This window comes from Lepidochelys kempii, chromosome 5, assembly GCF_965140285.1.
Source record: "Lepidochelys kempii isolate rLepKem1 chromosome 5, rLepKem1.hap1, whole genome shotgun sequence".
Lineage (NCBI taxonomy): Eukaryota > Metazoa > Chordata > Testudines > Cheloniidae > Lepidochelys > Lepidochelys kempii.
This window is the reverse complement of record NC_136384.1, coordinates 38945769-39052751: the sequence shown is the minus strand read 5'-3', so window position 1 is coordinate 39052751 and position 106983 is coordinate 38945769. Positions and strand designations below refer to the sequence as shown.

The 106983-nt window shown below is 42.2% G+C and overlaps 1 protein-coding gene across 4 annotated transcripts; it reads left to right on the top strand.

Moving 5' to 3' along the window:
- The first annotated feature begins 48044 nt into the window (after positions 1 to 48044).
- On the top strand, positions 48045 to 98419 carry ELOVL7 (ELOVL fatty acid elongase 7). 4 transcript variants are annotated; one of them, XM_073344003.2, is made up of 10 exons: positions 48045 to 48145; positions 51395 to 51505; positions 65220 to 65333; positions 80605 to 80701; positions 84787 to 84977; positions 88051 to 88131; positions 88928 to 88984; positions 91170 to 91275; positions 96155 to 96291; positions 97655 to 98416. In XM_073344003.2, exons 4-10 carry the CDS (start codon positions 80638 to 80640, stop codon positions 97862 to 97864), a joined length of 846 nt encoding a protein of 281 aa, XP_073200104.1. In that variant the 5' UTR covers positions 48045 to 48145; positions 51395 to 51505; positions 65220 to 65333; positions 80605 to 80637; the 3' UTR covers positions 97865 to 98416. The 4 variants fall into 4 exon arrangements, with proteins under 4 accessions (XP_073200104.1, XP_073200103.1, XP_073200106.1 ...); XM_073344002.2 differs by lacking the exon at positions 65220 to 65333 and having other exon boundaries at positions 97655 to 98415; XM_073344004.2 differs by lacking the exons at positions 48045 to 48145; positions 51395 to 51505 and adding an exon at positions 63588 to 63668.
- The last annotated feature ends 8564 nt before the right edge of the window (positions 98420 to 106983 follow it).

Genomic DNA, 106983 nt, shown 5'->3' with positions numbered 1-106983 from the left:
CTAACCAATTTATTTGAGCATAAGCTTTCGTGAGCTACAGCTCACTTCATCAGATGTAGCTCACGAAAGCTTATGCTCAAATAAATTGGTTAGTCTCTAAGGTGCCACAAGTACTCCTTTTCTTTTTGCGAATACAGACTTAACACGGCTGTTACTCTGAGAATGATTGTGTGTGTTTGTTCACAACAGAGTCCTGATACTGATTGGAACCTCTGGGTGTTACTGTAATAAATAAACAGTGGTTTTATGACAGTCTGCGTTAACTTATGCAATGGGGTTGGGGGCAGTTTTTCCTTAGAGAGTAATAGTTATGCCCAGCTGCAGACGCCCAAGCCTAAGGGATTGACTTTGTCCGAGAGGAAAGGAGTACTGTGCAGAGCTCTCTTCACCTTTGATCTTTAGCTCACACTGTAAGCAGTACTGACAAATCACTTTTGCTAAACAATACCCTGGACAACTTGCAGCAAGCAACCAAAAGATCACTGTATATTAGTGTTAGTATACAAAAACTTAGGACCTAGTTAAGATTTTAAGTCTATCAGTGGAGTCTCCCTAACAGACTAATTTGTTACTTCTAGAGACTACATCGTCCATCAGAAAATCCCACTGTAACCTAAAAAAATCTGTTTGCAGGTATGGAAATGAATAATTAAGGGAGGTAACCACTTTACTCAGCCACTGTTTTACCTAATGCACATTATGCCTGTCACCAAACCTTATCTGTGCCACTTTGTGTTCTGAAATAATATATTACATATCTACAGAAGTATGGTATTTAATTAGAACTAATTTCACAATTCTACAATTTATTCCCAGCCTGTATTAGCCTATGTCCATATGTTTTCTGCTAGTGTGATGTAAATAAGATGTTTTGATGAATAAAAGGGAAAACATTACCTTTGGGGTGAAGAAAATGTGTTTGTGGAATTGGTATGATTACGAACTAACTTTTGTACTGGTGTGTGTTTTATTTTTAAATAGTACACTTATAGCATATTGAAACAAACTTTTGGAAAAGGAAATAGGGTTTACAATCAACTAATTTATTCTTGCTAGCTTTGCATGCATATATATAAGTTGTAGGAATTGTCTCCTATTGTGTATTTGTATAGTGCCTACCATACTAACTCAGCTCCTGACTGGGGTTTCTGGGTGCTAATGCAACATATGTTAAACTGCACGTGGAACAAACAAAACTCAGGACTACTTTAAAAGAAAAAATAGAATTAAAAATCACAACATGTCAGCGCTAAGAGGAAGAATTAAGATTTCATGGACAACGACACTGCTGGTGTTTCCTACCATCTGAGTGTTTGACCTTGCAACCTTAACCTTCTTCTGAGGGCTTGGCTACATTTGCGAGTTAGAGCACATTAAAGGAGCCCCGGGTACACTAGCTCACTACCCGTCCACGCTGGCACACAGCACTCCTGGTACTCCACCTCGGCAAGTGGAATAATGTTTTGTGCGCCCCTGCTGGAGCACCCCGGCGCCAGTGTGGACGCCCTGGTCCTATAGTGCGCTCTGATCGGCCTCCAGAAGTGTCCTACAATCCCTGTGCTAGCCACTCTGGTCGTCATCACTTTGAACTCTACTGCCCTGCCCTCAGGTGACCAACGGTCAGACCCGCCCTTTAAATTCTCTGGGAATTTTGAAACTCCCATTCCTGTTTGCTCAGCCAGGTGTGGAGTGCTCTCAGCGAATCTTTCCAGGTGACCATGCCTCCACGTGCCAGGCGATCCCCAGTATGGAGCAATGGCAAGGTTCAGTGTTTGTGGGGAAGAAGCTGTCCCATCCCAGCTGCGCTCCACCCATAGGAATTACAATACCTTCGGGCAGATATCAAGGGACATGATGGAAAGGGACCGTGACCGGGACGCACTGCAGTGCAGGGTTAAAGTGAAGGAGCTGCAGAATGCCTACCGCAAAGCCTGTCAGGCAAACAGCCACTCCTGTGCTGCCCCTGCAACCTGCTGTTTCTACAAAGAGCTGGATGCAATACTTGGGGGCGACCCCACCTCCACTCCGAGTACCACCATGGATGCTTCAGAGCCCAGTTCAACAAGGTAGGAGGAAGAGGAGGAGGAGCAAAGCAGGAGCAAGGGTGCTGAGGCAGACGAAGATGCATGCAGCCAGGAGCTGTTCTCAAGCCAGGAGGAAGGTAGCCAGTCGTGGCGGCCAGTGCTTGGGGAAGGACAAACACCAGAGGAGGTTCATGGTAAGCGGCTTTTATTTTGGGAAGGAAGTTATTTGGTGCGGGCTCTTGGGGCAAGGAGGGTTAGGGCTGCATGCATGCCTAGATGCGGAATAGGGTATTGATGTGCTCTCTCACATCGCGGTAATTGGCCTCAGTGATCTCTTCAAAGGTCTCATCCAGAATTTGGGCAATGCTCTTGCGCAGGTTTCTCAGGAGAGCCACTGTGGACCTTGTCCCAGTAAGGCTAACTTGTCCACGCCACTGTGCCGTGAGGGGCGGGGGAACCATTGCTGCACACAGGCAAGCTGCATATGGGCCAGGGCAGAAGCCGCATTGCAGTAGAAGACCCTCCCTTGCTTCCCAGGTCACCCTCAGCAGCAAGATATCTTCCAGGATGAACTCCTGTAAAAAATGTGGGGAGAGTGTTCAGTATAGGGGCCCCCTGCCACTGTTGGCTCTCCCCAAGGCACAGAAACCCAGAAGACAGTACAGCCGTGAAACAATCAGTCACGCTTGACCCCGTGCTTACTCACCATTTTGGGGCTTCCATGGGTTATGTAGCTGCAGCTTTGGGATGGGCAAATTATGCTATTGTGCAGACTGTACTTGCCCTTAAGTATGAGGGAATCATTGCTCTGTCTGGTGTGAACAATGCTGCCTCTGTTAAGTGTTGCATTTTGCCTTTACAGATGCAACCTTGAGATCTCAACCGTCCGTATTATCACTGGCCAAAAAACTCCAAAGAATCAGAAAGAGGTCACGTAGAAGCAAGGAAGACATGTTGCATGAAGTAATGGAACATTCAAGTAATGAAAATCAAAAAGTGCCGGAGTGGCGGGACAGTGAAAGGAGGATCCACCAGCAGAATGAGGAGTGCCAGCACAAAAGCGCAGTGCTCTGGCAGCAAAGTACGGATCGGCTGATAAGCAAAATGGAGTGCCAAGCAGACTCTATCCAGGCGCTCGTAGCCATGCAGACTGAGCACTACCGAGCCTGCCCCCCTGCCCACAGCCCTTGTCCCAAAACTCTTTCCCTTGTGCCCCCATGTCACCTCCAACACACTTTCCCCAACATCAGGGTTCTTCACCACCACCAGCTGCCTCCAACACCTGTAGCTTCACCACCCAGCCCTGCAAACTACGATTCTTACCCACTGCACTCAACCCCAATCACCATGCAGCATAGCCATCCTGAAGTGCAGCACTCATTGCACAGCACTCCAGACAGGAAGGCTGAGTATGATAACCAGACATACGCAAATCTGTGATTGTACCATTCCCCACCCCACCCTGCCCCACCCTCCACTTGCCCTTTCTGTTTCCCAAGCTGTTGTTTCTTTTCAATAAATGGATTTTTGGCTTTGAAAACATTCTTTCTTATTGCATGAAGTAAAAGATACCTTAGCCCAGGAAAGAAACAGGTACTGCACCCTCCTATTAACATTGGAACCACTGCACTTCACTCCCATGCAGGGCACCAGACATTACTAGTGGCTTTCAGCCTCAAATTGCTCCCTCAATACATCCCTAATCCTTGCAGCCCCACACTGGGCCCCTCTAATAGCCCTGCTCTCTGGCTGTTCAAATTCAGCCTCCAGGTGTTGAACCTCCGAGTTCCATGCCTGAGTGAATCGTTCACCATTCCCTTCACAAATGTTGTGGAGGGTACAGCATGCGGATATAATCGCGAGGATGCTGTCATCGGCCAGGTCCAGCTTCCCATACAGAGAGCGCCAGTGGCCCTTTAAACGGCCAAAAGCACACTCCACAGTCATTCTGCACCGGCTCAGCCTGTTGAATTTGCTGCTGTCAAGGCTCCCTGTGTAGGGTTTCATAAGCCACGGCATTAAAGGGTAAGCGGGGTCTCCAAGGATCACAATGGGCATTTCAACTTCCCCTATGGTGATCTTCTGGTCTGGGAAAAAAGTCCTGGCTTGCAGCTTCCTGAACAGGCCAGTGTTCAGAAAGATGTTTGCGTAATGCACCTTTCTGGTCCAGCTTGCGTTAATGTCAATGAAATACCCACGGTGATTCACAAGCGCCTGGAGAACCATAGAGAAATACCCCTTCCGCTTAACATACTTGGATGCTAGGTGGGCTGGTGCCAGAATTGGAATATGTGTGCCATCTATCGCCCCATTGCAGATAGGGAAACCCATTTGTGCAAAGCCATCCACAATGTCATGCACGTTACCAAGAGTCATGGTTCTTCTGAGCAGGATGCGATTAATGGCCCTGCAAACTTGCATCAACACGATTCCAATGGTTGACTTTCCCACTTCAGACTGGTTAGCGACCTATCAGTAGCTGTCTGGAGTTGCCAGCTTCCAGATTGCAATAACCACCCGCTTCTCCACTGTCAGGGCAGCTCTCAATCTCGTGTCCTTGCGCCGCAGGGTGGGGGCGAGCTCCTCACACAGTCCTGTGAAAGTGGCTTTTCTCATCTGAAAGTTCTGCAGCCACTGCTCATCATCCCAGCCTTGCATGATGATGTGATCCCACCACTTAGTGCTTGTTTCCCAAGCCCAAAAGCGGCGTTCCACGGCGGTGAGCATGCACAAGCAAACTCGTGTGATATGTGTTACTCGAGTCGATATCATCTGAGCCCTCACTGTCACTTTGGATCATAAGGAATAACTCAACTGCCAAACGTGATGTGCTGGCGAGCCTCGTCAGCATACTCCTCAGCAGTTCAGGCTCCATTCCCATAGACCAAAAGGGAAGACAGAGCACGCAGTACAAAAAACGTTGAAAGAAGGAACCAAATTTGGACGGAAGCCCAGGGTTTGCTGGGATGCGAACCGATGCATCACGAGGCGTTGGGACAGGATGGCCCATTTCACTACAAAATTTTTTTTTCTCCTGCTGATAATAGCTCACCTTAATTGATTAGTCTCGTTACAGTTGGTATGGCAACACTCATTTTTTCATGTTCTCTGTGTATATATATCTTCCTACTCTATTTTCCACAGCATGCATCCGATGAAGTGGGTTTTAGCCCATGAAAGCTTATGCCCAAATAAATTTGTTAATCTCTAAGGTACCACAAGTACTCCTCGGTTTTTTTGCTGATACAGACTAACATGGCTACCACTCTGAAACTCACTTGTGTGTCCAGAGTGGGTTGCTTTAACCTTGTATGTAACACTCTAGTTTCCTTTTCTTACTTATCTTACTTAATAAGTCTTCATGTAGTTTATTAGAGGATTGGCTACAGTCATTGTCCTCGGTGTGACATCTAAAACTCAGTTGCCCTGGGGTAAGCTACTGGTCCTTTGGGAATAGGAATAACTTGAATATTGCTGTGATTCTTGTTGTAAGGAGTTCACCTATCACAGAGATATGCTCACCTGGGTGGCAAGACAGACCAGAGTACCCAAGGGGACTGTCTGTGATTCCATGTTAAGGCTCTTAAAGTGCCTGAAGTGTTTGCAGTTGGTTGGTGAAATCTAAGAACTCACAACCAATTTTGGATTTATGGCCTGTTTTTAGGGGTTTTTTTGTTTGTTTTTTGTTTTTTTTTAAACAATCTGCCCTGAGGCTGATACTCATGCTCTCAAGCCAACATGGGGATCACCACCCAAGGCTGCTCATGACCCCTTTCTGGCCAAGTCTCAAGGTATATACTCCATTCCTTAACCATTCTACTTCTTTTGATTCTGTTGATCGCACTTCTGCTTTATATCTTCTGCTTCAGTGGGTTTTGCAACACCATCCTTACTTGATTCTCTTCCTACCTCTCGGGTCATTCTTTCCATGTCTCTTCAGTGTGTCCCTCTTCTTTTCTCCCTCTATACCCTTTATCTGGGTAACCTCATCAGCTCACTGTTCAGCTCCCATTTTATTAGAGATAGCAGAAAATGGAAAACAATTTTGTGAAAATACTGATTGTCATAAATATAAAGGGAAGGGTAAACCCCTTTGAAATCCCTCCTGGCCAGGGGAAAGCTCCTCTCACCTGTAAAGGGTTAAGAAGCTAAAGGTAACCTCGCTGGCACCTGACCAAAATGACCAATGAGGAGACAAGATACTTTCAAAAGCTGGGAGGAGGGAGAGAAACAAAGGGTCTGTGTCTGTCTGTAGTCGTCTTGGCCAGGGACAGAACAGGAATGGAGTCTTAGAACTTTTAGTAAGTAATCTAGCTAGGTATGTGTTAGATTATGATTTCTTTAAATGGCTGAGAAAAGAATTGTGCTGAATAGAATAACTATTTCTGTCTGTGTATCTTTTTTGTAACTTAAGGTTTTGCCTAGAGGGGTTCTCTATGTTTTTGAATCTAATTACCCTGTAAGATATCTACCATCCTGATTTTACAGGGGGGATTTCTTTATTTCTATTTACTTCCATTTTTTATTAAAAGTCTTCTTGTAAAACACTGAATGCTTTTTCATTGGTCTCAGATCCAAGGATTTGGGTCTGTGGTCACCTATGCAAATTGGTGAGGCTTTTTATCCAACATTTCCCAGGAAAGTGGGGGTGCAAGTGTTGGGAGGATTGTTCATTGTTCTTAAGATCCAAGGGTCTGGGTCTGTAGTCACCTAGGCAAATTGGTGAGGCTTTTTACCAAACCTTGTCCAGGAAGTGGGGTGCAAGGTTTTGGGAAGTATTTTGGGGGGAAGGATGCGTCCAAACAGCTCTTCCCCAGTAACCAGTATTAGTTTGGTGGTGGTAGCGGCCAGTCCAAGGATAATGGGTGTAATATTTTGTACCTTGGGGAAGTTTTGACCTAAGCCGGTAAAGATAAGCTTAGGAGGTTTTTCATGCAGGTCCCCACATCTGTACCCTAGAGTTCAGAGTGGGGGAGGAACCTTGACACTGATATTTAAAAGTTTTCATTTTTCAAGGTTTAACATAAAAACATTTGCAAAATTATCTACAACTTTTTAAAAAGACATTTATCAATTTTCTGAAAATCAAGAGTTCCTGAAATTTTATCAGTAAACTACAAATGTTAATAATGCTTTTTGAAGTCATGAACATTTTAAATAAAATAATTCTAATTTCAAATGTTGCAAAATTTTGTGGAATGTTTCAGAAATGCTGACAACTTCCATGAAAAATTTCATTTTCAAAAAAAGTTTTTCAGTTTAAAAAAAACCCCTTAATTCAATAAAGATGTCTATCAGCTCTACTCTTTATGCAATTTTGCAAATCTGCTTCTCCATACCTGACCTGTCTCTCTATTCAAACTCATATTTTCGCTTGTCTGACATTTGCTGAATTCACCATGTCAGCATATACTGCAGATGGACCAGACTCCACTTTTTACTCTCCTTTCAAAACTTTTTAATCTTCTGTCACTGAAGATGACAGCAGCAGCCTTTCTGTCACTCAGACCCATGCACTCTTCTGTTACCCAACAGATCCAGATCTTGCCAGGGTCCAGATCTTGCCACCCCTTCCTCCATAACATTTCTAAAGTCTGACTTTTTCTTTGTGATGAGAGTCTAAAAACTTTTGTTCATTACGTCCTCTTCCATCTTCATTACTTTGCCCATATCGCCATCCCCTCCTGGCTACGTAAAATAAAACCACGAAGATAATCGTAGCATAGCGTCTATGCCATCACTCTCTTTGAATCTTTCCAGTTGACATCACCATAGGCGTTTTAAGCTTGTCCTTGCCTTTAAGGCATTGCATAACTCAGCCCCACACTACTTAAAGAGCCATCAGTGCCTTGTTTGTCTCTTCTCCTATAATCATCTCTGCCATATTAATCAAATTTTCTCCTGAGGTGATCTGCCAGGCAGGTTTCTTCTGATTCACACCTGTTTTTCAAGATCTACTTCTGACATGATGCCTACAAGTGAATCAGATATTTATTTATGCTTGATAAGTACTTTGCCATGCTATGCATAACTTTTTCTGCGTAACTATGTAATCTCATTGTTTTAATCACCATTCTTCTTCCCCTTACCAGTCCTGAGTGTTTTGTTTCTCCTTTACTGCATCAGGGCCCTTGCCTTCTTGTTGGCACTGTGAGACAGCTAGCACACCTTAGAGCACCATATAAAATCAGACTAATAATCATACCAAATATACTGTGAAAAAGTAAACATATTGGACACACAAATATTTGCCTAACAAATGAACAGCAAATCAAATGTGTACCTTGAGCAACATTATTAAAGCATTATACTACATTTATGTGAACTGATTTATTATAAGAAGAACTAACAGATTGTCAGCAACTGGGACATGGGGGATCATTTCTAATGGTTGGAGCCAAAGATCAGAACTGGAGTCAGTTCAGGAATCATACATAAGGCTCAGAAGCCAGTTACGTAGAGTAAAATAAGACAGGAACTATCACAGCCAAATGCCTTGAGCAGTCACTTACCTGCTGCTGAGTTTAAGAGCCAGTCAGCTGACCCTTCCAACTAGTAGCGTAGCCAATCAGGCAGTCTTCTACAGGCCAGCTGCATTTGACAGGGAGCCCAGAGATTGGTTCTTCTGCAGGCCCTGATTCCTGAAAGAATGCACAGATGAAAGAAAATAACTTTGTCTGCAGAAAGCCGAAGTAATCAGGCTTTACACAGAGTAGGTGCACAAGGAGGACAGTGAACTCACAGTCCAGGTTAAGATAAAGGGCTGAAATGCAGCCATTACTCTCTCTCTCCCCAGCATGAAGGCTGCAATTGTGGCTGTAGCTCTTATTCTTGTTTTCTTTTACCCACAAGACAGTGAGCATGACAGCATCACCCAGGATATACCCATGTTTCAATAAGCAGAACCATAGACTTCAATTGAGTAAGCATGTGTGCACACATTTTTATAGAGGATAATGACAGTTTTAATATATTTGCTGTTGGACTCTCTTTAAAGAAAGGTTTCAGAGTAACTTTAAAGAAAGTGATCCAAAAGCTCTTAATCAGCAAAGCAATCAGTCTCTTCACTGCACCAATTTCTAATCTCTGCTTTAGGCTCATGTCTGTTCCTTTTTGGCCCAATTCAGTATTCCCCTGTGTAGTTACTGACACCTGTGTAAAACAAGACCAGATAAGAATGATAGCATTACACATCCACTTTGCTCCGGTGTTAGTGATTTCACAAGGTGTATGGCAATGTTGATTCAGTCCTGTTTCTCAACTCTTTTACTCACCACAATCCTACTCCCACAATCACATTGTGCAAGTCTCTGGGAGGTGGTTGGGTGCTTTCTCTCATTGGAAGAGGGTTCTACTCTCATTCTTATTTCAGACTTAGTTCCTAAGATCCATCTCTCTTCTTTGCTACAAGTTTGTGTTTCATCAAGTGTAAAATAGATTGACAGGGTGTGATTAAGTAACAGGACTGTTAGGCAAATTTATTTCTCTTAAATAGAAAAGATAAGCCTTTTTCCCAATGACCGTGTAAACAGATCACCAGATTAGCTTCCCTATATTCCTTTGGAAAGAGCATAACAGTTGAGTAAACTTTACTGAGATTTAAAGAGCTAGATCTAGATCTTCATGCTCCCACACCGCTTTCTAGCAGCTCGGTGTCACTCTGATAATACAAAGCAGCAGATCTGGCTATTCACAGATTCCCTGGTGTAGTACTGGCATCGGCAACTCTATCACACCCCTTCTCAGGGGCCTGCCCTAACAATAGGGAGGGCAGGGTCTGGGGAAATGGGTGAACAGAGCTGTGCTATAGCCTTCCCCAGAATAGCTCCTGTAGAGGCTGTTAGAACTTAGCTTGAAGCTGGTTTAAATCATGGTGAGGGCCAAACAGGCCCACACAAACCATGGAGATTGTGGGAGGGGGGGACAAAGGTGGTTTAAAGTCACCTTTGCCTCCCTTTTTCTCAATGACGCAAAGCTCTGCTGTGGATGAGGACTTGGTCCTTCATTTTCCTGCCATGGCTTGGCTGAGTCTTATGTCTTTCTTTAAAAGAAATCCAGAAAATTAAAGGAATTTGTAGTGAACAGCTCTTCTCTACTTATATTTCCTTCATTGTTTCCTGTCTAGTCTAGCTCCCTTCCATATTTTTAGAGTGTTTGCTCACTTCCCCCATCAGGCTGCTTCTTATAAAGCACAATTTCAAACCATTCTAATTGTTAAAGATTAAACAGTCAGCATCTATGGAAAAGCACAGACACATCTTACCCTACACTTGACTTCAGTCTGCCATTGTCTTCTGAAACTGCATTACTATTATGAAGCCTTCAACAGTGTGCCCACATTTACCAGAGTGATATTAAGACAGTCTTAGAGTCTACATGGAAAATGTACGGACGCAGATTTGTGGGAGGAGAGGGCTAGGAGGGAAACAGTAAAGACGATGTGGCTGAGCAGGAATATTTAGCACTCTTCTTACTAGTGCCACGGTTGGTTAGCCATTTTGATTTTGGTAAAGCTATCCAGCCATCTAGAGTCTGTCTACACAGCACAGAAAAGGTATGCTATATGTAGAGTACTGCAGCACCCCCCGATACAGCTGTGCCGCTGAAGCGCTTCTGGGGAGGATGCTCTGTGCTGATGGGAGAGAGCTCTCCCGTCGGCATAAAAAACCCCACCTCCACCAGCAGCATAAGCCCTGTTGGCAGGAGAAGCGTTCCCACTAACCTAGCGCTATGCTCACAAACGCTTACGTCAGTGTAACTTATGTCACTCGGGGAGTGGCATAGTCTTACCCCTGAGTGACATAAGTTTTGCCAACATAGGCGGTAGTGTTGACCCCTCTTAAGCCTGGGGCTGTGTGACCTACACCTATGGCCTCTGTTTCCGCACCCGCTCTCAAGCATCCACGCTACATTGCAATGCTGGACCTCACAACCATGCTGGCACTAGGCAGACCTGAGTCAGAATTTCAGCTTCTGTGAATATATTCTATCAGATCCCAGGGTTCTTAGTAGCCTTGCCAGCTGAAGCCAGTCTAGGGCTTATTTCACAGTGGGCTGTGGGAGAATTTGTTTGTCCAGCCTGTGGGAATTGACGGAAGTCTTTTGCCTGGTTTTTGCCTGAAAACACATCCACCTGAATCATTTTGTGGCTACATGCTCCCAGCAGCCAGAGCTATCAATGTGGGTCACGACCCAGTGGAAGAAATGCTCCACCTGGTGTGTCAGTCCTATTTTGGGAATCCGCTAGGGCATGTGCAAGATGCTGGTGAACATTTTGGAGGCAGTTTTTGAACGTCCAAAGGCACTGCTTAGAGGGAGATGCAGATATGCCAGCCGCAACCCAGCTGATGCTGCTCAAGAGGGTTGCCTTAGTTGCAGATTCCCCTATGTAGACCGGTACTTCTGGAGCAGGGCCACAAGCACAGACTGGTGGGGCCACATTGTTATGGAGACTTGAGATGACCAACAGTGGGTCCAGAATTTTCACATGAAGAAGCAGACCTTCCTGGAGGTTTGTGATCAGCTTGCTTTGACCCTCCAGTGCCAGGACACCCACAGGTGGGAGGCCAGTCCAGTCCAAAAGTGGGTCACAATAGCCATCAGAAAGCTGTCTACCCAAGACAGCAACAAGTTCATGACTAACCAGTTTGGAGTTGGGAAGCAAATCAACTGTCGGGATTGCTTTGGCAAAGCTTTCTGAGGTGATCAGGACTTCGATGGACCCAAAGATGATGGACATTAAAATGCTCCTGTAATTATTGTTGGCTTTCAGAGAATGGGCTTTCCGAACTACACTGGGGCTGTGGATGGGACTCATGCCTATAATTTGCCTTCTGCAAGAAGCACATGAGTACACATACTGCAAAGAGTACTACTCCATTGTTATGCAGGCCCTGTTCTATCACAGGGGAAGATTGATGGACACAAATATGTGCTGCACTGGCAGGGTGCATGATGCCAGTGTGATCAGGACTTTATCTTCTTGGAGAAGCTGGGATATTGTTTCCACCAAATGGGGGGAATTATAAGGCTAGTGAAACGTTGGAATGGGTTACCGAGGGAGATAGGGATTGCACAATCACTGGAGGTTTTTGAGAACAGATTAGACAAACGTCTGTCAGGGATGGTCTAGGTATATTTGATTCTTCCTCAGCACCAGGGAGGTGGAGAAGATGACCTCTCGAGGTCCCTTCCAGCCCTAAGTGTATAATTCTTTTCACTTGGCTCCAGGACATAAGGAGACAAGCACTTATTATTTCGAGTTATGCTTTATCCCACTAATTCTGATTTTGAGAAAGGAGAGCGAGCATGCGCAAATGAACATCAACCTATGACTAGGACACACTAACGCAGCAATTTAGTTCTTTCCCAGTGTCATAATGACATTATCTCTGAAGGGACAGATTTTCACTTCATACATATGCATGAATTTAGCAGATGCTGTTGCGCCTTTCAGCTTATATTATATAAATACTAATGAATAAGACCCAGCCCAGTGAAGTCTAAAAGAAAGGAGCCTGAGATTTTTGTGCAGAAGTTTGGGATAATCATCATATTTCAGTTCTGTCATTTTATTGACAATCTACCCGTGGTTAAGGATTTGATAGTGATTTTACCTCACGCACAGTGGATCAAGGATGGGCCCTGGTGGAAGGCGTTGTTAGGAATTGGTGGGAAACAAATCTCCTACAGTATTTCCACAGCCATGTTGGGGAGGACAGAAAAAAATGCAGTGGTGTTCTGCCATAGCTCTCCTCCTGGCACCCTACCTTACTCTTTCAGTGTGGGGGCTGTGGTTCCTGTTGTTAGAGTCAGGAAACTTGCAGCAAAGATGCACTTGATGCTAGCTGGATCTGCTTTTAACAGGCCTGCCCAGTATCAAAACAACAACAATAATAATACCCTGCATGTCTACAATAGGACCCAAAGTACAAGATGAATAACTATGACCGCAGAACATTCCTGTGAATTAGAGAATAATTATAGCCAGTATTTTACAAATGAGAAAACTGAGTCACAGAGAAATTTACAAAAGGTCCTTTGGGTACTCAGCAGAAGAGGTGTGGTTCACTTTTAGGTACTTAAACAACAAGGAGAATTTTAAAGGCAGAAAAGGGATGGTGTTTGTCCCTGAAAAAAAATATTCTCGGTACTGGGTGGCTCAGGGTCAGCTGTGCACCTAGCCACTGGGGATTCTCAAAACATCACTGCTATGCTTGAAGCACTGCTGTTGTTTCTTCAAGTATGTGTCATAGATTCCAAGGCCAGAAGGGACCATTGTGATCCTCTAGTCTGACATCTAGCAAAACACAGGCCCTAAAATAACCGCCCTAAAATAATTCCTTTGAACTAGAGGCTATCTTGATTTTAAAAATTGCCAGCAATAGAGAATCCACAGCAACCCTTGGTAAATTGTTCCAATGGTTAACAGTCCCCCACTGTTAAAAAATATATCCCTGATTTCCTGTCTTAATTTGCCTAACTTCAACTTCTAGCTGTAGAATCATGTTACACCTTTGTCAGCTAGACTGAAGAGTCCATTATCAAATTTTTGCTCCCCATGTGGATACTTACAGATTTGATCACATCACCCCTTAACTTTTCTGTTAATCTAAATAGATTGAGGTCCTTGAATCTCTCTCTAAAGCACATTTTCTAATCCTTTAATCATTATGTGGCTCTTCTCTAAACTCTCCAATTTATCAATATCTTCCTTGAATTATTGACACCAGAACTGGATACAGTATTTCAGCAGCATTTGCACCAGTGCCAAAAACAGAGATAAAATGACCTGTCTACTTCTTCAAGATTCCCCATTTATGCATCCAAGGATTGTATTTGCCCTTTTGACCACAGCATCACACTGGGAGCTCATGTTCAGCTGATGATCCACCACAACCCCCAAATCTTTTTTCAAGTCACTGCTTCTCAGGACAGAGTTCCCCCACATTCTTTGTCCTGGATGTATGAATTTACATTTAGCTGTATTTAAATAAAAATAAAAAAAGGGTGCCACACAACTTGCTTGTGGCCAGCTTGCCAATTGATCCAGATTGTTTGTGACCTGTCTTCTTCAGTATTAACCAAAAACTGGGGGCATCATATTCTGCCAGGTCATTGATAAAAATGTTAAATAGCATAAGGCCAAGAATGGATCCCTATGGGACTCCACTACAAACACAGACTTGATTCCCCATGTACAGTTACATTAAATGGATAGGTCCCAAAATGTATGTCATGTTAAATTTGTATTCTAGTTTTTTAAAAATCAAAATATCATGCAATACTAAGTCAAATGGCTTACAGACGTCTAAGTATATTACACCCACACTATTACCTTTATCAACCGAATTGTAATTGTGAGACAAACCTGCAGCCAAGTCAGGGTCTGTCCACTCAGCTGCACCTCCAGAATTGTGGAGAGTCACCACTCAGGCATGCGGCAACAACCCAGCTGCACTGATTTACCCTTCCAACAGAGCCTGCAGTGACTCAGGCCTCAGGTACTCTACCCTGTGCTGATTTACTGTTTGAGATGACTGAAGACTGGAAAACTTTCAGCTGTGAGGATGAATAGGAAAGAATGTGTCTTAGAAATGTTACGCAGAAAAAACCTGCAAGATTTAGGCATAGCCTGGATGTGAGGACCTAGAGAGTGACATGCAGGTTATGGGCCTGCATGAGGAGTTGAATGATGGTGTTGTGCACAGTGATCAAGAAAAGAGGTAGCAGGGAGGGTTTTTGGGGGTTGAAGATTAAGAGTTCTATTTTAGTCATGTTGAGCTTGAGCTGATTGCTAGAAGTCCACAAAGATGTCAGAGACAAGCTGAGATCTGAACAGAAGGAAGTAGGCCTGGAGTAGAGGGAGATCTGTGATTATTCCACATAGAGATGGTCGTTGAATTTGTGTTTGTGGATGAGATTTCCCAGAAATAAGGGAGACAGTAGAAAAGAAGTGGGATCCCTGTGGATCCCTCACAGAAATTTGGTGGGAGCAGGGGATGAGGAGGATCCAAAGGAACTGAAAGAGCAGTTAGAGAGATAAGAGGAGAGCCAGGGAGGACAGCATCATGGAAGCCAAGGAGGACAAGATTTTAAGAAGACCACCATGGTTGACTGTGTCAAAGGTGCCTGACAGGTCAAGGAGGATGAGACTGGAGTACTGGTTGAGATTTGGCTAGGACGAGTGTCATGGGGTTCTCTATTCACCACTGCGGTGTTTCATGTTGGTCATGGCTGGGGACTTACTCTGCCAGTCTGATGCCTCTTCCTGTGGGTGCTTACTCTGTCTCTCTCTCTGGACTTGACTGCTCCCTCTTCCTGGCTTAGCCCTCCAGCCAGGTAACTGTAGTTTTCCCTTTCCGGGGGTGTGTGCCCCAAAGTCTCTCTGTATAAGCTGTCCCAGGCAGTCTTCCAATGCACTGCTGCTTAGTGGTGCCACTTCCCCAGTGGCTTGTAGGGTAACCTGGGCCTGCCCTCTTTGCCGGGTTCCAGCCCAGGGACCCTACAAACAGCAACTAAGGTCTGTATTGTCCCACATCTTGCTGCTGTTTCCTTGGACTGCTTCCTACCTTGCTTCTATCCGCCTCCTTGTCCACCCTCCTTTGGGCCAAGCGCCCTCCTTGTTTTCTGAGAGAATGACCGCAGACCTCTTCACTGCAGTTCCATTCTGCCCTCAGCTACCTGGCTTTATACAAACTCCATCTTTTCCTGTCCAGGTCAGCTTCATCCTTTAATTAGTCTTCATTGCTCCCTGGCTTCCTCCTCCATATGCAGCATTGCAGTTAATTGGCCTCCCTCACCACCTTAGTCCCTCCAGGGCTGATGTGGGGGTAAACACCCCCTCACAAGATAATTAAAGACTCTGAGAGCAGTTTCAGTTGAGTGTAAGGGGCAGAAGCCACATTGGAGATGGTCTAGGATGGAATTGGAGGTGAGGAACTCCACACAGCACATTGAATAAGCTTAGAAATGAAGGAAAGAGAATTGAAGAGGGAAGTGGGGTCAAGGGTGGGTTCTTTTGTTTAGTGTTTAACATGGGAGATACTATAGCAGGTTTGTATTGTAGGGGAAAGAGCCAGAAGAGAGTGAAAGGTTAAGGAAAAGAGTAAGGGAGGGAATGACAATGGGTGCAAGGAGGATCAGGGGATGGGATGGGGTCACTGGGGCTAGTGAAGGGGTCATAGGAGGAGAGCAGATGAGAAGTTTCTGCAACTGTGATGGGGAGAAGGAGGAGAGCATCATGGGAAGGGTGAAGGGAAGGTGAGCTGAATGAAGGGGAAAGTTTGTCATATTTTGTCAATTTTGTAAAAAGAAAAAAAAACTATGATGATCTTGGCAACATCCCCTGTGCATAGAGAGAAGTGGAGACAGGAGGAGAGAAGAGTTTGATAAGTGAGTCATAGGTGGCAAAAAGGCAGCTGGGATTGCAGGCGTGAGATTCAGTTAAATTGGAGAAACTGAGATTTTTTGGCTGGGAAGATGGTAGTGGGGAGAATGGATTTGTAATGGAGGAAGGCTGTCTGGTCACAGGACCCCGTACCGCAGCACAAGAGCAGGAGCAGAGGAAGCAGATGTTGCAAATGAGCCAGGACTGGGAGTTGGCGGAGTGGACCTTGCAATGGGAGAGAGGGGCAGAAGAGTCAAGAGTGGAGTAGACAGAGGAATGGAGAGAATCAACAATGGTATTAATGGAAAAGAGGTCAGGAAGGAGAGCAGACAAGAAGTCATCAACACTAATGGACTGGAAGTCAAGGAAAGGCTGAGTACTGAGTTTGAGGGAGGAGGCTGATGGGCAATGCTGAAAGAGACCAGATGATGGTCAGAGGGGAAACTCAGCAATAAAGTTCAGAGAGAGAGCAGTGCTTGATGAAGACCGAGTTGAATAAATAGCTCTTCTGGTGAGTGAGAAAGTTGAACTAGGGTTGCAGCTTGAAAGAAGAGGTGAGGGTGAGGCAACATGCAGCTAAGGGGGTGGATGGGTATTCGACATAGAAGCTGAAATTACCAAAAATGATGTGGGAGACTGAGGAGAGAGAGAGAGAGAGAGAGCCAGGAGTCAAAATCAGAGAGGAAAGCTGATGGGGAGGATTTGGCTGGATGGTAGATGACAGCAACATGGAGGAAGAGAGGAACAAAGAGTCAGATGCACTGCTGCTCGCTCCCCTTTCTTCCCCCCCCCCCCCAAAAAAAAAAGTGGCAAGGGAAGGGTTGGAAGTGGCAGGAATGGGAGAGAAACCCAACACCCCCACCACGGTCTGATCCAGAGCAGTGAAAGAGAAAAGGAGATTTGATAATCTATATTCATTGGATAATCACATTTGCTGTACACTGTACTGTCACAATGCTTGTGTAATGCATTCAGAAATTGTTTATTGCAATGCAGGTCCACCTGGAAGCAGTTATAGACATGCTCAGAATGGTCTTTCCATGCATTAGCCACCAGAGTGCTACCTGTATGAAACTCCAAGACTGGAAGAACCTCCCTCTGTACTTGCCTGACAACTCAGTCAAGGTATTAAACATCTAAGAAGTTTCAGTGATAGATGCTGTTTTTCAGTGGGAGAAACTGCTATTATTACTACATAATAGTGTGCCCAAGGCTAATACAGAGGTACTGCTTCATTAAACCCCAATAATTCTAAATAATAAGCTTATTTCAAAGCTCCAGAACACTATATTTAAGGTTTTATTAATTTCAGACAACTTCTGGCGTGGCTGTTCTCGCAATTCATTGTTTTGCCTGTGGTTACTCTGGCATGTCAAAACTTGCTATACTAGGTGGGGGCCCACAAAAAAATAAACTGACAACAATTTTAAAAATTAACTAAATAGTATTCTGCAATCTGAAGGAGATCTACCAATCCAGCCTCCACCTGTTCATTTTAACATATTTAATCCTCTGGACTCACAGAAAAGAAACTACAAAAGGAAGAGGAGAGAGGATTAGCAATCCTTTCCCCAGAGCAAAGTACCACAGATCATAACACCAAGCTCACCCTAATCATGGAAGCTGTCACATGCAATCACCTGCTAATTTCCCAGATATAGGCCATAGAAGATGACAGTGGTACTCTGGGAGAAAGTCAGATGCAGTGCTGAATGCAGGAATATCTGAGATCTCTATCAAGCATTCTTAAAACTACAATACCCACCTGATGAAGTGAAGAAACAGATGGACAGAGCCAGAAAAGTACCCAGAAGTCACCTACTACAGGACAGGCCCAACAAAGAAAATAACAGAACGCCACTAGCCGTCACCTTCAGCCCCCAACTAAAACCTCTCCAACGCATCATCAAAGATCTACAACCTATCCTGAAAAATGATCCCTCACTCTCACAGATCTCGGGAGACAGGCCAGTCCTTGCCTACAGACAGCCCCCCCAACCCGAAGCAAATACTCTCCAGCAACCACACACCACACAACAAAAACACACCAGGAACCTATCCTTGCAACAAATCCAGATGCCAGATCTGCCCACATATTTATTCAAGTGACACCATCATAGGACCTAATCACATTAGCCATGCCATCAGAGGCTCATTCACCTGCACATCTACCAATGTGATATATGCCAGTTTCATGAAAACCAGTTTCATGACTGGCCAGGCTACGGTGTGACAGTTGTGTGTGTTTCTCCTTTCTGCAAACCCACCCCCTTTGTTGATTTTAATTCCCTGTAAGCCAACCACCCTTCCCCCTTCGATCACAGCTGGTAAAGGAAATAAAGTAACTATTGTTTTGAAACCATGCATTCTTTCTTTCTTTATTAAAAAAAGTTGAGATAACTGACAAGATAGCCCAGGGGTTGGGTGACATGGTGCGAGAGGACAAGACCACATTGCTTATTGTAGCCACACTACAAATCAAAACTGTTTGAATGACAACCTTCTGTGGTTTGGGCCATCCTCTGAAGTGGAGTGGCTGGGTGCCGGAGCCTCTTCTCCCCCCTCCCCCCCCCCGCGTTCTTGGGCATCTGGGTGAGGAAGATATGGAACTTGGGGAGGAGGGCAGGCGGTTATACAATGGATGCAGTGGGGGTCTGTGCTCTTGTTGGCTTTCCTGCAGCTCCAACAGACGCTTCATCATGTCCATTTGCTCCCCCATTAGCCTTAGCTTCGCCTCCTGCCTCTTCTCATCATGCTCACTTAATGCTTTCCTGGCCTCTGCCACTGATGCCTCTGCCAGGCATTAAGCTGTGCCCTATCGGTGTGGGAGGACTGCATGAGCTCGGAAAACATGTCATCGCGAGTGCATTTTTTTCTCCTTCTAATCTGAGATAACCTTAGGGACAGAGATGATGGGGAGGATAGAAACATTTGCACCTGGGGGAGATAAAAAGGGAGAGTAAAATTTAAGAGGATACATTTCTGAGAACGAATGGGAGATTCTTTCACAGTGAATTAAGCAATTCACAGCAGACAGCACATGTGTTTTAGGTACAAGGTCACATTTTGCCTTCTATATTGAGCGCCTGCCGGTATGGTGACACATCACAAATGGCTGGGCAACAGAATTCAGTTTCCAGGCAGCCATGGGAAGCCTTTTGGTACGCGGATTTGGCTTCTTCTGCCTTCATAACATGTGGGAATGGTTTCAAACTGCAGCACCATCCTTTCCCATAGCAAGCAATGCTGACTGGGTTTCACATTTAAAAGGAGGGGCTGTGGTTTTCGGGTGGATTTGCAGCACACACCTCCCCGCACCCCACCACCTGGCTATTCTCTGGGATGATCCCTTCACCCCTCCCCCCACCATGTGGCTATTCTCCGGGATGATCCCTTTTAGCTAAGGGCAAACAACCCAGCATGAATGGGGTCCTTTTACTGTTCCCTTACAAAAATCCCCCTATTTCAACCAGGTGACCATGAACGATATCACTCTCCTGAGGCTAACACAGAAAGATAAAGACCGAATGCTGCTTGAATGTGACCAAAGTCCAAGACCATTCGCTGCCATGCTTTGTGCTGCAATGATTCCAGACTGCTTGCTACTGTTTGGCATGGTAAAGTGTCCTACCGTGGAGGACAAAATAAGGCAGCCCTCCCTAGAAACCTTCTGCAAAGGCTTTCAGAGTACCTCCAGGAGAGCTTCATGGAGATGTCCCTGGAGGATTCCTGCTCCATCTCCAGACACGTTAACAGACTTTTCCAGTAGCTGTACTGGCCACAAATGCATCCTGATTCTTCAGGGCAAATAAAACATTAAACACTATTTCTTTTAAACCCTGTACTGTAGTTACAAATGTGCACTCACCAGAGCTGCCTTCTCCGGCTTCTGGGTCGGGAATCCCGCCTTGGGAGGGTATTGGCTCCAGGATGATGAAAAGGTCCTCGCTGCCGGGGATAACGGATTCACCGCTTGCCTGCTGCACATTCTCCTCCTTCTCCTCCTCTTCCTCATCCACAAAATTCTCCTCCCTGTTGCTTGAGACTCCCCCCTTGCAGGTGTCCACAGACAATGGTGGGGTAGTCATAGGATCCCCCCCTAGAATGCCATGCAGCTGATCATAGAAGCAGCATGTATGGGGCTCTGACCCGGAGCAACTGTTTGCCTCCTTTGTTTTTTGGTAGGCTTGCCTGACCTCCTTGACTTTCACGTGGCACTGCTGTGTGTCCCTGTTGTAGCCTCTCTCCACCATGCCCTGTGCGATTTTGGCACATATATTAGCATTTCTTCTTTTTGATCGGAGTTTGGCCTGCACAGATTCTTCTCCTTATACAGTAATCAGATCCAGTGTCTCCCGTTTGGTCCATGCTGGAGCTCCTTTGCAATTCTGGGGGGACTGCATGGTCACCTGTGCTGCTGAGCTTGCCACACTGACCAAACAGGAAATGAAATTCAAAATTTCCCGGGGCTTTTCCTGTGTACCTGGCTAGTGCATTAGAGTTGAAAGTGCTGTCCAGAGCGGTCACATTGGAGCACTCTGGTATAGCTCCTAGAGGCCAATACTGTCCAATTGTGTCTGCATTACCCCAAATTTGAGCCAGCAAGGTCGATTTTAGCACTACTGTCACGGAGTCCCTGGGCGATGCTCTGGAACTGCTCCCTATGAAGCCAGTCAGGACTCTGGGGTAGTCGCCTTTCTGTGAGCAGCCTGTCTGCAGGACACACAGCTCACACAGCTTCCACCTTCCTGGGTCTGACCTCGGAGCATTCAGCATCCTCTGCCCCTCCGTGCGCTTCCCCCCAGTGAGTCCACTCAGGTGGGGCTCCTGGGGAAGCCAGAGGGTCCTGCACCCCAACTTCGCAGTCAGACGGGACTCTCAGCCAGCCAGTAAAACAGAAGGTTTATTAGACGACAGGAACATGGTCTAAAACAGAGCTTGCAGGTGCAGAGAACGGGACCCCTCAGCTGGGTCCATTCTGGGGGGCAGTGAGCCAGACAACCACGTCTGCACTTCACTCCATGTCCCAGCCAGCCCCAAACTGAAACTCCCTCCAGCCTCTCCTCCTCTGGGCTTTGTTCCTTTCCCGGGCCAGGTGGTCACCTGATTCCTTTGTTCTCCAACCCTTTAGCTCTCACCTCGCAGGGGGGAAGGGCCCAGGCCATCAGTTGCCAGGAAACAGGGTGTCGGCCATTCTCTGTGTCCAGACTCCTGCACACACCGGCCCTCTAGGGCTCTGCAATGATCATACACCCTTACCCCACCACCTAGATACTTAAGAACTGCCTAGGGGAAACTGAGGCACCCCCACACTATTCAAAGGAAACATTAAGAAGAGTCCCACTTCGTCACAACTACTCCCCTTGTTGGGGAGGAGTACAGAAGTCGATTTTAAGAGCCCTTTTGGTCGACGGAACAGGGTTGGTGGTGTAGACACATTCATTTTAAAATCGACCTAATGTGGCTAAATTTGACCTAACCCCATAGTGTAGACCAGGGCTCAGGGAGATTCTCCCTGATTAAGCTAATTAGGTGCAGATGAGCCTTTGTAGGCTCAGACCCTTAAAGAGCAAATGACCCCAACCTTAGGACAGAGAATTCTGACTCAGATGCTAGGGGTGAAGCTTAAGCATGGGGAGGGGGTTGCTTGTTTTGTGTGGGGATGTGATTTGTACATTTGTTTTGTTTTGCATGTTGGATTTAATTGACAATAAAGTTGCAAGGAAAGAAGGAAAGTAGTTGAAGCTGCAAGAGATCTTTGAATAACAGTTTTAATTCAGTTCCAAGAGGAGATTGATGCTGGAAGTTATTATTATATAAACCCTAATAGATGTGTGTGTAGTTGAGTATTTATGCATGTGCTAGGTGACTTATGGTCTATTTATGAGAACAGGCTCCTGCCCTGAAGAGTTTGTAGTGTAAAGTTTTAAAAATGGCACACCTGAAGGAAATGAATAAGCAGGGTGAGTATGTCAAGGATTATAATAATAAGTTCACGCCATTACTCAGTTCTGCCATGTGCATGTATTTATGTTTCTTTTACATTGTTATAGGTAGAGTGTGTTGCAACAGCTATGGTTAGGATGGCCAAAGATTTTCCCTTCTCCAGTTGCCTCATTCAGTTTATTGCTCTGTCAAATTTGCACTTTTCTGACAGTTTTTTTTCTGTCTGCCTGTGGTGGGGTTTGTACCCCACACAGACCCTGAAAAGGGTTAATGTGGACCTGCGAGGCCAATTTGCATACCTGGTAACACCTGGGGAGAGAGAGCCAGATCCAACTGATAATAAATGCTGGTTGAGTAAACATTATCAGGGAAGCAACCCCAATATGACTTTTGTATAGGGCTTGTTGCAGAGGTTGGCTTCAAGTTGTTGCCCACAGTAAGGTTTACTCTGGCTAGGACTTTGATTAAATCTGCACTATTATCTATCCCAATACTGGAATTTAGACTTTCCAAAAGCTTTTTTTAAAACTTTCCCCTCCTCAGAGAATAAAGCCTGGAGCCTGTTTTCAGATTTTGAGATTTTTCCTATACTGATAGTATATCAAAAGTAGGAAGTCTACTACACAACCAGTGAGGTCACTGGGTAATTAAGGTCTCCTTAGCGCTTGGGACACCCAAAAAGAATAAAGCCAATAGAGAAGAACTAAATAAATTTGCATTCATCTTTACAGTTAAGAAATTATAGTAAAGATTAGTTTACTAGAATTCTTTGAGAGGATCAACAAGGATATAGACAAGGTGATTTAGTGAATATAGTGTACTCAGATCTTCAGGAAGTCTTTGAACCCTTACTGAAAGTTTTTAGGCAAGTTGAGCTATTATAGGATAAGGGAGAAAGTTCTTTATGGATCAATGACTGGTTAAAAGATAAGAGACAAAAGGCAAGAATAACTGATTAGTTTTCAGAATGGAGAGAGGTAAACAGTGGCGTTTCCAGGGGTCTATACTGGGAAAAGGCAGTACTGTGAAATTAGCTATATATTAAAAAGGCAAACAATGAAGTTGGAAAAATTTGCAGCTGATACAAAACTTCAAGATAGTCAAGTCCAAAACAGACTTTAAAGAGTTGTAAAGGGATCTTAAAAAACTGGGTGACTAAGCAGATGAAATTCAATGCTGACAAATGCAAAGTAATGCATGCTGGAAATACATAATTCCAACTATACATATAAAAGAATTGGGTCTCTGCAATTAGCTGCTACCACCCAAAATAAAAAGGGTTCTGGAATCATTGTCTATAGATCCCTAAAAACATTCACTTAATGTGCAACAGCCATATCTGAAAAAAAGCACAGGGAAAAAAAGCAACAAAAATAATCAGGGGTCTGGAGCAACTTCCTATAAGAAAAGATTCACAAGACTAGGACTTTCCAACTTTAGATAACTGAAGGGGGAATACAACAGAGGTCTATGAAATCCTGACTGTGGTTGAAAAAGTAAATAAGAAAGTGTTGTTTACGTCTTTTATTTTATAACATAAGAACTAGAGGTTAAATTGCTAAGCAGCGGGTTTAAAAGAAACGAAAGGAAATAAACACAGGAAAAGTAGCCTGTGGAACTTCTTGACAGGAAATGTTGTAATGGCCAAGACTATAACAAGGTGTTTTTTGGTTTTTGTTGTAAAAGAAAGAGCCTCTATGAATGTCTCTATTAGCCAAGGTGGGAAGGGATGGTGTCCCTGACCTCCGTTTGCCAGAAGCTGGGAATGGGCTGCAAGGATTACTTGGTCATTATCTGCTCTGTTTATTTTCTCTGAAACACGTAGCATTGGTCATGGTTAAAAGACAGAACGCTGGGCCAGGTGGACCTTTAGTTTGACCCAGCATGTTTTTATGCTTATGCCCCTCAGAAGGGTGCTCATTGTACTGACATTTGAGTAACTTAACCACCTTCTGGTTTATTCTTCAGATGGAATCCTGTGGCACAGACAGGTCTAGTAATCACATCGCCAACAAGCCATAACAAATTTCACAGCATACTTCTTGCTTCCATAAATTTATAGATTAACCTGCAAAAACATAAGCAAACAATACAAAACACACAAGGCCTCTGACCAGACCTTATAGGTTAGTAAATACCGTGCATTCATTTCTGAAAATTGTTATATTTAGTCTGTTGGCAAGTGTAATTGGATTTGAGCAGAATGTTTTACACGTCTCCATCCAGAGTGGTTACTAAAACTGCGATGGGACTGGCCATATACTTAACAGTTAAGGGTTTATTTTACCTTTGTTTACCAATTTTAAGCATCACTGTGTCTTCTATTTTTCATCCATATTTTAATGATTCCTTTGACTCTTCCTTTTGTTTGTGTTGATTTCTCTGTCCAAATGTTTTCCAACGTTTGCATCAAATTTGCTACCCAGATCTTCTTTTGTACCTACTCAGGCATTTGTTTCTTTGGTGTTAACAGGAACTCAGGAGTTCTTATAATTTAGTCTGTTATTAATTCAAAGAGGTTAATAACATAACAAAGAAACAACTAACAAATTGAGTACAGAGAACCATTTAGCCCTGGCCGCTGCTGTGGCCATTATAGTTGGATGGTTGGCTACAACAAGGGAAGATTTACAATGATATTTTTATAATATAATCATGGGATGTTGCCTGCCATCCGCTTTCTGTACAAGCCAGATTGGGGAGTTGCAGGGACGTTGACACTTTACTACTACCCCTTGGGCTTTTAGATCCTGCAACAGGTTTTTTTTACGTGGGGAACAGCTTCTGCTGTATAGGAATACTGAGAAGCTGGCTTTACATACTTTTTTCTTCTTCACTATCTTTATCACTGCCTTTTCTTTCTAGCCCAAACCATAAGAAATTTCCTTACCCACTTCTTCTCTGGCAGTGCCACACTGCCGTAGCTTTACACGCTCACTTTCTCAATCCTTCTGAAACAACCTCGTTATTTACAGTCTTTCTTTTCAGCCAGGCTTTCTGCCAAATTAATCATTCACTTTTCCTGTTGTACAAGATCTACTGTTAATATAGCTTTTTCAGTCACGCTGTTCCGAACCAGCTGTCCTTCTCAATTCAGAGGGGGTCAGAAAGTGTTGAACTATATTCTGGATAGCACCAGCTCTGTCACCTTTGTTTAACTCTGCCTCAGTTTCTGCCAGCAAACCTGTTCCTTCCATAGGGCCAGCACAAGTTATTATCAGTATTCTAAATGTTTTTAACCGTGTATTCCAACAGCCAAGACAAACACATTCTCTTAGTCAAAGAGTCCATTTGTTTAGCCAGTGCCTGTTTTTAGTTTTAGTCAAAGGACGATTTTACTTCCTCTTGTATTTGCCATGAAGGCTGCAGCATTTTTGCTATCATTACTGGCTGGGATGCTGGAGGTCCTGGAAGGGGCTCCTCCTCCTCTTCCACCTGTATATTTATTCTTTCTGGACATGTGTGGGTTAAAGCTGTTACCTGCTGAGCCTTAGTTACATTTTGTGCTACAGCAGTTTGCAGGTCACGTTTCAGGCTTTCATTCTGCAATTTTAGTTTTTCCAATTCCTGTTCCAAATTTTCTTGCACAACATCTCGCTGATGGTTCCAAAACATGTCGCTCCTTTACAAGCTTATCTACAGCACAACACATAGCACAGGCTTTCTTGGGAGTGTAACCCTTTCGGTACCTCAACAGCAAGTTATCCAAAACTTTCTCATGCAGTGTGGGAACTGCATCAGTCAGACATGGATCAGACCCCCAAGCTTTTAAACACCTGTCTTAACAAACACTCATCAACCACACCCGGAGGCTTCAGGGCATCCCCTCGTCCTCCAGTTCAACAACCCTTCCCTGTCTGTGTTTGTGAAACATCATTGACTCTAGGAATGACCAGTACAACCCCGCTCATTGGTATATTTCCCGCTCTGCGTACTGTAACTAAATCTGGATCTCGAGCTAAAATTAATATGTCAGAACTGATTCAGAACAATATTTAAATTAGTTGGTTAACACCAGTGATTCTGGATGCCAAGCTCTTCACAGGCAACCAGTTCAGAAACAGTTTGATTCAGTTTAAAGAACGCTTTTTTTTTTTTTTTTGACACAACAGTAACTATCCTCTACTACCAAATGTTGGCATCACTGGAGCAGATTACTGTCATACCAGTGAAAAAGGTCCACAGTGATTATCTTGTATACACTGCAGTTTGTTTGAGAAGAAATTACACAATCTGTAAAGGGTTACATTAAGCACACAACTCTTATCTTAGACATTAAGAACTATACATTAAGAGCTATACATTCCTCTTAGCGTGCCTCTCTTTCACAAACGTGTGCTAGCCTCATACAGTTCCTCCTTGGCGAACAGAGAAAGTGGTTACCAATTCTATGGACAACTTCTTCTCTCCAGGTCTGGTCTCCTCAGCCCTCTGGTCTGTCTCAGATTCCCTAGAGGCAAGGCCTTGGCTTCTTGGAGACCTCTCTGGTTCACAGTCCTACTAGTTTTGGCTACTCTGTCTAGCAGCATTGATTCTTTAAGCATTAATTAAGGAATCGCTCCACAATAATTTAATTTGCTTGATTTTTTTCCTTTTTTTCCCTCAAAGGAGTCACATATTCTTAAAAGCATGCCCAGTGGGTGTGTGATGTCCTTCAACAGCGTTGAGATGCCCCGGTCAGGCCATGCTCCACTCAGCCCATGCTCCACTCTGGAGGTTTGCTTTCAAGTGGACATATTTGCTCACTCAAAGATCCGTATTGATCATACATGCAGTATGGAGGCAGTTAGTTTCACCTCTGGCATCTGCCTGATGCTAAGAAAAGGATTCTGCTCCCAGAATTCTCTTTCGCAGTTCAGTCATGTCAAGCCATGTTCTCACCATTCATTCAGTATGGCCACCCCAATTTGGCACCATCCCAACAGTGTTAACAATGCATCAACCACCTCCCACTGTTCTAATGAAGCATGCAGGGGTCTCTGTAAACTGTATATAAGGGGCTGTCCTACAAAAACTTGGTAAGACTTGTGTCAGTAAATGTGTACGCATAATCCAGCCTCATTCAACGTGTAAAACCAGTTTCCAGTGACCATAAAAGGAGCTGCGTCAGGCCTTCAATGAGGCAAGGGCTTCTTCACTGTGCAAAAGGCCACCCCAAGGTCTATATACCACTTAAATTCCAAAGAGTTTACGTGGTGCATACACGTTCTGCTTGCCCTCTGCACAGAGATGACTGTCACTGACAGAGTGTACATCTTGTGCAAGACAGGGCCCTCTAGTGCTATGTGCCTGGTGTATGTACTTCATCCCCAGCCAGGTGAAGAAAGGATTAGTAAACTTCCTTGGAGGTGAGGGAAATTAACATATGCCAGACCGAAGGGAGTGTACAGACAGTGCTTCTTGGAGGAAGCGACTGACAACTGGAGTCCTCAGTGACAGGTTTCAGAGTAGCAGCTGTGTTAGTCTGTATCCAAAAAAAGAAAAGGAGTGCTTGTGGCACCTTAGAGACTAACAAATTTATGTGAGCATAAGCTTTCGTGAGCTACAGCTCACTTCATCGGATCTGATGAAGGAGCTGTAGCTCACGAAAGCTTATGCTCACATAAATTTGTTAGTCTCTAAGGTGCCACAAGTACTCCTCTTCTTTTTTTGGAGTCCTTAAGGAAGTAGTCCTGTTTATATACATTTAAAAAAAAAGCAGGGGGGGAGGACTGGACTTTAGGAGAAGACCTTTCTTGGAAGGAATATGCTCTGCCTCAACCTCAGCCCATGATAACTTCTCCCCACCATGCTTGGTACAGTTAAAGTGGGGATAGTGAAAGACTGAATTTATTCTGCTTTGGACTGCTTTTTGATCTACAGAACCAGGGTCACCAGCTGTGAGTTTTTCCAGACAAGTTGGAGGCGTTTAAACATCATTTAATGACCAACTGTGTTTGAGCCTAACTTTGTAAATCCCACAACCACCAGAATTCTAGCAACCCCGTGCATGCTATTCATCATGTAGTCCCATATTAGAACATTTAAAGAACTTTTTTTTAAAATAGCTTCTTAGGAAATTTAATTTCTTACCAACATTAAGATTACAAACTTAAGTACTCAAGTAAGGAAATGCCAAAGCTAATCAGTCAACTTTTACAATGCTCTCTTGTGCTTGTGTATTATAACAGCCTTTAAGTACATGATTATGCACTTCTATTTCCATATCAGCCATCAGTCAGTGCCCAGTTGGAGGATACACAGGGATTGAGACATTCTATGCACCTATGTCTCATTCTTGGCCAAACTCTGTTTGAATACCTCTCTGGTCTTTTCAAAGTAAATCCACTGAACTAATGAATTTACTGCAAATGAACAAGTAAGTAACTGAGCAGAGGTGAATTTATATGCACAGAGTGCTGTAAATAAACATCACCATCAGGGCAAATCACAAACCCTTGCAGTTGTGATAGAGTGCTACCTGGATTGATCTCGAGCAAGGCCCTTATGGTAATCTGACTGGATATTCATTTTGTCCATCACTGGTAATCTTATTGAACCACCAAGGCTTTTGGGGACCATGTGATCACCGGCTGTGAAGTGGCATTCCTTGGTAAATGTGCTTTGTAATGCATTGGCCTTCAATTGTAGTATAATTGTAATATATCCATACCAAGAAAGCTGCAAAAATTGTACCAGTGCTGATGGATGCTGTTGCTGGGTTCAACTACAACTCTCCTCCTTGTTGATCTTGTTTGCCACTTAATATGGAACAGCTGATGAAAATGATGAGAGTCAAAAACGTCAGTCTGCTACTCTTCAACCTTCATCTGTGCCCACGTTTCACTGTTGTCCAATGGAGTTGATAGAGATGTAGTTCTATAGATCCACACCTTTGTAGCATGACATCCTCACAGAGGCTGTTGAAGGGCCCAAAATATGGTGGCTGGTGCTGCTATATGAATGTCCTCATCTTTTGAGCATCCTCTAGTACTGTCTGTGACACTGTCCAAGTATCTGACAGTTGCCAGCTGCCAGCTGCTTGATGTCCCATTCCAGAAGGGCCAATCTAATGTCCTGCATGCTGGCAACAAATGTACAATTGGTGCCTAGAATGTTAGAGCATTGTCTGAAACAGCTAAAGCTGGCCAGGAAGTGGTGAAAAGAAAGTTGAGGACTATACGTTTTTGTTCTCAAGCTCCCCTGACGGGTTGCTCCAGCAAGGGGTGGCCCTTGTACTTTCACCCTATACCCAACAGGCCTTGCAGAATTGGTCGGTGATTAATGAGCAATTTATCAAGTTTGGGTTCTCTGCCACCTGTGTGCATCTTATCATCATTGGCAGTGTGTAGTCCCACTAAGGTCAAGGCGAATGAGGCAGTGGCACATACATTTTACCAGCAACTGCAGTCAGTCCCTAATGAAACTTCAAGAAGAGATGTTGTCATAGTCCTGAGTGACTTTAACGATCATGCAGGAAAGGATAACACCTGGCGAAGTACCCTCAGGAACTCTGGTATCCAGCAGAAGAACAAACGTGCTGTGACTGTGGAATTTGTGGCTGCCAATTACATGGTCACTGACTCACTGTTCTGTCACCTGAAGATTCACAGAATAGTAAGCATTGCTCAGCTGCCTCATTCTTATGTACTGTTGACCCTTTTTGGTCTGGGTGGTTAGCTAACATTCAGGGCCTTGCTGGATTGTTTCCTTTAGGAGGAGAAATTGATGATACAAGTCAGGTATTTCTCAGTCAATAGACAGGATTGCATCAAAGAATGTACACAGAGTCCTGTTTCCCTGAACACAATAGGAACAAGGCAGGCAGTTTCCTTACTCAGAAATCCAAGTCTGACGTTCCAGCATATCCTATCCCCGAGAGAAGGTCTCTCTCTTGTCTTCCTCCCTGGGGCCATGCTCACCACTGCTTCTCACTTTTTTCTGGTTTTCTGTCCCTCATCCCCTTGTGCAATCAATTACTTAGCCCCTATGTTTGCAATCAGTCCCAAGAAAACCCCTCAGACTACACAGCTTAGCCCTGCTCAGGCTTTGCTATATGGCTGATTGCTGTGAGTGGTAGCTAGAGACAATCTCACTTCATAAAAGGGCTTAATTGCTCCTTCTATTCCGTCTGGAAGAAGGGCACTTAATACACCTGTCAGGGTTCCCTCCCCGCTCTGAACTCTAGGATACAGATGTGGGGACCTGCATGAAAGCCCCCTAAGCTTATTTCTACCAGCTTAGGTTAAAAACTTCCCCAGGCACAAATCCTTTGTCCTTGGACAGTACGCTGCCACCACCAAGTGATTTAGACAAAGAATCAGAGAACAGACCACCTGGAATTCCTATTCCCCCAAAATATCCCCCCAAACCCTACACCCCCTTCCTGGGAAGCCTTGAGAATAATATACCAACCAAAAGGTATACCAGGATCTTAAAAAACAGAACTTTATTGTAAAGAAAAAAAAGTAAAAGCACCACCTCTGTAAAATCAGGATGGAAGGTAACTTTACAGGGTAATCAGATTCAAAACACAGAGGATTCCCCTCTAGGCAAAACTTTAAAGTTACAAAAAACAGGGATAAACCTCCCTCTTAGCACAGGGAAAATTCACAAGTTGAAAACAAAAGGTAATCTAATGTGCCCTGCCTTATTTACTTACTCTTTTTGCAATATGGAGACTCATTTTAGGATGGTTTATAGGAGTTTTCTGACCTGGTGCTTCTCTGCTTCCTAAGAGAACACAAAAACAAAGCCTTCCCCTCAGATTTGAAAGTATCTTCTTTCCCCATTGGCCCTTTTAGTCAGGTGCCAGCCAGGTTATTTGAGTTTCTTAACCCCTTAGAGGTAAAGAGGAATTCTAGTCTACCCTTATCTGTTTGGTTATGACAACACCCGTCAGCTTGGACCAAGCTTGTAACTATATAGACTAGACTGCTTCATGTCAGCCATTCCAGTATCCCAGTACAATCTAATGTGCACACTGAATGAGCTGGGTTTCTGTGGAAACAATATGTCATAATTTAATCAAAGACTATCTGTGACATTACCCAGGGTACAATCTGGGCTAATGGACAGCTATGTCCCCTTAATTCCCCAGCCTGGGGTGCCTTTTACACTGCTTCATTGTGAGAGCAACCACTCCCAGTCTCCTCACACAAAGCCCCCACCGTGTAAATCACTCCCAGCTATTCTGTATGAGTGCTATAGCCAGTCACTTATGAATTATACTGCTGAGCTACACCAGCAAACTCCCAGTCCCAGACTTCCCCCAGAAATATGTGTCTTGTACTGCCCAGCAACCCCATGGACTATAAAGTCTGTCATTTAGTAATAGAAAATGATATACACAAATCTTGTTATCCCAAATGGAGTTTCCCAAACACACTGATTTAGATAAAACAACTAAACACAGGGCCGTCCCTACCCATACCCAAAGTATGCAGCTGTGTAGAGCACCAGGAAATTTGGGGCCCCAAATTTCCTGGTGCCCTGAGCAGCTGCGTGCTGCTCCACCCCCTGCTCCGCCCCAGCCCTGCCTCTTTCCACCCCAGCCCCGCCCCCACTCCACCCCTTCCCCAAAGCCCCCACCCTGCCTCTTCTTGCTCCTGCTCCAGCCAGCCCTTCCCCTGAGGACTGCAGCAGGGGTGGGGCTCCCTGAATTCACCGGTGGCAGTAAGTAGAGTGACCCGGCCCCAGCCTGCTCCACTCCCTTGGCTCCCAGCTGTGCTGGCAAGTGCTGGGGGGTGGTCCCCCCGTGCCACCCAAGCCTGGGAGCTAGGGGAGCAGAACAGGCTGGAGCCAGGTCACTCCACTTCCCGCAGGAAGTGGCCAGCCCCCCCACCTCCACCCTGTGGAGGCCTGGGGCCAGCCCCACACAGCCCCCCTGCAGAGGCCTGGGGCCCCACACCCTTCCCTATGGGGGCGCTGTGTAGGGCACCAAAATGGCTAGGGACGGCCCTGACTAAACTAATTTATTAACTACAGAAAGATAGATTTTTAAGGTGCATAAATCGGAATTGGTTACAAAGAAATAAAAGGTAAAATGCAACTAACACCTAACTTAACAAGCTAAGTGAATACAAAGCAAAGATCTCTCACCGCATGTTCCAGCAGTGTGACTGACTGATCCACTTTGAGTCAGGATCTCACCCCCACCCCAGTCCAGTGCTGCTTCCTTTGTTCTTCATTGGTTGATGGTGCCATGGGTAGAGAGCAAGGGAGAGATGATTTGGGGAATCTGCCCTCTCCTCTTATAGATATTTCTCTTAGGCAAGAATCATCTCCAGCTGATGTTCAGGAGACAGAAAATCGGTGTGACCAGGAACCTTTAGCTGCTTCTTTCTGTGGCCCAGTCAGCTACATTGTATTAAGTGAATGTATCACTATGGGCAAGGGGTTGTCTGACACTCCAGGAGGGTACTGCAGCTCCTCTAGGAAGCAATAACAGTGGCCATCAGGCCTATCTGAATGACATTCACTTAGCACAGGTCTGCAAGTGGGAATCACAACAAATGCAGGACAGGGGGCTCCACTGGACCCATGCCACTGCTGTAATAAGGCAGTGGATCTGTGACCGGGCTATAAGAACTAAGGACAATAATACAATTGCTAGGAGAGCTTTGAGGGTAGCTGCATTCCATGAGGAGCTGGACCGCTTGTTTGTGGGAGAACCCAGTACTCATTTTCAGCATTTTGTGGACCCCTTGATTGATCCTCAAATACAGGATTTTATCAGCCTGATGAACCTTGAAACAGATGCAGTCGTGGACACCAGGACTCACCCACCCCCTCCTCAGTCACAAGTTGTGGCTCACTCTGAAGCACAGGTGAGGATCCAAATTGGAGAGGGGACCACTTCCAGTAATTATTGTATTGTATATCTTGGTACAACTGAACAGGGGCATCTTAAACAGCTTTGTTCAGAGTGTCAGCAGGAGATCACTGTGTTGCTTTACCCTCTCTTCTCTTTCTATGTTTTTAAACCTCCGCCCGACCCAGTCCTCCCAACCCCTGTTGCTCATAATGGCAGCTGTCCTGGAGAATGTAAACATTCTCTATTCCCTTTCTTCTGTAAATACTTAAAGACGATCACTGCTTCAGCTTTAGGTCCTCTCCCACATCCCCCTACTGGGGTGGCTTCTTGCTCTCCTACCTGCCTGATCCATCCTCACCCCCAAACTCATCCCAGCCAAGTTGAATGCATTGTGTGGGTTAAGGAGCAGATGGTTGGAAGGAAAGGCACTTTTATTGTAACAGCAGATATGGAAAAGAAAAAACATTGGAATCATGTATGTGACTCATGGTTTCATTAATTCCTATCAGCAGTGAGCAAATGTGAGGTATTACGACGTAATTCATCTAACTCATGCTACACAGGCACTTCAAAAAAATAAGATTTGTAAGGGACTGTGGAAGACTTTGTTACGGCCTAGCTAGGGAACTTCCGCTTTCTCGTGGCTGCCCAGTCACTGTAGAACATGGAGAACCAACTTTAACCGGTTTTAGGCCGGTTTTGTCTGCCTTGCATGGCCCGTTGCCAGGTAGCGGAAAGCCCCTTTAGGGAAGTACCTAATTATATATTCATGAGCTGTTTCTGTGTACTGCTTATTATGGCTCGCTGGTTGCCCCTTCGTCGGACTCCGTCCCAGGCAAAGCTCCGGTGTGCTGGGTTCTCCGCCTCCGTGACAGCAACGCTTGGAGTCCCTATTGCGGGTGTGTCACTAACCTTCAATAAAGCCAATAACTCGCTACTTAGCTGTGTGTGGTCTCATTTTCTCAGAGTACCTCTGCCGGCCTGCAGTGCTTCGAACACCTTGGCCCAGAACAAGATTCTTAAGGCACTCATCCCCCTTTGGGTTACTGCAGAATTCTATTTCCTTTGCAGTGCATTTATGTTGAGTCATAGGTGTTTGGCTTAAGTTTTTACTGTTATGGCAGTGCACTAATTTGGCCTGAAGATTGCACAGCAATGCCCGTATAGATGATTTCAGAGTGCCCATATAGATGGTGTTTACCTTCCACTCCTACAGCAGCTCTGGAGACACCATTAAAAAACTACATGGTTCAAAAAAGAACTAGATAAATTCATGGAGGGATAGGTCCATCAATGGCTATTAGCCAGGATGGACAGGGATGGTGTCCCTAGCCTGTTTGCCAGAGGCTGGGAATGGGTGACGGGATGGATCACAGGATGATTACCTGTTCTGATCATTCCCTCTGGGGCACCTGGCATTTTGGCCACTGTTGGATGACTGGATACTGGGCTAGATGGACCTTTGGTCTGACCCAGTATGGCCATTCTTATGTTCTTATGTTCAAACAACAGCATTGGATATCGTCCCAGCTTGCCTATTTGAACAGAATCCTTCTCTGCATTTTGGGGACCCACCTCAGGGTAACCTCCTCCAAAGTAAGAACAGTCTGAAGAAATATATGTACAAATTTGGATCACTTAGTAAACTGGCCACAAGCAAACAATATGCATTTTAATATGGCTAAATGTATATGCCTAGGAACAAAGAACATAGGCCATACTTACAGGATGGGGGACTCTTTCCTGGGAAGCGGTGACTGAAAGATTTTTGGGTTGTGGTGGATAATCAGTTGAACATAAGCTCGCAGTATGACCTTGTGGTCAAAAGTGCTTACGCAATCCTGAGATGCATAAACAAGAATCTTGAGTAGGAGCAGAGAGGTTATCTTACCTCTGTATTTGGCACTGGTGTGACTGCTGCTGTAATACTGGGACCACTTGTGGTGCCCACAATTTAAGGAGGATGTTGATATGCTAGAGTGGGCTCAGAGAAGAGCCACAAGAATTATTAAAGGATTAGAAAACATGCCTTACAGTGAGAGACTCAAGGAGCTCAATCTTTTTAGTTTAACAAAGAGAATGTTAAGGGGTGACTTGATTAGAGTCTGTAAGTGTCTACCCGGGCAATAAATATTTAATAATGGACTCTTCAATCTCGCGAGAAAGGCATACCACAATCCAATGGGTGGAAGCTGAAGCTAGACAATTTCAGACTGGAAATAAGGTGTAAATTTTTAATGATGAGAGTAATTAACCATTGGAACAATTTAGCAAGGGTAATGGTGGATTCTCCATCACTGACCATTTTAAAAGCAAGATTGGATATTCTTTCTAAAAGATCTGCTCTAGGAATTATTTTGGGGAAGTTCTATGGCCAGTGTTATACAGGAGATCAGACTAGATCAGTGGTTCCCAAACTTTAACAACCTGTGAATCCCTTTCATTAAAATGTCAAGTCTCGTGAACCCCCTTCTAAAAATGAATATTTCCAGGGATTTTCTCCTTTACCTGAGTATAAATTATAAAAAGAGTGATCTTGGAAATATAAAATTTGTTTTTATGACATGCTTATTTCACGCTATATTATTATTATTATTATTTATCATTACAGTATTTTATTACATTATGAAAATAGCAACACTCTTCCAAGATCTCACTTTCATAGCTTGTATCACTTTGAATAAGCCTGTTATAAAACAAGGCTCTTATGTTTCATCAAGGAGTATCAGATGTGAAACAGCATGAAGGTATTTAAGAAGTCAACTCAAAGAGTTCCTCCTACACAAGCATTCAGGTCTTGAGCAGTCCAGACAAACAAAGCATGTTACAACAAAGCTTAAACTTGTTCTTCATAATAATTTTAAAAACAATACTAGCTGCCTATTTAATTTTAAAAACAGCAAAAAATATCCATCTTTCTTTCCATTTCTTTTAAGGAGTCTTGAAGTTTAAATCTCCTCAATGTGATAGATATGTTTGCTTTGATCTGCTTAGCTCTTGGAGACCAGGCGCTCGAGACTGCTGGCTCCGTGCTGCCTGGGGTCCCGAGGGACAGCTCTGTCCGCCATTAGGGAATTTTTTCCCAAGAACCCCCTATAACATTTCATGAACCCCAGTTTGGGAACCACTGGACTAGATGATCAGTTATCCCTTCTGACTTCGGAATCTATGAATAAGATTCTTGCAGTCAGCAACAAGTTCCAGTCCCTGAATAATAATTTATTCTCTCCTTGATTTCTTGCAAGAGAGGAAATCTGTTACCCATATCCAAAGTGTATAGGTACTGGGAAGGAGCCTTAACAGCTAGGGTTGCCACCTGTACAGATTTTCCCCAGACCATCGTTTTTTGAGGTAGTTATTTTGAGAAATCTGTAAGGATGCTCAGTACACACTACCAGCTGTCCAGTTTTGCAGGCTCAGGATTATCTCTGATATCCGAGGGGCCTTTTGTACATCTGAGGTGGTAACCCTATTCATGTAATATCCAATCTAAATTTTCATTGCTGCAGATTAAGCCCATTACTGCTTGTCCTGCCTTTAGTGGGCCTGGAGAACAATTGATCACCATTGTCTTTGTAACAGTCCTAATGTATTTGAACACTGTCATTGGGTACCTCCTCAGCTATCTTTTCTCAAGACTAAACTTGCCCATTGTTTTTTAACCTTTCCTCATGGGTCAGGTTTATTAAACCTTATATCATTTTTGTTGCTCTTTGGACTGTCGCCAACTTGTCCACGTCTTTCCTAAAGTGTCCAGTTCTGGGCACCACACAGTACTCCAGCTGAGACCTCACCAGTGACGAGTAGAGAGGGACAATTACCTCCTGTCAGGGCCAGCTCTAGGATTTTTTGCCACCCCAAGCAAAAAATTTGCCGCCCCAAGCTCAGGTGGGGCTTGGGCTCACAGGTGGCGCTGGAAGCGGAAGGAGTGATGTCACCTTCTCCCAGTGCCTGCAGGGGCTTTACCCCTGCCCGGACGCACAGAGAAGCCCCAATATAAGGGGTGGCACAAGGCAGCGCAGTAGCCAGTGCACAGATGAGGCGGTGCAGCCCCGACTCCTCGGCAGGACTTGCCCTTTCCTCCCCAGATAGCGGCTGGGCCCTGGCAGCTCAGCATCCCAGAGCTGGGGCTTCCCCTTCCCGCTGCGGCCAGGGACGCGGCACCCTCACCCCATCTAAGTGGCGAAGCTCTGAGAGTACAACTGCCCCCCCCCCAAAAGAGTGGCTGGAATGCTGCCCCTGGAAATGTGCCACCCCAAGCACGTGTTTGCTTTGCTGGTGCCTAGAGCCAGTCCTGCCTCCTGTGTCTTACATACAATACTCCTGTTAATACACCCCAGAATATTAGCTTTTTTTTTTTTGGCAACTACATCATATTGTGTCATAGTCTTGTTGGGTTGTACGCAAGGCCTCCTCCCACTCTCTCAGCCATGTCAGCCCTATCAGGTATGGCAACATGGAAATTACAATATGACAAATATCTCATCTGCTCTCTGAGCCATAGAACTGCATCCCACTGGATAGATCAAGACATCCTGAAGTGCCTTAAGGTTACCGGTTACCAAAGACTTTTGAGTAATTGGGTGGATCTTTTCCAACTCAGTTGGCCCATCTCATAATCTGGTAGGAGGTAGACATGAGCCAAAGACCCAACAGAAAGCTTCAGTCTCCTGGAAGTGGAAGGTTTTTTCCCAAGTAAGACAGCTTCCACATGGTCCTTCTGTGACACTTTGTTGGGTGTTGTCATAAATATAAAGGGAAGGGTAAACCCCTTTAAATCCCTCCTGGCCAGAGGAAAAATCCTTTCATCTGTAAAGGGTTAAGAAGCTGAGACAACCTCACTGACACCTGACCAAAATGAGCAATGAGGAGATAAGATACTTTCAAAGCAGGAGGGGGGGAAACAAAGGGTTCTCTCTGTCTGTGTTGTCTTTTGCCAGGACCAGAGCAGGAGTGCAGGTCAGAACTCCTGTAAAGGGTTAATAAGCAATCTAGTTAGATATGCATTAGATTCTGTTTTGTTTAAATGGCTGATAACATAAGTTGTGCTGAATGTAATGTATATTCCTGTTTTTGTGTCTTTATGTAACTCAAGGTTTTGCCTAGAGGGATTCTCTGTGTTTTGAATCTGATTACCCTGTAAGGTATTTACCATCCTGATTTTACAGAGGTGATTATTTTACTTTTTCTTTAATTAAAATTCTTCTTTTAAGAACCTGATTGCTTTTTCATTGTTCTTAAGATCCAAGGGTTTGGGTCTGTCTTCACCTATGCAAATTGGTGAGGATTTTTTATCAAGCCTTCCCCAGGAAAGGGGGTGTAGGGCTTGGGGGGATTTTGGGGAGAAAGACATTTCCAAGTGGGCTCTTTTCCTGTTATATTTGTTAGACACTTGGTGATGGTGGCAGCAATAAGGTCCAGGGCCAAAAGGTAAAATAGTTTGTACCTTGGGGAAGTTTTAACCTAAGCTGGTAAAAATAAGCGTAGGGGGTTTTTCATGCATGTCCCCACATCTGTACCCTAGAGTTCAGAGTGGGGAAGGAACCTTGACAGATGTCTTCGGAAGGCTCATGATGCACTGAGCATGGTTGTTATTGTGATGTTATATTAATTGTTACAGTAATGTTATAGGTTATAATTTCATGTATATAGTTATGAGGCTGAAAATATATCCTCATGGCTTAAAGTAGGGGCTCTCAAACTGGGAGTCAGAACCCCTCAGGGGGTCTCAAGATTATTACATAGGGGGGTCGTGAGCTGTCAGCCTCCACCCCAAACCCTGTTTTGCCTCCAGCATTTATAATGGTGTTAAATATATAAAGAAGTATTTTTAATTTATTGGGGGGGGGGGTCACACTCAGAGGCTTGCTATGTGAAAGGGGTCACCAGTACAAAAGTTTGAGAACCACTGGCTTAAAGCAAGCCCAGACAAAGACTCTGCAGAAGCAGAGGGGCAATTCACACCTCACTGGGGCGTGGATGAGACAAACCCAGCCGAGCCTTACAGGAACAAAGGGTGCTGGCCTAAGCAGCAACAAAAGAATCTGTTAGACTTTCAAGGAAGTCACCCCTCCCTTTGGTCAGTTTGGAATTGTGATGAGGTAATGCTCACCTGACTCTGAAAGGGGGTGGGTGGGGAGCAAAGCCAAGAGGGAAGAAAGGACATGATAAAAGAGAGAGACATTTGCCATGCTCTCTCTCTCTTCCACCTACATCTACAGACACCACCACCAAGTGACTGAAGTGCTGATCAAAGGGGAGAGCCTGGCTGAAGAGCGACCAGCCAGCCTGTGGTGAGAAGCATCTAAGTTTGTAAGGACATTGATAGTGTTAAAATCAGCTTAGAATGCTTTTTCTTTTTATTTCATTTGACTAAATCTGACTTACATTTAGATTTTAAGTGATTATAAGTCAATTTTTACAGTTAATAAATTTGTTTGTCTATTCTATCTGAAGCAATGCATTTGGTTTGAAGTGTGTCAGAGGCTCCCCTTGTGATAACAAGCCTGGTACATATCCATTTTTTTGTTAAATTGACAAACTCATAAAGCTTGCAGCGTCCAGCGGACATAACTGGAGACTGCAAGACGGAGGTTCCTAGGGTTGTGTCTGGGACAGGAGATACTGGCTAGTGTCATTTGCTTGCAAGTAGCTGGGAGCAGCTTACATGCCAGAGGCTGTGCATGAACAGCCCAGGAGTGGGAGTTCTTACAGCAGAGCAGGGTAAGGTTGGCTCCCAAAGTCAAGGATTGGAGTGGCCTAGCAGATCACAGGTCTAGATAACACCAGAGGGGAACATCACACCTTCCCCACCACACCTAGAACTCTTCCTGACGTGCCCTTTAAAGGCTATAGAATGTCTTCATTCCCCATAACACTAACATCAATCCCACCAAGAGCTATAGGAGAAAATCAGGCACTCTAGGTCCTCCTTCCAGTCTCTGACTGAACTAATAAAGGACTTCTTCAAGCCATAGGGGTTCTGTGGCCTCTCCGTTACCAACATGGCCTTTCCCTTCTGGACCATCTTTCAGCTCTAACAGTCTGTGTTGGTATCTGGACTCTCATTACGAAACTTTCTATATTGGCTTCTCTCTCTATTATTGTTTCCAACTTAGGGCTATCTTCTACCCCATAGGCCCCCTCTGCACCTGCCCACTTCCTGCCATGCATCTCGCGTATCATTTCTTTCTTTCTCCATCCTCTTATCTTCCCTCCCACTTCTCACAGGGCCTCTCTGTTCCTCATTAACATCTCTTCTCCCCCATTGCTTCTTTCCTCTGATGATCATCACCTCTTCCAACTTTTTCCAACTCAGTTGCCCCATCTCATAACCTTCCCACCCAGGTTCTTCTTAACCTCCTCCCCAGCCCTCCAAATATCTAGAGCATTTAGGAAGCATGCAAACCAAGCTTGCAAACTAACAACGTGTTTGTAGTTCGTAAACCCTTTGTTATGCTCTGCTACCCCATATTTTCTATTCATTTTCCTTGTATTAAGAATTATCCTTTTTATCACAGTCATCCCCTGCATCTATGATGCCTCAGTGACAGGAAAATATAGATTGTAAACATTTTGGGACAGGAGCCAAGTCTAATGTACCTAGCACATGTTGGATATGGCATTAAAAATCTGAGAAATTCAACAACATTGTCTCCTCCCAGATTTATCTGCCCTCAATGAGGCTCAGTAGTCATGGGTTCTTTAGGATGAAGAAGTTATGATAAAATTATGTAATTCTCCATGCTCGGATACTATACTAGTGAGGGCTACATCACTACCTGAAGAGAGAGACTCATAGACTTTCAGGGCAGAAGGAACCATCATGATCATCTAGTCTGATTTGCTGCACATCACAGGCCATAGAACCTCACCCACCCACTCCTGTAATAGACCCATAGCCTCTGGCTGAGTTACTGAAGTTCTCAAATAATGCTTTAAAGATTTCAAGTTACAGAGAATCCACCATTTACTCTAGATACTTGTTTCAGAGTGGTAGCTGTGTTAGTCTGTATCAGCAGAAAGAACGAGGAGTACTTGTGGAAACTTAGAGAGTAACAAATTTATCTGAGCATAAGCTTTCATGGGCTAAAGCCCACTTCATCAGATGCATGCAGTGGAAATATAGTAGGAAGATATATAGATATATACACACACACAGAGAGAATGTGAAAAAATGGGGTTTGCCATACCAACTCTTAACAAGACCAATCAATTAAGATATATATCTTCCTACTGTATTTTCCACTGCATGCATCTGATGAAGTGGGCTGTAGCTCACAAAAGCTTATGCTCAAATAAATTTGTTAGTCTCTAACGTGCAACAAGGACTCCTCGTTCTTTCTTATAGATACTTGAACAACACAACAGTGCAGGTCATCCTGATATTGCAGCCAGCCAGCATGTTCATGTAGTTAATTGATTTTCTATTTGTATAGGGCACACTATACTCTTGTGTACCCTCAGGGGAAGGTGAGGAGCGTCTAAGAGGAACAGAAATGATCGAAACTGCAGTTGCACAGCATTCCTCTGTGGCTTACTGCTGACTCTGCCAGTTCATGTGGAAAGTGGTGTGATTGCAGGTCCTGCCGAACAGTGCCTGAAACCAGTCAAGGAGTTTGGATGCAGAGGATTGACTGATACTGCTGGCATCTCTAGTGGTCCATCAGAATGCGTTCATATGAATATCATAGACCCTGACAGGTTGTGGCTTGGCTGGCTCATCCACTCGTCTTCTTCAACTCATTGCATATTTGCTAAACCACTTCTTGGATCAGCCTGTACCTCTGAAGCACCACTAACTTTTTCTCATGTCCAGGAAGGGGCTAGTTTTCAAATGTGTCAGAGTGATTTAGGTGCCTACATCCCATTTCCAAAAAGTGATTTAGGTGCCTAGGAAACTAAATTTCTTTGACAGTTAATGGAAATCAGGCCTGGTCTAAACTCAAAAATTAAGTTGGTATAACTACATTGCTCAGGGGTGTGAAAAATCCACACACCTGGGTGGCAAAATTAGGCGGATCTAAATCACTGCATGGACAGTGCTAGTTGAACAAAAGAAGTCTTCTGTTGACCTAGCTACCACCTCTTGGGGAGGTGGAGTGCATATGCCAATGGGCGATCCCTCCCACTGGCATAGGTAGTATCTATACTGAAGAGCTGCAATGGCACAGCTGCAAGTGCAGAGAAGCCCCTAGGTCCTTAATGGCCAGATTTACAATGGTATTTAGGTGCCTAAAGATGCCGATAAGTATCTACTGGGATTTACAAAACTTCCTGAGCAGGTTAGATGCCTAACTTCCATTGAGGTAGGACCTAATCTGCTTAGACCCTTCTGTAAATCCCATTAATGAATAACAAATTATGTACTTTACTCAGTTCCTGCCGATGATTTAAACTTTTGAAAATTTTCCCCCTAAGCTCCTAAATGCCAAAGTTACTTTTGAAAATGGGACATACACTTTTAAAAAATTTACCTGGAGTTCCTACGGTCTGAACATCTTGTCCTCGGCCTTTCCTCTGTCTCTGCTGAACAGTCAGCCTCAGCATTGCTTCTTTCTAAACCTCCTCCCTCTCTCATTCTCCATGTGATGTTTTGGCAACCACCCAGACAGTAAGTGGTTCTGTCACTTGTTGCCCTGTAACCTTGCAGGCCTTAATGCTGTGCATGATTCAGTAGTCTGGTTCTGTAGTGTATGGTTCAATAGCCTGACTGGAAGAATAAGGTCTCAGCCTAGGGTGACCAGATGTCCCGATTTTATAGGGACAGTCCCGATTTTGGGGGCTTTTTCTTATATGGGCACCTATTACCTCCTACCCCCGTCCTGATTTTTCACACTTGCTGTCTGGTCACCCTATCTCAGCCTGGCTCTCATCAGTTTAGTTATACTTTACAAGGTGACACCAAGAGGCCTTTCAGTCCAGAGTCTCCCAAAATATGTCCTCCCTCAGTTCCTAACTATGGGAAACTTGGATCATTCCCCTCTGGTTTGTCACCCCACAGGTGTGAAACCAGCCCCCCAGTTACCAGCTTACTTTGGAGCACACACTCCATGCAGTTTGCACACCAGAGAACTGCTTGGGGAGAAAATAAACAAAGTTTATTTAATAGAAAAAAACACAGATTCAAAGATGAGACAGTAAAGGAAGCAAACGTACTCAAGTTACACAGAAAATAAAGACGCAACCTTTCCAATCTTTACACTTTCAAATTAGATAAAAATATCTTAAAACAGTTTCCCAGTGTACTACCTGGCTACTGGGCAGGATCTGGCTTTCACAGACAGCCTCCCACCTGGACACTGGCCCTCAAGTTCTGGATGAAAAAACCTCTGTTCCAAGCCTCTTTTTAAATGGTGGTTTTCTTTTCCTCTCACACCATATTAACTAATGGTTATTCAGATTAGTGAAATTCCCTCTTGACTTGATGCTGTGGAGTGGGGAATGGGGGGGAGGAAGGGCTTTTTTTTTTCAGCTGTAGGTTATCTCAATGTCTTTCCATTAACTCTAATGGTCCACCATTGTCCTTTCCCTACAATGGATAATTACTTGAAGCCAAGGTTGTGTAAACAACTGGCTTGGAAAATACCCCTCCCTGCTTGATTGCTTCACCATCCTGATGTGGGGTGTAGTTGACTTGGCCCCACAGATTGAGTACAGTTTTCTGTATACACAAATTCATAACCATAGTCTGTATATCTCATAATAAGCATCAAGTTCAGAACATTACAAGCTTTCATAAAAGACCTTACTTGATATATTTTATAGTTCAATAACACTGTATGCAATCAGCTGATTTACCTGCTTATTTTTGGGGTAAACCTTCTGTTCTCCCCTTGTGGTGTCTTGACACTGCTTGTTACACAGCCCCTTGTGAGTTTGAGGCTGGAGTTTTGGTCTCTGGCCAAGACATAAGGTTCACCTCTGCTCCTCTTTTTTTGGATAGGGTGTTGGCTATCTTGTTCTGCAATCCCTCCCCACGTTTAATCTCCACAACCTACTCCTACAAAGTTATGTTGCAGCAGAGCAAGGTGGAGTTGGTTCCTTTTGTTCTATGGAGCCATACTATTGGTGAGTGGTCTGTTAACAACTGGAACCACCTATTGAACAGATAGGGTCTGAGTTGCTTTACAGCCCACAGTATAGCATAACATTCCTTTCTTATTACCGAATAATTCTGTTTAGTGGGAAAGTTTTTTGCTGAGAAATGCCATGGGATGTTTCTTATTATTTTATTCCATCCCCTTCAGATTTAATTACATCTCAAATGACCACCCTAAACCCATAGGTTAAGGGACATCAATGAAGTGAGCTGTAGCTCACGAAAGCTTATGCTCAAATAAATTGGTTAGTCTCTAAGGTGCCACAAGTACTCCTTTTCTTTTTGCGAATACAGACTAACACGGCTGCTACTCTGAAACCTTTCCCTCTCCTTGACATCTATACTTCTCTCAGTGGTTGCTTCCCATTCTTTACTGGGTAGCATGAGTTTGTCTGTGTTTTTATCACCCAGAGTCTTTCTCATTCCAGGGCAGCTCTGACACGGCACATAACAGCTATGCCTAGTTTCCCTGTTCCCAGTGGTGTTCTGGCTCACAGCACCTTTTAGTTGTACCAGTGTCTTACCACCCCCAGCAGTCTTCCCTGCTGCCAACAGAGTTCTGGCCCACAGCATTTCCTAGCTGTACCAGTGACTCCCTGCTCCCAGAAGATTCTGGGTCACAGCACCTTCAGCTGTGCCACAAACATACTCAGCACTTGCCAGAGTAGACACTGAGTTCACACCCTTGACGACTGAGTCTGGCCGTGGCAGCCTTGTATCTGAGTCCTCCGGGTTTAACCCTGTTATATTATTGCAGGAAATAACATGTCAAGAAAAATAACTTCCCACATTACCACTGTCAGAATCTCAGAACAAGTTTAGAGTCCATAATGACTCAGGCTACAGTCTGAGCGATGGGGTCCATCTCATCCACATCTGTTTGTCTGCTAGTTCTTGATCAGGCATATCTGTATGTCCTTCCTGCCTGGGTCCATGGGACTGCCTTGACCTCTTCTGTTCAAGCTGCCGGTGTTTGTCCTGCTCAGCAAGCTTTTTGTTGATCCAGCTCTGCCTCCTCACTGTGATGTCTGGCCTCCAGCTCCATCCATCCATCTCCCCTGCTCGAGTAGTCTATTCCTCTCCAGATCACCACCTACCATGTGACATTGGGGAGCTTTGTGCTGTGCAGCTATGGTGCAGACTCCTGATGCCAGTAGCCTGCCCCCAAGCATAAGGTCTCACCCCTAGTTCTCATCAGCCTAGTTACTCCTTGTATGCTGGCACCAATAGCTCTTCCAGTCCTGAGTCTCCCCAAATACATCCTCCCTGAGTTCCAAACTACCAGACAAGTGGACCATTCTGCTCTGCTCTGCTTCATATTCCCTAAAGGCATGACACCAGGCCCTCTGATACCAGCTTACCTTGGCATATACACTCCAGACAGTTTGCACACCAGCGAACGGCTTGGGATGAAAATAAACAAAATGTTTATTTAACAGAAAAACCACAGAGTCAATGATGAAATAGTAAAGGAAGCAAACATATCCAAATTACACAGAAAATAAACATAGATGCAACTTCGGGTTTTATACTTTCAAATTAGATAAAATTCCTTTTTTAAGACAAGTTACATATTGCCTTAAACAGTTTCCCACTACTGTCCTTTCCTGGGTTGGACAATGGATAATTATTTGAAGCAAGTTTCAGAGTAGCAGTCGTGTTAGTCTGAATCCGCAAAAAGAAAAGGAGGACTTGTGGCACCTTAGAGACTAACCAATTTATTTGAGCATAAGCTTTCGTGAGGTACAGCTCACTTCATCGGATGTATTTGCATTCATCTGAAACAAGTTTCTTCTGAACAACTGGCTTCGGAAGTGCCCTTCCCTGCTTGACTGCTCTATTGTGAGGTGTAGTTGAAGTTGACCCACAGATTATGAGCCCAGTTTTCTATATACATAAATTCATAATCATAGTCTATATGGATATTTCATAGTGAGTATCAAGGTCAGAATGTTACAAGCTTTCATAAAAGACATTACTTGATCTATTTTATAGTACAATCAATTGATTTAACTGCTTATTTGTTGGGTTTAAACCTTCTGTTCTCTCCTTGGGGTGGCCGGAGGCTGATTATCAAACCCTATCCACGATTACAACCTTTTCTCTGGTCTAACAAAGTATCAAACCTCTCCTGCCCCCTCTTCGCAACTCTACCCTCACATCTTCTTGCTCTTGCAGGTCTGTGTGTTATCTGCTCTTTTCTAAGCTGTAGCAGATGACCTAGCACTCTGTGGAAGGCTAAGTGAGTTTGGTTAGCGGACTCTCCTCAACAATGTATATCATTGTTTGATCTGTGCTGCAGTTTGGATTGTCTCAAAGACCCCAACAGTGTGCGGTCGGAATTGGTTAAGAAGGGCCAGCTGATGATGTGGCAGGTTGAAGCTGGGCAGGTGAGCAGTAGGGTCTGTGACAAGGAACTGATTGGTGGTTGATGTTAAGCGCCAGTCTTCCTGCCACAAGGACTGCACTGTCGTGTCCTGGTGACAGCCTTAACCATGGATTTTTTTCTCCTGCTGATAATAGTGCATCTTAATTAATTAGCCTCTTACAGTTTGTATGGCAACTTCCATCTTCTCTGTATGTATAATCTATATCTTCTTACTATATGTTCCATTCTATGCGTCCGATGAAGTGAGCTTATGCTCTAATAAATTTGCAAAAAGAAAAGGAGTACTTGTGGCTCCTTAGAGACTAACAAATTTATTTGAGCATAAGCTTTCATGAGCTACAGCTCACTTCATCGGATGCATCTCACGAAAGCTTATGCTCAAATAAATTTGTTAGTCTCTAAGGTGCCCCAAGTACTCCTTTTCTTTTTGTGGATACAGACTAATTCAGCTGCTACTCTGAATACTGGCATAGGATACTCTGGGTGGCAATGGATCAACATTCTCATCATATCTCCTGTCAGCACCTACCACAGTGCGGGGAAGCTAATGATCCTCCTAGCAAACTGAATTCGGCCAGCTCCTGCTTGGAGCATCCCAGTAAGGCTGCTTTCATTAATCCTAATGTGCAATCCCACGATTTTCATACCCGTCAATGTTGAGGGTTCATTGACAGCTAAATGACGTTTACTCAGCACTCTTGCTTAACCCCAACTAGAACACAATATTACAACTTGACTATGATGTGCCTCAGGAAGAGACTAGGCTGGACCACTGTGCCAGGTTCCTGAGGGCCCCATAATGGCAGGAAATGATTAAGTGAGATACACCCAGATAATCCTGGCAAGTGACCTGCACGCTGCAGAGGAAGTTGTAAAAAAAACCCCAAGGTCACTGCCAGTCTGAGCTGGGAGAAAATTCCTTCTGACCCAACATCTGGTCAGCAGTTAGACCCTGAGTGTATGAGGGTTGAACCAAACACCTGAGAGAGAGAGAGAAAGAGGGTGTGTGTGCTCCATGCCACGGGCAGGGCTCTGGCTTTCTGGGTCCAAAGTCCCATCTCCAACCAGGGCCATCCCTGATGCTTGGGAGGGGACCGGTTCAGGTCCAGCCATCTACCAATCGTCCCCCACACCCCACCCCCGCAGGGCTTCTCCTGGGAGCAGGGAAGGGCGCCTAGGGGCGTCTGGAACCATTCTGGAATCTGCGCTCACACCGGACGGGGCCGCGCCCCGGCTCGCCCCTCTGGACACCTCCCCCAGGACCCCCTCCCTCCTACCTGCCGCAGCCCGCGCGGCTCAGCCGGAGGGGCGGGCGCTGGGCTGGGCTGGGCTGGCCCAGCAGGGTGCAGCCCAGCGCGGCCGGTCACATGGGCGGGGGGAAGGTGACTCAGGGCTCCCCCTCCCCGCCCCCTGGGGAGCTTGTGTGCGGCCGGCGCCGCTGCCACTCGCACGCTTGCTGGCTGCCGGGGCAGGTGCGGTCCGCGCTCGGGTCTCGGCGCCGGTGAGTGGCCGCGCGGGGGCTCCGGGCAACTTCCCGCAAACTTTCGGGCCGGGGAGTGAGGTCGGGCCGCCCAGGGCGGGGGAACGTGGCTCCCAGTCACCCGCTGTGCGAGGCGGGCTAGGGGAGAGGCGGGGGAAGGGGGGGATCGGAGGGGCTGCGGGGGGTGGGAGGGGGAGTTAGGGTTTGCGGGGGGGGGCAGGTCTAATAGGAGGTGGATTTGGGGAAGGACCCACCCCCTTCCCCCCCACGCCCGGCTTTGGGCGAGGTGAGACCCACGTCCGGCTCCGGGCAGAGGGGCGGGTGCGCTGCTGGCACTGTGCTCGTTGCCTGGGCCCCGCTCTAACAAATGGTTGCTGACTGATGGGCTTGAAACCGCAGCGGCTACAGGCAGAAGGCAAGGGACAAAAAAGTGTTTCTAGGCTGACCTACGAAGCCGCGGCAGCATGGCTGCCTGCAGCTAAAATCGCCTGCCCTGGGAGTGCGCGCGTGTTTGCCCATCCGGGAGGGCAGGAGAGGGAGAGACAGGTGCGGCGTGTGTATTTGTTCACGGTTCAGTTTCAGGTCGTAAGCCCTTCGCCCGCTGAGTAATGTATGACTTTCACTGGAAATGAGCAGATAGGGTGAGCAGAGGGCAAGTGTGAACAATCGGGGTAGGGGGTAATAGGTGTCTATATAAGAAAAAGCCTCCCAAATCGGGACATTTTCACCCTATGAGCACAGCTTTTTCCTGAGTGAATCCGTCCCACTCCTGCCCAGTACTGGTCTGAATTCTTCATCTCTCTTTCCATTCCCCCCACGCTCCTACAGTAGTTGTGCGCTCATGAAGCTGGTATAAACTGTGGGTTGGGCTTACTTAATATCCCTAACTCATTCTCTTTCCTCCAAACTGCAGCGTGCATTGAGATAATAAGCCCAACTTGCAAAACAAGTCATGCCGAGGATGGGAGAGGGGAATGGAACACTTGTGTTGTGCAAGAGACTACATCAGTAGCTTTATCTGCTGGGAAATGTGTGGTTGGCTTTGACAAACTCCAGACCCCGCCCAAAGAGAGAAAATCAAGGGAGAGACTGTAGATCCAAGCCTCCTCAACAGGCTAAAAAGGGAGGGAGAGGGAGGGAGGGAGGAAGAGGATGGTGGGTATGGTTGAGGTAGAGCACTGAGAGCCTGTACACTTGGATTTGCTGTAGACTTTGTCTGACCTTGTTGAACAAATCACTTAGCTTCTCTGTGCCTTGCTTTCCCCCATACTAACATAGAACTAACTAGCTCAGGGCTTGAAAAATATACTTGACACTTACTAGACTGAGGACTCTACCTATTAGCTAGACCAGACTTCTCTGTATGGGGGAGTTAAAATGAATTAACTAAAGGTGTGTTAATTAAAATGAATTAACTAAAATTGTTAGGTCGGCTTAACTATGCTGCTCAGAGCTATGGATTTTTCACATCCCTGACCTACATAGTTAAAACTGACTTAATTTTCTAGTGTATGCCAGACCTAAGCTACAGCAAACTAATGCCATTTCACTTCTGAATTGGTGCGCACATGAGAGTTAAACTAAACTCCCATGTGCATTAAACTTTTGACAACTAACTTTGCACTTTTAGTGTATTTGTATTAACTTTCCTGAGTGTCCCTGTACAGAAAAATCCAGGGTCTGAAACTGAAACCTGTGCCTGCTCTGCTCCTCCAAGGCTGTACCCATTGCAGGAGAAAGGAGTAAAACAATTGTATGCATCCGATGAAGTGAGCTGTAGCTCACAAAAGCTTATGCTCAAATAAATTGGTTAGTCTCTAAGGTGCCACAAGTACACCTTTTCTTTTTGCGAATACAGACTAACACAGCTGTTACTCTGAAACCTGTAATTGTATGTTGTTTCATTGTACCATTGTCCATCAACATTCCTATTAAATGCTTCTTAAATTTTATTAGTACAGTAGGGCAGGTTGAATAGCAGGTAATCCATGGAATGTATTTTAAAAATTCCGTTGGTATTAATCTACTAATACTTGCTGACTAGCATTTAACCAGCTATAAAGGTAGCTGCATACCACAAAGTATTAATCAAAGTAGTCAAGTATCAGTAAAAGTAACTAAATAGATTTTTCTCAGCACTATGTGACCAGCTCTACTTAGTACATTTCCCTGATACATATTTTTCTTCTTACCTCCTTTTCCTTCTTGGCTTCACTCTACTCTTTTTATTACAGTAATCTATTGTATATGCTTTTGTGAGTTGTCATCAGTGTCTTTCCTCTTTTTTTTCCCCTTTGATCCATTACTATATTTTTTTCATCTCTTATTTTTCTTTTCTTTCAAGCCCTCCTTCTGTGCAGCACTTCTTTTCTCTAACTTACCTAATCAGTCACTCCTGCTCATCCCCATTTGTGCACTCACACATAGGATTTTGAAATTTGCCTAAAAGCCAGAGTGAGTTCAACTCTATTAGCCATAGATTGATACAAAATGTGCTGGGGGAACAGCAGGAATGGAGTCAGTCCTGATGCCCTTTCCTTGTGTAGGAAGCAGCAGAGTGCTGGGATGCTTACCCTGAACTTTACTGGGTACTCTAACTTTCATATCAGCCTCCAGAGCTAGTAGGTGCCTGATAAATTTACAGCGTCTCTGTTCAACTCTAGCTGGCTATAAAAAAACAGGAGGACCAAGGTGTCTCATAGGGTTTCCCCCATCCCAGAGCCTGTTAAATGATTTGGAGGTGGGGTTTTTCACTGTTTTACACCTCCTTCTGACTAGTGCAATGGGAAGGGAGGTTCTGCTACTCTACCTTTCCCACTCAGCTTTAACACCTGCACTAGCCTGCTATTGCTGGAAATCCCCCCCCCCCCCTTTTTTTTTTTTTTTTAAAGCCATAGCAGAGTAGAATTGGTATAAGATTTGTCAGTTTGACTACTGTGGGGATCTGAAAAACAGTGAAAACTGACAACACTGAACAATTTTCACTTTGCTGTAGTTCACAGAAGCTCTGTTATGTCTATCTGCAAATTCAGGAGGAGACTAATAAGTTTGAATTTGGAAAGTTTTCTTTGCAACCACAAGGATCAGAACCTTAATCCTGGTAGAAAGTGTTTTTAAGTATCAAGAATGATTGTTGCTATAAAACAGATCTAAAATAAGTCAAAGCCTCATTATTATTTTACATTTAACGTTAATAGTTTTCTATAAATTTTTTTAAATGAAATCATTTAATGTAACTTAAAAACTAAGTTATTATGCATTCCCTTATAGCCCTGGAAATCAGAAGGTGACAGACAGCATTGTACTTGTGCATGAGAAGGGGAAAGTGAAACTGACCAGCCAACATACTTTTATTGTCCAAACTTGAGTGTGATAAAAAAGGTAAATGCAACATTAATGGTGAAAAGTAAACTTTACATTTTTTGTATTATTGGATTATTAAAACAAATAAGATAATTTATTTTGTAAAACTGATGTTTCTTTAGTTAAGTTAATCTTTTGAGCAAGAAAATATTAGCCAGGAAGGGTTGTAATACAAGACAACTTTATTTTGCATATTCTCTGTCATGCATGCTGTACTCAAAGTGCTTTACAGAACTAAATGATATAATAGTTAAATAACAAAGGGGGAGAAAATTGAGGTAAAATCCAAGAATAATAGAGATTATTTAAGATAATGCAAAATCTGCAGTTTTTCACCCGGGTCATGCCACTAGTCCAGGGGTTCTTAAACGGGGGTCGGGACCCTTCAGGGGGTCATGAGCTTATTACATGGGGGGTTGTGAGCTGTCAGCCTCCACCCAAAACCCCACTTTGCCTCCAGCATTTCTAATGGTGTTAAATGTATAAAAAAGTGTTTTTAATTTATAAGGGGGGTTCACACTGAGGCTTGCTATGTGAAAGGGGTCATCAGGACAAAAGTTTGAGAACCACTGGCTTAAAGCAAGCTCGGACAAAGACTAGTCTGTCTGAATGCTGTCGTCTTGTTTGAGCATTCTTTGGTTTCAGAATATAACTCTACTTGCTGCAGAGGTAGTATTGTTTCACTCAAAACATGTTTAATATAGTAAAAGCTGTTCCGTGTGCACTGCTGGAGTATATCTGGAATGGGATTTTATTGGTTTCATACATTGATGCAACTTTGTGAGCTACATCTTGGCTCCTAATGCAGATGAAGGTCAAATTGGGCTAAGATGCATACACATTTTAAGTGATGTTTTTTATGAAAAACGACCAGTATATTTTAAGGCCTGTAACTAGCATAACTTAGTTTTGTTCTGTTCTGAAAAGCAGCGCTGTAAAAATAGCACTGATTATCAATTATCTTGATTTCCATGTAAATGTGCTCAGAATACCAACAGGGGTTGAATTTCAGTGGGATTTGGGTGCCTAACTTTTCTTAGGCTCCTCTGAGGATATTCATCTAAATGTCACTGAAGCAAACACAAGGTAGGGTCTCTTCATGCACTATTACTCATAATAAAGGTTATCCAGGCCAGATTAATCCCTTGGTTCCAACTTTGCAGCCCTGTAGTTCTCATTATGATAACTGTTCAAACTCAGGTGTCAGTGAACGGAACTTGGTGAATTGTTCTGATGATTCACAAGAAGGAGTGGAATCAAGACTATAGCTCTTAACTGCATTAGCTCTGCATTGCTAACAAAAGTACAAAGCAGTAAAAATGTACCTTTTAATTTAAAAAAAGAAAAACAGAACAACCCTGCCTCCTCTGTGGAAACAGTGCTACCATTACTGCACATTAGTTTAACTTTCCCTCAACCAGGCTTATCTTTCACTGATGCTGCCCTCTGTCAGGAGTGCTGGAAGATCCTGAGAAGTGCGGGGGGGAGCCCCCTCCGGTGCCTGAGCTGTGGCCCCACCACCCTCATTCCGCCTTTTTTCCCCCGGGGCGCTACACACTGCTCACTCCTCTCTGCCCCACCCCTGTAGCTCATCCTTAAGGCAGGAAAAAATTGATGGGGACATGGCCCTCTAGCCCTCTCCCATCCTGCCCGTATGCTCTGTACTTGAGAGGAGCTCTTTGTAGTGGCTCTATAGATTTTTACACTCAATTTTGTGATGTCTGCAAATCACTTGACAGTGGTCATGCAGCTGATGTAATCTGGCTGCTACTTTGTCCTCCTCACACCTCTTATGTTTTGTCCCTTTGTTTTACAGGTGTGTATTATTGGGGCAGGGACTATCTTTCTTATGTGTATACGGCACCTAACAAAATGAGACCTTGATCCCTGACTGGGATCTCTAGGCACTACTATAAAATAAATGATTCTGAATACCCAGAGAATAGATGTGTTGAGTGAGGTTATAATTTTGGAAGGTTTATGTATATGCTTAAGAAATGCATTGAAGTGAATAGGGCTATTCACAGTTCATAAAATTAAGTATATATGTGAGTCTTTGCAGGACTGGGGTCTGAGAAAATACTACTTTTACATAATTGTTTACTGTAGTCTATGAATATCTCCAAGACAAGAACACAGCTACATTGAAGAATTCCCTCCCTGTTACTCTCATCTTCTAACAGAAGAAAGGAGCAAGCAATTCCCATTTCAAAGTCTGAAACACCAAGGATTGATTTGTTATCGACTTGGCAATAACTTGGATTATAAAGTGAAAATCCAAAAATGGCTTAAACTAATGCCGGATTAATTTGATTTAGTATTTTAATGTGCTCTTTTTTTTATTTGGATATATTCCATGTTGGAACCCTCCATTTACCTGTGCTCCTAAAATTAATCTTCATGTAAGTGAGTTTTTTTTTTTTTTTTGGTCATGTCACTTGGAGTATGAAAAACTGGAAGTGTTTACAAGTGGCCAGAATTGATGCTTTGTGACTTGTAACTGATAGGAATACAGGTAAAAGATTTTGAAATATACTCTTGGAGCTGGTTTGAAAAATAAGGGATATTTTTTCATGAAACAGTTTGTGGAAAACTTATCCCTAGTTTTTGTTAAAATTTGAATTACGTTTTCAACCATCTCTAATGTGCATTTATACACTTCACGCAGCCCTTAATCACCTATGCAACTTGTCCTGTTTTCTTTTCTTAAACAAGCTTTGCCTATTGGAAAGGTGTTAGCTGAAACATCAAAATACAGGGTTACAGTTACGACCTGCTAGTTTTTATGCTGTCTGACATATATTTGTTCCATCCTGAGGCTTCTGTGAATAGGTCATTGGTAATCATGTGGGAACACTGATAGTGTATTTTTTCTTTTTAAGGTGAAGATAGAAAATTGTAAATTGTTGAATGCTGAAATATTTTTCAAGTTGAGGTCCTTTTAAAGTGCACTTTACTCTAATCATTGGATGACTCTGCCTTAAGGATTCAGAAGTCTGCATGTTGCTCTCTTTCATGTAAATATTCTGAGGAATGGTATAAAGCTGCTTTAGATTCTCTTGTGGCGCTATTGATTGCAAATTCATTGCCAAAGTTACTTTCTGTACCCTGAGTTTTACAATGTTCCTAAGGAATAGTGGTTGTTTTTTTCATAGTTAAATTCTACCATTGTGATACCTGGATCCTGTGTGAATTTAATTAACAGATTTTTTTTTAATTGAGGCCAAAAATTGTATTTTAATTCCTTAGGTCACTTAAATTGATGATATTAATGTACCAACAAGACGGAGATTTTTATTACATATAAAACTAGGTAGTTAAAAAGAAGTCTCCTTAGGTTTAAATCTATTGAACTTTTTTCCTTTTGAGACCTAATAAAACTACTGGTAGGAGAATCTTGGAAGTCACTTATTGTATATCTTTGGTGTATTGTAAATTCACTCCTTTGACATGTTCTTTATCCAGTCTTGAGCACAACTTTTAAATTGTAGTAGTCATTTAAAAATAAACTCTGAAAATTTGAAATGTACAAGTTGTAGGAACTTTCCGTATCTCGCTTCAAAGCCTTGCAGAGAATCATTACAGGCTGGGAGGAGATCCCTCAACCTAACCTCGCACCTCTTCTCATGAGATGTTGTCAAGGTTCCTCCCCGACTCTGAACTCTAGGGTACAGATGTGGGGACCTGCATGAAAAACCTCCTAAGCTTATCTTTACCAGCTTAGGTCAAAACTTCCCCAAGGTACAAAATATTCCCCCCGTTGTCCTTGGACTGGCCGCTACCACCACCAAACTAATACTGGTTACGGGAGAAGAGCTGTTTGGACGCGTCCTTCCCCCCAAAATACTTCCCAAAACCTTGCACCCCACTTCCTGGACAAGGTTTGGTAAAAAGCCTCACCAATTTGCCTAGGTGACTACAGACCCAGACCCTTGGATCTTAAGAACAATGAACAATCCTCCCAACACTTGCACCCCCCCTTTCCTGGGAAATGTTGGATAAAAAGCCTCACCAATTTGCATAGGTGACCACAGACCCAAACCCTTGGATCTGAGAACAATGAAAAAGCATTCAGTTTTTTACAAGAAGACTTTTAATAAAAAATAGAAGTAAATAGAAATAAAGAAATCCCCCCTGTAAAATCAGGATGGTCGATATCTTACAGGGTAATTAGATTCAAAAACATAGAGAACCCCTCTAGGCAAAACCTTAAGTTACAAAAAAGATACACAGACAGAAATAGTTATTCTATTCAGCACAATTCTTTTCTCAGCCATTTAAAGAAATCATAATCTAACACATACCTAGCTAGATTACTTACTAAAAGTTCTAAGACTCCATTCCGGTTCTGTCCCTGGCAAAGACGACTACAGACAGACACAGACCCTTTGTTTCTCTCCCTCCTCCCAGCTTTTGAAAATATCTTGTCTCCTCATTGGCCATCCCGGTCAGGTGCCAGCGAGGTCACCTTTAGCCTCTTAACCCTTTACAGGCGAGAGGAGCTTTCCCCTGGCCAGGAGGGATTTCAAAGGGGTTTACCCTTCCCTTTATATTTATGACAGATGTAATTGGACAACAAGCAATTTGAGGAATTCGTTTATAAGTTGTGTTTAAAAAAAAAACAACAACCAACAAAAAACAAATGCAAACAAAACCCACCACCGCTTTCTAAAATGTGAATAGGAAAATGAGTTTTGCCCCAATTTGCTCTTTGGATTCTTCTCAACTCAACATTATTCCTGTGAGTTCTTCTACTGCATTGTTAAAACTAAGTAGCTCAGGCCCAAATTTTGACCTACCTTTCAAATGGTCCAGTGGAAAATTGTCTTTGGATGCATGGGACTCCTGCAATTTGTTGCTCCTCGTTCCTCCTAATGGAGACTTTCTCTGCATCATTAAACTATGTACTTGCATGTCAACAGTAGCTTTCGTTCAAGGACCCAGAGCATTAGACAAATAATGAATTAAAAGTTAAAACAATCCCCTGAGATTGGGAAGATATCCATTTTACAAATGGGGAAATTGTGTGATCTTGAGTCCCTTAGCACGTCAGTGGCAGAGGAGGGATAGACCCCAAGTCTGCTGTAACCACTTAAAACAGCAGTCTTTGTGGGATACATTGTTGAATAACTTTGCAGTTACATTATGTGTGTATAAAGACAAACTTACCTTCCTGAGAATGGAAAGGAAGCTCTGTTTTTCTAGTTGGAGGGAAAAGCTTCAGTCTTCTTTTTGTCTATCCCCTTTGACAGTTGCTGGGAAGCGGTGTATGTGGGGAGTTTTTACATCCCATTTCACTGAATTTGCAAGTGAAATATATACTGTAGGACACCAATTATGACATGGGCTCTAGCAATTGTGGGCATTCTCTAAAAGTATCAAGAATCCTGAAGGAGCTGCTGTAAGCTCTTTGTAACAAGCTTTTTTTTTTTTTTTTTAAGTATTTTTGCTACTGTAAAAAGAGGCTCATGTTACATTTTACATTTTCTTTGCCCCACCTGTTCCACAGTGATTAGACCAGTGCTTCCCAAACTCAGTGGTAGCAGATGACAGAATGAGGAGTAATGGTCTCAAGTTGCAGTGGGGGAGGTTTAGGTTGGATATTAGGAAAAACTTTTTCACTAGAAGGGTGGTGAAACACTGGAATGCATTACCTAGGAAGGTGGTGGAATCTCCTTCCTTAGAAGTTTTTAAGGTCAGGCTTGACAAAGCCCTGACTGGGATGATTTAGTTGGGGATTGGTCCTGCTTTGAGCAGGGGGTTGGACTAAATGACCTCCTGAGGTCCCTTCCAACCCTGATATTCTATGGGGCTGGGAGCATCTCTCTCCCCTCTGTTCCTGCAGGGGCTGCCTTCAGCAGAGAGACTTCCTACAGGGGAAACATTCAGCAGGAAGGCTTTCTGGTAAAAGCCCCCTGCTGGAGTGAAAGGATAAGAATGTTCCCAGTGGCAGCAGCAGCACTGGCAGACATGGTAGGTTCATTTATGTGTAGATTTTCGTGTCTTGATACTACTGCAGAAAATACACAGCCACAACATGTCATTTGTGAAGTATGAGGCCAGAGAAACTAAGTAGGTATTTAGAAACCAAACACCTGGAACGAGAACTGTGATGTTTTTCTTTCAGAAACAAAAAGAGTTAAAAGTGGTAATAAGTCATGTCTAAAGAATCAGCTGTTCCTCAGAAAGCCTTAAAAGCATCTTATGTTGTGGTCAAGTAAATTGCAAAAGGCAAACAAACCCTCGCTATTGATGAGATCCTCCTAATTTCAGTGGCAATAGGCGTGTAGAATTATGACTGGGAAACGAGCAGTTATGGCACTGAAAACCATTCCTGTGGCAAATAATACCATCCATTGAAGCACTGATGACCTTGCAGAAAATGAGTCGAATGTGTTGAAAGTCAATATTTTGCACTACAGCTTGGTGATTTCACAGATATAACCAACCTGGCTCAGCTTCTGTGTTACATGATATTTGTCAAAAAGGTACAATAGCTGAAAAACTTTTATTTGGCAAAGCAATATGAGTCCAAACAGCTGGTGAAGAAATATTCAAGATCCTTGATAAATTTGTAGTGGATGTAGGTCTGTGTATTTGGGGCTACGCACTGTAGGGGCAGTAACCATGACCTGAAAGAACAGTGGGGTTGCAGCGTGAGTGAAGAAAGTGCTAACAGCAATTTGGATACACTGCATGGTTTATTGTTAAGCTTTGGTATCAAAGAAATTGCATCCTGAAGTACATAAGGCCCTTGATGTTAATATTCTAAAATCTCAGGCAGTGAATACACATTGTTTCAGTGTGCTTCCAGCCAATTCTGAGTCTGGATTTTCAGCAGTGATTTCTGTGAAAACTAAACATAAAAATGGTTTAAACTTGGGGGGAGGGATAGCTCAGTGGTTTGAGCATTAGCCTGCTAAACCCAGGGTTGTGAGTTCAATCCTTGAGGGGGCCATTTAGGGATCTGGGGCGAAAACTGGGGATTGGTCCTGCTTTGAGCAGGGGGTTGGACTAAATGACCTCCTGAAGTCCCTTCCAACCCTGATGTTCTATGAAAACAACTTAAACTCCAGCACTATCAGATTCAACCCAACACAACTATGAATTTTGAAACAGGCACATTCTTCTCACTAGAATCTTAGACTGTATCTGAACGTGCAAAAAAATCCATGTTTTCAAATTACCATATTAAAACCATGAATTAGTGTAGAATATATAAGATTATATTAATATTATAATATTAAACTGCATGTAATTGAATAGTCAGAAAAACTCATGTCCCTCTTGAATCTAGTGTCCTGAACTCTTGACTCTAGTAACATGAGACTTTTTTTTTTTTTTTTAAACAGAATTTGGTTGTAGGGCGCCACCCAAGATTTAAAATATCTGTTGAGGAGTCGCAGTGTTGTAACAAATTTGGGAACAATGGGATTAGACGATACTTAAACCCTTGCCCAGCAGGATCTGTTTCTAGCACATTGGCGTTTTTACTGAACATATTTGATTTCAACAATATAGACTTATATTACAATGCCGAATACCAACTTAAGTGTCAGGTTTCAGAGTAACAGCCATGTTAGTTAGTCTGTATTCACAAAAAGAAAAGGAGTACTTGTGGCACCTTAGAGACTAACCAATTTATTTGAGCATAAGCTTTCGTGAGCTACAGCTCACTTGCATCCGATGAAGTGAGCTGTAGCTCACGAAAGCTTATGCTCAAATAAATTGGTTAGTCTCTAAGGTGCCACAAGTACTCCTTTTCTTTTTGCAACTTAAGTGTGTCTTGGTCCTCTCATCAAGGATGTGTTTTGGAAGTATAACAGTCGTCTGTAATGTTCTGATAACATGGCATATCCATCTCCTGATATACTTTTGTTTGAATGAATTTCTTGAGCTATTTATACTTGTCCATCTTGGGGTATGGGGAAGGGAAATCACAGTGCAGTATATCCTAGGAAATGCAATGTTTCTGTGTGCCCAGATCTAGCAGGTTCGTCCTTGTATTATATCAGTGTAAGTTGAGCTGTTTAAACTGTGGAGACATAGACGCAGTCCTTTGTGGCATTTAAGTGCTCAGCAAGAGCATAAACATTTAAATTTCAATTGTGTGCTCTTGAGGATTGTGTTATGAAATGGAAAATATCACATACCTTTCTTTGATAGACTCATGTCTCAAAACATACCTAACTAAATGTGTGTATTTTTTTATTACTGCATAGTTTTGTCCTGTTAGTTTAGATAACGGTATTTTTTTTTAAAATCGTTCTTTTAGCAGGGATATTTTAGATGAGTAGACCTAGAAAATTTAATGGACACTAACAGTTTTGTACAGCCATGCATGTCTTTTTTTTTTTCTTTTGTCCACCTACTTTTTGTTGTTTTCTAGGAAGCCCCTCCCTCTCCTAAACATCACCTACTTTGCATTTTGTTTGAAACTAACCGCTGCATATTGATTGATAAGATATTGGACCAAGAAAGCAGGCATTGTTGTTTACAGTTGAGTTTGTATAGTGAGAACCAGTTTTTAAAAATGTAATATTGTTTTACATTTTACACACTTGAGTCAGGTTGCAGCTTTGCTTAGTGAAGCAAAAGTTTTGCTCCCTTGAGCACATATGGTACCTTGTATAATGCCTGAGTTCGTGGTAGGCTTGACTGTATTCTGATACTGAAAATACGTTCTTCTGCTCCATCTCTCCTGCAAAGACTCATGTGCATGCACAATTCTGTACTTCAAATGTTTGTAACTTAAAACTACTGAACTGATTTTATTCACATTTGAGTGGACTTCAGTACATGAGATCACAAAGCAAGCTAAGCTGGAAGCTTCAAATGGAGTGACCAGAATGTCATTATGATTGGTACATGTGGGCAAAGTGCGTGATCTTTGTTTTTTAACTCCAAGAATTAAACTACTTCTGTTCAAACTTGCATGGAAAAAGTCATTTGAACCAAAGCCAAAAATGGAAAATTTTGGCCCCAAAAGAATTGTTCAAGGAAGTTATGAGCATTTGGGGAAAATAATGGACAGGGAATGTTTTGAATAGAATCAGGAACTCAATCTGAATTTTCTAGATGGGAAATATAACTTAATGTTTACCTCCTGTGACTGTATAACATCAGCCATGAGAATGCATTTGTTTAGTTTTTTTTCCATTGATCCTATTCTAGTTAGTGCGTTCATTAGACATACAGCTCTATGCACCACTTGATCTGTGAGATGTAGTGATAATGCATGTCAAATGTGTCTGGGGGGAAGGTTTAGTAGAAGTAACTGGCTGAGGGCCCATAGACTTCAGGGTGACTAAGATGTACCAGTCATGTCAAGGCAATCTTGATCTGTATTTCAACTTTTGGTGTTCCAGTTCTGTGCTCCCTGTAACCAACTCCCTCCATCCTCTGGGTCTTGAGCTTTTCCCTATGCTCCAACGAATTGCAACCAGCATCTTCACAGAACTCTCTTGCGCAGTGGAGTAATAGGTCTTCCGTGATTATGCCTTATTGACATTTCACCTTTCCAAAGATGAGAAGTGAGTTTTGTTCTTTCCGGAAGGTCTAGCAAAGACTAACTCTAGTTTAAAATGAACAGGTCTCTGCTGAGTTACTTAATATTTTTTTATTAGAAGAAAATAGAGATGAGCATAAACATGCCATAAACTAATATTAATAAATATCACTAGATGGGCTAGAAAGTTTCTAGTGTTGCACTTTCTCAAAATCCTATATAGAACTTGTCTTGATCTCAGCCATCTGTGTCCAGCTACCAGTGTAGCTGCATTGATGCAATGGCTTAGGCCCCAGTGCAGACAAACTAAGCTGTTAATTTGCGCTGCTGCTTAAACCTAGCTTGAAATAAGCATAAACTGAATTGGCGCAAATCATAGCTTATAGCGCGTTACTCTGTTTACGTTAGGTTTAGACCGTGGAGCTGCAATGGTTGCTGGCCACCGGTGGTTGTAAGTGGGTCAACTCCACATTGTAGATAAGACCTTAACATAAAGTCACTTATAATCCCTCTCACAAGGGTGTTGGCATCTGTCTCTGCCTTCTTCATTCCACGAGATAATTCTGTGTTTTATGGCAATTGTATTTTTTTTGTTCTCCCTACAGCTGCTACTCATTGAGCTGTAGCTCACAAAAGCTTATGCTCAAATAAATTGGTTAGTCTCTAAGGTGCCACAAGTCCTCCTTTTCTTTTTGCGAATACAGACTAACACGGCTGCTACTCTGAATCCTATATTTTGGCAGCTACAGAAGAGTTCTTACACATTACACCACCTTCCCCAAAACCAGTTTATGAAGATTTATGGCATGATTTTCACAAGTGCTGAGTACCCAGAGATCCCATTGACATTAGTGAAGTTTGTGGGTACAAGATAGTTTTGAAAATGAAGCTGCTCATCTTTACCACATCATAGGAATCACTGATGAGTAATCTCTGCCCATAGGTGTATCTCAGGTTTGCATATCTCTCACTATGTAAGGAATGCAGCACCCTTGTAGTAACAACTTGAGTATCTGTTTCATTCTTCTGCTAAATGATGAGTAAACAGAAACTAAGGATTCCACCAGTTCTCAATAACAAACAGTTCTTGCTGTTGTATTGATTGGATGTGGAACTCAAAGATGGAATTAGTCACCTATTTACTACCACAACACTTAATAATTTTAGGTGGAAGGTTTTTTAATGGACTTTTGTTCACTTATAAGCAACCAATCAAAAATATCCTCTAAAAATGATTAAACATGCACTAAATAAAAGCAATTATGACACATACCTGGAAATCAAAAGTTAAAGGAATATAGATTTTGGAGAAATTCCTTCCTCTTTTGCACGGAGTGTTTCTCTATCTGGATTTTCCCATAGCCTCTGGATAATACCAAATGTGCTCCTTGGATAAGTGAGGAGGGGGGAAGGGGAGGAGAAAAGAGAGAGAGCTTGTTAACTGTTGACCCACAATTTAGTTTTAAAATGAATCGGCCTCTGAGGACAGATGTGATTAAACTCCTACAGGAGGAAGAGATGGAGGATAGAAAAGGTCAGTCTCTGATGTTTGCTTCACTGGCCTGTTGTTTGGACAGATCAATCATAAACAGGACCTCTAGTCTCTGAGTTACAGCTCAGCTACCCATGTTGGGATGATGTGAGGCGGTCGTCTAGTGTCTTTCCACAAGTTCTCACATCTGTGCAGTGTTTAGCTGCCATGTTGATTACAGCAGTGGTACAAAGAAGCTGAGTCTGTTCCAAGACTGACCAATTTAGAAATTCTTTAAAAGGCAGAAAAGATAGTGGATAAAATAGAATGGGGTTTAATGATATGCTAGAAAGAGGTAATGAGAATTATAAAGCTTACGTGAGTCTTGGTGGTAAGCGTCCCTGGCTTGATCTCTAGTTTTCTCATAGTATGCGTATAGCCAGGATGTATGAAGAAACCCATGAAAGGTGTTGTGGATTGATATCTGCATGTTCATTCCACATGCTTCCCCAAAAGAAGTGCCCAGCAGGGAAATGGTTGACTCAGTGTCCTACCAAAATGTCCAATTAAATGTCTTTTATTGTCCCCAAGTATAAGCACTGTTCACCAGTAGATCTTAATGATACTGACCTCCTTGTAAAATGCTTTATCCCTGTTTTACAGAGACCTAGTCATCCCATTCATTATATTTCAAGTCTACCAACATAGTAACTTGTAATCTCGTCGGGCACCTTGGAGATTGGTTTTTAGTCTAGACAAATCCAGTCAGTACATTGTTTTCTAACTCATCTAGACCTTTTTTCAGTATTATCGTTACAGTATGTCACCTGTTTATGGATTAAAATGTTTGTGCTTCATAAGTAGAAGACCAGTATTTTCCTATGAGTGTAGTGGCCAAGAACTGTGTTTTGACATAAACAGTGCATGTTGTCTTTCAGTGCAGCTTTTACATTTGCCCCCTGAATTGGTATCAGACACTGGTGCTTTGCTTAAATATTAGTGAAGTGTGCAGTCTAGACATACCAGTCATCGATCATGTTTTCATATATTGCCAACAGCCCCAGAAATACTGAGACCATAAGAGACACAAGGCGGGTGAGGGAATATCTTTTGTTGGACCAGCTTCTGTAGATCCGAGAGACAAGCTTTTGAGCCCCCTTGTCTCTGTAATACCTTGGGACTGACATGACTACAACAACAGTGTAAGAACAACAAGAACATCCATACTTTGGTGAAGTCCTTCATTATGTTTACTCTCATAGGAATATACATAGAGTATTGTGTCTGTGTGTTGGTTGATAGTCTAGCCAGTGGGTTCTCATTTTGTACTTTCGCTTAAACTTAATTTAGTTTATTTAAAATAATTTAACTTAAATGTTTAATTCTGACCATTCTTATAAACTGTACACGTTTTGCTAGCATTTCTTTCATTTAGACTGTCAGTGCTAGCAGACTTCACAGTAAAAAAAAGTCCAGTCCTGTATAGAGTAGAGTTTATATCATTCCTACCACCAATGAAGCTGTACTGATGGTGAATTAAATTAACGGAGTTGGTCAGTGTAGATGCAGACATATTGTTCTGCTTTATACTTTGTTGTTTTTCAGACATGGGGGACTAAGGAAAACCTTCCCCTCCCCCCCTGCCTCACGAGTTTCATCAGCATCGGCAGAATCTAAGCTTTTAATTTAAAATTAAAGATTTTTATCCCCTGTGGTTGTGAAGAAAACCTTCTACATAGGAACTGAGGCTTTGGCTACACTTGCATGTTATACCACAATAAAGCCTCCCAGAGCGCTCTACCTTACTCCCCATCCACACTGGCAAGGCACGTAGAGTACTCTGACTCCCTGGATGGAGCGCTCCTGGTACTCCACCTCCCCAAGAGGATTAACAGCTGTTGCGCATTGGCTGAGATGCTCCAGTGTAAACGGGGAGTAACGTTGTTACGCACTGATTGACCTCTGGAAACTCCCCATAAGACTTTTAACTGAAGCGTCCTCTCTTGTTTTGTTGTGAACTCGGGACGCGGAAGTGCCGTTTCAAAGCTCTGTTTCGGGGGGGCGGGGGGCGGCTTATCAAAAAAACAAACACAGCTACTGTGCTTTGAATGAGTGAGAGGTAGGCAGGGGGGCTCCGTTTGGAGTGCCAACAGCTAATGTTTGCTTGAGGGGGGGAAGGGGGGTTGGGGTCTGTTTCGGGGAGCGGCTGCTTATCTCGTCTATGAGGAAAAAAAGAAACAGCTGCCATTTGCTTTCAGTGAGAGAGAGAGGCGGCGGAGGGAGGGGGGTCTGTACTTACAAGACAGTGTGCTGACACACTCTCAGCACCCCAAAAACCCACTCTCCCTCCCCCCATGCTTCCTGTCACACTCCACCCCACCCCCATTTGAAAAGCACGTTGCAGCCACTTGAATGCTGGGATAGCTGCCCATAATGCACCACTCCCAGTGCAGCTGCAAATGTGACCACGACAGTGCACTGGCAGCTGTCAGTGTGGACAGACTGAAGTGATTTCCCTACTCAGCTGTGCGAAGGCAGGTTTAACTCACAGCACTGTACATCTGTAAGTGTAGCCAAGGCCTGAGTTAAAACTAGTGCTGAATCTGCTGCAGCCAGAGAACCTGAAACAGTACCCATAAGATGTGTGAACTCAGCTTTTCTCAGCCTATCCCTACCACTTTACATTGGTGGGGTATTAGACTGCCTCTGAAAGATAACTTAAATATTGATCTTGTTAACAATTGACTTTATAGGCAGGGGGCGAGGGGACCATGAGCTGATCCTTTCACATCCCAGGAGGCACAAGAACACAAAATCCATTGGATTTGGAGAGAACGAAGTGAATAGTAAAGTACGACTAAAATGAAGTATGTGTTGGCTATTTCTGCCATTTACTGCTGCTTTTACGTATTAATCTAAGTGACAGATTAGGTGCTTGCAGGAAAAGTGCCTCCCTGTTTATTGCTTTTTTGTGTATATTTCAACAAATTAACTATAGTCAACTTGAACAACCAACTGCTGTGTACTATATGTACCTGTAAGCATCAGGTCTCTTGAGTACCAGCAACAGAGGATATTGGCAAAGAAAGGAGGCTGTTCCCAATGCCATTACTGAAACTCTGCCCTAGTGTAACAAAACTTTTTAGCAACATCTGCTCATTGTGAATATTTGCTACTCTGCCTCCAACTCCAGCTACTGCAGAATGTTCTTTGCCTTGTTCCTTTAGGTGAAATATTGTTGCTGCGCTACAATGAATAAGAGCTCTAAATGGACTAGCTTTTGATGTATGTTTGAAAGTTGATCCAAGATAGCAATGAACTGATAGAAAACTTGCCTTTTTGCAAGGCCACAAGACCTGGAAGATTATTGCTGGTGTAAAATTTTAGATGTGCTATTCACTATCTGTTGTAAAGATGCAGCTAAAGTGCAGAACATTTGCATAATGCTCCTTACTTGTATACTGTTCCCTCTCCCTCCATCCATTGTGATACTGGATTTGCCACTCTTGGGCTGTCATGGGATACTATAGCAAATTATTTTCTAAAATAAATAAGGGTAATGCAACAGCCCAGCACCATCTGTTCTGTCTATTAAATCAGTTACGTTGTATCACAATTCGGAGCTAGCTGCATCTCTTTCCCTTATGGTTTCTTCTGAGTGCACCGCCTTCAGAAATGGGTCTTTCCTTTGTCTTCCTAGAGTAGAACCCTGTGATTCTCCCGCTCTCGTACTAGGCCCAGAGCTACAGTCCTCTGTGCATCACAAAGAGTACTCAGCAGGGCCAACTGGATTTGGTACCTGTCTCTCTTCCCTTTTGGGAGCTGTGACCAGTGGTGAATACAGTGATCCCAAACAGCTGCCTTAACAATAGGATAATCCCTTCTTGAATGTTAAGGAAAAGTTAGCATATGTGACTCCATTTTGGTTTGGGGCCCACCATTGTCGAAAAGCAAGCACATCAGGAGGAGTGTTTCTTAGATACTGCATGAAATATTAAAACGAATGACACCTTTGAAAAAACCAACTGAATAATAACAGGTTAGCGTTTAGCTTAAACCGTTAGCAATATTAAATTCTAGGGCAAGTCTGGCATTTCAAACAAGTAATCTTTCTGATTCAGAGCAAAAATTAAAGCTTTTTTTTAATTTTATTTTATTTTAATTTCCTGCAGAAATGAAATTCTGCAAACATTTTAATTCAGAAAAATCAAACATTTTGGATTTATTCTCCTCTGCCACCAAATGAAACAGAGCAGCTGGCCGCTTCTGGGGATTCCCCAGACTCCAGGAGTCAGAGGAGTCCCCCACTGTGGAGCACAGAGCCTAGAAGCCCTGAGAATCCCATCTTGAGCTGTGGCTTTGAGCTACCAGGCTCTCTGTTGTGGAGCCTAGATCCTGAAAGCCCCGTTTAAAACTAGAGCTTCCAGTCTCCTGGCTCTGTGGCAGGGAGCTGGGAAACCTGGGCTCTCCAGTGGCCCAGCAGGTAAGCTGGCTGAGGAACCACGCAGATTTCTGTCAAAGCACTGTCTGTATTTCATTTAGAGTTCGTTGAAACCACACTGGAACACTCTGGTTTTGAAGAATTGGCATTTTCAGATGAAAAACTGTTCTGGGAAAAGTCCTGACCAGCTCTAGTTATGACTCTTAATTGCAAACCATTTAATTCAGAAGTAATTCTGGAGTTCTTCAGTTCTCCCGAGTGCTTGGCCACACTAGTGGGTGGGGGGAGGCCATGGAAGCACTGAGACAGAACTTGTTGCTGTCTTTCCTCTATTAGCTTTACTTTCTCTACACTTAACTAAGTTAACCAGAACTAAAAAATATAACTGAAGAGACACTAGCCAACGTGGCCAAGAGTTGAAATATTCCACAATTAGAAAAAAGACAATCAGAGGGAAAACTGAACTGCTCTCAATAAAACCAGCAGTTACAGCCAGCACCCAATTGAAATTTAGAATCAGTTACACAGTACAAATAATACGGCTAGTCTGCAATTGCGGATGATCTTCATTTGTGTGCTCTGTAACGTGAGGTGATGATGCAGTTAAAATAGCATAACTACTTGACCTTATAAGAAAGAAAGGGTGGAGTTAATGTTTTTTGGGTAATGCTGATAATGTTTGAAGTGTCCAGATTTAATTGCCTTTTGAGCTTTGTCCTTTGCACACAACTATGACTATGCTCTTTCGTTTAAGTGACACTATGAACATCAGAATTTGCACCTGTGTCATGACACTTAAGTATTAAGGCTGCCCCTTAGGCCCTGATCTTGTAATCAACATGGGTAGACCCTCATGGTTTTGCAAAATCCATTGAATTCAGTTGGGCTCTATCTGAGCCCATGTGGGTCTGCAGGATCAGGGCCTCAGATTCTAAGTTCTCAAGACAAGAGAAAGCATCTTTCATCTTGTATGGCATTGAACACATTGAGGCACTGGTCCTTGTTAGGGCCTTTAAACGCTATGGTCATACAAATATTTGACACTGAAAGAGATTATGATAAAAGCGTGTGTTTGCTTCGTATAGTCAGTTTTGCTGCTTGTGTGGATCTTTCACTCAACAGGGCAGAAGAATTTTTTCCCAAAACAATTGGATTGTAAAAAAAAACCCCAAACATTTATCATAGGGATGCAAATATTTGTGTTTAAATTGCCTTGGTGGGGTATTTTTAATTTATTTTAAAAAAGATGTATATTTTTAGTAGCCCTTTTACACTAAATGTTATGTAGGGGGAATAAAGGAGGATAAAGAATGACAAATATTTGTCATGTGGGTTGTTTAAGCAAAGAATGTCAGAAATTCTTTGCTCCCTTTTAAAAAAAGCAATAGCTATCTATGCATGCCAGTGATTCTAATTACACTAATCTTCACTAAGTTTCATCATGCTAATTGAAATATAATAATTGTATTTACATGGGAACCTCCACCAGAAGATGACCTCCTAACTAAGGTTTGCTTTGCCATTAGTACCTTGTTTAGGACATGTATGTACATTTTTACTTACTGGTTTGAACAACTGTGATCATATTATCCACAGAGATTTTTTTGTAAAGGTGTTTCACGTTCAAGATACTAATCTATGCTTAACAAGGCAAGCCCAGGGCCTTATTAATATTCTTACGAGAAGAACATAAATACACATAAATCTGAAAAGCAAATAGCTCGTGCTATTGTTGCAACCAATACCACCTTGTGATGTATTGAATTTTCAAATCTCTATGTAAAAACTGCAGTTCTGCTGACAAGTAGTAAACAAATACAAAACATAGACTTCAGTAATTTTGAACAGAAAATGGGGTGAAAGTGAAGAACTAGCAACATATACAGAAAAATCAATTTAAAAATTGAAGCATTGGGTGTTTTATTTAAAAAGTCATTATTTTATCCTTTCTTCTAAAGCCCTGTACAGACATTACTCCTATTCCTAGAATTCATTAGTAAGTTCTGATGTAATTAGCCCCTTTTAAGGTGTAGAATAGATCCAATTGTCAATTAATTAAATAGCCTTATTAAAAATAAACTTACATTTTGAGATCAAGATATAAGTTTTATATCTATGGCATAAGTTGTAAAAGATAACTTAAGTGTGACTTGTATTACAGTAATTTATGCACATTTACTTCTTTCAAAGTCTCTATACGTTTTGGAGAGAATGCTGGTGTAGCAAATACCAATATGTAGATGTAATATTAATACTCAAGATGCTTCTGCGTATAGTTGTATAAGGTGATATGTGGGCCCCGCTGATGGTGTGCCTTTAAATGTATCTCTTTACTTACACATTGGTATCCAAGTGAGCAAATTAGGGAGCAGTCTGAATGTTTAAAGAAGGTGAAGAGAGAATCTGCTGAGATGACTTGTGCTAGAGTTGTCAAGGGACATCCCTTTATTTTTTTCATCTCTGTACAACAAGATTGGGAGTTGCTGAGTGCTGCAAAAATCAGCAAGAAATGCTCCTGGCAAATGTAGGTGAGAACAGCATGAGTGGCGGGTATCATAGGCTGGGGGAGGCTGTGCCTCCCCAAACAGCCAGGAGCGGCCCTGCCCACACTCTGCCCCAAGGTCCCCTTCTGTGGCTCCCCCATGCGGTAGCCCCAGCTTGGGTTGGGGCCGGGGCCGCACCGCCAGTGCTCTTGGCACTGCGGGGGGGGGCCTAAAGGGGTGCTAGCCTGGGGCAGGGGCTGGTGGTGATGATGGGGGGGGGCTCTGGGCTCCGGGGGGGGGAGGGCAGAAGGGGCAGGGCTGGGTGCTAGCCTCCCCCAGCTGGCATCTCACCTGGAGAATGGCTTATTATTTTTATCAGCGTTGTTAATAATGCTGCTGCTGATAATCATAATATGGGGAGGGTGGGGTGAGGGTGCTGAGAATAAGTCTTTTTTTGAAATACAATGTTGGTGACCCTACTTGTGACCTAGTTTGGCGATTATTGATACCAAATGGTGAGGGACACTTTTTAAGCCGTATTACACTCTTAAGAAGTAGGAGATGGAGTTGTCATTGTCATCTCTCTTTTTTGGACTCTGGAAAGCACAGATGCTCTCTCTCTTTGTTAAGCTGCCAAACTGTCAAGGTTAATGTGACTGGGGCAGAAGTAGGACTGGACAGAATGAATAGCTTTATTTTAGGGTATACCCAAATGTGATCTAGTCTGGGTGAAATGGAAATACAAATTTTGATTACAGTAAAAACTGTTGATGTTCTCTGGATCAGTTTTATGATCATCACATGTTGTAATTCAAGGCCAATTATTGAATGCAGAGAGAAAGTTACAAATTTTTTTTACAGTAGAACCTCAGTTATGAACAAAGTTACAAACTGACCGGTCAACCACACACCTCTTTTAGAACTGAAAGTACACAATCAGGCAGGAACAGAGACACCCCCTCTCCTTCTGAAGCAGCAAGTACAGTACTGTGTTAAATGTAAACTACTAAAAATTAAAGGGAAAAGTTTAAAAAAATTTTTTTTAACAAGGTAAGAAAATTTTCTGTGCTTGTTTCACTTAAATTAAGATAGCTACAAGTATTTTTCTTCTGCGTAGCAAAGTTTCAAAACTGTATGAAGTCAATGTTCAGTTGTACGCTTTTGAAAGAACAACCATGAACTTCCATTTCCGAGGTGTTCATAACGCTGAGGTTCAACTGTATAAGACACTGACTACTATCTCAGTACCCTTCATGCTGCATATGCAGGCTGCTGTCATGGGGCTATTGTGCACATGTTTGTTTTCTGCTGCCTGTGATAGTAACACGGAGCACTAATGTTACACAAGCCACATCTTCACTGCTAAAAAAAAGTTTTGTTACCTTGGGGTAACTAACGTTCCTGAGGTAAAGACTCAGCAGAGACTAGGCACTTTACTTGTAGTAAAACTGAAGTTGAGGTCAACCCCTGAATGGGATAGAGAGCTGGTTACCTTGAATACCTTTTTAAATAGAAAAGACAAGGCATGTTAGTGTCGCATAAGGCTCAATAATAAAAAGGTGGTGTCATGCTAGCAACCTTTGTAGTATCAGGCAGCGAGTGCAATTCCTACATAAAAAGCTCTAGGAAAAAAGCATTGTGCAGGAGTTGCTCCCTTCCCTCCAGCTAGCCAACTTTAGAGAGATCTGAAAATACCTTCTGATGGCTTTGGGTGTGCTGCTAAAATGTCACAATTACACTGGACACAGACTAGTTAAAAAACTGAAGAGGCAGTAATCTGAGGTGGTCTTTTCATGTATTCATTCAACATTTAGCAAGTCGTCCATTGGCAGCTTAGAAGTAATACGTACATGCAAACTGATTTTTCTGTGAAGATTTAGTCTTTTGAATATAGTGTTAATGTATTTTCTCTGCCTCTTACTGTAGCATCTCTTTGTAGTATCTCCCACCTGTTCCAGCAATTTTAAATTTACTGTTGGGTAAAACTACTTCAGCTTTGCTTTGAAGTCTATAACACTGAAAGATTTTGCTCGAATCTCATGCTACTTGATGCAGCATTCAGATTCACATTCCTATTGCTCCTGATGATTACTAGGCTTTTCCTGTGCACCCAAATTATCTCACATCTTGTCTTGGCATCACCTTTTGGGAATGGGCATCATACTGGCCTATGCCTTTGATCAGGAGATTCAGGCCAGGTACCTCTTGCCTCTTACTAAAGGTCAGAAGTTGATTTGCCTGTTGGTTTTTTTTACCACTACTCTCATTGGTTATCTCTAGTGACTGCCTAGCTCCAAAGTCACCTTTTAAATAACCATTACCTTATTTAAAAAGTCTAGAGAGAAATCGAAGCTATGCATTATGAAATCTAAGGTCTTCCTAAAAGCCTTGCTAGATTTAAGCAAAAGAATATTTGTATATTCTTGGAGTGCTCAACCTTGGCATTGCTGCCAAGTGTTGTCCCTCTCTTTTCCCACCCCCCTGCTCACTGTTAGAACTCCAGATTTGAGCTTGGATTCTCTTTGTTAGTGAACTTGTCCCTGACCTATTCATAGTTCGTCTTGATGTTGAATCCGCATTACAATCCAACTTCCATTCAAATCCATTTCTGCCATGTAATTTTAATTCAGACTTGGTTTCATTGCTATCATATGAAATTCATGTGTTTCTGCTCCTCAAATAATAAATGATGGCTAGTAGCCGAGGCAGACAATGATTTCCTTTCCCTCAACCTTGTAATGCTACAGAGAAGTCCCTTGAATCTGGGTAGGTGGTTAGATCTGATAAAATCAAGTTGTGTCTTAGCCCTTTAACCTGCAAGGTGGTTTGCTGACCTTTGTTTGAATTGTTAAGCAAAACATAACTCTGTTTCAGTCCCAATGTTATATTTTGTTAATGCCAATTTTTCATGTGATCGGATATCTTAAACTCAGCCTGTTGCCGTTTCTTGACATCTGGGTCAACCCTAGTTGCTCAACCATTTAGCAGTTCACCCACCTGCTGCTGAACAGTTTCTTTCTTTCTTCTGCTCTGGAGCTGAGCCCACCCTCTGGGCAGTTGGCTGCTCTCCAACTGGACTCTCCTTCCCTTCTGGAGAGTAGATGAATTGTCAGGCTGCTGCCCTCCAAATAGCTAAGCAGCTGCTCTAGAGTCACATCCCTGCCTGTTTGCTAGGCTAGAAACAAAGTGGACTTTGAAGGAGAAGAGCCCCTGCTTCAGTCTCTCCCACAGGCATCCCAGCAGCGTTGCATTCTAACTGTTTTAAATTATGGAACAGAGGGAAGGACAAAGTTCAGTCCAGCATTGTGGGAGGGCGAGGGCCAGGGCCAGGAAGGAGACACTTTTTGCTATTGGAATGGACTGAGGAGGGTGGGAAAGAAATGTTTTCATCCACTGCAGGTTCATTGTGTAGGTCAGAGGCTATATATTAAAAGCACTCCGAGGTTGATGTTTCCAGGTTAAAACCAAAAACCAAAAAAAACCCCTTGCTCTTGGCTGCAATGTTTAGCAGGCATATAAAAGATCATTTAAATCTAGACACACTATTTCACTAGCTCCAACACATAACTAAAACAGTGTTGACAAGATGAATATAAATCATGTGTGCATTTACAATGCAATTGTTGGAATGAGGGGTGTTTGCATTAGTGCAAAAACAATACCATATAAATGGCAACCACTTTGGCAGCAGTAGCTGTTTCCCAAGTGCTATGGCTTTTTAAGTTTCTATTTAAAGTAATTGAAATCTTTGTTAATTTACTAAAATGTTAGATGAATTAATGATTGTCCGTAAATCTGTGTTGCAATAAGGTTTCTGTTTCCATTGTGTCAGCCTGTGGATATGCGATGAATTCAGTGTATATATGGGTGAGTGACTGACTTTTTTAAAAGGCATTGCTAAATTTAAATGGAACATGATTTTGAGCAACATAATTTTTTGTTTAAAACCTGTTCATTGGGTACCAAAAAAGATAGCATTTGGTTTAATAGAAGCACAAATAGTTATCTGCCATATTACTAACGCAGGTATCCTTCACTTGCCTATTAATACAGTGCTCATATAAAATGGAAATGGATGAGTATGCAGTTAGGCTTTTAATAGTTTTAAGTAATGTAAATAGTATAAAGGGCAGGAGGGAGAAAGAGTGAACAAACACACACCACGAGAACACACTCACTTGTGTTGTACATGAGTCTTTAAGAATTTTGTAGTGGGCTCAGTGCTTCAGAAGAGGTAGGGTTTGTGCTGGGTGTTGCTGTACCCAGCAAAACTACAGACAAGACAGCAGGGATGTTCACATTTTGTAATGTGTCTCTGGTAGGAAAATTCTGTTCCCTTGCCTGGGTAGCCAGTGCCAAAGAGGAAGAAACCATTGTTCTTCCTCCTTTGTGGGGAGTAGGAAGAAGATGGCTTTTACCACTTTCATATCCCTATCCTTCTCAGAATGGTCACCTTTATAATAATCTAGAATGCTTTGTAAAACATCATACTTCTTAAAAGATTAAGAGAACAGAGCACACTGGTCTGAAAATATATGCACTTTGCGAGTGTGTTGATAGACGAATAGGTGAGATGAGTGTATAGATGTATGTGCATGTATTACCGTTGTGAATTCAGGAGTTGGGGCTTGGTGAGACCAGCTACAATTATGGAGGATGTACATTTTGAAGTTTGCTGAGGGCAGCAGATGCTTATACCTGACCTGTAACGTAATAAGGGGAATCTTCACTTGGTTCTATCCCCTACTGTATATCACATTTTTTTTGTTTTTTTGGTTAGGGCTTTGTACTGTTTTATCCATATAAGCAAACCATATTTACATAAGTGAAGCAATATGCTTAGAGTCACAGTTCACTACAGAAAGAAAAGGAGTACTTGTGGCACCTTAAAGACTAACACATTTATGTGAGCATAAGCTTTCGTGAGCTACAGCTCTCTTTGTCGGATGCATGATACAGACTAACACGGCTGCTGCTCTGAAACCAGTTCAGTATAGGCGTTCATATAAATATTAAGAGCCTAATAGAGATCAATGGTGGTGGTAGAATTTACCTAATAATTGATTCATCTACACATGCATACAAAAGCAAAACAGTGACATTTGGTGGTGTTCAGTGAGATCTGTCTTGAGTTTAAAAGATTTACATGCTCTGAACTATCTCTGCAGTTCTCCATATACAAGTTATTTGCCCAGGAGAATAAATTGACATCAGAGTTCAGTTCAGCACTACAATAGAAAGCTACTTTTGTGAACTCAGCAGTATGATGAACAGACTTTCCTAGGGATTTGTGAGACAATCCTCTGCGTTGTAGTCTGTCTTTTCTGTTTTGCTTTTTTGGGTGAGCAGTGGGGAGTCAGTCTAACGATAATTATGATGTTCATTGGCTCAGTACAGTACTTGGTTTACAGCAATGCACAACTGTTACCATGGTGACTATTTTTGTTGGTTTATCTAGAAATGAGAAGGAAAAATATCTTCACTGTGTCTTCTTTAAAGTGATCTACAATATGAGACTGATAATCTCTGCCAGTGACAACAGTCTTGTTGGGTCAGCATTCATGTTACAGATGCATCCCAGAATAAGCTTGCAGGATCTTTCAGGTGCAAGAAATATCTAATGTATAATGTCTTGGAGTGTGTCCGCATAGTGAAAGCTGTGCATAGCTAGCCTGCTCGAGCTGGCTTGAATCTAGTGCGGGTTACAATAACAGTGAAGACCGCACAATGCAGGCTTCAGTGCAGGTCATACAAGCCTGGCATGTATTCTGGGTGCATAGTCAACTGTCTAGCCCACTCTGAAGTCCACGCTGTGTTGTCTTTGCTTGCTATCGTTACCTGTGCTACCTGGATTCAAGCTAGCTTGGGTAGGCTAGCCCATGCGCAGCTTCTGCTGCATAGACGTACCCTTTCAGATAGCCGCTATGAATAAATAAAGCCCTTACATAATTAAATATCACTACATTTATTTTTAGACATTTTCATTAAATGTTACTTATGTAGCACTGTAAATAAACATAGCACTTAAAAAAGCTAGATTAAAATAATCCCTGTACCAAAGATGATACTAAAGAACATGGACAAGAAAAAGATAAGATGTGATATTGGTCAGTGATTCTGGAAAGGGTAGATTATGAAGAGATTTGGGGAGGAGGAGAAGGCAGAGGGGGTGTTTCTGGGCTTCTGAGGAAAAATTTGTAATGGGAGAATTCTTGGTAGACAAGAAATTTGAGGTAGTTTCAGGCATAGGAAGCAATATGACAGAAGATACAAAGTTGGAAGTGCAAAGAAGAGTAAGCAAACAGTAAGAGTTGAGTTGAGAAGAAGGTATGTTGTAAGGTCTCTGGGGGAAGGGATATGTCAGTTCTGCTTCCTGTGATGAAGAACCTAGCATGCTTCCAGGTGCTCAAAACTCAATATAGGATATGAGGGAGTGGAGGAAAATTAAAGCGGAGATATAGACGGAAGTGACATTTTGTGGGACATTGAAGGAGGGGGCAGAGGTACGAGAAGAAACCAGTAAAGAGTGATTTGAGACCGGGTCAGAGCAATGTCAGAGAAACTACTTCCAGAAGTGGCACTCGGCATAGTCTGGAGAAATTTAATAAATTTTCTCTTCATATTTCAATTATTTTCTGAAAGCAAGGTGCATTCTCATTTGTTGATATAACCATTAAAACATGTTGATTTACAGCTAAATCGAGCCTTTATATAAGATTTGGTACATCTTTTTGCTAAGTACTATAACTATTACATAATTGCTTAAATGTATACTTATTATTTTCAGATTTTTAACTGTGCATTATTATGTTAGAAAATGGTGAATGAATATTGCTTATTTACTAATTTTTGTTTGCTCATGATTTGTGTCAAGCTGTATTAGGATGGTAACTATAATTTATTTAAACACACAAACAGCATATAAACTTTATTTTTAGTAAACCAAATCCTCTCCCTCCTCATTTTTACTCATAGACTAGAAGAGAGAGATAAGTTTTGCTACTTTTTCAACTTCCAGTTAGTTTCTCAACTTAGAATGAATTAGTCCAAATGAAGAAAATCATCTTTCTCTGCCTTCAGAAGAGGTTTCTTCTGTCACAAGCTGGTTTAACCATCTAACAAACTATGGTTCCAGGTGCTTAGCTAGGGATTTCCATCGGTTCAGAGGTGTGACTTCCTTTAAAACCTCATCAGCAAACGTGTACTGCTTGAATGGTTTGCCTCCAGTCCTGAAATGTATTATGATTGATGCGTGATTATTAGATTTCCATGTCATAGCAGCATCTTCTGTAACAATGAGGCATCTATCCTGGTACTTTGGGTTGAGACTTGGCAAGAAAATGAGGTGGAGTATGTGCTTGAGCCATCTGCTGCTTAACTGCCTGCAGTATAATGTTGTTGGGTAACTCTTGAATTGTTGTTGGGTAACTCTGGCAATTCTTTTGAAATTTCAGGAGCAACAGCAGTACAGCAGGAATCTTTCTGCAGCTTGCAAAGGCTATGGAAATAGGTTTCAGTATATTCATTGTATCTTCTACATTTCTCTTTACTCCAGTGTTGACTACTTTGGCTATGATAATTCCATCTGTTTTGTCACGATTTTTTTCACAGCTTGTTATTGTGACAGATTTTCGTTACCAATCTGCCTGGGGCCACAGTTGATCAGGCTGGGGCCACAGGATCTTTTTGGGGAGGAGATGACGAGGCACACCAAGTGTCTAAATTTTAAAGCTTTATTAATAAAATTAATGTAACAGCGGAGAGTGTTGGAACACTCCCACGTCACTCAGAGGAAGAAAGAAAGCGTTAATGCCCCAAGCCCTAACCCACTTTCATACTCTCACACGCAAGACCCAGACTGGCCAAGTCTGAGTGTAACGCCAGAAGAAGAGGTTTGGGGGGGGAAAGGTGAACGGGAGTGCTGTCCTGGGCCCAGGCCATCCAAGGATCTGCTGTGCTCTCCAAATTGCTCCAGCTCTCGGGAGGGTTTTAAGTTCTGGCCCCTCGGGAGGGGCGGGGGCGTTGGCGTTCCATTTGGGGACCTCTGCTCCTGGTGCCCTCCGTGCCAGTCCAAGCCGGCTGTCCATGGGTTCTTTAGCTTCCCAAAACACCTCGGCTTCCGGGATTCAAGGCTTGGCTCCATCTCGCCAGTGTTTTCCATCTCTGCAGTCTTAGACTTAGTTGTCTTCTGTGCTGACCTTGCTGTCTTGCAGATTTGTGCAGTTGAAATCTTCTTTCTCACGGCTGCTCGGGCACCTGCAAGCCCCCGTCTTTCTCGGCCGTCAGCTAAGTCTCGGCTGTGAACAGTGTCCTTGGGAGGGGGCCAGCATCTTTATCTTCTCACTGAGCTAGCGCTCCAGGGTTGAGTTCACTCATTCTCTGCTCTGTTCTTCCTCCTCCTCCCCTGGCCTCTTGTATTCTGCAAAGGAACCTTCCACTCTCCACTCACACACCTTTGACCCTCCCCAAAATGCTTTGTGATGCTTGCAACAGTGTTAGCCACATACAGTGCCAATCTGCCTTCCCTGGAGAACCCCTGAGATTGTGACATTGTCAGAATAGACCAGAGCTTAAGTAGCTCAAAACAGACAGCCACTGAATTCCATCCTATGTCTTGGGCAGAGAATTAGTTTGCATCCTCCTGTTCTTTCCAGTGAAGTTGAATCCAAGTCGTTGTTACCAGAAGTATTTAGCAATTTCAACATTTTTCTTTCTTCCTGGAGTTGTACTGAAGAGGTCTTTGGCTAAAAGATGCATCAAATGAGCATTGCGCCCCTGTGTTGTAAGTTTCAGGTTTCCCTTTACCTCATTCTAGATGTCTTCTCATCTTTGCTACATTTGCAGCATTGTCTGTGACAAAACTACACACTGGAATTTTTGTTTAGTTATAGCTTTTACTGCTGCTACTTTTAAGTATTCTGTATGGGCATCTCCAGATGTCTCAATTGTTTCTGTAAGATAGACAATCCCATCTTCTGTTGTTACACAGTGATCCAATAATAAGTGCTTCTGTTTGTTGCTCCACCCATCAAGACTCCTATTAATGAATTTCCTATCATAGTTTTTTTTTGTACACCGTACAATTTCCTTATCAGATATTGTATCCAGCAACCTTCCAGCAATGTTTGCTCCACTGGGTGGAGTGTAATCTGGTTGTAATGAGTGACCAATGTTAGTGAAATGTTTGTTCTGAAGAAGATCAAAGGGAGAGTTTATTGCAATCTTTTCATCTATGGAGTCTTGCTGGAATTTGCTGATCCTGATAATGAACTCATCCACGGTTTTACTGGATAATGAAGAGAGTCTTATTCCTATTATTATTTCATTGTTCAGGTAATTTACTATTCTAGGCGCCGACTCTGTGGATGATCTGGAACTGGAGCATCCATGGAAAACAATATTGCCACAGTCTTTTGGCAGGCCCCGCCGATCAGCTGGCAGGAGGTGCGGGGGAGGGGTTGGAGTGAGGGCGGGAAGAGAGAGAGTGAGGGCCGGGTCTTGGGGGAAGAGGTAGAGTAGGGGCGAGGCCTCTGCTGAAGCATTGGTGGAGCACCCACACCGAAAAATGAGTCAGTGCCTGTGATCTGAGGTATGTTGAGTTGCAGCACTGTTCATAATTTGAGAACTCTGCCAATCAGAGCTCCTGTTGGAAGAAGCTAGAAAATAGAAGTATGAGACCACCCGGGTGTAGGGTGACCAGCCCTCCTTAATTGGGTGGGACATTTCAAGTCCTGGTCCCAGGCTGAATGACTACAGGACAGCATTTGTCTTGGATTCCCTTTGGCACCACTCTGCTCCTGCCTGTGGCTTAGGGGTGGCAGCAATCTCTTCCCAGTCAGGGGGTTGAGGTGGGCCTTAGCACCCCTAGCCAGGAGGTGCCCCCCCCCCCCCCCGCTGCTGCTCCTCCTCCTCCTTCCCCCAGGGGGAAGAAGAAGAGCAGGAGTGGGATCACAACTGGGGTCAGGGCTCCTGCATGTGTCCTGTTCTTGCATTTTGAAAAGGTGGTCATCCTATGCACGTGGGCTCAGTAGATGATCCTGATGAGATAACTGATGGTGTCTTCTGGAAGCAGGGGCCTGGTTCCAACAACTGTGATGAATTTGCCAGTCTGTTGCACCCAGTACACAGCCCCTAGGTCCCCCACAGGATCAAGTCCTTAATATAGTATATGATCTATAGTATCATATTTAGAAAACTTGACCTCCGAAGTTAGATGTTTTTCTCCTGATTATTTCTTTATATAGATAAGCAGCCTTTAATTCAGTGTTCTGTTAGAGGCGTATGGATTCAGCATATTTATTTTTATTTAAATATTTTAAGAGCTTATTATACATTTAGGTCTTAACATATTTTGTAGTAAATTCAGATTTCTTTTTAAACAGGTTTATTTTTTTAAAGGAAATACTCTTTATAATTTAAATAACAGAATAAAAAAACTCCAATTTTAAATAAAATCAGATTCCTTTTCCTCCCCACCCAGAAAAAAATCATTGATTTTTCTCGACCCTGGTTAGGCAGTGTGCAAATACTCATCCATTCTCCAGCTCTGTAGAAATCTATCTATAGTCTCACATTATTAATTAATATAGTTGGTGTGTGTGAATCATCCTCCTGCCTCATTCTGACTGGGTAAGTAGCATGTTTTAATGGTGCTAATCCCAGGAGAGAATCTTGCAGTAAAAACAGTGATTAAATCTGCATTGGCAGACTGTAATTTACATACTAGTTATAAATGCACATGTAAATGAAGTGTGGGGAGGGACGAGCTCCTCTCCTGCCATGTCCTCCATATATTTTCCAGCTGGAAAATGAAGATGAGTAATTTTGCAACTCTGCTCTCGTAGCATCACTGTGTTGGATTTTAAAATGAAGAATGATAAGCGTGAGTAAGATCACCTGCTTCTTATTATTCTCTTACCTGTAATGATTAACCACCACATGGCTTCTTCAGCTGTAGAGCCTTGTGGTATTATAACACTTCAGTATACGGGATTAACAAATAATATGGTTGTACTAGCTGAATAGGTTACATGTTGCATCAAGCAGAGTAAATGCAGTTAGCTAATTAATGCTCACTAATCTAATTAATCAGTGTACTGCTGACCTTCCCTGTTACATTCTTTTCAGGGCTGCCTTTGAAAATCTTCCACCAAGAATACTTGATCTTTTCAGCATAGATTTAAAAAAAAAATTTTTGTTTTTGTTTTTTTGCAGGAGAAGTCATAATATCCACTTATCCCAACGAAAATGGCCTTTAGCAATTTGACATCAAAAGCTGCACTGCTTTATGATGAATGGATTAAAGGTGCTGGTGAGTCATTAAATCCTAATGTCCGCTAATGTTAAGGCTTTTCAACAGATGTGGAGTTGTGTTAAGCATAATTTTGTATTGCTAACTTAAAATAGCATTGTTTTCCTCTAATTACACCTAAGTTGTCAAGCTAAATGTTCACATGTCTAACTGTAAAGAAAAGTAGTATAATGTCATGCAGACTTTAGAGGTGTAACTTTTGCAATTACAAAAGTTGATTTGTTAAGGATTTAAAACTTCAGGCACTACGGCATGGTCTACACGGGGGCGGGGGGTGGCGATCGATCTAAGTTATGCAACTTCAGCTACGTAAATAACATAGCTGAAGTCGACGTACTTAGATCTACTTACCGCAGTATCTTCACTGTGGTAGGTCGACTGCTGACGCTCCCCCGTCGACTCCGTCTACGCTTCTCGCTTTGGTGGAGTACCGGAGTTGACAGGAGCGCACTCGGCGGTCGATTTATCGCATCTTCACTATACATGATAAATCAACCCCCGCTGGATTGATCGCTCCGGAGGTAAGTGTAAACGTGCCCTATGTGTACAGAATGGCTCTCCTAAAAAGATCTCTACTATCAGCAGAATTGCACTTTACATTTTGAAATTCTACTGGGACAGTCTAAAACTTTAATTTTATTTAATTATAAATGGAGTTACATTTTCTTAGTTAACTGAATTAAAGTATTCTGTTATAAAGTGATGTATTTTGCTCTTCCTAGTACTAAAGTAGCAGGTGAAAGAAAATGTAAACCTTGATAATTTATCGTTGTATGTTGCAAACTCCTGTAAGTGATTCACTGTATCAAGTTCCTGTTTTTAAAGGGAGTATTCATACTCTCACAAAGTTCAGGAAATAAGTATATAAATCATTCTGTGGTTTACTGTGAATGTTTTATAGTGCTGTATATCTGCTTAGTTCCTATTCTGAACTTGTAGGTGTTGAATAGCCTGACTTTTCATAATTCTGTAGCTATGGAACTAGATGCAGGCAATGGAAAATGCCATGGCTGTAGAACATATGTTGCCTTGAACTGGACAAATATGGTGAAATCTGAACAGAAATTCACTGTAAATATGAATGGCTGAAAGATGCTGTACATCTGAGACTGGAATGAATGAGTTCAGATTAGTACCATAGCTTTTTTACCATCATCAGTGGGAATTGGGCACAGCTGTGCCAGGGGGCTAGTTGAAAGTGAATGGAGATGCTAGCCCAGAGGATAGCTCTGATGGACCAGAGAAGGAGGATGAATCTCCAGAAGTGGATGATCAGGATGAGAACAAGGAGTTGATAAGGACAATGTAGGCAGAGCAACTGGAAGACTACAGACCTAGAGTGGGAGAAAATGTATTTGGAGCCAGGGGTGTCACAGAGTGAGTTCTGCTTCAGCCTAAAAATACACCATGAAGTGAAGATGCAGATACCGCACCAAGAGAACCTAATAACATGGTAAACTAACATGGAAGCTTCTCGTCTAACACTCTGACTTCTGCAGTGTTAAGATGGCAGCCTTATGTAGGATTTTGGGTGGGTTAGTGGAGATTTCTAATTCTCTTTTGAGCAGTAAGGTTTTAAGAGTGTATATGGTTTGTCAGGTTCTGATTGTGTGTACTGAAATTTAAAACTGCTTTGTTAGGAAACAAGACAAATAAAATACTTGAATTAAAACTTGAGCGCTTTAACAAGTGGTTATGTGGGTCCCCGAAGGGATGACCAAGACCGGGTCTCCCTGCTAATGTTGTTGTGTACTGCTTGTGTTAGGGTTTTGTTCTGCTGCCTGTCACTGGAATAGGGGTACACTAAGGAGTTAATTGATCTCCCTCAGGGATCAATTAGTGGGAAGGAGCTGGTGGAGTGGGCGAAAGGGAGTGGCTTGTTGTGAGGGTGTGGTGATCCCCTTACAGTTCTGATTACTTATCTAGTGTTTGTTTCTGTATAGCGCCTAGAGCACTTGACTAATGCTTTGTAAATGTGAACAAATAAATTAGAGAATTGAGCAGTTCTTTTAAAACATTGCAACAGTAAGTTGAAGGTCTGGATTCGTGACTTCACTCCAGTAATATGGCAGCAAGCCACAAAAGCAGCAGAATACTAATTCAAAAGCCATGTTGGTATTTTTCAAAAACCTAACCCCCCCCTCAAAGGTAATTGGTAAAAGCAGGGGTCCAGAACAACTAACCAGGTGACTACGCTTCCCAGTGAGGAAGAAATAGTCAAGACTTCCAGATCTCCATGATGATGTCACTGTCAAAAGCTTGAATGTAGCTCCAACCAATGTCAATTGTTAATGAGGGAAATGGGGCTTGTATGGAGCAACTCTAGACACAGCACTTAACATCCTTGTAAGCTACCTGGGGAGGGAATCACAGCATTTTCTCCATATGGATAATTTTAATGTGAGTTCTCCCTGTATACCGCGCAGACTCAACTCTGGACCTACCAATCCCTGCACAAAACCAGATATTTCTGAGAGAAGGGTGGGGACAACTTTCAGGAATTGTAAGATTTAACAGGCACTATGTTATGGCTCTCCAAGTGGTAGGGAGTAGGTCAAATCATCTGCTTAAAACTTCCAGGTTTAAAGCCATTCTCCAAACTAGTAACCCAAGTATGATTAAACACAAGAAGGGACAAGGTTCTTAAAAATAGGGGCATTTCCCAATTTACAATTTGAAGTTCTTTAAGAATGTTCACATTTTCCCAAAAGAGTTTAATTTCACTCATATGCAGCCTGGATTAGTTGCTTGCAAGACCTCTTCCTCTTTTTGCTTTTGAACTACATAGTCTTGTGACAATACATACTTTCCATGGGGTGGAAATTGAGGTGAGTGGTGGGTGTCAGACCCGATCTAGCACACAAGTCTGAATGGATGTTGGAGGAGAGTGATGATGTGAGACACACTTTTATCAGCATGGAAACCCTGCTTCTAAAGTTTTTTTTGTCAAAACTTGGGCTCCAATTGACAGCATCCAATAACTGGAGTTTTCATCCCAAAGACAACCAGCAAACAACCTTGAAAGTCACTCCATAGCCAGATTAATTGGAAGCCCTGCTGATCCCCACTAACCAAAACCTTTGCTGGGAAGACTGTCGCACCAAGAGAGGGCATCGAAAATGTCTTAGAAGGAACGCTACAAATGTCATATGTGCAGAGGACATAACTCTGTGTGCCAGATGAGTTTAAAGGGTAACTTCAAGTGAAACAAACTCCATAGACCAAGGGCGGGGGGAGGGTGAACTCTGCTTACCATCTATGGATGAATAAATCTGCAGAGTATACCTGTTAATAGATTTCTGTTGGTTTTTATTTTGGCAAGGGAGGAGTATGTGAAGGATGACTCTATCTGGGCAAATAGCTTTAGAATTCCATATGAGTCTGTTGGGCAAGGGTTGCTTAGCCAGCATGGCCAGAATTTTCTTCAAGGTTTGGACTGAGAATTGCCTGACGGTGCATATGAGATTGGAAGTGGGGAATTAGGCAATATCCTTTAATGACTATCTGTACTAATGTGTGGGACAGAACAGTCATTTGTACCTGAGAGGATGATGTGGTGCGCAGTAGAGGTGAGCACGTGTGTAAACTTTAAGTGTAAGATTTTTGTGCCTGGTTAATGGTGCAATTTATAGTATTAGTGTAGCTGAGTATACATTAATGTTTTTCTCTACGTTGCCAATAAAATGTCCTTTTAAATTTGAGTTGAATGTGAAGACTTAAACTGAGAATAAATCACTGCTAGTTGATGAATGGAAAGAAATTGACCTCTGGTCTCCAGAGATTGTGGTCAAGGGCAGCAGCGGCTTTAATTGCTTACCTTGAGTGGTATTCCAAAAAATCTGGCAAGGACCAATGTTGGTTTACGAAGAGGCTAAGAACCCTGGAGGCACTAAATCTTGTTAAAGCAAGTTATAAGAACCTGAAGCTAATAAGTGATTCTAAAACCTGAGCAGTGAAAGCAGAAACAATTTAAGAAAATAATTTAATCAAATTTAACCAGGAATTTAAGAAAAGAATATCCTTGTTAAGTTAATGTAGATGTAAAAAGCATTATGAAATACCTGTAACTTTTCCCCTTCTTCTAGATCCAAGAGTGGAAGGCTTCCTACTCATGTCTTCACCTGTGCCACAGACTATTATCATTGGAGCCTATGTTTATTTTGTCACTTCTTTGGGACCAAAACTCATGGAAAACAGAAAACCTTTTGAACTCAGGCAAATAATGGCATTTTACAATTTTGGTGTAGTAGCCCTTTCAGTGTATATGACTTATGAAGTAAGTATTTTTCTATAAATACTTTTTTTAACTTCAGCTAGCTCAGCTACTATTATGTAGTTTTTTGGATACGGTAATAGCGACATTTAGCATAATAGATTAGAGAGAACCTCTAATTACAGATATAGTTAGACACAAAAAAGAAATTTAACAATGACTGTAAATGAAAGTTGAACACAGTCAAGAGGGTGATTGTATATTTTATATTAGAAAGACCATAACAGAACACTTTAAAACAGTGGTTCTTAAACTTTTGTCCCTGGTGACCCCTTTTACATAGAAAGCCTCTAAGTACGACCCCCCCCCCACCCCCTTATAAATTAAAAACACTTTTTAATATATTTAACACCAATATAAATGTTGGAGGCAAAGCAGGGTTTGGAGTGGAGGCTGACATCTCACGACCCCCCATGTCATAACCTTGTGACTCCCTGAGGGGTCCCAACCCCCAGTTTGAGAACCCCTGCTTTAAAGTCTGGAAAGTATTTAGATGGTTAGTTTTTGAACTTGTTTGGGTGAGGAAAGTTGAACTAGACTGGCAGGTTGCATGCTTTGTTTATAGTCTCTTACTTTTTTGGCTGCCACATGATAGAATATGTTGACATCTTTCACACTGCAGAGGGAATATTTACGTGCAAGATCCTCTTCAATTAGTTTTTGGTTTTCAGATTGCACAATCACACTTTCCTAATGTTGTAAATGATACTTCTATTTACAAAATTTAGTCTAGGGTCTCAATCCATATAAAACAAGGTTTTTAGAATAATTAATAAAATCTTTCCTAGAAGAGTTCTGGGGTGTTGTTTTTCCCCCCCCCCCCTCAACTTGTGGCTCAACAAAAAGCCAGGCTTTTTAGGAGAAAAGAACATTTTTATTAGACCGTGATCAAGTGAGATGCATTGGGTTTAATGATCGAGAAAATAAATTATTATATGTACATGGTGTGCACCTACAAATAGTCATTTAGAGTTAACTCTTAAACTGGCATTTCTTTAGGTGTCTAAAGAGACTAAATTGGGACACTGTTGCAATAAACAGTGTGGATACTCAGCAATACTACAAGCAGCTGCCTGATAGTTTTCTACAACTGGCCAGCTGAAACAACACTATTGTGGTAGCTATTTTCATCTTTGGCATACTGGTTAGGGAATTGTTCAGATACTGCTGCCAAATTGGCTGTACTTCAGTTGACCCAGTTCCCATAACCTTCATAATGGATAAGACTGAGCTTTTGCTTTTAAAAACAGTGCTCCAAGATCTTTACATTTGTTGTTTAAAAAGAAACTGATGCATTGGCTAATAATTGTTGTGCAAATACCGTAAATGCAAAGAAGGATGAAAAGCATGCTTTCCTTTTGCACTTCCTGCTTCTACAGATCTTGTTAGTATTGTGCTTTTTTAGGAGTATTTAAAAAAATAAACACTTGCCTCTTTCACTTTTGACGCTAACATATTTGATTTGCCGATCATTAAGCCTTTATTTAAAATGCTGCAAAAGAATGCACAGATACTGTATACCAGATTGAATTAATTCTTTTCCTCATTGGATATAAGCCATTTTGTGGGTGTGTTGGGATTATGTTCACTTACAATGTTTGAAATCCTGTTGGTTTCGGTGTCTGATTCTGTTAAATGGATAATCTTTTAATTGTCTTATTCAAGTGATGTTTGATTGAAACTACAACTCTTCACCTACCAGGAAAACTTGGTTTCCTATTAATCATGCATGGATAATTATGATTAATTAACGAATACTCATTCAACACAAGTGGAGTTTTTATAGTATTGGCTGGGATTTGGGGTGGGAGAGGAAGAGAGAAGACGCAAAGAAATATAATATTTACAGTGCTACTCTTGGCTGAGTTTTAATATAGTAATAGAAGGAGTATTAGATGTGACGCCTCTTACAATCCATTGATACTGTACATCTGCATGTGATCTGAAGACAGCTCCCCATTTCTTCTGACAGTTATAGTCTAACTTGCATCACAGAGTAAATATTTTTGACAAGAAATGGAGATACTTATGGTACCAAATAAAAGAAGTCCAGTGCTGATTCTTCTCTAGCCTCAAGCCCCTTCTGTGGGCTACAGACAATCAAACTCATTAAAACAGTTGCTGAAACAGAGGTTGTATGTGTATACACTAAAGTTCAGCTGGATGTTGTAAATGGAGGTGGGGAAAACCCATGGCAAAACATTATTTACTTTGGTTAAAACTTTTTTTGGATTGTCTTTTATGGTCTTTTTGTCCCCCTTTATGGACTTGTTGCAAATAGATCTAAGAAACTATGTGCAGTTCAACCTGGCATGTGAATTGGCCAAAATCATTAAGTGCATAGGGGACCTCTGGCAAACATAAAAATTGCAGTTCTAATTCTATGTGGACATAGTAACTTCTAATGAGCCCAAAACACTTTGGATTTTAATTCTTATTGTTAGGATTTCCTCATCATGGTGTGATATTATTTTATTACACTTTTGGTCAGTCACAAATACATGGTGAACGGGCTAAATTGTAATACAAAGACTTAATTAGCTGAATTCCCTGGTCCTGCATATACTGTGTTTCCATTTGTAGAAAATCTATGAAGAATTGAGTTACTTAACTTCTAAATAATAAAAGTGTGGTTCTGTGTTAGTACTTGACCCTTTTTTTTAAAAGTGTCTTATGTATTGAAATGCCTGGATTCAATACCAATACTCACTTTTTTGGGATAGTTTTTGTTTCAATCACCTGCTTCCCATAGTGGGAAGAGACACTGATCTAAAGTCTGTTCAGGGGAGCAACTATTTCTTCTCTTGTGGCACTGAGGGTTAGGTACCCTGAAGTGAGTATAGTTGGGTTTCTCATCCATATTGTCAAGTTATGAGATTCAAATCTCTCTACAGTGCTACAGCAACAGAGTTTTTTATAGTGTTGCCATCCCACATTGAAGTAGATAATAGCTGACAAGCTGACTGAATTCACAGGCTTTTTTTAATCATTACATGATTATTAAGGTCAACTGAAATTAATGAATTTTCTCAAGTGATCAACTAAATCTCTCCTCTCCCCCTTCTCCTTGTTACAGTTTCTTATGTCTGGTTGGGCCACAGGTTATTCGTTCCGATGTGACCTTGTTGACTACTCCAGGTCACCTACAGCTCTGAGAGTAAGTAACCAAATGAAGCTAATTGTTATGCTACATTAACTTTATATTTTTGAAATGCTTTTAATGAAAATGCCTTGATGCGTAATGAAGAGTATGTAAGTGACTATAAAGGGTGATGAAAGGGATGTTGGAGGCAACCTGTGCTAGCAAGGTGGTTTGATTTTAAATCAGTGACTTAAATCACCAAGTGGAAGCCTTGATTTAAATCTTCAATATTAATCAACTTTTCTATTTGTTCTTCAGTTGTTTTCTAAAGGTACATTTTCATTGCTTCATGTAACCCTTAAAACCATGTTGATTTACAACTAAATAGAACCTTTATGCTGATTTGATATATCTCTTTCTACCTAGGAGTTCATAAGTTTGTAAACAAAACAAGCCCTTTATACATTACATGATGTATTGTGCCATATTTATAAAGCTTGACCTCAAAATCAAATGTTTTTCCCCAGATTGTTTCTTTTTATGGAAAAGCAGCTTTTAACTCAAAGGTTTTGATAGAGACTCATGGATTCAGCATATTTATTTTTTTTATTCAAATATTTTAAGAAGTTATATGAAGTGTTGACTTGACATATCTTGTGTGACATTCAGATTTCATTAAAATGGTTTATTTTAAAAAAAAAAATTTTATTTATCCAGTGTGTTTGCTTATTCAGTTCAACATTTTAAAGTTCCCTGATGCTGAAAAGGCATTTGTTTTGCTTCCTTGTTTTTAAAGAAAACCAACAAAAATTAGACTGATGTTCTAATGACTTCATTAGACTTGACCCTGTGTATTTTTTGGATTTCTTAGATGGTTCGGACTTGTTGGCTGTACTACTTCTCCAAATTCATTGAATTATTAGACACTGTAAGTATGTAGTGACTCAACCTGGTAAAAATACTGTGATCTCCATAGAGAAAAAAGGACACTGGTGTTTATAGCAGTTGGATCACACAGTAGTTTTACTCTGTTTGTTTGCTTACTAATCAGACCTCATATATTCAATCAACAAAATCCGTTAGTAATGGAGAACAGTGAGAGCGGAGAATGTTTCAGGCATTTCTGTACCACAAACTTTTAAGCATATCTCCCCATTAGTTACAAGGGGAAGTCTCTAAAAATGATAGCATGGTATGTCTCTTTTAAACTGTCCTGGGAAATACTCTGTTAGGGTAGGTGGGCTGGAAACAAGTGCTGGTTATACTTCAAGTCTTCCTCCACTTCCTCCCCAACAACTTTCCATCCTGTTTCTCAAACGTTGGCAGTTAGGGGTATGGCAGAGCCGACAGTAGCCACCTGCCTCAATTTAAAGTACCCATCCTGGCAGTCATGAGTAATAACACAATGTTAGCCTGACCACTCTGGACTGTTTCTAAGGCCCAACTAACTAGATCTCCGATCTCCTGTTGGAGGGACCAGGAATGCTGGAAAAGGAAGTTGAGTGACCTTCCTGTCATCTCTACTATCTACTGACTGGTGATCTTGAATTAGTCCTGGACCTGAAAAGTTATTTTCTTCTTCTGAATCTTTCTAGTTTTATACTTGCCCTTGTGCCTTCTCATTATTTAGGTACCTATATCTCAGCTTCTTTTTAGTTTGATTGTGGAAGTTTAATTGTTTGGAACTTTGGCAACATTCTAACATGTTACTATTGTGCTGCTTAATTTACTGTTTCTAGCCATATGAAAACAGTTTTGTATGTATGTTTTCTCTGTCACATCTGACCACTCTATTCCCCTCTTTCTGGGTGCCATCTTCTATCTGCTCTTGCCATCTGACTCTGCTCTTCTCATTCCCACATTTATTCCCATCTATTGGATTCTGCTTTTAGAATGTTTTTGCCCTTTTCTCCCTTAACAGTTTTCCTCAGCAGATTGATGGACATTTACTATGGCAGCACTATGTCCATAGAGAATATCCACGTTCAACCCTCTCAATACTATCCCACCTTCCTCTTCACATCTTTGGGCAGTTATTGTCTCTGTAGTGCTTTTAACATGTCAAGCGCTAGATAGTCTTTCTTTAGTTACATGATGGTTCTGATTTAATCTTTTCTGCCTTCTGTGTACCTCTTCTGTGCCTTAAATTCAGATCTTTAAATCATCCTGTCTTTTCAGTTGCCTCCGATACTCTTCTCAACCTGTTATACTCAAACTTCAAGAGGTCTAAAATACTCTGGCTGGACAGTTCGGTCCTGGAATTAGGGCCGTCTTTCCTGCATCCTCCATCACTTGCACTGGCTTCATAGCCATCCCTGAATGTATTAAGTGCCTTTTTTGGCTTTCAGGACTCTATATGGATTTATTTCATTCAACCCTCTGAGTTCAGATCCACCTCTTCATCCTGCACACTCTCATTCCTAGGTCTTGGCCTCTTAAGTTCCTTCCCAGTAATTAGCCACCATAAAACGGATGTCACTTTGATTTAGATTGCTGCATCTGGAATTGACTTCCTTGCTAAATATGTTGAAAGCCACACTTCTTTTGCTTACAGTTCTTTCTAAACCTTGCCTACATGCTTCACATCAATTCCATTTTGAACTTAATGTTTCTCATTCATAGATCTCAAGGACTTTAAAAAGGTGAATACCATTATAACCCTAATACAGATCAGAAATTGAAGCATGGTGGGGGTACCCGGGCCTGATTTTCAGACCCTCTCTACAGTGATGAAACAGTGAACCAGTATGAATATTTTTTGGAAATATCTTGTATAGACAGTTTTGTAATAGTGTGGATGAAGAGTCCTAGGAGAGGTGGTTGTGGTCTAGTGGCTTGAGCATAGAGCTAGGAGTTGAGACATCTGAACTGATGATTAATCAGAAATGCTGGTCTTCTGCAGCTTGCATTATTTGTAGCAGAATTTTAGATTATTCAGTGCCTTTGAAAATTAGCCCCTCAATCTGTCACTCAATTTCCACATACATAAAATGAGCATAAGTGCAAAGAATTTTAATGTACTGTATTGAGCAACCTATGTTTGTGCATACAACTAACTGCAAACTACTTTCACATGTGACTTTTCTAATCTCTTATTCTTAAAACTATTTCAGATCTTTTTTGTTTTGCGAAAGAAAGAGGGCCAGATTACATTCCTGCATGTCTTGCATCACTCAATCATGCCGTGGACCTGGTGGTTTGGAGTCAAATTTGCTGCAGGTAGTCGAGAGCTGAAATGATACTTTACGTGTAGTAGTAAAACCTCCATACTCTAAATGAAAAACATGTTCAAATGGACACCATCAATTAAAAAAAAATTACTTTGTCATAATTTGTATCTACTAGAGTTACAAGCAATGCCCAAAGATTACTGTACCTGAACTAGATTATAAGGGAGGGGGAAATCTTCCAGTTGGCTCATTTGAAAATACTTTGTATACAGTCATTTTCCCCTGTTGCTGGGGGTGGAGGTGGGGGGCAGCTAGGGGCAGAGGGGACGGCATACCAATGGCGGGAGGTTGTGGTTTGTAAAACCCAGCAGGGGAATTATGGGGCAGGTACATTTATTGAAACTACTTCAAAAAATAGAAAAGGAGTACTTGTAGCACCTTAGAGACTAACCAATTTATTTGAGCATGAGCTTTCGTGAGCTACAGCTCACTTCACCGGATGCACACCGTGGAAACCGCAGCAGACTTTATATACACAGAGAATATGAAACAATACCTCCTCCCACCCCACTGTCCTGCTGGTAATAGCTTATCTAAAGTTATAGATAAAGCTGGTAATAGCTTATCTAAACTTGATGATCACTTTAGATAAGCTTCAGAGTAGCAGCCGTGTTAGTCTGTATTCGCAAAAAGAAAAGGAGGACTTGTGGCACCTTAGAGACTAACCAATTTATTAGAGCATAAGCTTTCGTGAGCTACAATTACCAGCAGGACAGTGGGGTGGGAGGAGGTATTGTTTCATATTCTCTGTGTATATAAAGTCTGCTGCGGTTTCCACGGTGTGCATCCGATGAAGTGAGCTGTAGCACACGAAAGCTCATGCTCAAATAAATTGGTTAGTCTCTAAGGTGCCACAAGTACTCCTTTTCTTTTTGCGAATACAGACTAACACGGCTGTTACTCTGAAACCTGTCAAAAAATAGAGTAGATTTCACGTTGACATTGTCCCTTGGAACACACAGATCTAATCAGAGGGTAAAGTTGTTTTTTCATCATTGTTTCTCTCTATAACCTTAATTTTATTTAGAAATTATTTTAGTTTTTGTTGCAACTATTTCTGACTGCCCTTTGGGAGCAGAAATGTAGCCAGAGGTAATGCTGTAACTTTTCCAGAGCTAGTTAGATATAGTGATATCTGTCTGTGAAGGGCCAGCAACGTAAAAGATTTGAAAATTCGGGCCAGATAGCATCCAAATGTTTGGGAACTGGGGAAAACCTTCTGCTGTTTTTCCCTCATCTTGGTCTTTATACTCTCTTGTTACCTTAGCCTTACAAATCCCTCCACTCTCCTCAATAATCTCTCCACAGAGCAGAAATGACAAAAATCCAGAGAGATCCTTGCATAAGAAGCTCGTAGAATGCGTGGCCTTTCTAACCTGGGGCTTTACAGTGTAATGGACTGAAGGCTGCATCTTGAGCTAGGAGTATGAGTCCCCAGCTTGCATACATATACCTGCAGTAGCTTGATGAGCGCTAGTGCACATATAAATAGTAACCTTACTGCAGCCAGACAGGCAGTGTCGGGCATGGCTTGCCATGAAGAGTATAAGCATTCCTGAAAAGAGTGGGTACATACTAGCTAAACTGTGTTGTTGCTGCCCATCGTACCACAGTGACGCTACTATTTATACTCGTGCTAGCTCTCCTCAAGCTACTGTGAATGTGTACGTGAGCTGGTGAATCATACCCCTTGCTGGTATTGTAGACATAGCCTAAAAAGAGCATATAGCTTGAAACCTGCAGAGAGAATGGAAACCTGGTGGAACCCCTGGTGCTGGATTGTATTCCTAGTGGTGGTGTGTCTGGAAGAGGTTACTAGTTGAAAAATCAGTGGGGACAACAGCAGTACTTGTCTGGACATAGTTTCCTTTTCTGTAACATTTCACCCATTTTCCTTGGCATTGTTTTTTCCCCCACAGCTTTTGATGCTTAATTGAAGGATTGAACCTTTGCCTACCTGATCCCTCCTGTGTATATTAGTTGCATGCATACAAAAATATGTTCTGAAAGAGGTACAAAAGCTTTGCATGGATTCCATGAAAAGTTGTCTAATGTGCAGTTAGCTAATGAAGGAGACTGCTACATTTTCACTGTATTTTGAGTCCAATTTCTAATATATAGAATATCAGGGTTGGAAGGGACCTCAGGAGGTCATCTAGTCCAACCCCCTGCTCAAAGCAGGACCAATCCGCAACTAAATCATCCCAGCCAGGGCTTTGTCAAGCCTGACCTTAAAAACTTCTAAGGAAGGAGATTCCACCACCTCCCTAGGTAATGCGTTCCAGTGTTTCACCACCCTCCTAGTGAAAAAGTTTTTCCTAATATCCAACCTAAACCTCCCCCAACTGCAACTTGAGACCATTACTCCTCGTTCTGTCATCTGCTACCACTGAGAACAGTCTAGAGCCATCCTCTTTGAAACCCCCTATAAAGAAACTCTCATGTTTTGAACTGCATCCTTTTCCCCACATCAGTGGTACGGTAGTACTAAAATTGGAATTATCTTCCTCTGCTTACAAATCAGACCATTTTAGATCTGTTAATATAAAACACATTAATCTGGTATTCCTAGCACTTAACAGTCGTCACCTCCCCCCCCCCACCACCACCACCAAAAAAAAAAAATTACATTACCCATACTGTTAATTTCCTGCTCTTTAGTTGGGCTTCAGAACCATGTACCAGCTGTGCACTTGTTCCATGACAAGGCATCTCAGACTTAAATCTCCTCTGTAGTAATCTGGCAAATGCTTTCCACAAAGTGAGAGAACCATTTTGGCTTGAGTCAGTAATATTCCCTCATGTAATCTTAGTGTATTGTGTTTCTTTCTCAAAGCTTTATTGCCTGTCTTTAAACTAATCTTTCCAAATGTTCTCTTTGATGCCGTAAAATAATTTCCAAGAATTTCAGTACAACTGATGTTTATCTCTTATTTCATTTCCTAGTTGTTTCTTTCCTTTAAATAATGGCATTATGTTGTCTACTGCCCAGCCTTCTGAACTTGTTCTTACTCCAAATCATCCAAATGAGTGTTTGAAGAGATGGGGATCTTCTCCTTCTTAGGACTTGACGTCGAGAATTGCAAACCATTTTTGTGCAGTGACTTTCTTGTGTAACAGTATTTTTGTAATGTCTAGGTAGCTTTTTTTTCTAATGTAACTCATTTTGAGGCTTCTTCCATGACTTTTCACTATGCAACCTAAAAAAGTAAATGCATTAGTCTCAGAAAAGCAGTCAAATTGTTTGGGAATATGTGACCTAGAAACACAACATTTCAGAGAGAATTTGCAATTGAAACTGATGATGGTCATTTGTGGAGGGGGAAAGCTCCACTAACTGCTCTAATCAGTAATAAAAGAAACATTTAGATTTTAAAAGTAGGGCTAGTTGAAACTGGTTTGGATATCTAATTGGGCTTTCAACCAAATTTATTTTTTTGCTAAGTTTTTTCATGGACTTCTCACCTGGAAATGTAGAATGTTTTGTATTTGAATTTCCACCAAATAATCAAAATGCTTTTCTCTCTGTCTCTCTCTCTAAACCATTTTTTGACCAGCTATATTTAAAACTCAGTTCACTTCTTAAATATTACTACTATGGCTAAGATAATTTAACCCTATTGGAAACTGAGCAGGAGAGAGGGTTCTGGAGAAGGAAATATCTGCATGGATCCCCTCAATGACAACAAGTTCCTTTATTATCATTCTGTTTAATGGGTTTGGTCCCAAACTTGAGGGTTGCATGGGCAGCTAAGGTCACATACACATTGAGGTCCCACACCTCTGCCCCTTGGGTCTTCCCTGGTCCTGGGAACATGGATGCTCTGGAGCTGTCCCCAGCTTTTTTTAAAATAAAACCCTTCAAAAACGGACTTCAACAAGAAACTGCAGAACTAGAATGAATTTGCAAACTGGACACCATCAAATTAGGCATGAATAAAGTCTGGGAATAGCTGGGTCACTACAAAAAATAATTTTCTCTCTGATACTCACACCTTCTTGTCAACTGTTTGGGAATGGGCCACATCCATATGATTGAATTGGCCTCGTTAGCACTACAAAAAGTAATGTTCCCCTTCTTGTCAACTGTTGGGAATGGGCCACATTCACTCTAATTGAATTGGCCTCGTTAGCACTGACCCGACCCCCTCTTGGTAAGACAATTCCCATCTTTTCATGTGCTGTACATTTATACCTGCTTACTGTATTTTCCACTCCATGCATCTGATGAAGTGGGTTACAGCCCATGAAAGCTTATGTCCTAATAAATTTGTTAGTCTCTAAGGTGCCACAAGGACTCCTTGTTGTCCCCAGAGAGTGACCAAAAGAATAGAGAGTAGAGCCTTGAGCTGTAGTACTTTTACTAGGAACCTCTAAGGGCTAGAGGATTGCTACATGGTTGCAGCCCCTGGACTCATGAAAAGCCGATCATGGGATCTAGAAAAGAGGTAGAGCAGGAGGGGTGATGCTGCAGAGGTGTTTGAGTCCCCTTCATGTAACACACTAACAAAAAACTTACTTGCATTCAGTTACACTAATTAGACTTTTATTACAGCTTTGGAAAATTGATTTTAAAACATTGCAGCATTTTACTAGGGTATTGGCTAAAATATTTACATAAGCATTTGCTGAGAAAAGAGGGAACTGCTGAAATCCTTCAGAGTTGGTGACTACAGAGCTTAACTTGAATCTTTGTATTTTATGTGCTAGTGAAAGTTGGAGACCCCTCCAAATAGAGCCTCATGCTTTTATCTAGTTTTCTACTTAACTAACGCAAGGCAAAAACCTTGTTTGATAGCTAGATACAGGGTTGGGGTTTTTTAGGATCACTGGTGTAACAATCTTGGACTATTTTTATTATTCTACAGGTGGGTTAGGAACATTCCATGCTCTGTTAAACTGTGTTGTGCACGTCATCATGTACAGCTACTATGGACTCTGTTCACTGGGACCAGCCTATTATAAATACCTGTGGTGGAAAAAACACATGACAACTATACAGCTTGTGAGTATTGTGTCTGAGCCAGACTTTTTGCAGTTAGTCAAGCTGTATGTGAGTGAGTTTTTAATGTCACTTCTATGAACATGGTTAAGAATTATTTTTACAATGGCACAGAAGAGTTTTACCTCAACTGAGCTCAGCAGAAATCATGAGACCAGTCAACTGTGTAAATAAAATCTGTTGACCTGTTTTCCAGAGGTTCTGAGAACCCACAGTTCTCTCTGAAGTCAGTAGGAGTTGTAGGTACTCAGTGTATTTAATTGCTTTGTACTCTAAGTGTATTGATAAAGAACTATTTGTCCATTTAAGAACTGTTGGAGTATGGACTTACACTAGGAACAAAGTGTTTTTTTAAAAAGAAATTTGCAAAACAGTATTAAATAGAGTAACAGTTTAAATTTAAAAACAAAAGATTACAAGGACTATTTCTTAGGATTTATCTTACTTTAAAGTAAGGTAAACATTTGGGTCTACAGAAGTTGATGATATCTCTTTTAATTTGGATTTGGCCTTATGAAGAAATAACTGAATTATCTCAAGCATTTTTATCATAGCTATTGTAATTGTGCATTATGATTTTCATATGAAAATCTTTTTCTTAAAAAACCCTTCTAGATTCTGTGCCTCAATATTATTTGGCCCTGAGTTCTCCAAATAAATCAGCGTGTGGAAAGGGGAAAGCAAGTAAACATTTTTTTTTAACCATTATTAACTTGGTTACCTTTTAAATTTCTTTTGGCTGCCATTTTGCTCTTGCACTGAACAAGAGTACCCCACTGATCTTCTGTTCCATTTTATATACTTTAGACGTTACCATTTTTGTTTCTTCTCTAAACTGAACAGATGTAATCCCTAACTATTAAAATCTTGTATAGGAAGAGAAGTTTGTTTATGCCTCTGCTCAATGGCCTAATACTTTTAGTTTACCACATTATCATGCAAGTAGTCAGTGGGACTAGTCAACTTAAGGGGTGGCAGAATCAATCCCTCTGAGAATATGCCACCTTGTAAATAGCTCCAGCCAGGCCTTTCCCTCTGTGTTTTTTATCAAGAGAATGACTATTAGGGAGAGTTCCTTCCCTGGTCTCCCTGATATGGATCTCCTCCCCTATCCTTGCACCATGATAATGTTTATAACTTAAACAAAAACAAAAAGTTACTTCATCAAAAAAAACACCTCTCCCTGGCCAAGTAGGAGAGTGGAGTTTTGCAGGACTACACAAATTCTATTTCTCACCAACCTTCTCTTTTTGTGTGTGTGCACATTATGCTGATAACTATTTAAACTTCTCTCAAGTATATCTTTTTACATTTTTAAACCTGTAATGCATAACTGAGCATATTTTTCCTTGTCTGTTTCCTCCAGGTTCAGTTTCTTATGGTTACAGTTCACATAGGACAAATCTACTTTATGGATGATTGTCCATACCAGTATCCAGTTTTCATATTCATTATTTGGCTCTATGGCTCTGTGTTTTTAATCCTGTTTCTCCACTTCTGGTATCATGCTTACACAAGGGGCCAGAGACCACCAAAGACTATGAAAAACGGAATCAGCAAAAGCAAAGATCACTGAAGCAATGCCTCATCTATATGAATGTGTACATCTCAGATTAGTAACTTGTACTACTTGACAATCAAGATATTTAGATGCACACTACAATGTGTACATTTTATATGTTTTTCCAAAACAAAGAGCTTGTATTTTTACAATAAGTTATTTGGGTTTCTGATGTTGCAGAGGGGTGCGGGAGGGGTAATTTTCTGGTTAAAGATTTGCAGGTTTTCAGCAACTTGCTGCACATATCTAAAGAAATTTTTCTCCTTGTGCCTAGAAGAAATGAATATTTAATTGCATTCTTACAGGTGAGATGCATATAAATAAAAAGATCTTCGTTAAGAAAATGTTATGATAAGTACAGAATACTTTGAGCACTAAGAAAGGGTATAAAGAGCATTCATTTTAATATCATAAGATGTTGAAACTATATTTTAATTTTATTAAAATAATGAAAAATCATTGTTACATGCATAACTTACAGAGACTAAAACACATTGTTAATATAGTTAATACCTGTAAACATTCATATTTTTGTACAAACTGTACCATATTAAAGAATGTAAGTTAAATAAAACCTTGGCAGATTAGAATGTGTTTTTTAAAAAAGATGGATTTTTGGATTATAATCTGTTTTTTACTAAAATGATTTAAATTAATGAACTTTTAAAAATGTTTGCTGTTAGTTAATTGAACATTATAATCATAAAAACTGTCTCTTGATTTAACATCCCAGTCAAAAAAATAGTGATTGATTCATTGAAGTAGAATAATATTCAAAATTGTCTGTGGATGTATTTTGATATCAGCAAATAGGAATGTTTTTACTGGGAAAAACACCATGCAATTCAACAACCAAAACCTTACTACATTTTTAGAACAGGTTTGTGTAAAATACAAATGGCAGTTTCATTACTTTATTTTGCTGTATTCTTTCTCCTTTCCACTGCCTGTGGAAATGAATGGTGCCTAATGAGAAATTGTTTTGTATAATTCATGGTTAAGTTTCTCTGTTAATAGCACTAGTGCCTTGTTTTTGCCCTGTGGTACTAAATGAACTGTCTAAAGAGATTAGAAACTACACAGTTTTATGGAGAGGGAGAAAGGACAGGTGATTGTGTAGTATAGTTAACTCTGAACTATGCAGAATGAACTGATAGGGTATCTCCAGGGACTGGTCAGGGAGACATGTCAGCTGGCTTAGTAGCAATTTATAGGACCTAGAGCTATATGCAGATAGTATCTCTCTACTTCCGTGAGATGGTCAAGGAATGACTGTATTATGCAGAACTAAACTAGGAGCTATATTCTGCCTTGAGATGCACACCATACAGCATTGATTCATTGATTTGTTTTCGTGACAACTCCCGCAAGTGGTGGGTTGAAATCTATCTTGTACTCTGCTCTGATCTGCTGGAGTTGTGATGTTCTCTAACATGTCTTCTGACCCACCTGTTTGTATTAGTGTTTGAAGAACTCCAAAAAGGCATGTTTTGTTGTTATATGGACATGATTACCACAATAGTGTTGCAAGTGACTTCTTATAAAATAACATATCTGAGTCTTCCTTATTGAACGAATAAACAGAGATTTGCTTCTTGTCTTTCTGCCTTGTATCCCTACAATGTTAAAGTGGCATGTGGGGACTTAGTTGCTAATTGAGGACTATTAGACATACATTTCTAATACTGTTTTCTTGTAACAAAATAGATCACAATGCTGCAGTGCTTAGTTTGAATTTCTTCACTAATTTTATGTTCATCTGTGTAAAAGACCTAATACCCCAATAAGCTGTTTTTTAATAACATGATGAAAAAACTCCATCAGTTGTTTTGAAATACTGTAATAAGATATTAAAGAACTAAGATTTAAACCTATCTTCCAGCATATAGTTATTAATCTTTTAAATTAGTGTTTTATAACTCATATTTCCAAACTTGCTGGGTGAGTGAAGTTTTGATTTACTGTTTTGGTGGATTTTTTTTTTTTTTAAGCCCTTCATCTTGCACAAACTAGATGAATTGGCAAACAAATCTTGGGGAAGACCAAGATACACATTTGTGTTAGCACTGCCCATCTTTCTATGAGAGTAATGTATGTACAGCCACTATTTACATGGAATACCAAGTTTCCAAAAATTACTCCTCATGCCTGTTAATTCCTAGAAAAAATTTTCAGGCGCTGGTGGAGGTGGGGAAAGGGAACTAAAGCTACATTTTCCTTCTGTGTATGTGTGGTAAGGAGAGGTTGCTACTGCTTAGCTTTCTTACAGTAAAAGCCTTGCTTGGTAGCTAGACACCTGAAGAGCAAATATTCTCTACTTCAATAATTTCTTATCCACATACTGGATTATTTTTCCATATCTTATGTGGCCAGACTTTGTAGCCAGCCTCTTTGCCCCAGGAAGTCCTATTTAACCAGCAAACAAAAGAATAGGTAGACAATAAGAAAAGAATGTTGCTGACCTATTTCTGGAAGGTGAGTAGTGATGCATAAAATAATCCTATCTCCTTCATGGTGTACACACTTGGCTCACCCCTAAGCAAGAGCAGAGGCAACTTCAGTTTCACAAGTCCTTTGGCCTACTTCTCTCCACCTCAAAGTTGTTGAAAGTAAACATCTGAGTTGGTAACAGTTGAAGGGGAACTCATCCTTTCAGAGGGGTGGTCCTGACTCATCCTATAGGTTTGTATGTATGTGCAGTATGTTGTAATAGTTTGTTATTAAATCAAATTATTCTCAAATTCACTACAGTGCACAAAACCCTTTTGGTCACTCAAAACTATAGAGCCTGATGTAGCATTTTTAGTGACTCTCCTCTTTAATAACTAGACAGGCTTCTCCCTAAGTCCAATACATTTTTGTATAAAATGAATCAGTTTGTCTCTGTGCCCAAACCATGCTTGGAAAAACTCAGACCCACTCTCTATTATGTTTTAGGTCAGAATAAGTGGGTAGAGAAAATGGAACAATCAGTATGAATGGGTGTCTATTGTTACTGAGGGAAATTTGGTTTGAGTCTTGTTTCAAAGGTTTAGCTGAGGTATTAGAGCCCTCTGCTGGATGAAACTCTAACTTTAGGAGTTTCCTGAAAACCTAGTGCTCGCACTGTCTGTACTACATAGTGTACATGACATCTTCACTTTATAAAATAGTGGCTAAAATCCATTCCCAAAGCAGGATTAATGTCTTATTGGGAAAGGCGCTTTCTAGACATATATGAAGACCAAGCTCTTGTGCTGAAGAGTTTGCAAACTTGTCTAGATAACGTCCAAATAGGGAAGTGAGAGAAAGAACAAGTAAAACAATACTGTTCATTAGTGAAGCTAAGCAAGGCGTGTTTTAGGGTTTATTGGCCTCCTGGAAGAAAGGTGGTACTGAGAGCAATTTAGAAGAGAGGGTGAAGGCATAGAGGGCAGTAGATTAGGCCTAGTTTAAATATGACTCTTTCAATCGGGAGAAAATCTTTGAGGGGAGTTTGAGTGGCTGGTAAGGGGAGATTATTTTGGACAGCTCTGGGGTAGAAAGGTGGATGTCTTGGAGGCCAGAACTGGCTACCTGTAATAGGAGTGTTAGGAAAAAGTGACCAAGAAAAATATTTGATTGAAAAGATGGGCAGGGGAGAAATCAGCAAGCATTTGTAGATGCTATGTTATCCTTAAACAATCAGTTTCCCATTGCCAAGATTATCAGATGTAGCAAACTTTTCACAAGACTGAAAATTCTCTAAAATAGAATGCAGCACTGGTAGCTCATAAGTGGCTCTAGGTTGTGTGCGCACCCATGAATTTTCTTAGAGTAACAGCAGAGAACTTTAATGTAGTTTTAGTATCATTAAGAAAAAAGTTACTACTCTTCTGGCTACGAAAACAAACAAAAAGCCCCCTCAGGCACTAGTCTATAAGTCATTCCCTTGTGAGAGCCAAATTCAATATTAAATGTTGGTCCATAAACCATGCCTACAATACTAGAGCCATATACTACCCTTTCTTCACAGACATATACTACTCTTACCAATGAGGTTTGGACATGTACTATTTGAAAGTACAAATATTGTAACTAAAATGTCAGTAAAATTTCCTGTTGGTCAGCATTACTGAGTGAGGAAAAATGGTATTAACCACCTTTAGGAGCACTGCTGTATAAATATTTAAATAGTCATTGGGTCAGAAAGAGAGGGACTGAGAATAACTCTACAGCCTGACAGATCACCCCTGACAGGAGGTGAGACAGGCCAGGTCCAGTTCCCCCTACTCCAGTGACTCTGTTTAGTTATACACATTGGAACAGCTTCAGCAGGAGATGCTGTAGGAGCTGTGCGTCAGAAGAGCCTGTAGTTCAGTGATTAGAGCACTCAACTGAGATGTGTGGGAGACCTGTGTTCAAACCCATTTTCCCCAGCAGCAGAAAGGGGGGGACATTGAACCTGGGTCTCCTACAATCCAGCCGAGTGCTCTGACCACTGGGCTAAAAGTTATAACAGAGGTGATAGCAGCACCTCCACCACCTCTGGCAGCCAGCTTGCGATTGAGATCCAGGCCTGAAAGTAACTTCTGAGCACACCTACGGGATTGGGTCTCACAAGTGAGCTAGGTTCTCCTTGGCCAGTCTTGTCTGGGTTCATGGATAGCACAAGGACTTAGGGGTGAGATAGACATCTGGATGGCCAGAATGAGTCAGTGCACGTGCCCAGGGGCAGAAACTTAGGGTATCTCAACGCAGCAAGCAAAAAAACATGGTAGAGTCTCATAGCCCAGGTCTACAGACTTGGGCTTATGTGATGGTGCTAAAAATAGTTGTGTGGAGGTTGTGCTCAGGCTATGAACTCCACCCCCATCTGGACATCTACACAGCTATTTTGAGTGTCAGCATAAGCCCTTCAAGCCCAAGTCTGTAGACCCAGGCTCTGAGACTCGCTGCTCAGGTTTTCCGCTTGCTGTGTAGGTGTAGCCATAGGCACCTAGGGAACTTTTACAGTGGAAATTTAGGTGCTGAGTGAGTTTATGCACCTACAGTGGTAGGCAGCAGCTGCATGGTGTTTTGTGAATCACGGTGGTACCTAAAACTGGGCCTTAGGTGTGTAGGTACCTCTGTAGTCTGGTACCTTCCAGTGCTTTTGTATAGCCATCAAAGTTTTCACTGGAGGAAAATTTCCAGGTTCCTGCAAATGATTCACATGTTATCCCGGGTTTGCTAAGCAGATGTCCTGGAGACAGTAACCAGTAGAAAGTAGAAGCAACAGCTCTACACAGCCATTCAGCTAGCCACCTATGGACAAACTCCTACACCCACATCTCCCCACATCTTTTCCCCATGGCTTCCCTTACCTATCCTCTACCAGCCCCTACACCAGCCCTCAATTATCACTAGTTCCACTCAGACACTCCCCCAAACCCAGCTGCCCTGTTTCTTGCCCTCAGTAGCCTTTTGCCTGTGCTCCTAAAATACCCTTTGGCACTCACTTACCAACAGCAGCTGCCACGTTTTGTGGTGTTCCTTGTCTACCCCTGGCACTGCTTAGAGAAAGGTGTATTGACTTGGAGCTGAAGTTTATAATCCTATACAAATTTGACGATGAGCCAATTTGAACATCATTTGCATAAAATGTCACATGGAGCTGCACAAAGCTTGGCAGTGATGTTTGGCAGTGATATTTACAATGCTGGTTCTAACTAGAACTAGCATTGTAAATACCTCTCCTGAACTCTAGATGCTTCAAAGCCTGGCCTTTTTCTGTAACTACTTCTTTTAGATAAAGACACTATTCTGGGCTGCTGAGAGAGGCATGGCTGCTGCCTGCTACAGGCAGAGACTTCCCATTCTCTCTCTCACATTTCTGCCTGTGCTGGCCATGTTAACTCATTCTCTCCTCCACTTCTGTCCCATGGGAGCAGTAGGTGCTATACTGCTCTCCCAGGCCTTACCTAGATTAGGGTAAAACCAGAGGTGAAAGTGGGCTGGTATGTTGTACTGGTAAGACGTGGGCGCCGGGACCAGCCTGTACACAGCAGATGTTAAAACACTGCCGCAGCAGTGCTTTAATGTTGCTGCTCCTTTTGCCCCTCCCTCCCACTAGGGCCACTGACCGGGGCGGGCGAGGGGAGAGGGCAAAAGGGGTACCTGCCCCAGGGTCTGGCTATTTAAAAGGGTCGATGGCTCCCGGCCACAGCCGCTGCTATCATGGCAGCGGCTGGAACCCCAGGCCCTTTAAATCACAACCAGAGCCCTGGGCAGTGCAAGCCGGGCACTGTGGAAGGGCCGGCTGGGGGAGGCTGACCCCAGCCCCACCCCTTCTGCCCAAGGCCCCGCCCCTTCCAGGGGCCCAGAGCTGGGCCCCCATACCAGTAACTCTTTTATGTTACTTCCACTCCTGGATAAAACATGTGTTGCTAGCATATGTTAGAAAAGTCTAGTGTAGACAAGGCACACCGCTCAACTGGTGGCATTAAAACCCATAGGGGAGTTGTATTAATTTAATTTGAATATATGGGCCCAAAGAGTCAAAGGTGTTAACATGACCCTGCAACTGTCCAACATTAAACAGTTTTAAACAAGGGTTGGGGTTTGGTACACAGAGACCTCAGCCTGCTTAATCCCATGGCAAACACACCATTAAAAATCTTTTTAACCCTTTATTAAAATACAAGAAAAAAGGAAAAACCAGTTAAAGCATTTCAAATGTAAAGTATTAAATAAGGCTTTCATTTTAACAACATGCTTTGTTCCTTTTCTCTCGAGCTGAAGAGAGCTTTTAGAGGGAACCCACTATCTGATAGTCTCTTGGATGGCTAAAAGGATGGTACTAACCGCAGGCGAAGGAATATGTCACCCTACACACAAAGGTACCTTTTAGTTCATGCCAGCAGAGTCTACGCAGCGGTGTCAGTGCTCTGCAATTCACACCCCCATCTGCAGAGCCACTTCTCCCAGAAATCTGCCACCCCATAGGCAGCTGCCACCCTCTTTAACTGCCTGTAGGTAGGGCAGCCTCTGGGTGTGGGGGAGGCAGCAAACTAGGAGAGTTCCACTAGTCTTGCTGTTAGGATCCTGGAGTTAGAATCCTGCACAGATGCTAGTTTTGGGGAATGGAACACTCAACAGAGCAAGAAAACGTACTTTTATTGGTGCTATGAGAAAAAGAATTGATTTCAATCCTTTCCTTTGGCATGGCCTTAAGTCTGTGCTACATTTCAAAGAACTTGGTGTGAACTTGAACCTCTTCAACCCAGTATCTACAGAATGGAAGATGTGGTGTCTAATTACAAATTGATTAGATAATTAAAATGAATAGATTTCATAGAATCATAGAAGATCAGGGTTAGAAGAGACCTCAGGAGGTCACCTGGTCCAACCCCCTGCTCAAAGCAGGACCACTCCAACTAAATCATCCCAGCCAGGGCTTTCTCAAGCCGGGCCTTAAAAACCTCTAAGGATGGAGATTCCACCACCTCCCTAAGTAAGCCATTCCAGTGCTTCACCACTCTTCTAGTGAAATAGTGTTTCCTAATATCCAACCTAGAGCTCCCACACTGCAACTTGAGACCATTGCTCCTTGTTCTGTCATCTGCCACCACTGAGAACAGCCAAACTCCATGCTCTTTAGAACCCCCCTTCAAGTAGTTGAAGGCTGCTATCAAATCCCCCCTCACTCTTCTTTTCTGAAGACTAAACAAGGCCAGTTCCCTCAGCCTCTCCTCATAAGTCATGTGCCCCAGCCTCCTGATCATTTTTGTTGCCCTCCGCTGCACTCTCTCCAATTTGTCCACATCCTTTCTGTAGTGGGGGGCCCAAAACTGGATGCAATACTCCAGATGTGGCCTCACCAGTGCTGAATAGAGGGGAATAATCACTTCCCTTGATCTGCTGGCAATGCTCCTACTAATGCAGACAAATATGCCGTTAGCCTTCTTGGCAACAAGGGCACACTGCTACCTCATATCCAGCTTCTCATCCACTGTAATCCCCAGGTCCTTTTCTGCAGAACTGCTGCTTAGCCAGTCGGTCCCCAGCCTATAGCAGTGCATGGGATTCTTCCGTCCTACATGTGAGCCAAGAACTTCCGGATGCCAAGTGGTAGAGGGCACAGGGGTACAGAGATCCCCTGAGTTCACCAAAAGAACACCTTGTCAGGTCTCTACTTAAAGTCTGTGTCACACTGGTCATCATAATCACTGCAAAATATATGTATGGGTGTTGTGTAAGGAATTATGTATATCTACTGAAAATTATGTTCTTAAATTCCGTGACTAGGGACTGGTCATCAAAGAAGTAAAAAGCAGGTTTTCTTTCAGGCAACAAATGTTTATCCATCTGTCTGTTTACATGTAAATTAGGTATTGTATGGTTCAGAAGGGGCAGTCATTTAGCGTCTGAGTGGATTGATAATGAAGGATTGTGAAATCGTCAAAGAGAGGACATTGACAAGAAGAAAACAAGGGAGAGCCCTGTTTGAAATAAGGACAATGAACTTTTGTGAGTATAAATTAAGGGGTATGGAGATACACCCCTATTCCTTCAACGTGTGATGACGAGACGCCAGTGGGCCTGATCTTATGAGAAGCCAAACTGGTTGAAAAGGCTGAGAAAAGGACTTGGTGTAAGTTATTTTGTAGTAGATGGGGCAGAATGCCTTGTGAGCTTAGGCTTTAAAAATTATGTTATGATTTTTTATACGATTTTATTATGTTATATATTATAACAATTTATAAACAATTTATATGATTTTTTTCATTTCCCCCCAATATTCTTACTTTCTGTCACTTGAATTTGTTCTTTGATGATAAGCTCATTCTTGTATTTTTTCTCTCGCTCTCCCTCCTCCTGCCAATGGTGTGTATTAAGTAGACTGGGGATCCTGAATTGAATCTTGAAAGCAGGGGGTACTATTCCTTCAGGAGTAGTGGATCTGAGTGTTCTATGAGTGTTCAATGAAGCAGGAGCGGGGCACTCCAGTGGGAAGCTTGGAGGACTCAGAGGTTGGTGTGTGCCCATTGCAACCCGTACAGAGAGAGCAAGGCTTGTGGAGGCCTGCAAGGTTGTGCCTATGTTGCCAGAGGCTGGTGGATTCAGGGAGCTGCTTCATAGTAGACACAGAAAAGACTTCCTGACACTAAGGGCTCACATCCCTGTGTTATCCT

What these genes read in the sequence shown, in the direction of transcription:
- ELOVL7 (XM_073344003.2), top strand. Translation starts at nt 80,638, where the DNA reads ATGGCCTTTAGCAATTTGACATCAAAAGCTGCACTGCTTTATGATGAA. An exon ending in TCATTGAATTATTAGACACT is followed by an intron (nt 88,985 to 91,169) that starts GTAAGTATGTAG and finishes AAACTATTTCAG; the next exon opens with ATCTTTTTTGTTTTGCGAAA. An exon ending in TGGAGTCAAATTTGCTGCAG is followed by an intron (nt 91,276 to 96,154) that starts GTAGTCGAGAGC and finishes ATTATTCTACAG; the next exon opens with GTGGGTTAGGAACATTCCAT.